General features: G+C 46.1%; 2 protein-coding genes and 4 long non-coding RNA genes across 9 annotated transcripts; 4 read left to right on the top strand and 2 right to left on the bottom strand.

Annotated features, from left to right (window-relative positions):
• Positions 1-24,577: 24,577 nt before the first annotated feature.
• Positions 24,578-90,969, top strand: LOC127924695 (rho GTPase-activating protein 8-like). Its single transcript, XM_052509405.1, is given in 14 exon segments — positions 24,578-24,746; positions 40,048-40,120; positions 50,231-50,374; positions 56,725-56,812; positions 64,954-65,085; positions 65,219-65,305; positions 66,015-66,113; positions 72,118-72,228; positions 72,364-72,437; positions 72,939-72,979; positions 72,982-73,024; positions 77,130-77,258; positions 79,242-79,345; positions 90,578-90,969. Coding segments are annotated over 13 exon segments (1,290 nt in total). The 5' UTR covers positions 24,578-24,746; positions 40,048-40,080; the 3' UTR covers positions 90,776-90,969.
• On the top strand, positions 66,512-68,932 carry LOC127924697 (uncharacterized). Of its 2 annotated transcripts, XR_008118611.1 has the most exons (4): positions 66,512-66,861; positions 67,030-67,225; positions 68,749-68,828; positions 68,913-68,932. It is a non-coding gene; the product is annotated as an uncharacterized LOC127924697 (long non-coding RNA). The 2 variants fall into 2 exon arrangements; XR_008118610.1 differs by lacking the exons at positions 68,749-68,828; positions 68,913-68,932 and having other exon boundaries at positions 66,522-66,581; positions 66,666-66,861; positions 67,030-67,291.
• On the bottom strand, positions 73,809-74,798 carry LOC127924698 (uncharacterized). Its single transcript, XR_008118612.1, has 3 exons — positions 74,663-74,798; positions 74,132-74,620; positions 73,809-73,872 (listed from the first exon to the last, which is right to left on the bottom strand). It is a non-coding gene; the product is annotated as an uncharacterized LOC127924698 (long non-coding RNA).
• LOC127924699 (uncharacterized) lies at positions 75,479-77,098 on the top strand. 2 transcript variants are annotated; one of them, XR_008118613.1, is made up of 3 exons: positions 75,479-75,600; positions 75,739-76,063; positions 76,436-77,098. It is a non-coding gene; the product is annotated as an uncharacterized LOC127924699 (long non-coding RNA). The 2 variants fall into 2 exon arrangements; XR_008118614.1 differs by having other exon boundaries at positions 75,739-75,925; positions 76,436-77,097.
• LOC127924696 (uncharacterized) lies at positions 88,939-90,524 on the top strand. Of its 2 annotated transcripts, none has more exons than XR_008118609.1 (3): positions 88,939-89,843; positions 90,192-90,281; positions 90,372-90,524. It is a non-coding gene; the product is annotated as an uncharacterized LOC127924696 (long non-coding RNA). The 2 variants fall into 2 exon arrangements; XR_008118608.1 differs by having other exon boundaries at positions 88,939-90,090; positions 90,237-90,281.
• A 16,702-nt stretch (positions 90,970-107,671) lies between the features above and the next one.
• LOC127924694 (PHD finger protein 21B-like) lies at positions 107,672-129,451 on the bottom strand. The gene is made up of 4 exons (XM_052509404.1): positions 129,420-129,451; positions 114,057-114,123; positions 111,819-111,922; positions 107,672-108,789 (listed from the first exon to the last, which is right to left on the bottom strand). The coding sequence occupies exons 2-4, from the start codon at positions 114,103-114,105 to the stop codon at positions 108,496-108,498; spliced, it is 447 nt and encodes a 148-aa protein (XP_052365364.1). The 5' UTR covers positions 114,106-114,123; positions 129,420-129,451; the 3' UTR covers positions 107,672-108,495.
• Between the last annotated feature and the right edge of the window lie 14,728 nt (positions 129,452-144,179).

Genomic DNA, 144,179 nt, shown 5'->3' with positions numbered 1-144,179 from the left:
GACCATGGAAGAATAGACAGCAGGTTATGTATTAAGACCAGGGAAGAATAGACAGCAGGTTATGTATTAAGACCAGGGAAGAATAGACAGCAGGTTATGTATTAAGACCAGGGAAGAATAGACAGCAGCAGGTTATGTATTAAGACCAGGGAAGAATAGACAGCAGGTTATGTATTAAAACCAGGGAAGAATAGACAGCAGCAGGTTATGTATTAAGACCAGGGAAGAATAGACAGCAGGTTATGTATTAAGACCAGGGAAGAATAGACAGCAGCAGGTTATGTATTAAGACCAGGGAAGAATAGACAGCAGGTTATGTATTAAGACCAGGGAAGAATAGACAGCAGCAGGTTATGTATTAAGACCAGGGAAGAATAGACAGCAGGTTATGTATTAAGACCAGGGAAGAATAGACAGCAGGTTATGTATTAAGACCAGGGAAGAATAGACAGCAGGTTATGTATTAAGACCAGGGAAGAATAGACAGCAGGTTATGTATTAAGACCAGGGAAGAATAGACAGTAGCAGGTTATGTATTAAGACCAGGGAAGAATAGACAGCAGGTTATGTATTAAGACCAGGGAAGAATAGACAGCAGGTTATGTATTAAGACCAGGGAAGAATAGACAGCAGGTTATGTATTAAGACCATGGAAGAATAGACAGCAGGTTATGTATTAAGACCAGGGAAGAATAGACAGCAGGTTATGTATTAAGACCAGGGAAGAATAGACAGCAGCAGGTTATGTATTAGGACCAGGGAAGAATAGACAGCAGGTTATGTATTAAGACCAGGGAAGAATAGACAGCTGGTTATGTATTAAGACCAGGGAAGAATAGACAGCAGGTTATGTATTAAGACCAGGGAAGAATAGACAGCAGGTTATGTATTAAAACCAGGGAAGAATAGACAGCAGGTTATGTATTAAGACACAAGGCTTACAAGGCTTTATCTCAGTGAGGTGGATGAGTTAACATTCTACAATACAATGCTTTATCTCCGTGAGGTGGATGAGTTAACATTCTACAATACAAGGCTTTATCTCCGTGAGGTGGATGAGTTAACAGTCTACAATACAAGGCTTTGTCTCAGTGAGGTGGATGAGTTAACATTCTACAATACAAGGCTTTGTCTCAGTGAGGTGGATGAGTTAACATTCTACAATACAAGGCTTTATCTCCGTGAGGTGGATGAGTTAACATTCTACAATACAAGGCTTTATCTCAGTGAGGTGGATGAGTTAACATTCTACAATGCAAGGCTTTATCTCCGTGAGGTGGATGAGTTACCATTCTACAATACAAGGCTTTATCTCCGTGAGGTGGATGAGTTACCATTCTACAATACAAGGCTTTATCTCAGTGAGGTGGATGAGTTAACATTCTACAATACAAGGCTTTATCTCCGTGAGGTGGATGAGTTACCATTCTACAATACAAGGCTTTATCTCCGTGAGGTGGATGAGTTAACATTCTACAATACAAGGCTTTATCTCAGTGAGGTGGATGAGTTACCATTCTACAATACAAGGCTTTATCTCAGTGAGGTGGATGAGTTAACATTCTAAAATACAAGGCTTTATCTCCGTGAGGTGGATGAGTTAACATTCTACAATACAAGGCTTTAGCTCGGGGGCCTAACGCTGTCCTGTAACCCAGATTGAATCCGTACAGGGTTAAACACCCCATCAAGCAGCAACGTATATCTGTAGTCCCCACCAGCCAACTACAGACACCTCTGTTCCCTCACAATCATTCACTCAAACACAAAGCCTGCCGACTTTAATTATCACCATGGAAACCGCCTGTCAGTCGCACCATTAGGATTCTGTTGGCGAGGAGACCGTCAGAGCGCCGTAGCAACGAGCCAAGCCTCACCTGCGAGTGGAGATGTACTCCGAGCAAAAGACAGATGACGTCGAGCCGGAAAAACACAGCATCGGTATTAATCACACGGAAACAAATCATGATGGGAGAGGAGGAAGACGGAGGAGGAGGAGGAAGAGGAGAGGAGAGGAGAGGAGAGGAGAGGAGAGGAGAGGAGAGGAGAGAGGGAGGAAGGGGAGAGAGGAGAGAGGAGGAGGGAGAGGGAGGAAGAGGAGAGGGAGGAAGAGAGGAAGAGGAGAGGGAGGAAGAGGAGAGTGGAGAGAGGAGGAGGAGAGGGAGGAATAGGAGGAGAGGGAGGGAAGAGGAAGAGGAGAGGGAGGAATAGGAGACTTCTCATAGCCTGGTTCCTCTCTAGGTTTCTTCCTAGGTTTTAGCCTTTCTAGGGAGTTTTTCCTAGCCACTGTGCTTCTACACCTGTATCTATATCAGCTGATTTGAAGGGCTTTATAAATACAGTTAATTTGATTTGATTTTGATTTAGTGCAGTACTGTATACTGGTTTCTGTATAGGTCACTCTCTCCCCCCTCCCCACAAAATACACATGTCCAGAAACACACACACACACACGTCTCTCCTGAGTCAGAGATCTGTCTCCATTTGTTCTGGTGATCTGATCCATCCAGAGCATTTTGCTGAATCTCTCAGCCAGTGGTGTGTGTGTGTGTGTGTGTGTGTGTGTGTGTGTGTGTGTGTGTGTGTGTGTGTGTGTGTGTGTGTGTGTGTGTGTGTGTGTGTGTGTGTGTGTGTGTGTGTGTGTGTGTGTGTGTGTGTGTGTGTGTGTGTGTGTGTGTGTGTGTGTGTGTTCCCATATTGTTCTGTCTGTTTGAGAGGATCAGTGTGTTGACAGAGAGGAGAATCTCTCTCAGGTCTCAGACAGACAAAGGTTAGTCCCACTACTTTAGACCAGAGCCCTATTCCCTATATAGTGGTACTACTTTAGACCAGAGCCATATTCCCTATATAGTACACTACTTTAGACCAGAGCCCTATTCCCTATATAGTACACTACTATAGAACAGGGCCCAATTCCCTATATAGTACACTACTATAGACCAGAGCCCTATTCCCTATATAGTACACTACTTTAGACCAGAGCCCTATTCCCTATATAGTACACTACTTTAGACCAGAGCCCTATTCCCTATATAGTGGTACTACTTTAGACCAGAGCCCTATTCCCTATATAGTACACTACTATAGACCAGAACCCTATATAGTACACTACTATAGACCAGAGCTCTATTCCCTATATAGTGGTACTACTTTAGACCAGAGCCCTATTCCCTATATAGTGGTACTACTTTAGACCAGAGCCCTATTCCCTATATAGTACACTACTATAGACCAGAGCCCTATTCCCTATATAGTACACTACTATAGACCAGAACCCTATATAGTACACTAGTATAGACCAGAGCCCTATTCCCTATATAGTACACTATTATAGACCAGAACCCTATTCCCTATATAGTACACTACTTTAGACCAGAGCCCTATTCCCTATATAGTGGTACTACTTTAGACCAGAGCCCTATTCCCTATATAGTACACTACTATAGACCAGAGCCCTATTCCCTATCAGTCCTGGTCAAAAGTACTACACTATATAGTGAATAGGGCTCTGGTCTAAAGTAGTGCACTCTATAGGGAATAGGACTCTGGTCTATAGTAGTGCACTATATAGGGAATAGTGCTCTGGTCTAAAGTAGTGCACTATATAGTGAATAGGGCTCTGGTCTAAAGTAGTGCACTATATAGTGAATAGCGCTCTGGTCTAAAGTAGTGCACTATATAGTGAATAGGGCTCTGGTCTAAAGTAGTGCACTATATAGTGAATAGGGCTCTGGTCTAAAGTAGTGCACTATATAGGGAATAGGTTGCCATTTGGGTAGCGGACGAAGCCTGGCCTCAAATAGGATTTCACTGCACTTTATGTTCTATTCAAATATATTTCAGCTGTTTCTTAGCTGACTGAGTTCACCGTCCCAGTCAGAGTTTATGACAGCGCGTCTTATGTCTTGAAAGGACAGCAGAGATATTTGTCGAAAGAGGCCTGTTTCTGATCCTGTACCGACCTGAACCGCTGACACCAGACAGGAAGGGGCCTGTTTCTGATCCTGTACCGACCTGAACCGCTGACACCAGACAGGAAGGGGCTTGTTTCTGATCCTGTACCGACCTGAACCGCTGACACCAGACAGGAAGGGGCCTGTTTCTGATCCTGTACCGACCTGAACCGCTGACACCAGACAGGAAGGGGCCTGTTTCTGATCCTGTACCGACCTGAACCGCTGACACCAGGCAGGAAGGGGCCTGTTTCTGATCCTGTACCGACCTGAACCGCTGACACCAGGCAGGAAGGGGCCTGTTTCTGATCCTGTAGGCTGACACCAGGCAGGAAGGGGCCTGTTTCTGATCCTGTACCGACCTGAACCGCTGACACCAGGCAGGAAGGGGCCTGTTTCTGATCCTGTACCGACCTGAACCGCTGACACCAGACAGGAAGGGGCTTGTTTCTGATCCTGTACCGACCTGAACCGCTGACACCAGACAGGAAGGGGCTTGTTTCTGATCCTGTACTGACCTGAACCGCTGACACCAGGCAGGAAGGGGCCTGTTTCTGATCCTGTACCGACCTGAACCGCTGACACCAGGCAGGAAGGGGCCTGTTTCTGATCCTGTACTGACCTGAACCGCTGACACCAGGCAGGAAGGGGCCTGTTTCTGATCCTGTACCGACCTGAACCGCTGACACCAGGCAGGAAGGGGCCTGTTTCTGATCCTGTACCGACCTGAACCGCTGACACCAGGCAGGAAGGGGCCTGTTTCTGATCCTGTACTGACCTGAACCGCTGACACCAGGCAGGAAGGGGCCTGTTTCTGATCCTGTACTGACCTGAACCGCTGACACCAGACAGGAAGGGGCTTGTTTCTGATCCTGTACCGACCTGAACCGCTGACACCAGACAGGAAGGGGCCTGAAGGGGCCTGTTTCTGATCCTGTACCGACCTGAACCGCTGACACCAGGCAGGAAGGGGCCTGTTTCTGATCCTGTACCGACCTGAACCGCTGACACCAGGCAGGAAGGGGCTTGTTTCTGATCCTGTACCGACCTGAACCGCTGACACCAGGCAGGAAGGGGCCTGTTTCTGATCCTGTACCGACCTGAACCGCTGACACCAGACAGGAAGGGGCTTGTTTCTGATCCTGTACTGACCTGAACCGCTGACACCAGGCAGGAAGGGGCTTGTTTCTGATCCTGTACTGACCTGAACCGCTGACACCAGGCAGGAAGGGGCCTGTTTCTGATCCTGTACCGACCTGAACCGCTGACACCAGGCAGGAAGGGGCCTGTTTCTGATCCTGTACCGACCTGAACCGCTGACACCAGACAGGAAGGGGCTTGTTTCTGATCCTGTACCGACCTGAACCGCTGACACCAGGCAGGAAGGGGCCTGTTTCTGATCCTGTACCGACCTGAACCGCTGACACCAGACAGGAAGGGGCCTGTTTCTGATCCTGTACCGACCTGAACCGCTGACACCAGGCAGGAAGGGGCTTGTTTCTGATCCTGTACCGACCTGAACCGCTGACACCAGGCAGGAAGGGGCCTGTTTCTGATCCTGTACCGACCTGAACCGCTGACACCAGGCAGGAAGGGGCCTGTTTCTGATCCTGTACCGACCTGAACCGCTGACACCAGGCAGGAAGGGGCCTGTTTCTGATCCTGTACCGGCCTGAACCGCTGACACCAGGCAGGAAGGGGCCTGTTTCTGATCCTGTACCGACCTGAACCGCTGACACCAGACAGGAAGGGGCTTGTTTCTGATCCTGTACCGACCTGAACCGCTGACACCAGGCAGGAAGGGGCCTGTTTCTGATCCTGTACCGACCTGAACCGCTGACACCAGACAGGAAGGGGCCTGTTTCTGATCCTGTACCGACCTGAACCGCTGACACCAGGCAGGAAGGGGCTTGTTTCTGATCCTGTACCGACCTGAACCGCTGACACCAGGCAGGAAGGGGCCTGTTTCTGATCCTGTACCGACCTGAACCGCTGACACCAGACAGGAAGGGGCCTGTTTCTGATCCTGTACCGACCTGAACCGCTGACACCAGACAGGAAGGGGCTTGTTTCTGTTTCTAACCCTAACCCCAACCCTCTCACATTGCAAGGCTACTGTGAGCCACGTCCCTCCAGCCTCTGGCCTGGGTTTATATTTAAACATGGGCTGACTAGGCAACCTAGACTGATTCAATCTAAAGTGATGAGGAGACAACTAGACAATGCAGACTGAGGAGACAACAACACAATGCAGACTGAGGAGACAACAACACAATGCAGACTGAGGAGACAACTACACAATGCAGACTGAGGAGACAACTACACAATGCAGACTGAGGAGACAACTACACAATGCAGACTGAGGAGACAACTACACAATGCAGACTGAGGAGACTACTACACAATGCAGACTGAGGAGACAACTACACAATGCAGACTGAGGAGACAACTACACAATGCAGACTGAGGAGACAACTACACAATGCAGACTGAGGAGACAACTACACAATGCAGACTGAGGAGACAACAACACAATGCAGACTGAGGAGACTACTACACAATGCAGACTGAGGAGACAACTAGACAATGCAGACTGAGGAGACAACTACATAATGCAGACTGAGGAGACAACTACACAATGCAGACTGAGGAGACAACTACACAATGCAGACTGAGGAGACAACTACACAATGCAGACTGAGGAGACAACTACACAATGCAGACTGAAGAGACAACTACACAATGCAGACTGAGGAGACAACTACACAATGCAGACTGAGGAGACAACTACACAATGCAGACTGAGGAGACAACTACACAATGCAGACTGAGGAGACAACTACACAATGCAGACTGAGGAGACAACTACACAACTGAGGTATATCATATAATATATATATATATAATCATTGTCTTATACTAGTCAGAACAGTAATCATTTACATTTACATTTAAGTCATTTAGCAGACGTAATCATTGTCTTATATAAATCATTGTGTTATACTAGTCAGAACAGTAATCACTATTCTCTCTTCTTCTCTTTAATCCAAACCTCTCTCTTCTTTAATCCAACCCCTTCTCTCTTTAATCCAACCCTCTCTCTCTCTCTCTCTCTCTCTTCTTTAATCCAACCCTCTCTTCTCTGTCTCTCTTTAATCCAACCCTCTCTCTCTTTAATCCAACACTCTCTCTCTTTTTCTCTTTAATACAACCCTCTCTTCTCTTTAATACCAACCCTCTCTCTCTCTTCTCTTTAATCCAACCCTCTCTCTCTCTTACTCTTTTACCCAACCCTCTCTCTCTCTTTTCTCTTTAATACAACCCTCTCTCTCGTTTCTCTTTAATCCAACCCTCTCCCTCTCTTTAATCCAACCCTCTCTCTCTTCTCTTTAATCCAACCCTCTCTCTCTTTAATCCAACCCTGTCTCTCTCTTCTCTTAAATCCAACCTCTCTCACTTCTCTTTAATGCAACCCTCTCTCTCTATTTTCTCTTTAATACAACCCTGTCTCTCTCTTTTCTCTTTAATCCAACCCTCTCTCTTTTCTCTTTAATCCAACCATCTCTCTCCCCTCTTTAATCCAACCCTCTCTCTCTCTCTTTAATCCAACCCTCTCTCTCTTCTCTTTAATCCAACCCTCTCTCTCTCTCTTCTCTTTAATCCAACCCTCCCTCTCTCTTTTCTCTTTAATCCAACCTATCTCTCTCTCTCTTTAATCCAACCCTCTCTCTCTTCTTGTCTTTAATCCAACCTCTCTCTCTTTAATCCAACCCTCTCTCTTTCTTCTCTTTAATCCAACCCTCTCTCTTCTCTTTAATCCAACCCTCTCTCTCTCTCTTCTCTTTAATCCAACCCCTCTCTCTCTTAATCCAACCCTCTCACTCTTCTCTTTAATCCAACCCTCTCTCTCTCCTCTTTAATCCAACCCCTCGCTCTCTCTAATCCAACCCTCTCTCTCTTCTTCACTTTAATCCAAACCCTCTCTCTCTCTCTCTTCTTCGCTTAATCCAACCCTCTCTCTCTTCTCTTTAATACAACCATCTCTTCTTTTAATCCAACTCTCTCTCTCACTTTCTCTCTTTAATCCAACCCTCTCTCTCTCTTCTCTTTAATCCAACCCTCTCTCTCTCTTCTTAATACAACCCTCTCTCTCTTCTCTTTAATACAACCATCTTCTCTTTAATCCAACCCTCTCTCTATATATATATAATCCAACCCCTCTCTCCTCCCTGTCCCTCTTTAATCCAACCCTCTCACTCCTCTCTCTCTTTAATCCAACTCTCTCTCTTCTTTAATCCAACCCTCTCTCTCCCTCTTCTAATCCAACCTCTCTCTCTTAATCCAACCCTCTCTCTCTCTCTCTTCTTTGCTTTAATCCAACCCTCTCTCTCCTCTCTTTAATACAACAATCTCTCTCTTTTAATCCCTCTCTCCCTCTTTCTCTCTTTAATCCAACCCTCTCTCTTCTCTTCTCTTTAATACAACCATCTCTCTCCAACCCTCTCTATATATATATATATAACCAACCCTCTCTCTCTCTCTCCCTCTTTAATACAACCCTCTCTCCTTCTCTTTAATACAACCATCTCTCTCTTTAATCCAACTCTGTCTCTCTCTTTTAATACAACAATCTCTCTCTCTTTAATCCCTCTCTCTCTCTCTCTTTCTCTCTTTAATCCAACCCTCTCTCTCTCTTCTTTTCTTTAATACAACACTCTCTCTCTTCTCTTTAATACAACCATCTCTCTCTCTTTAATCCAACTCTCTCTCTCTCTTTCTCTCTTTAATCCAACCCTCTCACTCTCTTCTCTTTAATCCAACCCTCTCTCTCTCTCGTCTTCTCTTTAATACAACCCCTCTCTCTCTTCTCTTTAATACAACCATCTCTCTCTCTTTAATCCAACCCTATCTCTATATATATATAATCCAACCCTCTCTCTCTATATATATAATCCAACCCTCTCTCTCTCTCCCTGTCCCTCTTTAATCCAACCCTCTCTCTCTCCCTGTCCCTCTTTAATCCAACTCTCCCTCTCTCACTCTCTCTCTTTAATCCAACCTTCTCTCTCTCCCTGTCCCTCTTTAATCCAACCCTCTCTCTCTCCCTGTCCCTCTTTAATCCAACCCTCTCTCTCTCACTCTCTCCTCTTTAATCCAACCCTCTCTCTCTCCCTGTCCCTCTTTAATCCAACCCTCTCTCTCTCCCTGTCCCTCTTTAATCCAACCCTCTCTCTCTCTCCCTGTCCCTCTTTAATCCAACCCTCTCTCTCTCCTGTCCCTCTTTAATCCAACCCTCTCTCTCTCTCCTGTCCCTCTTTAATCCAACCCTCTCTCTCTCTCTCTCTCTTTAATCCAACCCTCTCTCTCTCCCTGTCCCTCTTTAATCCAACCCTCTCTCTCTCTCCCTGTCCCTCTTTAATCCAACCCTCTCTCTCTCCCTGTCCCTCTTTAATCCAACCCTCTCTCTCCCCTGGCCCTCTTTAATCCCTCTCTCTCTCTCCCTGTCCCTCTTTAATCCAACCCTCTCTCTCTCCCTGTCCCTCTTTAATCCAACCCTCTCTCTCTCTCCCTGTCCTCTTTAATCCAACTCTCCTCTCTCACTCTCTCTTTTTAATCAACCCTCTCTCTCACTCTTCTAATCCAACCCTCTCTCTCCCTCTCTCTCTTTAATCCAACCCTCTCTCTCTTAATCCAACCCTCTCTCTCTTAATCCAACCCTCTCTCCTCTCTCTCTTTAATCCAACCCTCTCTCCCTTCCCAGCCTGTGCTGCTGTAGTACAGATGATCAGAGCAGATAAAAGACAAAGCTCCTGTCTCTCTGTAACGTCTCCCGTTGATGTGAAGGCAGCAGTCTTGCATGTTTATACCATAATGTGTTTGTTTGTGGTTAAATCCTGCCCTCCAGGGCGCTGTGCTGCTCAGTACTCAGCCTTGCAGCTCCACAGTACGACTGCATCCAAAATGGCACCCTATTCCCTACATAGTGCACTACTCTCAACCCGAGCCCTATGGGTAAAGGGAACAGGGCACCATTTGGGACGCAGATGGAGCCATTAGAACCAGCAGCTGTTTGACACAGAGTTTGATAGCAACTCATACATATTCATTTCTGGCTTATTGAGAGGATCAGGGAGGCGGAGTCAGACACAAAGACACATTCTGGAAGGTGCTGGTTGTACCCTCTCTCTCTGTCTGTGTCCTCTCTACCTGTCTCTCTCTCTCTACCTCTCCCTCTCTGTCCTCTCTCTCTCTCCCTCTCTCTCTCTCTCTCTGTGTCTGTCTCCTCTCTGCTCTCCCTCTCTTTCTACCATCTCTCTCTGTCTCTCTCTGTATCTCTCTGTCTCTCTCTCTATGTCTGTATCTCTCTCTCACTCTCTCTGTCTCTCTCTCTGTGTCTGTCTCTCTCTCTCTCTCCCTCTATCTCTCTCTCTCTTCTCTCTCCCCCTCCTCCCCTCTCTCTCTGTCTGTCTCTCTGTCTCTGTCTCTCTCTCTCTCTCTCTCTCTCTCTCTCTCTCTCTCTCTCTGTATCTCTCTATCTCTCTCTGTCTCTCTCTCTGTGTCTGTGTCTCTCTCTCACTCTCTCTCCCTCTCTATCTCTCTCTCTCTCTCTCTCCCCCCCCTCTCTCTCCCCCTCTCTCTCTCTGTCTCTCTCCTCTACCTCTCCCTCTCTGTCTCTCTCTCTCTCTCTCTCTCCCTCTCTCTCTCTCTGTGTCTGTCTCTCTCTCTCGCTCTCCCTCTTTCTACCATCTCTCTGTCTCTCTCTGTATCTCTGTCTCTCTCTCTATGTCTGTATCTCTCTCTCACTCTCTCTGTCTCTCTCTCTGTGTCTGTGTCTCTCTCACTCTCTCTCCCTCTCTATCTCTCTCTCTCTCTCTCTCTCCCCCTCTCTCTCCCCTCTCTCTCTCTCTCTCTCTCTCTCTCTGTCTCTCTCTCTCTCTCTCTCTCTCTCTCTCTCTCTCTCTCTCTCTCTGTCTCTCTCTATCTCTCTCTGTCTCTCTCTGTGTCTGTGTCTCTCTCTCACTCTCTCTCCTCTCTATCTCTCTCTCTCTCTCTCTCTCTCACCCTCTCTCTCCCCTCTCTCTCTCTCTCTCTCTGTCTCTCTCTCTGTCTCTCTCTCTCTGTCTCTCTGTCTCTCTCTCTGTCTCTCTCTCTGTCTGTCTCTCTCTGTCTCTCTCTCTGTCTCTCTCTCTCGGTCTCTCTCTCGGTCTCTCTCTCTCTCTCCCTGTCTCTCTGTCTCTGTCTCTCTGTCTATCGATCTCTCTCTGTCTCTCTGTCTCTCTCTCTCTGTCTGTCTGTCTCTCTCTCTCTGTCTCTCTCTCTCTCTCTCTCTCTCTCTCTCTCTCTCTCTCTCTCTTCTCTTTCTCTCTGTCTATCTATCTCTCTCTCTCTCTCCCCCGTTCTGCTTTTAGCCAGGGCTGAATCAAACACACGCTCCGTTTCAGCTGGATGTCTCAGACATCAGAAGGGGAGCTTAGTCATGGTGCAGGTGTGTGTCGGCACGAAGCAGGCGTTGTCAATGGGCTTAGAGCTCTGCGTCTTGCTGTGCTGCGATTGGTCAGCGGACAGTCATGTGGAGCAGGTCTCTGATGTCACTGCATCCTCGGGAGCTCAGTACCAATCAGAGAGTGTGGAGGGAGGGATAGCGAGAATTATAGTTTGGCTGGTATGAGGGTGTCATGGGTGTTTGTGTTTGTGTTGAGCTAGTGCTGATGGTTTTGGAGAACAGTCCCCAGGCTAGATGGTAAGCCAATAGGAAGCCAGCTATTCAAACCCACTGCTGAGCACTGTGCTGTTCCTCATCGCGCCACCAGGTGTCAGGCTTTCTCTACATTTTTACCCCAGCCAGCTCTGAGGAGCATCAGAATGTCATGCTGTTCAACGTATTCCTGTCATGTAGTATTCTCTGAAGAGGACAGAGGACGTTATTCTGAAGAGGACAGAGGACGGCCAGACGACGTTATTCTGAAGAGGACAGAGGACGGTAGACGACGTTACTCTGAAGAGGACAGAGGACGGTCAGACGACGTTACTCTGAAGAGGACAGAGGGCTTCAGACGGCGTTACTCTGAAGAGGACAGAGGGGCGGTCAGACAACGTTACTCTGAAGAGGACAGAGGGCGGTCAGACGACGTTACTCTGAAGAGGACAGAGGGCGGCCAGGCGGCGTTACTCTGAAGAGGACAGAGGACGGTCAGACGACGTTACTCTGAAGAGGACAGACAACGTTACTCTGAAGAGGACAGAGGACGGTCAGACGACGTTACTCTGAAGAGGACAGAGGACGGTCAGACGACGTTACTCTGAAGAGGACAGAGGACGGCCAGGCGACGTTATCTGAAGAGGACAGAGGACGGTCAGACACGTTACTCTGAAGAGGACAGAGGACGGTCAGACGACGTTACTCTGAAGAGGACAGAGGACGGCCAGACGACGTTATTCTGAAGAGGACAGAGGACGGCCAGACGACGTTATTCTGAAGAGGACAGACAACGGCCAGACGACGTTATTCTGAAGAGGACAGACAACGGCCAGATGACGTTATTCTGAAGAGGACAGAGATCGGCCAGACGACGTTACTCTGAAGAGGACAGACAACGGCCAGACGACGTTACTCTGAAGAGGACAGAGATCGGGCCAGACGACGTTACTCTGAAGAGGACAGAGGACGGCCAGACAACGTTACTCTGAAGAGGACAGAGGACGGCCAGACGACGTTACTCTGAAGAGGACAGAGGGACGGCCAGACGACGTTACTCTGAAGAGGACAGAGGACGGCCAGACAACGTTACTCTGAAGAGGACAGAGGACGGCCAGACAACGTTACTCTGAAGAGGACAGAGGACGGCCAGACGACGTTACTCTGAAGAGGACAGAGGACGGCCAGACAACGTTACTCTGAAGAGGACAGACAACGGCCAGACGACGTTACTCTGAAGAGGACAGAGATCGGCCAGACGACGTTACTCTGAAGAGGACAGAGGACGGCCAGACAACGTTACTCTGAAGAGGACAGACAACGGCCAGACGACGTTACTCTGAAGAGGACAGACAACGGCCAGACGACAGGCTGTCCTTGAACAGGATGTGATTCAGGGGTAAAGGGGCAGGGAGTGTAAAGACAAAACATCTGTCTGTCTGTCTGTCTCTCTTTGTTTCAGCCTGCAGTCTCAGCTCAAAGTGCTTTCAGGGGTTTTTGAACTTTCTTAACCCAGCTAAGGGGGCATCAACTAGTCCTGACTCACCCAAATGTTACTCTATACTACAGCCCTATTCCCTATATAGTACACTACTCTATACTACAGCCCTATTCCCTATATAGTACACTACTCTATACTACAGCCCTATTCCCTATATAGTACACTACTCTATACTACAGCCCTATTCCCTATATAGTACACTACTCTATACTACAGCCCTATTCCTATATAGTACACTACTCTATACTACAGCCCTATTCCCTATATAGTACACTACTCTATACTACAGCCCTATTCCCTATATAGTACACTACTCTATACTACAGCCCTATTCCCTATATAGTACACTACTCTATACTACAGCCCTATTCCCTATATAGTACACTACTCTATACTACAGCCCTATTCCCTATATAGTACACTACTCTATACTACAGCCCTATTCCTATATAGTACACTACTCTATACTACAGCCCTATTCCCTATATAGTACTACTCTATACTAGAGCCCTATTCCCTATATAGTACACTACTCTATACTACAGCCCTATTCCCTATATAGTACACTACTCTATACTACAGCCCTATTCCTATATAGTACACTACTCTATACTACAGCCCTATTCCCTATATAGTACACTACTCTATACCACAGCCCTATTCCCTATATAGTACACTACTATATACTACAGCCCTATTCCTTATATAGTACACTACTCTATACTACAGCCCTATTCCCTATATAGTACACTACTTTATACTACAGCCCTATTCCCTATATAGTACACTACTCTATACCAGAGCCCTATTCCCTATATAGTACACTACTCTATACTACAGCCCTATTCCCTATATAGTACACTACTCTATACTACAGCCCTATTCCCTATATAGTACACTACTTTATACTACAGCCCTATTCCCTATATAGTACACTACTCTATACTCAGCCCTATTCCCTATATAGTACACTACTCTATACTACAGCCCTATTCCCTATATAGTACACTACTTATACTACAGCCCTATTCCCTATATAGTACACTACTCTATACTACAGCCCTATTCCCTATATAGTACACTACTATACTACAGCCCTATTCCCTATATAGTACACTACTTTATACTACAGCCCTATTCCCTATATAGTACACTACTCTATACTACAGCCCTATTCCCTATATAGTACACTACTCTATACTACAGCCCTATTCCCTATATAGTACACTACTCTATACTACAGCCCTATTCCCTATATAGTACACTACTTTATACTACAGCCCTATTCCCTATATAGTACACTACTCTATACTACAGCCCTATTCCCTATATAGTACACTACTCTATACTACAGCCCTATTCCCTATATAGTACACTACTCTATACTACAGCCCTATTCCCTATATAGTACACTACTCTATACTACAGCCCTATTCCCTATATAGTACACTACTGTAGACGAGAGCCCTATTCCCTATATATAGTACACTACTCTATACTACAGCCCTATTCCCTATATAGTACACTACTCTATACTACAGCCCTATTCCCTATATAGTACACTACTGTAGACGAGAGCCCTATTCCCTATATAGTACACTACTCTATACTACAGCCCTATTCCCTATATAGTACACTACTCTATACTACAGCCCTATTCCCTATATAGTACACTACTCTATACTACAGCCCTATTCCCTATATAGTACACTACTCTATACTACAGCCCTATTCCCTATATAGTGCAATACTTTATACTACAGCCCTATTCCCTATATAGTACACTACTCTATACTACAGCCCTATTCCCTATATAGTACACTACTTTTATACTACAGCCCTATTCCCTATATAGTACACTACTCTATACTACAGCCCTATTCCCTATGTAGTACACTACTCTATACTACAGCCCTATTCCCTATATAGTACACTACTCTATACTACAGCCCTATTCCCTATGTAGTACACTACTCTATACTACAGCCCTATTCCCTATATAGTACACTACTCTATACTACAGTCCTATTCCCTATATAGTACACTACTCTATACTACAGTCCTATTCCCTATATAGTACACTACTCTATACTACAGCCCTATTCCCTATATAGTACACTACTCTATACTACAGTCCTATTCCCTATATAGTACACTACTCTATACTACAGCCCTATTCCTATATAGTACACTACTCTATACTACAGCCCTATTCCCTATATAGTACACTACTCTATACTACAGCCCTATTCCCTATATAGTACACTACTCTATACTACAGCCCTATTCCCTATATAGTACACTACTCTATACTACAGCCCTATTCCCTATATAGTACACTACTATAGACCAGAGCCCTATTCCCTATATAGTACACTACTCTATACTACAGCCCTATTCCCTATATAGTACACTACTCTATACTACAGCCCTATTCCCTATATAGTACACTACTCTATACTACAGCCCTATTCCCTATATAGTACACTACTATAGACCAGAGCCCTATTCCCTATAGTACACTACTCTATACTACAGCCCTATTCCCTATATAGTACACTACTATAGACCAGAGCCCTATTCCCTATATAGTACACTACTATAGACCAGAGCCCTATTCCCTATATAGTACACTACTCTATACTACAGCCCTATTCCCTATATAGTACACTACTATAGACCAGAGCCCTATTCCCTATATAGTACACTACTCTATACTACAGCCCTATTCCCTATATAGTACACTACTATAGACCAGAGCCCTATTCCCTATATAGTACACTACTATAGACCAGAGCCCTATTCCCTATATAGTACACTACTCTATACTACAGCCCTATTCCCTATATAGTACACTACTATAGACCAGAGCCCTATTCCCTATATAGTACACTACTATAGACCAGAGCCCTATTCCCTATATAGTACACTACTCTATACTACAGCCCTATTCCCTATAGTACACTACTATAGACCAGAGCCCTATTCCCTATATAGTACACTACTCTATACTACAGCCCTATTCCCTATATAGTACACTACTCTATACTACAGCCCTATTCCCTATATAGTACACTACTATAGACCAGAGCCCTATTCCCTATATAGTACACTACTATAGACCAGAGCCCTATTCCCTATATAGTACACTACTCTATACTACAGCCCTATTCCCTATATAGTACACTACTATAGACCAGAGCCCTATTCCCTATATAGTACACTACTATAGACCAGAGCCCTATTCCCTATATAGTACACTACTCTATACTACAGCCCTATTCCCTATATAGTACACTACTCTATACTACAGCCCTATTCCCTATATAGTACACTACTCTATACTACAGCCCTATTCCCCTATATAGTACACTACTTATACTACAGCCCTATTCCCTATATAGTACACTACTCTATACTACAGCCCTATTCCCTATATAGTACACTACTCTATACTACAGCCCTATTCCTATATAGTACACTACTCTATACTACAGCCCTATTCCCTATATAGTACACTACTCTATACTACAGCCCTATTCCCTATATAGTACACTACTGTAGACGAGAGCCCTATTCCCTATATAGTACACTACTCTATACTACAGCCCTATTCCCTATATAGTACACTACTCTATACTACAGCCCTATTCCCTATATAGTACACTACTCTATACTACAGCCCTATTCCCTATATAGTACACTACTCTATACTACAGCCCTATTCCCTATATAGTGCAATACTTTATACTACAGCCCTATTCCCCTATATAGTACACTACTCTATACTACAGCTCTATTCCCTATATAGTACACTACTTTATACTACAGCCCTATTCCCTATATAGTACACTACTCTATACTACAGCCCTATTCCCTATGTAGTACACTACTCTATACTACAGCCCTATTCCCTATATAGTACACTACTCTATACTACAGCCCTATTCCCTATGTAGTACACTACTCTATACTACAGCCCTATTCCCTATATAGTACACTACTCTATACTACAGTCCTATTCCCTATATAGTACACTACTCTATACTACAGTCCTATTCCCTATATAGTACACTACTCTATACTACAGCCCTATTCCCTATATAGTACACTACTCTATACTACAGTCCTATTCCTATATAGTACACTACTCTATACTACAGCCCTATTCCCTATATAGTACACTACTCTATACTACAGCCCTATTCCCTATATAGTACACTACTCTATACTACAGCCCTATTCCTATATAGTACACTACTCTATACTACAGCCCTATTCCCTATATAGTACACTACTCTATACTACAGCCCTATTCCCTATATAGTACACTACTATAGACCAGAGCCCTATTCCTATATAGTACACTACTCTATACTACAGCCCTATTCCCTATATAGTACACTACTCTATACTACAGCCCTATTCCTATATAGTACACTACTCTATACTACAGCCCTATTCCTATATAGTACACTACTATAGACCAGAGCCCTATTCCCTATATATACACTACTCTATACTACAGCCCTATTCCCTATATAGTACACTACTATAGACCAGAGCCCTATTCCCTATATAGTACACTACTATAGACCAGAGCCCTATTCCTATATAGTACACTACTCTATACTACAGCCCTATTCCCTATATAGTACACTACTATAGACCAGAGCCCTATTCCTATATAGTACACTACTCTATACTACAGCCCTATTCCCTATATAGTACACTACTATAGACCAGAGCCCTATTCCTATATAGTACACTACTATAGACCAGAGCCCTATTCCCTATATAGTACACTACTCTATACTACAGCCCTATTCCTATATAGTACACTACTATAGACCAGAGCCCTATTCCCTATATAGTACACTACTATAGACCAGAGCCCTATTCCCTATATAGTACACTACTCTATACTACAGCCCTATTCCTATATAGTACACTACTATAGACCAGAGCCCTATTCCCTATATAGTACACTACTCTATACTACAGCCCTATTCCTATATAGTACACTACTCTATACTACAGCCCTATTCCCTATATAGTACACTACTATAGACCAGAGCCCTATTCCCTATATAGTACACTACTATAGACCAGAGCCCTATTCCCTATATAGTACACTACTCTATACTACAGCCCTATTCCCTATATAGTACACTACTATAGACCAGAGCCCTATTCCTATATAGTACACTACTATAGACCAGAGCCCTATTCCCTATATAGTACACTACTCTATACTACAGCCCTATTCCCTATATAGTACACTACTATAGACCAGAGCCCTATTCCCTATATAGTACACTACTATAGACCAGGGCCCTATTCCCTATATAGTACACTACTATAGACCAGAGCCCTATTCCCTATATAGTACACTACTATAGACCAGAGCCCTATTCCCTATATAGTACACTACTATAGACCAGGGCCCTATTCCCTATATAGTACACTACTTTAGACCAGAGCCCTATTCCCTATATAGTACACTACTATAGACCAGGGCCCTATTCCCTATATAGTACACTACTTTAGACCAGAGCCCTATTCCCTATATAGTACACTACTATAGACCAGGGCCCTATTCCCTATATAGTACACTACTATAGACCAGGGCCCTATTCCCTATATAGTACACTACTTTAGACCAGAGCCCTATTCCCTATATAGTACACTACTATAGACCAGAGCCCTATTCCCTATATAGTACACTACTGTAGACCAGAGCCCTATTCCCTATATAGTACACTACTGTAGACCAGAGCCCTATTCCCTATATAGTACACTACTGTAGACCAGAGCCCTATTCCCTATATAGTACACTACTGTAGACCAGAGCCCTATTCCCTATATAGTACACTACTATAGACCAGAGCCCTATTCCCTATATAGTACACTACTATAGACCAGAGCCCTATTCCCTATATAGTACACTACTATAGACCAGAGCCCTATTCCCTATATAGTACACTACTTTAGACCAGAGCCCTATTCCCTATATAGTACACTACTGTAGACCAGAGCCCTATTCCCTATATAGTACACTACTGTAGACCAGAGCCCTATTCCCTATATAGTACACTACTGTAGACCAGAGCCCTATTCCCTATATAGTACACTACTATAGACCAGAGCCCTATTCCCTATATTGTACACTACTATAGACCAGAGCCCTATTCCCTATATAGTACACTACTGTAGACCAGAGCCCTATTCCCTATATAGTACACTACTGTAGACCAGAGCCCTATTCCCTATATAGTACACTACTATAGACCAGAGCCCTATTCCCTATATAGTACACTACTGTAGACCAGAGCCCTATTCCTATATAGTACACTACTGTAGACCAGAGCCCTATTCCTATATAGTACACTACTGTAGACCAGAGCCCTATTCCCTATATAGTACACTACTCTATACTACAGCCCTATTCCCTATATAGTACACTACTTAGACCAGAGCCCTATTCCCTATATAGTACACTACTCTATACTACAGCCCTATTCCCTATATAGTACACTACTTTATACTACAGCCCTATTCCCTATATAGTACACTACTGTAGACCAGAGCCCTATTCCCTATATAGTGCACTACTTTAGACCAGGGCCCTATTCCCTATATAGTACACTACTCTATACTACAGCCCTATTCCCTATATAGTACACTACTGTAGACCAGAGCCCTATTCGCTATATAGTACACTACTTTATACTACAGCCCTATTCCTATATAGTACACTACTGTAGACCAGAACCCTATTCCCTATATAGTACACTACTTTAGACCAGAGCCCTATTCCTATATAGTACACTACTATACACCAGAGCCCTATTCCCTATATAGTACACTACTGTAGACCAGAGCCCTATTCCTATATAGTGCACTACTTTAGACCAGGGCCCTATTCCCTATATAGTACACTACTCTATACTACAGCCCTATTCCCTATATAGTACACTACTGTAGACCAGAGCCCTATTCGCTATATAGTACACTACTTTATACTACAGCCCTATTCCCTATATAGTACACTACTGTAGACCAGAGCCCTATTCCCTATATAGTGCACTACTTTAGACCAGGGCCCTATTCCCTATATAGTACACTACTATAGACCAGAGCCCTATTCCCTATATAGTGCACTACTTTAGACCAGAGCCCTATTCCCTATATAGTACACTACTTTAGACCAGAGCCCTATTCCCTATATAGTGCACTACTATAGACCAGAGCCCTATTCCCTATATAGTGCACTACTTTATACTACAGCCCTATTCCCTATATAGTACACTACTCTATACTACTCTACGTTATACTACAGCCCTATTCCCTATATAGTACACTACTTCATACTCTACCCTATTATATATATAGTACACTACTCTATACTACTACGTTATACTACAGCCCTATTCCCTATATAGTACACTACTCTATACTCTACTCTCTATTATATATATAGTACACTACTCTATACTCTACTCTCTATTATATATATAGTACACTACTCTACTACTCTACGTTATACTACAGCCCTATTTCCTATATAGTACACTACTTTAGACCAGGCCCTATTCCATATGTAGTGCACTACTATAGACCAGAGCCCTATTCCCTATATAGTACACTACTGTAGACCAGAGCCCTATTCGCTATATAGTACACTACTTTATACTACAGCCCTATTCCCTATATAGTACACTACTGTAGACCAGAGCCCTATTCCCTATATAGTACACTACTGTAGACCAGAGCCCTATTCCCTATATAGTACACTACTGTAGACCAGAGCCCTATTCCCTATATAGTACACTACTGTAGACCAGAGCCCTATTCGCTATATAGTACACTACTTTATACTACAGCCCTATTCCCTATATAGTACACTACTCTCTACTACAGTCTATTATATATATAGTACACTAATCTATACTACTGTATACTAGATCCCTATTCCATATGTAGTACACTACTTTATACTACAGCCCTATTCCATATGTAGTACACTACTCTATACTCTAGCCCTATTATATATATAGTACACTACTCTATACTACTCCAGCTACAGCCCTATTCCCTATATAGTGCACTACTTTAGACCAGGGCCCTATTCCCTATATAGTGCACTACTATAGACTAGAGCCCTATTCCTATATAGTGCATACTTTAGACCAGAGCCCTATTCCCTATATAGTGCACTACTTTAGACCAGAGCCCTATTCCCTATATAGTGCACTACTATAGACCAGAGCCCTATTCCCTATATAGTGCACTACTTTATACTACAGCCCTATTCCCTATATAGTACACTACTACTACTTAGATACTATAGCCCTATTCCCTATATAGTACACTACTTTAGACCTACTCTCTATTATATATATAGTACACTACTCTATACTACTCTACGTTATACTACAGCCCTATTCCATATGTAGTACACTACTCTATACTCTACTCTCTATTATATATATAGTACACTACTCTATACTCTACTCTCTATTATATATAGTAGTACACTACTCTATACTACTCTACGTTATACTACAGCCCTATTTCCTATATAGTACACTACTTTAGACCAGGCCCTATTCCATATGTAGACTACTATAGACCAGAGCCCTATTCCCTATATAGTGCACTACTATAGACCAGAGCCCTATTCCCTATATAGTACACTACTATAGACCAGAGCCCTATTCCATATGTAGTGCACTACTATAGACCAGAGACCCTATTAGTGCACTATTATAGACCAGAGCCCTATTCTATAGACCAGAGCCCTATTCCCTATATAGTGCACTACTATAGACCAGGGCCCTATTCCCTATTAGTACACTACTATAGACCAGGGCCCTATTCCCTATATAGTGCACTACTATAGACCAGGGCCCTATATATATCTTTTAACCAGGGCCGATAGGGGATAAGGATGATATGGATGCACAGGAGACAGGTGAGACTGTCTCACTGCTGGGTGATAGGGGAGACAGGCCAGACTGTCTCACTGCTGGGTGATTGGGGAGACATGCCAGACTGTCTCACTGCTGGGTGATAGGGGAGACAGGCCAGACTGTCTCACTGCTGGGTGATAGGGGAGACAGGCCAGACTGTCTCACTGCTGGGTGATTGGGGGAGACATGCCAGACTGTCTCACTGCTGGGTGATAGGGGGAGACAGGCCAGACTGTCTCACTGCTGGGTGATAGGGGGAGACAGGCCAGACTGTCTCACTGCTGGGTGATAGGGGGAGACAGGCCAGACTGTCTCACTGCTGGGTGATAGGGGGAGACAGGCCAGACTGTCTCACTGCTGGGTGATAGGGGGAGACAGGCCAGACTGTCTCACTGCTGGGTGATAGGGGGAGACAGGCCAGACTGTCTCACTGCTGGGTGATAGGGGGAGACAGGCCAGACTGTCTCACTGCTGGGTGATAGGGGGAGACAGGCCAGACTGTCTCACTGCTGGGTGATAGGGGGAGACAGGAGCAGACTGTCTCACTGCTGGGTGATAGGGGGAGACAGGCCAGACTGTCTCACTGCTGGGTGATAGGGGGAGACAGGCCAGACTGTCTCACTGCTGGGTGATAGGGGGAGACAGGCCAGACTGTCTCACTGCTGGGTGATAGGGGGAGACAGGCCAGACTGTCTCACTGCTGGGTGATAGGGAGACAGGCCAGACTGTCTCACTGCTGGGTGATAGGGGGAGACAGGCCAGACTGTCTCACTGCTGGGTGATAGGGGAGACAGGCCAGACTGTCTGTCTGATCTGAAGACAGTCTCACTGCTGGGTGATAGGGGAGACAGGCCAGACTGTCTCACTGCTGGGTGATAGGGGGAGACAGGCCAGACTGTCTCACTGCTGGGTGATAGGGGGAGACAGGAGCAGAACGTCTCACTGCTGGGTGATAGGGGAGACAGGCCAGACTGTCTCACTGCTGGGTGATAGGGGGAGACAGGAGCAGAACATCTCACTGCTGGGTGATAGGGGGAGACAGGAGCAGAACGTCTCACTGCTGGGTGATAGGGGGGAGACAGGAGCAGACTGTCTCACTGCTGGGTGATAGGGGAGACAGGAGCAGAACATCTCACTGCTGGGTGATAGGGGGAGACAGGAGCAGAACGTCTCACTGCTGGGTGATAGGGGGAGACAGGAGCAGACTGTCTCACTGCTGGGTGATAGGGGGAGACAGGAGCAGACTGTCTCACTGCTGGGTGATAGGGGGAGACAGGAGCAGACTGTCTCACTGCTGGGTGATAGGGGGAGACAGGAGCAGACTGTCTCACTGCTGGGTGATAGGGGGAGACAGGAGCAGACTGTCTCACTGCTGGGTGATAGGGGGAGACAGGAGCAGACTGTCTCACTGCTGGGTGATAGGGGGAGACAGGAGCAGACTGTCTCACTGCTGGGTGATAGGGGGAGACAGGAGCAGACTGTCTCACTGCTGGGTGATAGGGGGAGACAGGCCAGACTGTCTCACTGCTGGGTGATAGGGGAGACAGGGGCAGACTGTCTCACTGCTGGGTGATAGGGGGAGACAGGAGCAGACTGTCTCACTGCTGGGTGATAGGGGGAGACAGGCCAGACTGTCTCACTGCTGGGTGATAGGGGGAGACAGGCCAGACTGTCTCACTGCTGGGTGATAGGGGGAGACAGGAGCAGACTGTCTCACTGCTGGGTGATAGAGGTAGAGTTATGGTATTGATCCTATACAATGGAGAACAGAGGTATTGATCCTACACAACGGAGAACAGAGGTATTGATCCTATACAATGGAGAACAGAGGTATTGATCCTATACAATGGAGAACAGAGGTATTGATCCTATATAACGGAGAACAGAGATATTGATCCTATACAATGGAGAACAGAGGTAGAGTTATGGTATTGATCCTATACAACGGAGAACAGAGGTAGAGTTATGGTATTGATCCTATACAATGGAGAACAGAGGTATTGATCCTAGTGCGACACAAACACAGAGTTACGCAAACAAACGCACAGTCAATAACACAATAGAAAACAAATAGAACATAAAAATAAAACATTTCATCATGAAATACACCGAGCCTATTGAGGGCCTCCTCATCATTGGTCATAGAACACTTCCTGCTTTCATCAACAAACTCTTTAGCACAAATATAATCATTCAGGAAACCTGAAGTCCGTTGTCCCTTGAGACAGCATGTAATGCAACACATGGACATTTCAGATAGCCATCTAAATGACCCCTTCTTGTCCCTTGAGACAACACATGGAGATGTCAGATAGCCATCTAAATGACCCTTCTTGTTCCCTGAGTATAGATTGAAATATGTTCTGTCTTTTACACATACACTTCCTTGTAATCGGGGAGAAGAAGGATATGACAGAGGACTTACTTTCGTTTTCTTACTATTTTAATTCCTACATTTTTTTTTTCATGACGGACTACTGATTTGATTGAATGCCGCAGGAGGACTCTGTTTGAGCATGCGCAGTACCCTGTCAGCATGGAGTTGAGGAAGTTTTGTGCCAGAGGCACCTGAGCGTAAATTGTCTCTTATTCAAACCACTACGGGGACGTTTCTACACATGGTAAGGTTCAAACTTCATTGTTCGTAGAAGGATAATGTCATTGTTCATGTTGTGTTTCGGTCAAAAGAAGTTATAAAACAGTCTCTAACTCAAACGAACGTTGTTTTATCAGCTATCAAGGAATTGTGTCCAGGTGAGTTGAGAATCAATCGCGCGGAATGTTGCCGTTCTTCACGCCTTTCCGTCGTCTCGTCCGTTTTACCGGATTTAATAAAGGACGCTTCAGTTCCAGTTCTGGACTCGTCTTGTTTTCTAAATGATTAACAACCTGAAACAACAGTAATAGATGTATTATGATCTGCGTGTGCTGCTTAGGCCACGTGTAGTTATTCTGTTTTATGAGAAAACATTGGAAAACTTTTGCACCGAAGTAAAGTTGGTTTTATATTCACACATTCATCAGACATTCGCCGAAAAGCCATTTTAATATGTAAAAATCAATTACTAATTCACCTTTAGTCACAGAATCATTAAGCTGATTTAGTTTATAAATGTCTAGTATACTTTTACAACTTTTTTTTGTTCTGAGTAGAAATTCCCGTTTTGACATGATAGAAATACACACAATCTATAAAATGCCATTTTAAAGTGGTATAAATCAATAACTAATTGGCTGTTTGTCACAGAGATGGTTCCATTTAGCTGCGGATGACAGCAAAGGACTTCAACAAAGCCAACATAGAAAATGATTGGAAAAGGGGCCTCTGCTGTTAAATTAGAGACTTATAAATACATTACCGTTGTGCCTTGTAACTACTTTAAAATGCAGAACCGTTGTGCCTTGTAACTACTTTAAAATGCAGAACCGTTGTGCCTTGTAACTACTTTAAAATGCAGAACTGTTGTGCCTTGTAACTACTTTAAAATGCAGAACTGTTGCACTAAAAATACAAACATGGATTTGGCATACAATTTAAGATGGTAAACGTACAGTTTTATGTAAACATTGTCTAATTTCCTATAGAACAAATTGCACTTGAAATTAACATTTCTTTTAAAGCTAAATGCATATTTTCCCTTTTTTTCTGAGACAATCACTGAATTAGTTATTTATTTCTACATCTTCAAATTCAATATTTGAGCTTTTATGAATTTCTATCAAATCAAAACTGGAATTTTTCCCTTGAAACAAAAGTTGTAAAATTATACTAGACATTTTATAGAATAAATCAGACCTAGTTTGATGTTTCTGTGACAAACGGTGAATTAGTTATTGATTTTTACATTTTTAAATGGCTTTTGGTTGAATGACGGTCGAATGTCTGGTGAATGTCTGGTGAATGTCTGAATGTCTGGTGAATGTCTGGTGAATGTCTGAATGTCTGGTGAATGTCTGGTGAATGTCTGGTGAATGTCTGGTGAATGTCTGTTGAATGTCTGGTGAATGTCTGAATGTCTGGTGAATGTCTGGTGAATGTCTGAATGTCTGTTGAATGTCTGGTGAATTGAATGTCTGGTGAATGTCTGGTGAATGTCTGAATGTCTGGTGAATGTCTGGTGAATGTCTGAATGTCTGTTGAATGTCTGTTGAATGTCTGGTGAATGTCTGGTGAATGTCTGGTGAATGTCTGGTGAATGTCTGGTGAATGTCTGAATGTCTGTTGAATGTCTGGTGAATGTCTGTTGAATGTCTGGTGAATGTCTGGTGAATGTCTGGTGAATGTCTGAATGTCTGGTGAATGTCTGGTGAATGTCTGGTGAATGTCTGAATGTCTGTTGAATGTCTGGTGAATGTCTGAATGTCTGGTGAATGTCTGGTGAATGTCTGGTGAATGTCTGGTGAATGTCTGGTGAATGTCTGAATGTCTGGTGAATGTCTGAATGTCTGGTGAATGTCTGGTGAATGTCTGGTGAATGTCTGTTGAATGTCTGGTGAATGTCTGGTGAATGTCTGGTGAATGTCTGGTGAATGTCTGAATGTCTGGTGAATGTCTGGTGAATGTCTGGTGAATGTCAGAATGTGTGAAATACAAAACCAACTTGACCTCGATGACATTTACCTACTTATGTTGCTACTTGGATCAAAAATACCAGGAGTCACACACAGAATGATTTATCATGAAACCCTTTTCCAGCATGCGATGTAGATTATGAAAAGATTATTCTAATATATAATAATAATATAATAATATTAGTTTAATAAACTAATATTCTAGTTTCGTGGGATCATTTCCGTCAGCCCTGTCAACAGGTATTGTATCATTTCTGTACCTTCAGGGATTTGTAACGCGCCACTGAGCGGATGTTAAACCTGCCTACAGTTCATTCCAGATCGTGTGATATAACCAAGACGTTGCGTGTCCGTTACAGGGCGGTGCACTTGCCCGTACAAACCGCCGCCACAGTGTTGAACTAACACGCGGACCAGACCGTGTGTTTTGTTTTAGTCCAGACGCCATCAGGACACGCAGGTGGACAAAACGGGGTTAAACATTGGCTTGTTATTTTACATGACATACACAAAGTAGGATTAGTTCCTACAGCAGGGCTCCTCAAGCCTCTTCCTGGAGAGATACCCTCCTATAGGACAGGGCTCCTCAAGCCTCTTCCTGGAGAGATACCCTCCTATAGGACAGGGCTCCTCAAGCCTCTTCCTGGAGAGATACCCTCCTATAGGGCAGGGCAGGGCTCCTCGAGCCTCTTCCTGGAGAGATACCCTCCTATAGGGCAGGGCAGGGCTCCTCGAGCCTCTTCCTGGAGAGATACCCTCCTATAGGACAGGACAGGGCTCCTCAAGCCTCTTCCTGGAGAGATACCCTCCTATAGGACAGGGCTCCTCAAGCCTCTTCCTGGAGAGATACCCTCCTATAGGACAGGGCAGGGCTCCTCAAGCCTCTTCCTGGAGAGATACCCTCCTATAGGACAGGACAGGGCTCCTCAAGCCTCTTCCTGGAGAGATACCCTCCTATAGGACAGGGCTCCTCAAGCCTCTTCCTGGAGAGATACCCTCCTATAGGACAGGGCTCCTCAAGCCTCTTCCTGGAGAGATACCCTCCTATAGGGCAGGGCTCCTCAAGCCTCTTCCTGGAGAGATACCCTCCTATAGGGCAGGGCAGGGCTCCTCGAGCCTCTTCCTGGAGAGATACCCTCCTATAGGACAGGACAGGGCTCCTCAAGCCTCTTCCTGAGAGATACCCTCCTATAGGACAGGGCTCCTCAAGCCTCTTCTTGGAGAGATACCTCCTATAGGACAGGGCAGGGCTCCTCAAGCCTCTTCCTGGAGAGATACCCTCCTATAGGACAGGGCTCCTCAAGCCTCTTCCTGGAGAGATACCCTCCTATAGGACAGGGCAGGGCTCCTCAAGCCTCTTCCTGGAGAGATACCCTCCTATAGGACAGGGCAGGGCTCCTCAAGCCTCTTCCTGGAGAGATACCCTCCTATAGGACAGGGCTCCTCAAGCCTCTTCCTGGAGAGATACCCTCCTATAGGACAGGGCAGGGCTCCTCAAGCCTCTTCCTGGAGAGATACCCTCCTATAGGACATGGCAGGGCTCCTCAACCCTGTTCCTGGAGAGATACCCTCCTATAGGACAGGGCTCCTCAAGCCACTTCCTGGAGAGATACCCTCCTATAGGACAGGGCAGGGCTCCTCAAGCATCTTCCTGGAGAGATACCCTCCTATAGGACAGGGCTCCTCAACCCTCTTCCTGGAGAGATACCCTCCTATAGGACAGGGCTCCTCAAGCCTCTTCCTGGAGAGATACCCTCCTATAGGACAGGGCAGGGCTCCTCAAGCCTCTTCCTGGAGAGATACCCTCCTATAGGACATGGCAGGGCTCCTCAAGCCTCTTCCTGGAGAGATACCCTCCTATAGGACATGGCAGGGCTCCTCAAGCCTCTTCCTGGAGAGATACCCTCCTATAGGACAGGGCTCCTCAAGCCTCTTCCTGGAGAGATACCCTCCTATAGGACAGGGCTCCTCAAGCCTCTTCCTGGAGAGATACCCTCCTATAGGACAGGGCTCCTCAAGCCTCTTCCTGGAGAGATACCCTCCTATAGGACAGGGATCCTCAAGCCTCAAGCCTCTTTCTGGAGAGATACCCTCCTATAGGACAGGGCAGGGCTCCTCAAGCCTCTTCCTGGAGAGATACCCTCCTATAGGACAGGGCAGGGCTCCTCAAGCCTCTTCCTGGAGAGATACCCTCCTATAGGACAGGGCAGGGCTCCTCAAACCTCTTCCTGGAGAGATACCCTCCTATAGGACATGGCAGGGCTCCTCAAGCCTGTTCCTGGAGAGATACCCTCCTATAGGACAGGGCAGGGCTCCTCAACCCTCTTCCTGGAGAGATACCCTCCTATAGGACAGGGCTCCTCAACCCTCTTCCTGGAGAGATACCATCCTATAGGACATGTCAGGGCTCCTCAAGCCTCTTCCTGGAGAGATACCCTCCTATAGGACAGGGCAGGGCTCCTCAAGCCTCTTCCTGGAGAGATACCCTCCTATAGGACAGGGCTCCTCAAGCCTCTTCCTGGAGAGATACCCTCCTATAGGACATGGCAGGGCTCCTCAACCCTCTTCCTGGAGAGATACCCTCCTATAGGACAGGGCTCCTCAAGCCTCTTCCTGGAGAGATACCTCCTATAGGACAGGGCAGGGCTCCTCAAGCCTCTTCCTGGAGAGATACCCTCCTATAGGACAGGGCAGGGCTCCTCAAGCCTCTTCCTGGAGAGATACCCTCCTATAGGACAGGGCAGGGCTCCTCAAGCCTCTTCCTGGAGAGATACCCTCCTATAGGACAGGGCAGGGCTCCTCAAACCTCTTCCTGGAGAGATACCCTCCTATAGGACATGGCAGGGCTCCTCAAGCCTCTTCCTGGAGAGATACCCTCTTATAGGACAGGGCAGGGCTCCTCAAGCCTGTTCCTGGAGAGATACCCTCCTATAGGACAGGGCAGGGCTCCTCAAGCCTCTTCCTGGAGAGATACCCTCCTATAGGGCAGGGCAGGGCTCCTCAAGCCTCTTCCTGGAGAGATACCCACCTATAGGACAGGGCTCCTCAAGCCTCTTCCTGGAGAGATACCCTCCTATAGGACAGGGCAGGGCTCCTCAAGCCTCTTCCTGGAGAGATACCCTCCTATAGGACAGGGCAGGGCTCCTCAACCCTCTTCCTGGAGAGATACCCTCCTATAGGACAGGGCTCCTCAACCCTCTTCCAGGTGAGATACCTCCTATAGGACAGGGCAGGGCTCCTCAAGCCTCTTCCTGGAGAGATACCCTCCTATAGGACAGGGCAGGGCTCCTCAAGCCTCTTCCTGGAGAGATACCCTCCTATAGGACATGGCTCCTCAACCCTCTTCCTGGAGAGATACCCTCCTATAGGACAGGGCAGGGCTCCTCAAGCCTCTTCCTGGAGAGATACCCTCCTATAGGACAGGGCAGGGCTCCTCAACCCTCTTCCTGGAGAGATACCTCCTATAGGACAGGGCAGGGCTCCTCAAGCCTCTTCCTGGAGAGATACCCACCTATAGGACAGGGCTCCTCAAGCCTCTTCCTGGAGAGATACCCTCCTATAGGACAGGGCAGGGCTCCTCAAGCCTCTTCCTGGAGAGATACCCTCCTATAGGACAGGGCAGGGCTCCTCAACCCTCTTCCCGGAGAGATACCCTCCTATAGGACAGGGCTCCTCAACCCTCTTCCAGGTGAGATACCCTCCTATAGGACATGTCAGGGCTCCTCAAGCCTCTTCCTGGAGAGATACCCTCCTATAGGACAGGGCAGGGCTCCTCAAGCCTCTTCCTGGAGAGATACCCTCCTATAGGACAGGGCTCCTCAAGCCTCTTCCTGGAGAGATACCCTCCTATAGGACATGGCAGGGCTCCTCAACCCTCTTCCTGGAGAGATACCCTCCTATAGGACAGGGCAGGGCTCCTCAAGCCTCTTCCTGAGAGATACCTCCTATAGGACAGGGCTCCTCAAGCCTCTTCCTGGAGAGATACCTCCTATAGGACAGGGCTCCTCAAGCCTCTTCCTGAGAGATACCTCCTATAGGACAGGGCTCCTCAAGCCTCTTCCTGGAGAGATACCCTCCTATAGGGCAGGGCAGGGCTCCTCGAGCCTCTTCCTGGAGAGATACCCTCCTATAGGACAGGACAGGGCTCCTCAAGCCTCTTCCTGGAGAGATACCCTCCTATAGGACAGGGCTCCTCAAGCCTCTTCCTGGAGAGATACCCTCCTATAGGACAGGGCTCCTCAAGCCTCTTCCTGGAGAGATACCCTCCTATAGGGCAGGGCAGGGCTCCTCGAGCCTCTTCCTGGAGAGATACCCTCCTATAGGACATGGCAGGGCTCCTCAAGCCTCTTCCTGGAGAGATACCCTCCTATAGGACAGGGCAGGGCTCCTCAAGCCTGTTCCTGGAGAGATACCCTCCTATAGGACAGGGCAGGGCTCCTCAAGCCTGTTCCTGGAGAGATACCCTCCTATAGGACAGGGCAGGGCTCCTCAAGCCTCTTCCTGGAGAGATACCCTCTATAGGACAGGGCAGGGCTCCTCAAGCCTCTTCCTGGAGAGATACCCTCCTATAGGACAGGGCTCCTCAAGCCTCTTCCTGGAGAGATACCCTCCTATAGGACAGGGCTCCTCAAGCCTCTTCCTGGAGAGATACCCTCCTATAGGACAGGGCTCCTCAAGCCTCTTCCTGGAGAGATACCCTCCTATAGGGCAGGGCAGGGCTCCTCGAGCCTCTTCCTGGAGAGATACCCTCCTATAGGACAGGACAGGGCTCCTCAAGCCTCTTCCTGGAGAGATACCCTCCTATAGGACAGGGCTCCTCAAGCCTCTTCCTGGAGAGATACCTCCTATAGGACAGGGCAGGGCTCCTCAAGCCTCTTCCTGGAGAGATACCCTCCTATAGGACAGGACAGGGCTCCTCAAGCCTCTTCCTGGAGAGATACCCTCCTATAGGACAGGGCTCCTCAAGCCTCTTCCTGGAGAGATACCCTCCTATAGGACAGGGCTCCTCAAGCCTCTTCCTGGAGAGATACCCTCCTATAGGACAGGGCTCCTCAAGCCTCTTCCTGGAGAGATACCTCCTATAGGACAGGGCAGGGCTCCTCAAGCCTCTTCCTGGAGAGATACCCTCCTATAGGACAGGGCTCCTCACGCCTCTTCCTGGAGAGATACCCTCCTATAGGACAGGGCAGGGCTCCTCAAGCCTCTTCCTGGAGAGATACCCTCCTATAGGACAGGACAGGGCTCCTCAAGCCTCTTCCTGGAGAGATACCCTCCTATAGGACAGGGCTCCTCAAGCCTCTTCCTGGAGAGATACCCTCCTATAGGACAGGGCAGGGCTCCTCAAGCCTCTTCCTGGAGAGATACCTCCTATAGGACAGGGCAGGGCTCCTCAAGCCTCTTCCTGGAGAGATACCCTCCTATAGGACAGGGCTCCTCAAGCCTCTTCCTGGAGAGATACCCTCCTATAGGACAGGGCTCCTCAAGCCTCTTCCTGGAGAGATACCTCCTATAGGACAGGGCTCCTCAAGCCTCTTCCTGGAGAGATACCCTCCTATAGGACAGGGCAGGGCTCCTCAAGCCTCTTCCTGGAGAGATACCCTCCTATAGGACAGGGCTCCTCAAGCCTCTTCCTGGAGAGATACCCTCCTATAGGACAGGGCAGGGCTCCTCAAGCCTCTTCCTGGAGAGATACCCTCCTATAGGACAGGGCAGGGCTCCTCAAGCCTCTTCCTGGAGAGATACCCTCCTATAGGACAGGGCTCCTCAAGCCTCTTCCTGGAGAGATACCCTCCTATAGGACAGGGCAGGGCTCCTCAAGCCTCTTCCTGGAGAGATACCCTCCTATAGGACATGGCAGGGCTCCTCAACCCTGTTCCTGGAGAGATACCCTCCTATAGGACAGGGCTCCTCAAGCCTCTTCCTGGAGAGATACCTCCTATAGGACAGGGCAGGGCTCCTCAAGCCTCTTCCTGGAGAGATACCCTCCTATAGGACAGGGCTCCTCAACCCTCTTCCTGGAGAGATACCCTCCTATAGGGGGCTCCTCAAGCCTCTTCCTGGAGAGATACCATCCTATAGGGCAGGGCAGGGCTCCTCAAGCCTCTTCCTGGAGAGATACCCTCCTATAGGACATGGCAGGGCTCCTCAAGCCTCTTCCTGGAGAGATACCCTCCTATAGGACATGGCAGGGCTCCTCAAGCCTCTTCCTGGAGAGATACCCTCCTATAGGACAGGGCTCCTCAAGCCTCTTCCTGGAGAGATACCCTCCTATAGGACAGGGCTCCTCAAGCCTCTTCCTGGAGAGATACCCTCCTATAGGACAGGGCTCCTCAAGCCTCTTCCTGGAGAGATACCCTCCTATAGGACAGGGATCCTCAAGCCTCTTTCTGGAGAGATACCTCCTATAGGACAGGGCAGGGCTCCTCAAGCCTCTTCCTGGAGAGATACCCTCCTATAGGACAGGGCTCCTCAAGCCTCTTCCTGGAGAGATACCCTCCTATAGGACAGGGCAGGGCTCCTCAAGCCTCTTCCTGGAGAGATACCCTCCTATAGGACAGGGCAGGGCTCCTCAACCCTCTTCCTGGAGAGATACCCTCCTATAGGACAGGGCTCCTCAACCCTCTTCCAGGAGAGATACCCTCCTATAGGACATGTCAGGGCTCCTCAAGCCTCTTCCTGGAGAGATACCCTCCTATAGGACAGGGCAGGGCTCCTCAAGCCTCTTCCTGGAGAGATACCCTCCTATAGGACAGGGCTCCTCAAGCCTCTTCCTGGAGAGATACCCTCCTATAGGACATGGCAGGGCTCCTCAACCCTCTTCCTGGAGAGATACCCTCCTATAGGACAGGGCAGGGCTCCTCAAGCCTCTTCCTGGAGAGATACCCTCCTATAGGACAGGGCTCCTCAGCCTCTTCCTGGAGAGATACCCTCCTATAGGACAGGGCTCCTCAAGCCTCTTCCTGGAGAGATACCCTCCTATAGGACAGGGCTCCTCAAGCCTCTTCCTGGAGAGATACCCTCCTATAGGGCAGGGCAGGGCTCCTCAAGCCTCTTCCTGGAGAGATACCCTCCTATAGGACAGGACAGGGCTCCTCAAGCCTCTTCCTGGAGAGATACCCTCCTATAGGACAGGGCTCCTCAAGCCTCTTCCTGGAGAGATACCCTCCTATAGGACAGGGCTCCTCAAGCCTCTTCCTGGAGAGATACCCTCCTATAGGGCAGGGCAGGGCTCCTCAAGCCTCTTCCTGGAGAGATACCCTCCTATAGGACATGGCAGGGCTCCTCAAGCCTCTTCCTGGAGAGATACCCTCCTATAGGACAGGGCAGGGCTCCTCAAGCCTGTTCCTGGAGAGATACCCTCCTATAGGACAGGGCAGGGCTCCTCAAGCCTCTTCCTGGAGAGATACCCTCCTATAGGACAGGGCTCCTCAAGGGAGAGATACCCTCCTATAGGACAGGGCTCCTCAAGCCTCTTCCTGGAGAGATACCCTCCTATAGGACAGGGCAGGGCTCCTCAACCCTGTTCCTGGAGAGATACCCTCCTATAGGACATGGCAGGGCTCCTCAAGCCTCTTCCTGGAGAGACCCTCCTATAGGACAGGGCAGGGCTCCTCAAGCCTGTTCCTGGAGAGATACCCTCCTATAGGACAGGGCAGGGCTCCTCAAGCCTCTTCCTGGAGAGATACCCTCCTATAGGACAGGGCAGGGCTCCTCAAGCCTCTTCCTGGAGAGATACCCTCCTATAGGACAGGGCAGGGCTCCTCAAGCCTCTTCCTGGAGAGATACCCTCCTATAGGACATGGCTCCTCAACCCTCTTCCTGGAGAGATACCCTCCTATAGGACATGGCAGGGCTCCTCAAGCCTCTTCCTGGAGAGATACCCTCCTATAGGACAGGGCTCCTCAAGCCTCTTCCTGGAGAGATACCCTCCTATAGGGCAGGGCAGGGCTGCTCGAGCCTCTTCCTGGAGAGATACCCTCCTATAGGACAGGACAGGGCTCCTCAAGCCTCTTCCTGGAGAGATACCCTCCTATAGGACAGGGCTCCTCAAGCCTCTTCCTGGAGAGATACCCTCCTATAGGACAGGGCTCCCTCAAGATACCTCTTCCTGGAGAGATACCCTCCTATAGGACAGGGCAGGGCTCCTCAAGCCTCTTCCTGGAGAGATACCCTCCTATAGGACAGGGCTCCTCCTAGAGATACCCTCCTATAGGACAGGGCAGGGCTCCTCAAGCCTCTTCCTGGAGAGATACCCTCCTATAGGACAGGGCAGGGCTCCTCAACCCTCTTCCTGGAGAGATACCTCCTATAGGACAGGGCTCCTCAACCCTCTTCCTGGAGAGATACCCTCCTATAGGGCAGGGCAGGGCTCCTCGAGCCTCTTCCTGGAGAGATACCCTCCTAGGACAGGGCTCCTCAAGCCTCTTCCTGGAGAGATACCCTCCTATAGGACAGGGCTCCTCAAGCCTCTTCCTGGCTACCCTCCTATAGGACAGGGCCCTCAAGCCTCTTCCTGGAGAGATACCCTCCTATAGGACAGGGCAGGGCTCCTCAAGCCTCTTCCTGGAGAGATACCCTCCTATAGGACAGGACAGGGCTCCTCAAGCCTCTTCCTGGAGAGATACCCTCCTATAGGACAGGGCTCCTATAGGAGAGATACCCTCCTATAGGACAGGGCTCCTCAAGCCTCTTCCTGGAGAGATACCCTCCTATAGGACAGGGCTCCTCAAGCCTCTTCCTGGAGAGATACCTCCTATAGGACAGGGCAGGGCTCCTCAAGCCTCTTCCTGGAGAGATACCCTCCTATAGGACAGGGCTCCTCACGCCTCTTCCTGAGAGCCTCCTATAGGACAGGGCAGGGCTCCTCAAGCCTCTTCCTGGAGAGATCCCTGGACAGGACAGGGCTCCTCAAGCCTCTTCCTGGGAGATACCCTCCTATAGGACAGGGCTCCTCAAGCCTCTTCCTGGAGAGATACCCTCCTATAGGACAGGGCAGGGCTCCTCAAGCCTCTTCCTGGAGAGATACCCTCCTATAGGACAGGGCAGGGCTCCTCAAGCCTCTTCCTGGAGAGATACAGGGCAGGGCTCCTCAAGCCTCTTCCTGGAGAGATACCTCCTATAGGACAGGGCTCCTCAAGCCTCTTCCTGGAGAGATACCTCCTATAGGACAGGGCTCCTCAGATACCCTCCTATAGGACAGGGCAGGGCTCCTCAAGCCTCTTCCTGGAGAGATACCCTCCTATAGGACAGGGCTCCTCAAGCCTCTTCCTGGAGAGATACCCTCCTATAGGACAGGGCAGGGCTCCTCAAGCCTCTTCCTGGAGAGATACCCTCCTATAGGACAGGGCAGGGCTCCTCAAGCCTCTTCCTGGAGAGATACCCTCCTATAGGACAGGGCTCCTCAAGCCTCTTCCTGGAGAGATACCCTCCTATAGGACAGGGCAGGGCTCCTCAAGCCTCTTCCTGGAGAGATACCCTCCTATAGGACATGGCAGGGCTCCTCAACCCTGTTCCTGGAGATACCCTCCTATAGGACAGGGCTCCTCAAGCCTCTTCCTGGAGAGATACCCTCCTATAGGACAGGGCAGGGCTCCTCAAGCCTCTTCCTGGAGAGATACCCTCCTATAGGACAGGGCTCCTCAACCCTCTTCCTGGAGAGATACCCTCCTATAGGACAGGGCTCCTCAAGCCTCTTCCTGGAGAGATACCATCCTATAGGGGGCAGGGCTCCTCAAGCCTCTTCCTGGAGAGATACCCTCCTATAGGACATGGCAGGGCTCCTCAAGCCTCTTCCTGGAGAGATACCCTCCTATAGGACATGGCAGGGCTCCTCAAGCCTCTTCCTGGAGAGATACCCTCCTATAGGACAGGGCTCCTCAAGCCTCTTCCTGGAGAGATACCCTCCTATAGGACAGGGCTCCTCAAGCCTCTTCCTGGAGAGATACCCTCCTATAGGACAGGGCTCCTCAAGCCTCTTCCTGGAGAGATACCCTCCTATAGGACAGGGATCCTCAAGCCTCTTTCTGGAGAGATACCCTCCTATAGGACAGGGCAGGGCTCCTCAAGCCTCTTCCTGGAGAGATACCCTCCTATAGGACAGGGCTCCTCAAGCCTCTTCCTGGAGAGATACCCTCCTATAGGACAGGGCAGGGCTCCTCAAACCTCTTCCTGGAGAGATACCCTCCTATAGGACATGGCAGGGCTCCTCAAGCCTGTTCCTGGAGAGATACCCTCCTATAGGACAGGGCAGGGCTCCTCAACCCTCTTCCTGGAGAGATACCCTCCTATAGGACAGGGCTCCTCAACCCTCTTCCTGGAGAGATACCATCCTATAGGACATGTCAGGGCTCCTCAAGCCTCTTCCTGGAGAGATACCCTCCTATAGGACAGGGCAGGGCTCCTCAAGCCTCTTCCTGGAGAGATACCCTCCTATAGGACAGGGCTCCTCAAGCCTCTTCCTGGAGAGATACCCTCCTATAGGACATGGCAGGGCTCCTCAACCCTCTTCCTGGAGAGATACCCTCCTATAGGACAGGGCTCCTCAAGCCTCTTCCTGGAGAGATACCCTCCTATAGGACAGGGCAGGGCTCCTCAAGCCTCTTCCTGGAGAGATACCCTCCTATAGGACAGGGCAGGGCTCCTCAAGCCTCTTCCTGGAGAGATACCCTCCTATAGGACAGGGCAGGGCTCCTCAAGCCTCTTCCTGGAGAGATACCCTCCTATAGGACAGGGCAGGGCTCCTCAAACCTCTTCCTGGAGAGATACCCTCCTATAGGACATGGCAGGGCTCCTCAAGCCTCTTCCTGGAGAGATACCCTCTTATAGGACAGGGCAGGGCTCCTCAAGCCTGTTCCTGGAGAGATACCCTCCTATAGGACAGGGCAGGGCTCCTCAAGCCTCTTCCTGGAGAGATACCTCCTATAGGGCAGGGCAGGGCTCCTCAAGCCTCTTCCTGGAGAGATACCCACCTATAGGACAGGGCTCCTCAAGCCTCTTCCTGGAGAGATACCCTCCTATAGGACAGGGCAGGGCTCCTCAAGCCTCTTCCTGGAGAGATACCCTCCTATAGGACAGGGCAGGGCTCCTCAACCCTCTTCCTGGAGAGATACCCTCCTATAGGACAGGGCTCCTCAACCCTCTTCCAGGTGAGATACCCTCCTATAGGACAGGGCAGGGCTCCTCAAGCCTCTTCCTGGAGAGATACCTCCTATAGGACAGGGCAGGGCTCCTCAAGCCTCTTCCTGGAGAGATACCCTCCTATAGGACATGGCTCCTCAACCCTCTTCCTGGAGAGATACCCTCCTATAGGACAGGGCAGGGCTCCTCAAGCCTCTTCCTGGAGAGATACCCTCCTATAGGACAGGGCAGGGCTCCTCAAGCCTCTTCCTGGAGAGATACCTCCTATAGGACAGGGCAGGGCTCCTCAAGCCTCTTCCTGGAGAGATACCTCCTATAGGACAGGGCAGGGCTCCTCAAGCCTCTTCCTGGAGAGATACCCTCCTATAGGACAGGGCAGGGCTCCTCAAACCTCTTCCTGGAGAGATACCCTCCTATAGGACATGGCAGGGCTCCTCAAGCCTCTTCCTGGAGAGATACCCTCTTATAGGACAGGGCAGGGCTCCTCAAGCCTGTTCCTGGAGAGATACCCTCCTATAGGACAGGGCAGGGCTCCTCAAGCCTCTTCCTGGAGAGATACCCTCCTATAGGGCAGGACAGGGCTCCTCAAGCCTCTTCCTGGAGAGATACCCACCTATAGGACAGGGCTCCTCAAGCCTCTTCCTGGAGAGATACCCTCCTATAGGACAGGGCAGGGCTCCTCAAGCCTCTTCCTGGAGAGATACCCTCCTATAGGACAGGGCAGGGCTCCTCAACCCTCTTCCTGGAGAGATACCCTCCTATAGGACAGGGCTCCTCAACCCTCTTCCAGGTGAGATACCCTCCTATAGGACAGGGCAGGGCTCCTCAAGCCTCTTCCTGGAGAGATACCCTCCTATAGGACAGGGCAGGGCTCCTCAAGCCTCTTCCTGGAGAGATACCCTCCTATAGGACATGGCTCCTCAACCCTCTTCCTGGAGAGATACCCTCCTATAGGACAGGGCAGGGCTCCTCAACCCTCTTCCTGGAGAGATACCCTCCTATAGGACAGGGCAGGGCTCCTCAACCCTCTTCCTGGAGAGATACCCTCCTATAGGACAGGGCAGGGCTCCTCAAGCCTCTTCCTGGAGAGATACCCTCCTATAGGACAGGGCTCCTCAAGCCTCTTCCTGGAGAGATACCCTCCTATAGGACAGGGCAGGGCTCCTCAAGCCTCTTCCTGGAGAGATACCCTCCTATAGGACAGGGCAGGGCTCCTCAACCCTCTTCCCGGAGAGATACCCTCCTATAGGACAGGGCTCCTCAACCCTCTTCCAGGTGAGATACCCTCCTATAGGACAGGGCAGGGCTCCTCAAGCCTCTTCCTGGAGAGATACCTCCTATAGGACAGGGCAGGGCTCCTCAAGCCTCTTCCTGGAGAGATACCCTCCTATAGGACAGGGCTCCTCAAGCCTCTTCCTGGAGAGATACCCTCCTATAGGACATGGCAGGGCTCCTCAACCCTCTTCCTGGAGAGATACCCTCCTATAGGACAGGGCAGGGCTCCTCAAGCCTCTTCCTGGAGAGATACCTCCTATAGGACATGGCAGGGCTCCTCAAGCCTCTTCCTGGAGAGATACCCTCCTATAGGACAGGGCAGGGCTCCTCAAGCCTGTTCCTGGAGAGATACCCTCCTATAGGACAGGGCAGGGCTCCTCAAGCCTCTTCCTGGAGAGATACCCTCTATAGGACAGGGCAGGGCTCCTCAAGCCTCTTCCTGGAGAGATACCCTCCTATAGGACAGGGCTCCTCAAGCCTCTTCCTGGAGATACCCTCCTATAGGACAGGGCTCCCCTAGTGGTAACGACACAGTGTTTCAGAGCTGGTGGTAACGAGACAGTGTTTCAGAGCTAGTGGTAACGAGACAGGGTTTCAGAGCTAGTGGTAACGAGACAGTGTTTCAGAGCTAGTGGTAACGAGACAGGGTTTCAGAGCTAGTGGTAACGAGACAGGGTTTCAGAGCTGGTGGTAACGAGACAGTGTTTCAGAGCTAGTGGTAACGAGACAGTGTTTCAGAGCTAGTGGTAACGAGACAGGGTTTCAGAGCTAGTGGTAACGAGACAGTGTTTCAGAGCTAGTGGTAACGAGACAGGGTTTCAGAGCTGGTGGTAACGAGACAGTGTTTCAGAGCTGGTGGTAACGAGACAGTGTTTCAGAGCTGGTGGTAACGAGACAGGATGAACAGTGTTTACATAATAATGTAATCTGTGTTTTCAGTGTTGACCGTGGAAGTTGAAAGTGAAAACAGCGATGATCTCATCTACTGATCTGGAGCAGCTGGCTGAAATAGGTGAGACACACACACACACACACTACTATTTAATAGGTGACACACACACACACACACACACTACTATTTAATAGGTGAGACACACACACACACACACTACTATTTAATAGGTGAGACACACACACACACACACACTACTATTTAATAGGTGACACACACACACACACACACACTACTATTTAATAGGTGAGACACACACACACACACACACACACACACACACACACACTACTATTTAATAAGTGAGATTTTAACACTATTCATCCTATCCATGAAACACATGAAATGTACATGGTCTTTCTACCTTCTCTTCCTCTAAAGAGAGAAATGTACATGGTCTTTCTACCTTCTCTTCCTCTAAAGAGAGAGAAATGTACATGGTCTTTCTACCTTCTCTTCCTCTAAAGAGAGAGAAATGTACATGGTCTTTCTACCTTCTCTTCCTCTAAAGAGAGAGAAATGTACATGGTCTTTCTACCTTCTCTTCCTCTAAAGGGTACTGGGTCAGTGGTGTTCTCTCTAAAGGGTACTGGGTCAGTGGTGTTCTCTCTAAAGGGTACTGGGTCAGTGGTGTTCTCTCTAAAGCGTACTGGTTCAGTGGTGTTCTCTCTAAAGGGTACTGGGTCAGTGATGTTCTCTCTAAAGGGTACTGGGTCAGTGGTGTTCTCTAAAGTGTACTGGGTCAGTGGTGTTCTCTCTAAAGGGTACTGGGTCAGTGGTGTTCTCTAAAGTGTACTGGGTCAGTGGTGTTCTCTCTAAAGGGTACTGGGTCAGTGGTGTTCTCTCTAAAGGGTACTGGGTCAGTGATGTTCTCTCTAAAGGGTACTGGGTCAGTGATGTTCTCTCTAAAGCGTACTGGGTCAGTGGTGTTCTCTCTAAAGGGTACTGGGTCAGTGGTGTTCTCTCTAAAGGGTACTGGGTCAGTGGTGTTCTCTCTAAAGCGTACTGGGTCAGTGGTGTTCTCTAAAGGGTACTGGGTCAGTGGTGTTCTCTCTAAAGGGTACTGGGTCAGTGGTGTTCTCTCTAAAGGGTACTGGGTCAGTGATGTTCTCTCTAAAGGGTACTGGGTCAGTGATGTTCTCTCTAAAGGGTACTGGGTCAGTGATGTTCTCTCTAAAGCGTACTGGGTCAGTGGTGTTCTCTCTAAAGGGTACTGGGTCAGTGATGTTCTCTCTAAAGCGTACTGGGTCAGTGGTGTTCTCTCTAAAGGGTACTGGGTCAGTGATGTTCTCTCTAAAGCGTACTGGGTCAGTGGTGTTCTCTCTAAAGGGTACTGGGTCAGTGGTGTTCTCTCTAAAGCGTACTGGGTCAGTGGTGTTCTCTCTAAAGGGTACTGGTTCAGTGGTGTTCTCTCTAAAGCGTACTGGGTCAGTGGTGTTCTCTCTAAAGGGTACTGGGTCAGTGGTGTTCTCTCTAAAGGGTACTGGGTCAGTGGTGTTCTCTCTAAAGGGTACTGGGTCAGTGGTGTTCTCTCTAAAGGGTACTGTGTCAGTCGTGTTCTCTCTAAAGGGTACTGGGTCAGTGGTGTTCTCTCTAAAGCGTACTGGGTCAGTGGTGTTCTCTCTAAAGGGTACTGGGTCAGTGGTGTTCTCTCTACAGCGTACTGGGTCAGTGGTGTTCTCTCTAAAGTGTACTGGTTCAGTGATGTTCTCTCTACAGCGTACTGGGTCAGTGGTGTTCTCTCTAAAGTGTACTGGTTCAGTGATGTTCTCTCTAAAGGGTACTGTGTCAGTCGTGTTCTCTCTAAAGGGTACTGGGTCAGTGGTGTTCTCTCTACAGCGTACTGGTTCAGTGGTGTTCTCTCTAAAGGGTACAGGAAATTATCAATGCCCTAGATCTGACAGTAGAGGGACAAATCTCTCACCATGACACTGCCCACAAAAACTCAGGCTGTCATTGACCATGTAGCTAAGATCTGCCTGACCCCTCCCCCTCTTACTGACTGGTCTCAGAACAGAGGATATGATTCAGTCTGGGGACCCAAACACAAACAGGCTTAGTTTCCTCCCAACCACATGTTAGATTACACGTTGCCTGTTCTAAAAATAGCTTTGTATGCAATCTAAGAAGAAGAAGGAGGAGGAGGAGAGGGATGTGGAGGAGGAGGATGTGGAGGAGGAGGATGTGGAGGAGGAGGATGTGGAGGAGGAGGACGTGGAGGAGGAAGACGTGGAGGAGGAAGACGTGGAGGAGGAGGACGTGGAGGAGGAGGACGTGGAGGAGGAGGACGGGTCATCTTGCTGATAAGAGGCCCAGCTCATAATTATATCTGGAGGGGCTTGGGGAGGGAGAGGAGGCCATATCTGGGCAGGGCCCACATTCCCTCTGCTCTGAGTCAGTCTTAGTGTCAGCTCCTCTCTCCCTTCTCCCTCCTCTCTCCCTTCATCCTCCTCTCTCCATTCTACCTCCTCTCTCCCTTCTACCTCCTCCTCCTCTCTCCCTTCTACCTCCTCCTCCTCTCCCCCTTCTACCTCCTCTCTCCCTTCTACCTCCTCCTCCTCTCCCCCTTCTACCTCCTCTCTCCCTTCTACCTCCTCCTCCTCTCCCCTTCTACCTCCTCTCTGCCTTGTACCTCCTCTCTCCCTTCTACCTCCTCCTCCTCTCCCCTTCTACCTCCTCTCTGCCTTGTACCTCCTCTCCCCCTTCTACCTCCTCTCTGCCTTGTACCTCCTCTCTGCCTTCTACCTCCTCTCTCCCTTCTACCTCCTCTCTGCCTTCATCCTCCTCTCTGCCTTCATCCTCCTCTCTGCCTTCTACCTCCTCTCTCCCTTCTACCTCCTCTCTCCCTTCTACCTCCTCTCTCCCTTCTACCTCCTCTCTCCCTTCTACCTCCTCTCTCCCTTCTACCTCCTCTCTGCCTTCTACCTCCTCTCTGCCTTCTACCTCCTCTCTCCCTTCTACCTCCTCTCTCCCTTCTACCTCCTCTCTCCCTTCTACCTCCTCCTCCTCTCTCCCTTCATCCTCCTCTCTCCCTTCATCCTCCTCTCTCCCTTCTACCTCCTCTCTCCCTTCTACCTCCTCTCTGCCTTCATCCTCCTCTCTGCCTTCTACCTCCTCTCTCCCTTCTACCTCCTCTCTACCTTCATCCTCCTCTCTCCCTTCTACCTCCTCTCTCCCTTCTACATCCTCTCTACCTTCATCCTCCTCTCTGCCTTCTACCTCCTCTCTGCCTTCTACCTCCTCTCTACCTTCATCCTCCTCTCTGCCTTCTACCTCCTCTCTCCCTTCTACCTCCTCTCTCCCTTCATCCTCCTCTCTCCCTTCATCCTCCTCTCTCCCTTCTACCTCCTCTCTGCCTTCTACCTCCTCTCTGCCTTCATCCTCCTCTCTGCCTTCTACCTCCTCTCTCCCTTCTACCTCCTCTCTCCCTTCATCCTCCTCTCTCCCTGTCTACCTCCTCTCTCCCGTCTACCTCCTCTCTCCCTTCATCCTCCTCTCTCCCTTCTACCTCCTCTCTGCCTTCTACCTCCTCTCTGCCTTCTACCTCCTCTCTCCCTTCATCCTCCTCTCTCCCGTCTACCTCCTCTCTCCCGTCTACCTCCTCTCTCCCTTCATCCTCCTCTCTCCCGTCTACCTCCTCTCTCCCTTCATCCTCCTCTCTCCCTTCTACCTCCTCTCTCCCTTCATCCTCCTCTCTCCCTTCATCCTCCTCTCTTCCTTCTACCTCCTCTCTGCCTTCATCCTCCTCTCTGCCTTCTACCTCCTCTCTCCCTTCATCCTCCTCTCTCCCTTCATCCTCCTCTCTGCCTTCTACCTCCTCTCTGCCTTCTACCTCCTCTCTCCCTTCATCCTCCTCTCTCCCTTCATCCTCCTCTCTGCCTTCTACCTCCTCCTCTCCCCTTCTACCTCCTCTCTCCCTTCTACCTCCTCTCTGTCTTCTACCTCCTCCTCCTCTCTCCCTTCTACCTCCTCTCTCCCTTCTACCTCCTCTCTACCTTCTACCTCCTCTCTACCTTCTACCTCCTCTCCGCCTTCATCCTCCTCTCTGCCAGGCCAAGGACTGGGAGGTCATCCGCTCAACATTCCGTCACACCACTTCAAGGAAAACCACGCAGCTGGAAAGTACCTAGAATATCAACAGGTCTTTGTTTTTGTGACCACAGCTGACTGTGTTCTCCTTCCAATGTCTTTTCCTGGAAGGAGGATCGTAAAAATATCCTTACCCATTCCACAGTTAGTCCATTAGTTTGACTGAGCAGTAGTGTCCCCATTCCACAGTTTGTCCATTAGTTTGACTGAGCGGTAGTGTCCCCATTCCACAGTTAGTCCATTTTAACTGAGCAGTAGTGTCCCCATTCCACAGTTAGTCCATTAGTTTGACTGAGCAGTACTGTCCCCATTCCACAGTTAGTCCATTAGTTTGACTGAGCAGTAGTGTCCCCATTCCACAGTTAGTCCATTAGTTTGACTGAGCAGTACTGTCCCCATTCCACAGTTTGTCCATTAGTTTGACTGAGCAGTACTGTCCCCATTCCACAGTTTGTCCATTAGTTTGACTGAGCAGTACTGTCCCCATTCCACAGTTAGTCCATTAGTTTGACTGAGCAGTAGTGTCCCCATTCCACAGTTAGTCCATTAGTTTGACTGAGCAGTACTGTCCCCATTCCACAGTTAGTCCATTAGTTTGACTGAGCGGTAGTGTCCCCATTCCACAGTTTGTCCATTAGTTTGACTGAGCGGTAGTGTCCCCATTCCACAGTTAGTCCATTAGTTTGACTGAGCAGTACTGTCCCCATTCCACAGTTAGTCCATTAGTTTGACTGAGCAGTAGTGTCCCCATTCCACAGTTAGTCCATTAGTTTGACTGAGCAGTACTGTCCCCATTCCACAGTTTGTCCATTAGTTTGACTGAGCAGTACTGTCCCCATTCCACAGTTAGTCCATTAGTTTGACTGAGCAGTACTGTCCCCATTCCACAGTTAGTCCATTAGTTTGACTGAGCAGTAGTGTCCCCATTCCACAGTTAGTCCATTCGTTTGACTGAGCAGTACTGTCCCCATTCCACAGTTAGTCCATTAGTTTGACTGAGCGGTAGTGTCCCCATTCCACAGTTTGTCCATTAGTTTGACTGAGCGGTAGTGTCCCCATTCCACAGTTAGTCCATTAGTTTGACTGAGCAGTACTGTCCCCATTCCACAGTTTGTCCATTAGTTTGACTGAGCAGTACTGTCCCCATTCCACAGTTTGTCCATTAGTTTGACTGAGCAGTACTGTCCCCATTCCACAGTTAGTCCATTAGTTTGACTGAGCAGTAGTGTCCCCATTCCACAGTTAGTCCATTAGTTTGACTGAGCAGTACTGTCCCCATTCCACAGTTAGTCCATTAGTTTGACTGAGCGGTAGTGTCCCCATTCCACAGTTTGTCCATTAGTTTGACTGAGCGGTAGTGTCCCCATTCCACAGTTAGTCCATTAGTTTGACTGAGCAGTACTGTCCCCATTCCACAGTTAGTCCATTTGACTGAGCAGTAGTGTCCCCATTCCACTGTTAGTCCATTTTAACTGAGCAGTAGTGTCTCCATTCCACAGTTAGTCCATTAGTTTGACTTAACGGTAGTGTCCCCATTCCACAGTTAGTCCATTAGTTTGACTGAGCAGTAGTGTCCCCATTCCACAGTTAGTCCATTAGTTTGACTGAGCAGTAGTGTCCCCATTCCACAGTTAGTCCATTTGACTGAGCAGTAGTGTCCCCATTCCAAAGTTAGTCCATTAGTCTGACTGAGCAGTAGTGTCCCCATTCCACAGTTAGTCCATTAGTCTGACTGAGCAGTAGTGTCCCCATTCCACAGTTAGTCCAGAGCAGGGTAAATACTGATCTAGATTAGGACACAGTATTTCTGGTTTCATTCCCTCTGGACAGGGCAGAGCAGGTTAAATACTGATCTAGATTAGGACACAGTATTTCTGGTTTCATTCCCTCTGGACAGGGCAGAGCAGGGTAAATGCTGATCTAGATCAGGACACAGTATTTCTGGTTTCATTCCCTCTGGACAGGGCAGAGCAGGTTAAATACTGATCTAGATTAGGACACAGTATTTCTGGTTTCATTCCCTCTGGACAGGGCAGAGCAGGGTAAATACTGATCTAGATCAGGACACAGTATTTCTGGTTTCATTCCCTCTGGACAGGGCAGAGCAGGGTAAATACTGATCTAGATCAGGACACAGTATTTCTGGTTTCATTCCCTCTGGACAGGGCAGAGCAGGGTAAATACTGATCCAGATTAGGACACAGTATTTCTGGTTTCCTTCCTCTGGACAGGGCAGAGCAGGGTAAATACTGATCTAGATCAGGACACAGTATTTCTGGTTTCATTCCCTCTGGACAGGGCAGAGCAGGGTAAATACTGATCTAGATCAGGACACAGTATTTCTGGTTTCCTTCCCTCTGGACAGGGCAGAGCAGGTTAAATACTGATCCAGATTAGGACACAGTATTTCTGGTTTCATTCCCTCTGGACAGGGCAGAGCAGGTTAAATACTGATCTAGATCAGGACACAGTATTTCTGGTTTCATTCCCTCTGGACAGGGCAGAGCAGGGTAAATACTGATCTAGATTAGGACACAGTATTTCTGGTTTCATTCCCTCTGGACAGGGCAGAGCAGGTTAAATACTGATCCAGATTAGGACACAGTATTTCTGGTTTCCTTCCCTCTGGACAGGGCAGAGCAGGGTAAATACTGATCTAGATCAGGACACAGTATTTCTGGTTTCATTCCCTCTGGACAGGGCAGAGCAGGGTAAATACTGATCTAGATCAGGACACAGTATTTCTGGTTTCCTTCCCTCTGGACAGGGCAGAGCAGGTTAAATACTGATCCAGATTAGGACACAGTATTTCTGGTTTCATTCCCTCTGGACAGGGCAGAGCAGGTTAAATACTGATCTAGATCAGGACACAGTATTTCTGGTTTCATTCCCTCTGGACAGGGCAGAGCAGGGTAAATACTGATCTAGATTAGGACACAGTATTTCTGGTTTCATTCCCTCTGGACAGGGCAGAGCAGGTTAAATACTGATCTAGATCAGGACACAGTATTTCTGGTTTCCTTCCCTCTGGACAGGGCAGAGCAGGTTAAATACTGATCCAGATTAGGACACAGTATTTCTGGTTTCCTTCCCTCTGGACAGGGCAGAGCAGGGTAAATACTGATCTAGATCAGGACACAGTATTTCTGGTTTCCTTCCCTCTGGACAGGGCAGAGCAGGGTAAATACTGATCTAGATCAGGACACAGTTTCCAGTCCCTGTTTTTTGGATTATCAGTTTTTTGGGGCGGAAAACAGCAACGGACAGGAAGACCCGACACGAACCAGGAAATGGATGTGAATTTATAGAGGAGTTCAGTTATTCTCAATTATCAACATGTTTAAAAGGGAATGGGCCCATAACCTAGTCAGTAGTAGTAGTAGTATTAGTCTGTTAGAGGACTAGTTATGGGCCCATAACCTAGTCAGTAGTAGTAGTAGTCTGTTACAGGACTAGTTATGGGCCCATAACCTAGTCAGTAGTAGTAGTAGTCTGTTACAGGACTAGTTATGGGCCCATAACCTAGTCAGTAGTAGTAGTCTGTTACAGGACTAGTTATGTGTCATAACCTAGTCAGTAGTAGTAGTAGTCTGTTACAGGACTAGTTATGGGCCCATAACCTAGTCAGTAGTAGTAGTAGTAGTAGTCTGTTACAGGACTAGTTATGTGTCATAACCTAGTCAGTAGTAGTAGTAGTATTAGTCTGTTACAGGACTAGTTATGGGCCCATAACCTAGTCAGTAGTAGTAGTAGTATTAGTCTGTTACAGGACTAGTTATGGGCCCATAACCTAGTCAGTAGTAGTAGTAGTAGTAGTAGTCTGTTACAGGACTAGTTATGGGCCCATAACCTAGTCAGTAGTAGTAGTAGTCTGTTACAGGACTAGTTATGGGCCCATAACCTAGTCAGTAGTAGTAGTAGTCTGTAACAGGACTAGTTATGTGTCATAACCTAGTCAGTAGTAGTAGTCTGTAACAGGACTAGTTATGGGCCCATAACCTAGTCAGTAGTAGTAGTCTGTTACAGGACTAGTTATGTGTCATAACCTAGTCAGTAGTAGTAGTCTGTTACAGGACTAGTTATGTGTCATAACCTAGTCAGTAGTAGTAGTCTGTTACAGGACTAGTTATGTGTCATAACCTAGTCAGTAGTAGTAGTCTGTTACAGGACTAGTTATGGGCCCATAACCTAGTCAGTAGTAGTAGTCTGTTACAGGACTAGTTATGGGCCCATAACCTAGTCAGTAGTAGTAGTCTGTTGCAGGACTAGTTATGGGCCCATAACCTAGTCAGTAGTAGTAGTAGTAGTCTGTTGCAGGACTAGTTATGGGCCCATAACCTAGTCAGTAGTAGTAGTAGTCTGTTACAGGACTGGTTATGTGTCATAACCTAGTCAGTAGTAGTAGTAGTCTGTTACGGGACTAGTTATGTGTCATAACCTAGTCAGTAGTAGTAGTCTGTTACGGGACTAGTTATGTGTCATAACCTAGTCAGTAGTAGTAGTATGCTACAGGACTAGTTATGGGCCCATAACCTAGTCAGTAGTAGTAGTATGCTACAGGACTAGTTATGGGCCCATAACCTAGTCAGTAGTAGTAGTCTGTAACAGGACTAGTTATGGGCCCATAACCTAGTCAGTAGTAGTAGTCTGTTACAGGACTAGTTATGTGTGATTGAAGTGATGTCATGAAAGAGTATTTTGAAAGATCAGCATGTCATCAACCTCCTCAGTGTGCTACAGAGCAACACTGTTTAATAACGATTAGTGCTATCTGGGATCCTTGGGATGTCCATACCCTAAATCCGAACCCTAAATCCGAACCCCTAAATCCGAACCTCTAAATCCGAACCTCTAAATCCGAACCTCTAATTCCGAACCTCTAATTCCGAACCTCTAAATCCGAACCTCTAAATCCGAACCTCTAAATCCGAACCTCTAAATCCTAACCACTAAACCCTAACCGCTAACCCCTAACGCCTAAATTAACCCCTAAACCCTAACTCCTAAATCCTAACCCCTAAGTTCCTAAGTTCAATGCATTTAGTTGACTCCCTACTAAGTTCAATGCATTTAGTTGACTCCCTGCTAAATTCAATCTAATAGTTGATTCCCTACTGAGTTCAATACAGTGTGGGCCTAACACTGGGGGCGAGTGGGCCTAACACTGGGGGCGAGTGGGCCTGACACTGGGGGCGAGTGGGCCTGACACTGGGGGCGAGTGGGCCTGACACTGGGGGTGAGTGGGCCTGACACTGGGGGCCTGACACTGGGGGCGAGTGGGCCTGACACTGGGGGCCTGACACTGGGGGCCTGACACTGGGGGCGAGTGGGCCTGACACTGGGGGCGAGTGGGCCTGACACTGGGGGCGAGTGGGCCTAACACTGGGGGCGAGTGGGCCTGACACTGGGGGCGAGTGGGCCTGACACTGGGGGCGAGTGGGCCTGACACTGGGGGCCTGACACTGGGGGCGAGTGGGCCTGACACTGGGGGCGAGTGGGCCTGACACTGGGGGCCTGACACTGGGGGCGAGTGGGCCTGACACTGGGGGCGAGTGGGCCTGACACTGGGGGCCTGACACTGGGGGCCTGACACTGGGGGCCTGACACTGGGGGCCTGACACTGGGGGCCTGACACTGGGGGCCTGACACTGGGGGCGAGTGGGCCTGACACCGGGGGCGAGTGGGCCTGACACGGGGGCGAGTGGGCCTGACACCGGGGGCGAGTGGGCCTGACACCGGGGGCGAGTGGGCCTGACACCGGGGGCGAGTGGGCCTGACACCGGGGGCGAGTGGGCCTGACACCGGGGGCGAGTGGGCCTGACACTGGGGGCGAGTGGGCCTGACACTGGGGGCGAGTGGGCCTGACACTGGGGGCGAGTGGGCCTGACACTGGGGGCGAGTGGGCTTGACACTGGGGGCGAGTGGGCCTGACACTGGGGGCGAGTGGGCCTGACACTGGGGGCGAGTGGGCCTGACACTGGGGGCGAGTGGGCCTGACACCGGGGGCGAGTGGGCCTGACACTGGAACTGCAACATTGACAGTTTTGGTGTAACATGGCGACCCTCTATTTGTCTCCTCAGAGCTGCAGAAGGAAGAAGATGAGGAGCAGGGTCGTCATGGGTACCGTCCGGATCGCCCTCCAGCCCCACGTAGAGTCAGCTTCAGCCAGGACACCTCTCACCCCTACTACGATGTGGCTCGACACGGGATCCTACAGGTCACAGGTAACCAGGACACCTCTCACCCCTACTATGATGTGGCTCGACACAGGATCCTACAGGTCACAGGTAACCAGGACACCTCTCACCCCTACTACGATGTGGCTCGACACAGGATCCTACAGGTCACAGGTAACCAGGACACCTCTCACCCCTACTACGATGTGGCTCGGCACAGGATCCTACAGGTCACAGGTAACCAGGACACCTCTCACCCCTACTACGATGTGGCTCGACACGGGATCCTACAGGTCACAGGTAACCAGGACACCTCTCACCCCTACTACGATGTGGCTCGACACAGGATCCTACAGGTCACAGGTAACCAGGACACCTCTCACCCCTACTACGATGTGGCTCGACACAGGATCCTACAGGTCACAGGTAACCAGGACACCTCTCACCCCTACTACGATGTGGCTCGACACAGGATCCTACAGGTCACAGGTAACCAGGACACCTCTCACCCCTACTGCGATGTGGCTCGACACGGGATCCTACTGGTCACAGGTAACCAGGACACCTCTCACCCCTACTATGATGTGGCCACAGGGATCCTACAGGCCACAGGGATCCTACAGGCCACAGGGATCCTACAGGTCACAGGGATCCTACAGGGATCTGACAGGCCACAGGGATCCGACAGGCCACAGGGATCCTACAGGTCACAGGGATCCTACAGGCCACAGGGATCCAACAGTCCACAGGGATCCAACAGGTCACAGGGATCCTACAGGTCACAGGGATCCTACAGGTCACAGGGATCCTACAGGCCACAGGTATCCTACAGGCCACAGGGATCCTACAGGCCACAGGGATCCTACAGGCCACAGGGATCCTACAGGGATCCTACAGGCCACAGGGATCCTACAGGTCACAGGGATCCTACAGGCCACAGGGATCCTACAGGCCACAGGTATCCTACAGGCCACAGGTATCCTACAGGCCACAGGGATCCGACAGGCCACAGGGATCCGACAGGCCACAGGGATCCGACAGGTCACAGGGATCCTACAGGTCACAGGGATCCGACAGGGATCCTACAGGTCACAGGGATCCTACAGGGATCCTACAGGTCACAGGGATCCTACAGGGATCCTACGGGTCACAGGGATCCTACAGGGATCATAGGGGCCACAGGGATCCTACAGGTCACAGGGATCCTACAGGGATCCTACAGGGATCCTACAGGGATCCTACAGGTCACAGGGATCCTACAGGTCACACCTCCTAACCCTAACCCTTGACACACCTGTATTTGAGGAGTTTCTCCCATTTTTCTCTGCAGATCCTCTCAAGCTCTGTCCGGGTTGCATCGCTGCACAGCTATTTTCAGGTCTCTCCAGAGGGTTCAAGTCCGGGCTCCGGCTGGGCCACTCAAGGACATTCAGAGACTTGTCCCAAAGCCACTCCTGTGTTGTCTTGGCTGTGTGCTTAGGGTCGTTGTCCTGTTGGAAGGTGAACCTTCACCCCAGTCTGAGGTCCTTCGCACTCTGGAGAAGGTTTTCATCAAGGATCTCTCTATACTTTGCTCCGTTCATCTTCCCTCGATCCTGACTCGTCTCCCAGTCCCTGCCGCTGAAAAACATCCCCACAGCATGATGTTACCACCACCATTCTTCACTGTAGGGATGGTGCCAGGTTTCCTCCAGACGTGACACTTGGCATTCAGGTCAAAGAGTTCAATCTTGTTTTCATCAGACCATAGAATCTTGTTTCTTTAGGTGCCTTTTTGCAACTCCAAGCGGGCTGTCATGGGCATATTACTGAGGAGTGGCTTCCGTCTGGCCACTCTACCATAAAGGCCTGATTGGTGGAGTGCTGCAGAAATGGTTGTCCTTCTGGAAGGTTCTCCCATCTCCACAAAGGAACTATGGAGCTCTGTCAGAGTGACCACCGTCACCTCCCTGACCAAGGCCCTTCTCCCCAGATTGCTCAGTTTGGCCGGGCAGCCAGCACTAGGAAGAGTCTTGGTGGTTCCAGACTTCTTCCATTTAATAATGATGGAGGCCACTGTGTTCTTGAGAACCTTCAATGCTGCTGATATTTTTTGGAACCCTTCCCCAGATCTGTGCCTCGACACAAACCTGTCTCGGAGCTCTACGGACAATTCCTTCGACCTCATGGCTTGGTTTTTGCTCTGACATGCACTGTCAACTGTGGGACCTTATATAGACAGGTGTGTGCCTTTCCAAATCATGTCCAATCAATAGAATTTACCACAAGTGGACTCCAAGTTGTAGAAACATCTCAAGGATGATCAATGGAAACAGGATGCACCTGAGCTCAATTTCGAGACTCATAGCAAAGAGTCTGAATCCTTTTGTAAATAAGGTATGTGTTTTTTATTTTTATAGATTTTCCAAAAAAATATCTATTTTTGCTTTGGCATTTTGTGGTAATGTGTGTGGATCGATGAGGATAATATGTATTTCATAGATTTTAGAAAAAGTCTGTAACAAAAGGGTCTGAATACTTCCTGAATGCCCTGTATCCTGTTGGGCCAACCTGTCCTAAAGGTGAAAGGGTCTGAATACTTCCTGAATGCCCTGTATCCTGTTGGGCCAACCTGTCCTAAAGGTGAAAGGGTCTGAATACTTCCTGAATGCCCTGTATCCTGTTGGGCCAACTTGTCCTAAAGGTGAAAGGGTCTGAATACTTCCTGAATGCCCTGTATCCTGTTGGGTCAACCTGTCCTAAAGGTGAAAGGGTCTGAATACTTCCTCAATGCCCTGTATCCTGTTGGGTCAACTTGTCCTAAAGGTGAAAGGGTCTGAATACTTCCTGAATGCCCTGTATCCTGTTGGGCCAACCTGTCCTAAAGGTGAAAGTGTCTGAATACTTCCTGAATGCCCTGTATCCTGTTGGGTCAACCTGTCCTAAAGGTGAAAGGGTCTGAATACTTCCTGAATGCCCTGTATCCTGTTGGGTCAACCTGTCCTAAAGGTGAAAGGGTCTGAATACTTCCTGAATGCCCTGTATCCTGTTGGGTCAACCTGTCCTAAAGATGAAAGGGTCTGAATACTTCCTGAATGCCCTGTATCCTGTTGGGTCAACCTGTCCTAAAGGTGAAAGGGTCTGAATACTTCCTGAATGCCCTGTATCCTGTTGGGTCAACCTGTCCTAAAGGTGAAAGGGTCTGAATACTTCCTGAATGCCCTGTATCCTGTTGGGTCAACCTGTCCTAAAGGTGAAAGGGTCTGAATACTTCCTGAATGCCCTGTATCCTGTTGGGCCAACCTGTCCTAAAGGTGAAAGGGTCTGAATACTTCCTGAATGCCCTGTATCCTGTTGGGTCAACCTGTCCTAAAGGTGAAAGGGTCTGAATACTTCCTGAATGCCCTGTATCCTGTTGGGTCAACTTGTCCTAAAGGTGAAAGGGTCTGAATACTTCCTGAATGCTCTGTATCCTGTTGGGTCAACCTGTCCTAAAGGTGAAAGGGTCTGAATACTTCCTGAATGCCCTGTATCCTGTTAGGCCAACCTGTCCTAAAGGTGAAAGGGTCTGAATACTTCCTGCTGAATGCCCTGTATCCTGTTGGGCCAACCTGTCCTAAAGGTGAAAGGGTCTGAATACTTCCTGAATGCCCTGTATCCTGTTGGGTCAACCTGTCCTAAAGGTGAAAGGGTCTGAATACTTCCTGAATGCCCTGTATCCTGTTAGGCCAACTTGTCCTAAAGGTGCGAGAGAAATATTCCAGACATCGTCTGGGACAGTTGTGGGATGCGATAGATCCCAAATGAATACAACCACAAGCATCAAAACACCTTTTAAAAGCAATGAAGCTGATGCATCAGATCAGAACGTTTTGGCTTGAAAATCGTCACTAAATGGCAGCAATGCACCTGGCAGGAGGCTATGAGCACCAGTGTACCTGGCAGGAGGCTATGAGCACCAATGTACCTGGCAGGAGGCTATGAGCACCAATGTACCTGGCAGGAGGCTATGAGCACCAGTGCACCTGGCAGGAGGCTATGAGCACCAATGTACCTGGCAGGAGGCTATGAGCACCAATGCACCTGGCAGGAGGCTATGAGCACCAATGCACCTGGCAGGAGGCTATGAGCACCAATTCACCTGGCAGGAGGCTATGAGCACCAATTCACCTGGCAGGAGGCTATGAGCACCAGTGTACCTGGCAGGAGGCTATGAGCACCAGTGTACCTGGCAGGAGGCTATGAGCACCAGTGTACCTGGCAGGAGGCTATGAGCACCAGTGTACCTGGCAGGAGGCTATGAGCACCAATGTACCTGGCAGGAGGCTATGAGCACCAGTGTACCTGGCAGGAGGCTATGAGCACCAATGTACCTGGCAGGAGGCTATGAGCACCAATGTACCTGGCAGGAGGCTATGAGCACCAATGTACCTGGCAGGAGGCTATGAGCACCAGTGTACCTGGCAGGAGGCTATGAGCACCAGTGTACCTGGCAGGAGGCTATGAGCACCATTGTACCTGGCAGGAGGCTATGAGCACCAGTGTACCTGGCAGGAGGCTATGAGCACCAGTGTTCCTGGCAGGAGGCTATGTGCACCAGTGCACCTGGCAGGAGGCTATGAGCACCAGTGCACCTGGCAGGAGGCTATGAGCACCAATGTACCTGGCAGGAGGCTATGAGCACCAATGTACCTGGCAGGAGGCTATGAGCACCAATGTACCTGGCAGGAGGCTATGAGCACCAATGTACCTGGCAGGAGGCTATGAGCACCATTCACCTGGCAGGAGGCTATGAGCACCAATGTACCTGGCAGGAGGCTATGAGCACCAGTGTACCTGGCAGGAGGCTATGAGCACCAGTGTACCAGGCAGGAGGCTATGAGCACCAGTGTACCTGGCAGGAGGCTATGAGCACCAGTGTACCTGGCAGGAGGCTATGAGCACCAGTGTACCTGGCAGGAGGCTATGAGCACCAATGTTCCTAAATGGCAGCAATACACCTGGCAGGAGGCTATGAGCACCAGTGTACCTGGCAGGAGGCTATGAGCACCAGTGTTCCTAAATGCATTAATTAGCGGGGAAAACACCATTCTCAAAGTGATTCTCTGTGTAATGCTGTCTTATAAAGGGGCATTGTTTTTATGGTGAAAAATGATCTTCCCCAAAAACTGTAAACTGACACGGTGTCTATGTGTTCCAGTTAGGCTCTACACCGGTTCTAATAAGGATTAATGTGCTGATGTGCTCTCTCCTCCTCCTGTTCTCTCTGTTTTCTCTCTGTTCTCTCTCCTCCTGTTCTCTCTCTCCTCCTGTTCTCTCTGTTTTCTCTCTGTTTTCTCTCTGTTCTCTCTCCTCCTGTTCTCTCTCTCCTCCTGTTCTCTCTCTCCTCCTGTTCTCTCTCTCTCTCCTGTTATCTCTCTCTGCTCCTGTTATCTCTCTCTGCTCCTGTTCTCTCTCTCTGCTCCTGTTCTCTCTCTCCTCCTGTTCTCTCTGTTTTCTCTCTGTTTTCTCTGTTCTCTCCTCCGGTTCTCTCTCCTCCTGTTCTCTCTCTCCTCCTGCTCTCTCTCTCTCCTCCTGTTCTCTCTCTCCTCCTGTTCTCTCTCTCCTCCTGCTCTCTCTCTCTCCTCCTGTTCTCTCTCTCCTCCTGCTCTCTCTCTCTCCTCCTGTTCTCTCTCTCCTCCTGTCCTCTCTCTCCTCCTGCTCTCTCTCTCTCCTTCTGTTCTCTCTCTCCTCCTGTTCTCTCTCTCCTCCTGTTCTCTCTGTTTTCTCTCTGTTCTCTCTCTCTCCTGTTCTCTCTCTCCTCCTGTTCTCTCTCTCTCCTCCTGTTCTCTCTCTCCTCCTGTTCTCTCTCTCTGCTCCTGTTCTCTCTCTCTGCTCCTGTTCTCTCTCTCTGCTCCTGTTCTCTCTCTCTGCTCCTGTTCTCTCTCTCTGCTCCTGTTCTCTCTCTCTGCTCCTGTTCTCTCTCTCTGCTCCTGTTCTCTCTCTCTGCTCCTGTTCTCTCTCTCTGCTCCTGTTCTCTCTCTCTGCTCCTGTTCTCTCTCTCTGCTCCTGTTCTCTCTCTCTGCTCCTGTTCTCTCTCTCTCCTCCTGTTATCTCTCTCTGCTCCTGTTCTCTCTCTCTGCTCCTGTTCTCTCTCTCTGCTCCTGTTATCTCTCTCTGCTCCTGTTCTCTCTCTCTGCTCCTGTTCTCTCTCTCTGCTCCTGTTCTCTCTCTCTGCTCCTGTTCTCTCTCTCTGCTCCTGTTCTCTCTCTCTGCTCCTGTTCTCTCTCTCTGCTCCTGTTCTCTCTCTCTGCTCCTGTTCTCTCTCTCTGCTCCTGTTCTCTCTCTCTGCTCCTGTTCTCTCTCTCTGCTCCTGTTATCTCTCTCTGCTCCTGTTCTCTCTCTCTGCTCCTGTTCTCTCTGTTCTCTGTTCTCTCCAGGTGATGATAACTATGGCAGGAAGCTAGTGATCTTCAGTAGCTGCCTGATGCCCCCCTCCCATCAGCTCAACCACCACCACCTACTGCAGTGAGTCAGGACAACCATCATACGATATGTGTTGTTTATGTACACTTGACCCGTAGTAGCTCTATGTAGTCCATATCTACCTCTATGGTCTGTTCTGCTCTATGTAGTCCATATCTACCTCTGTGGTCTGTTCTGCTCTATGTAGTCTATATCTACCTCTATGGTCTGTTCTGCTCTATGTAGTCCATATCTACTTCTATGGTCTGTTCTGCTCTATGTAGTCTATATCTACCTCTATGGTCTGTTCTGCTCTATGTAGTCCATATCTACCTCTATGGTCTGTTCTGCTCTATGTAGTCCATATCTACCTCTATGGTCTGTTCTGCTCTATGTAGTCCATATCTACCTCTATGGTCTGTTCTGCTCTATGTAGTCCATATCTACATCTGTGGAATGTCCTCTATGGTCTGTTCTGCTCTATGTAGTCCATATCTACCTCTATGGTCTGTTCTGCTCTATGTAGTCTATATCTACCTCTATGGTCTGTTCTGCTCTATGTAGTCCATATCTACCTCTATGGTCTGTTCTGCTCTATGTAGTCCATATCTACCTCTGTGGAATGTCCTCTATGGTCTGTTCTGCTCTATGTAGTCCATATCTACCTCTATGGTCTGTTCTGCTCTATGTAGTCTATATCTACCTCTATGGTCTGTTCTGCTCTATGTAGTCCATATCTACCTCTATGGTCTGTTCTGCTCTATGTAGTCCATATCTACCTCTGTAGAACGTCCTCTATGGTCTGTTCTGCTCTATGTAGTCCATATCTACCTCTGTAGAACGTCCTCTATGGTCTGTTCTGCTCTATGTAGTCTATATCTACCTCTATGGTCTGTTCTGCTCTATGTAGTCCATATCTACCTCTGTGGAACGTCCTCTATGGTGTGTTCTGCTCTATGTAGTCTATATATACCTCTATGGTCTGTTCTGCTCTATGTAGTCTATATCTACCTCTATGGTCTGTTCTGCTCTATGTAGTCCATATCTACCTCTATGGTCTGTTCTGCTCTATGTAGTCCATATCTACCTCAGTGGTCTGTTCTGCTCTATTTAGTCCATATCTACCTCTATGGTCTGTCCTGCTCTATGTAGTCCATATCTACCTCTGGTCTGTTCTGCTCTATGTAGTCCATATCTACCTCTATGGTCTGTTCTGCTCTATGTAGTCCATATCTACCTCTATGGTCTGTTCTGCTCTATGTAGTCCATATCTACCTCTGTAGAACGTCCTCTATTGTCTGTTCTGCTCTATGTAGTCTATATCTACCTCTATGGTCTGTTCTGCTCTATGTAGTCCATATCTACCTCTATGGTCTGTTCTGCTCTATGTAGTCCATATCTACCTCTGTGGAACTGTCCTCTATGGTCTGTTCTGCTCTATGTAGTCCATATCTACCTCTATGGTCTGTTCTGCTCTATGTAGTCCATATCTACCTCTGTAGAACGTCCTCTATGGTCTGTTCTGCTCTATGTAGTCCATATCTACCTCTGTAGAACGTCCTCTATGGTCTGTTCTGCTCTATGTCTGTCCATATCTACCTCTGTATAACGTCCTCTATGGTCTGTTCTGCTCTATGTAGTCCATATCTACCTCTATGGTCTGTTCTGCTCTATGTAGTCCATATCTACCTCTATGGAATGTCCTCTATGGTCTGTTCTGCTCTATGTAGTCCATATCTACCTCTATGGTCTGTTCTGCTCTATGTAGTCCATATCTACCTCTATGGTCTGTTCTGCTCTATGTAGTCCATATCTACATCTGTGGAATGTCCTCTATGGTCTGTTCTGCTCTATGTAGTCCATATCTACCTCTATGGTCTGTTCTGCTCTATGTAGTCTATATCTACCTCTATGGTCTGTTCTGCTCTATGTAGTCCATATCTACCTCTATGGTCTGTTCTGCTCTATGTAGTCCATATCTACCTCTGTGGAATGTCCTCTATGGTCTGTTCTGCTCTATGTAGTCCATATCTACCTCTATGGTCTGTTCTGCTCTATGTAGTCTATATCTACCTCTATGGTCTGTTCTGCTCTATGTAGTCCATATCTACCTCTATGGTCTGTTCTGCTCTATGTAGTCCATATCTACCTCTGTAGAACGTCCTCTATGGTCTGTTCTGCTCTATGTAGTCCATATCTACCTCTGTAGAACGTCCTCTATGGTCTGTTCTGCTCTATGTAGTCTATATCTACCTCTATGGTCTGTTCTGCTCTATGTAGTCCATATCTACCTCTGTGGAACGTCCTCTATGGTCTGTTCTGCTCTATGTAGTCTATATATACCTCTATGGTCTGTTCTGCTCTATGTAGTCTATATCTACCTCTATGGTCTGTTCTGCTCTATGTAGTCCATATCTACCTCTATGGTCTGTTCTGCTCTATGTAGTCCATATCTACCTCAGTGGTCTGTTCTGCTCTATTTAGTCCATATCTACCTCTATGGTCTGTCCTGCTCTATGTAGTCCATATCTACCTCTGGTCTGTTCTGCTCTATGTAGTCCATATCTACCTCTATGGTCTGTTCTGCTCTATGTAGTCCATATCTACCTCTATGGTCTGTTCTGCTCTATGTAGTCCATATCTACCTCTGTAGAACGTCCTCTATTGTCTGTTCTGCTCTATGTAGTCTATATCTACCTCTATGGTCTGTTCTGCTCTATGTAGTCCATATCTACCTCTATGGTCTGTTCTGCTCTATGTAGTCCATATCTACCTCTGTAGAACGTCCTCTATGGTCTGTTCTGCTCTATGTAGTCCATATCTACCTCTATGGTCTGTTCTGCTCTATGTAGTCCATATCTACCTCTGTAGAACGTCCTCTATGGTCTGTTCTGCTCTATGTAGTCCATATCTACCTCTGTGGAACGTCCTCTATGGTCTGTTCTGCTCTATGTAGTCCATATCTACCTCTGTAGAACGTCCTCTATGGTCTGTTCTGCTCTATGTAGTCCATATCTACCTCTATGGTCTGTTCTGCTCTATGTAGTCCATATCTACCTCTATGGTCTGTTCTGCTCTATGTAGTCCATATCTACCTCTATGGTCTGTTCTGCTCTATGTAGTCCATATCTACCTCTATGGTCTGTTCTGCTCTATGTAGTCCATATCTACATCTGTGGAATGTCCTCTATGGTCTGTTCTGCTCTATGTAGTCCATATCTACCTCTATGGTCTGTTCTGCTCTATGTAGTCTATATCTACCTCTATGGTCTGTTCTGCTCTATGTAGTCCATATCTACCTCTATGGTCTGTTCTGCTCTATGTAGTCCATATCTACCTCTGTGGAATGTCCTCTATGGTCTGTTCTGCTCTATGTAGTCCATATCTACCTCTATGGTCTGTTCTGCTCTATGTAGTCTATATCTACCTCTATGGTCTGTTCTGCTCTATGTAGTCCATATCTACCTCTATGGTCTGTTCTGCTCTATGTAGTCCATATCTACCTCTGTAGAACGTCCTCTATGGTCTGTTCTGCTCTATGTAGTCCATATCTACCTCTGTAGAACGTCCTCTATGGTCTGTTCTGCTCTATGTAGTCTATATCTACCTCTATGGTCTGTTCTGCTCTATGTAGTCCATATCTACCTCTGTGGAACGTCCTCTATGGTCTGTTCTGCTCTATGTAGTCTATATATACCTCTATGGTCTGTTCTGCTCTATGTAGTCTATATCTACCTCTATGGTCTGTTCTGCTCTATGTAGTCCATATCTACCTCTATGGTCTGTTCTGCTCTATGTAGTCCATATCTACCTCAGTGGTCTGTTCTGCTCTATTTAGTCCATATCTACCTCTATGGTCTGTCCTGCTCTATGTAGTCCATATCTACCTCTGGTCTGTTCTGCTCTATGTAGTCCATATCTACCTCTATGGTCTGTTCTGCTCTATGTAGTCCATATCTACCTCTATGGTCTGTTCTGCTCTATGTAGTCCATATCTACCTCTGTAGAACGTCCTCTATTGTCTGTTCTGCTCTATGTAGTCTATATCTACCTCTATGGTCTGTTCTGCTCTATGTAGTCCATATCTACCTCTATGGTCTGTTCTGCTCTATGTAGTCTATATCTACCTCTATGGTCTGTTCTGCTCTATGTAGTCCATATCTACCTCTATGGTCTGTTCTGCTCTATGTAGTCCATATCTACCTCTGTAGAACGTCCTCTATGGTCTGTTCTGCTCTATGTAGTCCATATCTACCTCTGTAGAACGTCCTCTATGGTCTGTTCTGCTCTATGTAGTCTATATCTACCTCTATGGTCTGTTCTGCTCTATGTAGTCCATATCTACCTCTGTGGAACTGTCCTCTATGGTCTGTTCTGCTCTATGTAGTCTATATATACCTCTATGGTCTGTTCTGCTCTATGTAGTCTATATCTACCTCTATGGTCTGTTCTGCTCTATGTAGTCCATATCTACCTCTATGGTCTGTTCTGCTCTATGTAGTCCATATCTACCTCAGTGGTCTGTTCTGCTCTATTTAGTCCATATCTACCTCTATGGTCTGTCTGCTCTATGTAGTCCATATCTACCTCTGGTCTGTTCTGCTCTATGTAGTCCATATCTACCTCTATGGTCTGTTCTGCTCTATGTAGTCCATATCTACCTCTATGGTCTGTTCTGCTCTATGTAGTCCATATCTACCTCTGTAGAACGTCCTCTATTGTCTGTTCTGCTCTATGTAGTCTATATCTACCTCTATGGTCTGTTCTGCTCTATGTAGTCCATATCTACCTCTATGGTCTGTTCTGCTCTATGTAGTCCATATCTACCTCTGTAGAACGTCCTCTATGGTCTGTTCTGCTCTATGTAGTCCATATCTACCTCTATGGTCTGTTCTGCTCTATGTAGTCCATATCTACCTCTGTAGAACGTCCTCTATGGTCTGTTCTGCTCTATGTAGTCCATATCTACCTCTATGGTCTGTTCTGCTCTATGTAGTCCATATCTACCTCTATGGTCTGTTCTGCTCTATGTAGTCCATATCTACCTCTATGGTCTGTTCTGCTCTATGTAGTCCATATCTACCTCTGTAGAACGTCCTCTATGGTCTGTTCTGCTCTATGTAGTCCATATCTACCTCTATGGTCTGTTCTGCTCTATGTAGTCCATATCTACCTCTATGGTCTGTTCTGCTCTATGTAGTCCATATCTACATCTGTGGAATGTCCTCTATGGTCTGTTCTGCTCTATGTAGTCCATATCTACCTCTATGGTCTGTTCTGCTCTATGTAGTCCATATCTACCTCTATGGTCTGTTCTGCTCTATGTAGTCCATATCTACCTCTATGGTCTGTTCTGCTCTATGTAGTCCATATCTACCTCTATGGTCTGTTCTGCTCTATGTAGTCCATATCTACCTCTATGGTCTGTTCTGCTCTATGTAGTCCATATCTACCTCAGTGGTCTGTTCTGCTCTATTTAGTCCATATCTACCTCTATGGTCTGTTCTGCTCTATGTAGTCCATATCTACCTCAGTGGTCTGTTCTGCTCTATGTAGTCTATATCTACCTCTATGGTCTGTTCTGCTCTATTTAGTCCATATCTACCTCTATGGTCTGTTCTGCTCTATGTAGTCCATATCTACCTCTGGTCTGTTCTGCTCTATGTAGTCCATATCTACCTCTATGGTCTGTTCTGCTCTATGTAGTCCATATCTACCTCTGTGGAATGTCCTCTATGGTCTGTTCTGCTCTATGTAGTCCATATCTACCTCTAAGGTCTGTTCTGCTCTATGTAGTCTATATCTACCTCTATGGTCTGTTCTGCTCTATGTAGTCCATATCTACCTCTATGGTCTGTTCTGCTCTATGTAGTCCATATCTACCTCTGTAGAACGTCCTCTATGGTCTGTTCTGCTCTATGTAGTCCATATCTACCTCTGTAGAACATCCTCTATGGTCTGTTCTGCTCAATGTAGTCTATATCTACCTCTATGGTCTGTTCTGCTCTATGTAGTCCATATCTACCTCTGTGGAATGTCCTCTATGGTCTGTTCTGCTCTATGTAGTCTATATATACCTCTATGGTCTGTTCTGCTCTATGTAGTCTATATCTACCTCTATGGTCTGTTCTGCTCTATGTAGTCCATATCTACCTCTATGGTCTGTTCTGCTCTATGTAGTCCATATCTACCTCAGTGGTCTGTTCTGCTCTATTTAGTCCATATCTACCTCTATGGTCTGTCCTGCTCTATGTAGTCCATATCTACCTCTGGTCTGTTCTGCTCTATGTAGTCCATATCTACCTCTATGGTCTGTTCTGCTCTATGTAGTCCATATCTACCTCTATGGTCTGTTCTGCTCTATGTAGTCCATATCTACCTCTGTAGAACGTCCTCTATTGTCTGTTCTGCTCTATGTAGTCTATATCTACCTCTATGGTCTGTTCTGCTCTATGTAGTCCATATCTACCTCTATGGTCTGTTCTGCTCTATGTAGTCCATATCTACCTCTGTAGAACGTCCTCTGTTCTGCTCTATGTAGTCCATATCTACCTCTATGGTCTGTTCTGCTCTATGTAGTCCATATCTACCTCTGTAGAACGTCCTCTATGGTCTGTTCTGCTCTATGTAGTCCATATCTACCTCTATGGAATGTCCTCTATGGTCTGTTCTGCTCTATGTAGTCCATATCTACCTCTATGGAATGTCCTCTATGGTCTGTTCTGCTCTATGTAGTCCATATCTACCTCTGTGGTCTGTCCTGCTCTATGTAGTCCATATCTACCTCTGTGGAATGTCCTCTATGGTCTGTTCTGCTCTATGTAGTCCATATCTACCTCTATGGTCTGTTCTGCTCTATGTAGTCCATATCTACCTCTATGGTCTGTTCTGCTCTATGTAGTCCATATCTACATCTGTGGAATGTCCTCTGTGGTCTGTTCTGCTCTATGTAGTCCATATCTACCTCTATGGTCTGTTCTGCTCTATGTAGTCCATATCTACCTCTATGGTCTGTTCTGCTCTATGTAGTCCATATCTACCTCTGTGGTCTGTTCTGCTCTATGTAGTCTATATCTACCTCTATGGTCTGTTCTGCTCTATGTAGTCCATATCTACCTCTATGGTCTGTTCTGCTCTATGTAGTCCATATCTACCTCAGTGGTCTGTTCTGCTCTATTTAGTCCATATCTACCTCTATGGTCTGTTCTGCTCTATGTAGTCCATATCTACCTCAGTGGTCTGTTCTGCTCTATGTAGTCTATATCTACCTCTGTGGTCTGTTCTGCTCTATTTAGTCCATATCTACCTCTATGGTCTGTTCTGCTCTATGTAGTCCATATCTACCTCTGGTCTGTTCTGCTCTATGTAGTCCATATCTACCTCTATGGTCTGTTCTGCTCTATGTAGTCCATATCTACCTCTGTAGAACGTCCTCTATGGTCTGTTCTGCTCTATGTAGTCCATATCTACCTCAGAGCAGAACAGACCATAGAGGACGTTCTACTGGCAGAGACAGTGAGACAGAACTGGCAGAGACAGTGAGACAGAACTGGCAGAGACAGTGAGACAGAACTGGCAGAGACAGTGAGACAGAACTGGCAGAGACAGTGAGACAGAACTGGCAGAGACAGTGAGACAGAACTGGCAGAGACAGTGAGACAGAACTGGCAGAGACAGTGAGACAGAACTGGCAGAGACAGTGAGACAGAACTGGCAGAGACAGTGAGACAGAACTGGCAGAGACAGTGAGACAGAACTGGCAGAGACAGTGAGACAGAACTGGCAGAGACAGTGAGACAGAACTGGCAGAGACAGTGAGACAGAACTGGCAGAGACAGTGAGACAGAACTGGCAGAGACAGTGAGACAGAACTGAACCTGCTCATCAGACCAGTTGAGATCTGGTGACTGAGGGTCATGGGATGGGTTTTCCTCCTCATCAGACCATTCCGTGACCCCTCCTCCTGCCTTTTGGATGGGGGCATTGTCATCTTATGGTACCCAAAATAATGTCCTGCCCTGCATTTTTATACATGACCCTAAAGCATGATGGGATGTTAATTGCTTAATAAACTCCGGAATCACACCTGTGTGGAAGCACATGCTTTCAATATACTCTGTTATCCCCTCATTTAGTCAAGAGTTTTTCCATTATGTTTGGGCTGTTACCTGAGTGCTCTGTTCTCTCCTCTCCTCTGGCTGTAGGTATCTGATGTATACCCTGGAGCAGTATGTAGAGAGTGACTATACGGTAGTGTACTTCCACCATGGTCTCCGCAGCTGCAACAAGCCCTCGCTACACTGGCTACGAAACGCCTACAGAGAATTTGACAGGAAGTAAGTCACCCTGACCTCTTAACCTACGACTTTTCAAGCCCTCTCAATCAAAATATAACTCGACGAGCCAGTTTTTCCAGAATGATGTTTACATTGTGTGTGTGTCCATGTGTGGCAATGTATTTCCTGATAGGTACAAGAAGAACCTGAAAGCCCTCTATGTCGTCCATCCTACTAACTTTATCAGAATCATCTGGAATATATTCCAACCACTCATCAGGTATGGTGCCCAGTCATCTTTCTACAGTAATAATCTAGAATACAGTATATTCCAACCACTCATCGGGTATGGTGCCCAGTCATCTTTCTACAGTAATAATCTAGAATACAGTATATTCCAACCACTCATCAGGTATGGTGCCCAGTCATCTTTCTACAGTAATAATCTAGAATACAGTATATTCCAACCACTCATCAGGTATGGTGCCCAGTCATCTTTCTACAGTAATAATCTAGAATACAGTATATTCCAACCACTCATCAGGTATGGTGCCCAGTCATCTTTCTACAGTAATAATCTAGAATACAGTATATTCCAACCACTCATCGGGTATGGTGCCCAGTCATCTTTCTACAGTAATAATCTAGAATACAGTATATTCCAACCACTCATCAGGTATGGTGCCCAGTCATCTTTCTACAGTAATAATCTAGAATACAGTATATTCCAACCACTCATCAGGTATGGTGCCCAGTCATCTTTCTACAGTAATAATCTAGAATACAGTATATTCCAACCACTCATCAGGTATGGTGCCCAGTCATCTTTCTACAGTAATAATCTAGAATACAGTATATTTCTACAGTAAAGATGCCATTCAGGCCTGTACTGTACATGTTTAAGTCTGGTCTCCACAACAGTATTCATGACTATGAAAGACATTTGGCATATTGACTGACCTTTCTAACATTCTGTTCTTCCTGTTTAGTCACAAGTTTGGTAAGAAGCTGACCTATGTAAACTACCTGTCTGAACTCAGAGATCACCTGAGCTGGGATCAGCTCATCATCCCACCTGATGTCCTCAGGTAGGTTACACCTCTACACCACTACCTTACCCTGACCCCTGACCTTAACCCTAACTACCTGGCTGAGCTCAGAGATCACCTGAGCTGGGATCAGCTCATCATCCCACCTGATGTCCTCAGGTAGGTTACACCTCTACACCACTACCTTACCCTGACCCCTGACCTTAACCCTAACTACCTGGCTGAGCTCAGAGATCACCTGAGCTGGGATCAGCTCATCATCCCACCTGATGTCCTCAGGTAGGTTACACCTCTACACCTCTATACCACTCCCTGACCTTAACCCTGACCCCTGACCTGTAGCTGCTCAGTAGCCTGATATCAGCAGAGTTTCATGTATCCAACCAATCACGGAGGTAGTGTTGTGTCCAACCAGCCCAGGAGGTGGTGTGGTGTCCAGCCAGCCCCGGAGGTGGTGTTGTGTCCAACCAGCCCCGGAGGTGGTGTTGTGTCCAACCAGCCCCGGAGGTAGTGTTGTGTCCAACCAGCCCCTGAGGTGGTGTTGTGTCCAACCAGCCCCGGAGGTGGTGTTGTGTCCAACCAGCCCCTGAGGTAGTGTTGTGTCCAACCAGCCCCGGAGGTGGTGTTGTGTCCAACCAGCCCCGGAGGTAGTGTTGTGTCCAACCAGCCCCTGAGGTGGTGTTGTGTCCAACCAGCCCCGGAGGTGGTGTTGTGTCCAACCAGCCCCGGAGGTGGTGTTGTGTCCAACCAGCCCCGGAGGTGGTGTTGTGTCCAACCAGCCCCTGAGGTGGTGTTGTGTCCAACCAGCCCCGGAGGTAGTGTTGTGTCCAACCAGCCCCGGAGGTGGTGTTGTGTCCAACCAGCCCCGGAGGTAGTGTTGTGTCCAACCAGCCCCGGAGGTGGTGTTGTGTCCAACCAGCCCCTGAGGTGGTGTTGTGTCCAACCAGCCCCTGAGGTGGTGTTGTGTCCAACCAGCCCCTGAGGTGGTGTTGTGTCCAACCAGCCCCGGAGGTAGTGTTGTGTCCAACCAGCCCCGGAGGTGGTGTTGTGTCCAACCAGCCCCGGAGGTAGTGTTGTGTCCAACCAGCCCCGGAGGTGGTGTTGTGTCCAACCAGCCCCGGAGGTAGTGTTGTGTCCAACCAGCCCCGGAGGTGGTGTTGTGTCCAACCAGCCCCTGAGGTGGTGTTGTGTCCAACCAGCCCCTGAGGTGGTGTTGTGTCCAACCAGCCCCGGAGGTGGTGTTGTAACCAGCCCCTGAGGTGGAGTTGTGTCCAACCAGCCCCGGAGGTGGTGTTGTGTCCAACCAGCCCCGGAGGTGGTGTTGTGTCCAACCAGCCCCGGAGGTGGTGTTGTGTCCAACCAGCCCCAGAGGTGGTGTTGTGTCCAACCAGCCCCGGAGGTGGTGTTGTGTCCAACCAGCCCCTGAGGTAGTGTTGTGTCCAGCCCGGAGGTGGTGTTGTGTCCAACCAGCCCCGGAGGTGGTGTTGTGTCCAACCAGCCCCGGAGGTGGTGTTGTGTCCAACCAGCCCCTGAGGTAGTGTTGTGTCCAACCAGCCCCTGAGGTGGTGTTGTGTCCAACCAGCCCCTGAGGTGGTGTTGTGTCCAACCAGCCCCTGAGGTGGTGTTGTGTCCAACCAGCCCCTGAGGTGGTGTTGTGTCCAACCAGCCCCGGAGGTGGTGTTGTGTCCAACCAGCCCCTGAGGTGGTGTTGTGTCCAACCAGCCCCTGAGGTGGTGTTGTGTCCAACCAGCCCCTGAGGTGGTGTTGTGTCCAACCAGCCCCTGAGGTGGTGTTGTGTCCAACCAGCCCCTGAGGTGGTGTTGTGTCCAACCAGCCCCGGAGGTGGTGTTGTAACCAGCCCCGGAGGTGGTGTTGTGTCCAACCAGCCCCGGAGGTGGTGTTGTGTCCAACCAGCCCCGGAGGTGGTGTTGTAACCAGCCCCAGAGGTGGTGTTGTGTCCAACCAGCCCCTGAGGTGGTGTTGTGTCCAACCAGCCCCGGAGGTGGTGTTGTGTCCAACCAGCCCCTGAGGTGGTGTTGTGTCCAACCAGCCCCTGAGGTGGTGTTGTGTCCAACCAGCCCCTGAGGTGGTGTTGTGTCCAACCAGCCCCTGAGGTGGTGTTGTGTCCAACCAGCCCCTGAGGTGGTGTTGTGTCCAACCAGCCCCTGAGGTGGTGTTGTGTCCAACCAGCCCCTGAGGTGGTGTTGTGTCCAACCAGCCCCGGAGGTGGTGTTGTGTCCAACCAGCCCCAGAGGTGGTGTTGTGTCCAACCAGCCCCTGAGGTAGTGTTGTGTCCAACCAGCCCCTGAGGTAGTGTTGTGTCCAACCAGCCCCTGAGGTAGTGTTGTGTCCAGCCAGCCCCGGAGGTGGTGTTGTGTCCAACCAGCCCCTGAGGTGGTGTTGTGTCCAACCAGCCCCAGAGGTGGTGTTGTGTCCAACCAGCCCCGGAGGTGGTGTTGTGTCCAACCAGCCCCTGAGGTAGTGTTGTGTCCAACCAGCCCCAGAGGTGGTGTGGTGTCCAACCAGCCCCAGAGGTGGTGTGGTGTCCAACCAGCCCCGGAGGTGGTGTTGTGTCCAACCAGCCCCTGAGGTAGTGTTGTGTCCAACCAGCCCCAGAGGTAGTGTTGTGTCCAACCAGCCCCAGAGGTGGTGTGGTGTCCAACCAGCCCCGGAGGTGGTGTGGTGTCCAACCAGCCCCGGAGGTGGTGTTGTGTCCAACCAGCCCCTGAGGTGGTGTTGTAACCAGCCCCTGAGGTAGTGTTGTGTCCAACCAGCCCCTGAGGTAGTGTTGTGTCCAACCAGCCCCTGAGGTAGTGTTGTGTCCAACCAGCCCCTGAGGTGGTGTTGTGTCCAACCAGCCCCGGAGGTGGTGTTGTGTCCAACCAGCCCCTGAGGTGGTGTTGTGTCCAACCAGCCCCTGAGGTAGTGTTGTGTCCAACCAGCCCCTGAGGTAGTGTTGTGTCCAACCAGCCCCTGAGGTGGTGTTGTGTCCAACCAGCCCCTGAGGTAGTGTTGTGTCCAACCAGCCCCTGAGGTAGTGTTGTGTCCAACCAGCCCCTGAGGTAGTGTTGTGTCCAACCAGCCCCTGAGGTGGTGTTGTGTCCAACCAGCCCCTGAGGTGGTGTTGTGTCCAACCAGCCCCTGAGGTGGTGTTGTGTCCAACCAGCCCCGGAGGTGGTGTTGTGTCCAACCAGCCCCGGAGGTGGTGTTGTGTCCAACCAGCCCCTGAGGTGGTGTTGTGTCCAACCAGCCCCGGAGGTGGAGTTGTGTCCAACCAGCCCCTGAGGTGGTGTTGTGTCCAACCAGCCCCGGAGGTGGTGTTGTGTCCAACCAGCCCCGGAGGTGGAGTTGTGTCCAACCAGCCCCGGAGGTGGTGTTGTGTCCAACCAGCCCCGGAGGTGGTGTTGTGTCCAACCAGCCCCTGAGGTGGTGTTGTGTCCAACCAGCCCCGGAGGTGGAGTTGTGTCCAACCAGCCCCTGAGGTAGTGTTGTGTCCAACCAGCCCCGGAGGTAGTGTTGTGTCCAACCAGCCCCGGAGGTGGTGTTGTGTCCAACCAGCCCCGGAGGTAGTGTTGTGTCCAACCAGCCCCTGAGGTAGTGTTGTGTCCAACCAGCCCCGGAGGTGGTGTTGTGTCCAACCAGCCCCGGAGGTGGTGTTGTGTCCAACCAGCCCCGGAGGTGGTGTTGTGTCCAACCAGCCCCCTGAGGTGGTGTTGTGTCCAACCAGCCCCAGAGGTGGTGTTGTGTCCAACCAGCCCCGGAGGTGGTGTGGTGTCCAACCAGCCCCGGAGGTGGTGTTGTGTCCAACCAGCCCCGGAGGTGGTGTGGTGTCCAACCAGCCCCGGAGGTGGTGTTGTGTCCAACCAGCCCCTGAGGTGGTGTTGTGTCCAGCCAGCCCCGGAGGTAGTGTTGTGTCCAACCAGCCCCTGAGGTGGTGTTGTGTCCAACCAGCCCCGGAGGTGGTGTTGTGTCCAACCAGCCCCGGAGGTGGTGTTGTAACCAACCCCTGAGGTGGAGTTGTGTCCAACCAGCCCCGGAGGTGGTGTTGTGTCCAACCAGCCCCTGAGGTGGTGTTGTGACCAGCCCCTGAGGTGGAGTTGTGTCCAACCAGCCCCGGAGGTGGTGTTGTAACCAGCCCCTGAGGTGGAGTTGTGTCCAACCAGCCCCGGAGGTGGTGTTGTGTCCAACCAGCCCCTGAGATGGTGTTGTGTCCAACCAGCCCCGGAGGTGGTGTTGTAACCAGCCCCTGAGGTGGAGTTGTGTCCAACCAGCCCCGGAGGTGGTGTTGTGTCCAACCAGCCCCGGAGGTGGCTGATACGTTTAAACTCAGTTTTTCACAATTTCTGACATTTAATCCTAGTAGAAATGAGGATAGGATCACCACATTATTGTGAAAATGTCAGAAAAATAGGGGTGATTTTTATTTCAGCTTTTATTTCTTACATCACATTCCCAGTGGGTCAGAAGTTTACATACACTCAATTAGTATTTGGTAGCATTGCCTTTAAATGGTTAAACATGGGTCAAATGTTTTTGGTAGCCTTCCACAAGCTTCCCACAAAAAGTTGGGTGAATTTTGGCCCGTTCCTCTTGACAGAGCTGGTGCGCGCAGTCAGGTTTGAAGGCCTCCTTGCTAGCACATGCTTTTTCATTTCTGCCCACAAATGTTCTATAGGATTGAGGTCAGGGCTTTGTGATGGCCACTCCAATACCTTGACTTAGTTGTCCGTAAGCCATTTTGCCACAACTTTGGAAGTATGCTTGGGGTCATTGTCCATTTGGAAAACCCATCTGCGACCAAGCTTTAACTGATGTCTTGAGATGTTGCTCCAATATATCCACATAACTTTCCTTTCTCATGATGCCATCTATTTTGTCAGGTGCACCAGTCTCTCCTGCAGCAAAGCTCCCCCACAACATGATGCTTCACGATTGGGATGGTGTTCTTCGGCTTGCAAGCCTCTCTCTTTTTCCTCCAAACATAACAATTGTCATTATGGCCAAACAGTTCTATTTTTGTTTCATCAGACCAAAGGACATTTCTCCAAAAAGTACGATCTTAGTCCCCATGTGCAGTTGCAAACCGTAGTCTGGCTTTTTTTATGGAGGTTTTGGAGAAGTGGCTTCTTCCTTGCTGAGCGGCCTTTCAGGTAATGTCGATATAGGACTCGTTTTACTGTGAATATACATACTTTTGTACCCGTTTCCTCCAGCATCTTCACAAGGTCCTTTGCTGTTGTTCTGGGATTGATTTGCACTTTTTGCACCAAAGCACGTTCATCTCTAGGAGACAGAATGCATCTCCTTCCTGAGCGGTATGACGACTGCGTCATCCCATGGTGTTTATACTTGCGTACTATTGTTTGTACAGATGAACGTGGTACCTTCAGGTGTTTGGATATTGCTCTCAAGGATGTTCCAGACTTGTGGAGGGCAACAAAAAAAATTCTGAGGTCTTGGCTGATTTTTTTTGATTTTCCCATGATGTCAAGCAAAGAGACACTGAGTTTGAAGGTAGGCCTTGAAATACATCCACAGGTACACCTCCAATTGACTCAAATAATGTCAATTAGCCTATCAGAAGCTTCTAAAAGCCATGACATCACTTTCTGGAATTGTCCAAGCTGTTTAAAGGCACAGTCAACTTAGTGTATGTAAATGTCTGACCCACTGGAATTGTGATACAGTGAATTATAAGTGATATAATCTGTAAACAATTGTTGGAATAATTACTTGTGTCATGCACAAGGTAGATGTCCTAACCGACTTGCCAAAACTATAGTTTGTTAACACTGTGGTCCTTCTGTAGCACAGTTGGTAGAGCATGGCGCTTGTAACGCCAGGGTAGTGGGTTCGATTCCCGGGACCACCCATACGTAGAATGTATGCACACATGACTGTAAGTCGCTTTGGATAAAAGCGTCTGCTAAATGGCATATATAACAAGAACTTTGTGGAGCGTTTGAAAAACTAGTTAATGACTCCAATCTAAGAGTATGTAAACTTCTGACTTCAACTGTACATGCCCATGTATTTACTACAGGCATGACGAGAGGCTGCAGGCGGCCCAGAAGGGAGGTCTGCACCCCTCATCTAAGACTCCTCCCCCCAGACCTCCTCTGCCCACTCAGCAGTTTGGAGTCAGCCTGCAATAGTGAGTATTTTAGCTGAGTTCCCTTTAATCGTCCCCCCCCCCCCCAGCCGCTCCATATTTCCACCGTGGTTTATGCCAACTAATATGATGTACCATACTGCAAGCCAACTGAATTAGACGTGTTCTGTTCCCCAGTATTGCTGAGAAGAACCAGGGAGTTCTGATCCCTCCTGTGATGTCCCAGACTGTGTCTTATCTCAAAGACAAAGGTAAGAAGATGGGAGCTGTCTGATAGGACCTTGGCTCAGGTACAGGACCTCTACAGTAATAGTTGTTGAGGTAGGAGCTGTCTGAAAGGACCTTGGCTCAGGTACAGGACCTCTACAGTAATAGTAGTTGAAGCCCTTCACTCCCTCCCACCTCACCTCAGGCCTCCAGACAGAAGGTATCTTCAGGTACAGGACCTCTACATAAATAGTAGTTGAAGCCCTTCACTCCCTCCCACCTCTCCTCAGGCCTCCAGACAGAAGGTATCTTCAGGTACAGGACCTCTACAGTAATAGTAGTTGAAGCCCTTCACTCCCTCCCACCTCTCCTCAGGCCTCCAGACAGAAGGTATCTTCAGGTACAGGACCTCTACAGTAATAGTAGTTGAAGCCCTTCACTCCCTCCCACCTCACCTCAGGCCTCCAGACAGAAGGTATCTTCAGGTACAGGACCTCTACAGTAATAGTAGTTGAAGCCCTTCACTCCCTCCCACCTCTCCTCAGGCCTCCAGACAGAAGGTATCTTCAGGAGGTCCGCAGAAGGTATCGTGTTCAGCTCATCAAGGACGTCCAGAAGCTCTACAACCAGGGTGAGATGGAACCTTTATAACCTCCATAATAACTTTTATAACCTCCATAATAACCTTTAACCTCTATAATCTCCATAATAACCTTTATAACCTCCATAATAACTTTTATAACCTCCATAATAACCTTTAACCTCCATAATAACCTCTATAATCTCCATAATAACCTTTATAACCTCCATAATAACTTTTATAACCTCCATAATAACCTATATAACCTCCATATTAAATGTTATAACCTCCATAATAACCTTTATAACCTCCATAATAACCTCCATAATAACCTCCATAATAACCTCCATAATAACCTCCATAATAACCTTTATAACCTCCATAATAACCTTTATAACCTCCATAATAACCTTTATACGCTCTTTAACCAGGGTGAGATGGAACCTTTATAACCTCCATAATAACCTTTATAACCTCCATAATAACCTTTATAAGCTCCATAATAACCTTTAGAAACTTCATAATATCCTCTATAACCTCCATAATAACCTATATAACCTCCATAATAACCTTTATAAGCTCCATAATAACCTCCATAATAACCTATATAACCTCCATAATAACCTTTATAAGCTCCATAATAACCTCCATAATAACCTTTATAACCTCCTTAATAACCTTTATAACCACCATAATAACCTGTATAACCTCCTTAATAACCTTTATAACCACCATAATAACCTTTATAAGCTCTTTAACCAGGGTGAGATGGAACCTCTAACTTCCATAATAACCTTTATAACCTCCATAATAACCTTTATAAGCTCCATAATAGCCTTTATAACCTCCATAATAACCTCCATAATAACCTTTATAACCTCCATAATAACCTTTATAACCTCCATAATAACCTTTATAAGCTCTTTAACCAGGGTGAGATGGAACCTTTATAACCTCCATAATAACCTTTATAACCTCCATAATAACCTTTATAAGCTCCATAATAACCTTTAGAAACTTCATAATATCCTCTATAACCTCCATAATAACCTATATAACCTCCATAATAACCTTTATAAGCTCCATAATAACCTCCATAATAACCTTTATAACCTCCATAATAACCTCCATAATAACCTCCATAATAACCTTTATAACCTCCATAATACCCTTTATAACCTCCATAATAACCTCCATAATAACCTATATAACCTCCATAATAACCTTTATAAGCTCCATAATAACCTCCATAATAACCTTTATAACCTCCATAATAACCTCCATAATAACCTTTATAACCTCCATAATAACCTTTATAACCTCCATAATACCCTTTATAACCTCCATAATAACCTTTATAAGCTCCATAATAACCTTTATAACCTCCATAATAACCTTTATAACCTCCATAATAACCTTTATAACCTCCATAACAACCTTTATAACCTCCATAATAACCTTTATAACCTCCATAATAACCTATATAACAACCTCTATAACCTCCATAATAACCTTTATAACCTCCATAATAACCTTTATAAGCTCCATAATAACCTTTATAACCTCCATAATAACCTTTATAACCTCCATAATAACCTTTATAACCTCCATAACAACATTTATAACCTCCATAATAACCTTTATAACCTCCATAACAACATTTATAACCTCCATAATAACCGTTATAACCTCCATAACCTCCAGGGTGAGATGGAACCTTTATATCCTCCATAATAACCTTTAGAAACTTCATAATATCCTCTATAACCTCCATAATATTCTCTATAATAACCTTTATAACCTCCATAATAACCTTTATAAGCTCCATAATAACGTTTATTAGCTCTACAACCAGGGTGAGATGGAACCTCTATAACCTCCATAATAACCTCTATAACCTCCCTAATAACCTATATAACCTCCTATAAGCCCTTTAACCAGAGGTAGAGGAGCTGGAACTCTGAGCCCCGCCAGAGGCGGGGGTCTCCCGGGGCCGGAGGCGGGGGTCTCCCGGGGCCGGAGGCGGGGGTCTCCCGGGGCCGGAGGCGGGGGTCTCCCGGGGCCAGAGGCGGGGGTCTCCCGGGGCTTTTATCCCTCACTACCAGGAAGCAGAGATCAATAATAATCCAGATCAACCTCTATCTCCTCTGTCTCAGATGACATCACACCACAGCCCCATGTCCCCCCCAGACCTCTGTTGACTGTTGTCTGTTATCAGGTCTCTGTCTCTCCTCCTCAGGGAAGCTCAGTCTGTTATCAGGTCTCTGTCTCTCCTCCTCCTCAGGGAAGCTCAGTCTGTTATCAGGTCTCTGTCTCTCCTCCTCCTCAGGGAAGCTCAGTCTGTTATCAGGTCTCTGTCTCTCCTCCTCCTCAGGGAAGCTCAGTCTGTTATCAGGTCTCTGTCTCTCCTCCTCCTCAGGGAAGCTCAGTCTGTTATCAGGTCTCTGTCTCTCCTCCTCAGGGAAGCTCAGTCAGTCTGTTATCAGGTCTCTGTCTCTCCTCCTCAGGGAAGCTCAGTCAGTCTGTTATCAGGTCTGTGTCTCTCCTCCTCCTCAGGGAAGCTCAGTCAGTCTGTTATCAGGTCTCTGTCTCTCCTCCTCAGGGAAGCTCAGTCAGTCTGTTATCAGGTCTCTGTCTCTCCTCCTCAGGGAAGCTCAGTCAGTCTGTTATTAGGTCTCTGTCTCTTCTCCTCAGGGAAGCTCAGTCAGTCTGTTATCAGGTCTCTGTCTCTCCTCCTCAGGAAAGCTCAGTCAGTCTGTTATCAGGTCTCTGTCTCTCCTCCTCAGGGAAGCTCAGTCAGTCTGTTATCAGGTCTGTGTCTCTCCTCCTCCTCAGGGAAGCTCAGTCAGTCTGTTATCAGGTCTCTGTCTCTCCTCCTCAGGGAAGCTCAGTCAGTCTGTTATCAGGTCTCTGTCTCTCCTCCTCAGGGAAGCTCAGTCAGTCTGTTATCAGGTCTCTGTCTCTTCTCCTCAGGGAAGCTCAGTCAGTCTGTTATCAGGTCTCTGTCTCTCCTCCTCAGGGAAGCTCAGTCAGTCTGTTATCAGGTCTCTGTCTCTCCTCCTCAGGGAAGCTCAGTCAGTCTGTTATCAGGTCTCTCTCTCCTCCTCAGGGAAGCTCAGTATGTTATCAGGTCTCTCTCTCCTCCTCAGGGAAGCTCAGTCTGTTATCAGGTCTCTCTCTCCTCCTCAGGGAAGCTCAGTCTGTCTGTTATCAGGTCTCTGTCTCTTCTCCTCAGGGAAGCTCAGTATGTTATCAGGTCTCTCTCTCCTCCTCAGGGAAGCTCAGTCTGTTATCAGGTCTCTCTCTCCTCCTCAGGGAAGCTCAGTATGTTATCAGGTCTCTCTCTCCTCCTCAGGGAAGCTCAGTCTGTTATCAGGTCTCTGTCTCTTCTCCTCAGGGAAGCTCAGTATGTTATCAGGTCTCTCTCTCCTCCTCAGGGAAGCTCAGTCAGTCTGTTATCAGGTCTCTGTCTCTCCTCCTCAGGGAAGCTCAGTCAGTCTGTTATCAGGTCTCTCTCTCCTCCTCAGGGAAGCTCAGTATGTTATCAGGTCTCTCTCTCCTCCTCAGGGAAGCTCAGTCTGTTATCAGGTCTCTCTCTCCTCCTCAGGGAAGCTCAGTCTGTTATCAGGTCTCCGTCTCTCCTCCTCAGGGAAGCTCAGTCTGTTATCAGGTCTCTCTCTCCTCCTCAGGGAAGCTCAGTCTGTTATCAGGTCTCTCTCTCCTCCTCAGGGAAGCTCAGTCTGTCTGTTATCAGGTCTCTGTCTCTTCTCCTCAGGGAAGCTCAGTATGTTATCAGGTCTCTCTCTCCTCCTCAGGGAAGCTCAGTCTGTTATCAGGTCTCTCTCTCCTCCTCAGGGAAGCTCAGTATGTTATCAGGTCTCTCTCTCCTCCTCAGGGAAGCTCAGTCTGTTATCAGGTCTCTGTCTCTTCTCCTCAGGGAAGCTCAGTATGTTATCAGGTCTCTCTCTCCTCCTCAGGGAAGCTCAGTCAGTCTGTTATCAGGTCTCTGTCTCTCCTCCTCAGGGAAGCTCAGTCTGTTATCAGGTCTGTGTCTCTCCTCCTCCTCAGGGAAGCTCAGTCAGTCTGTTATCAGGTCTCTGTCTCTCCTCCTCAGGGAAGCTCAGTATGTTATCAGGTCTCTGTCTCTCCTCCTCAGGGAAGCAAGTGGTGTTTGAGCAGTACGGAGACATCCACGTGCCTGCTGTCATCCTGAAGACCTTCCTCAGAGAGCTTCCTGAACCTCTGCTCACCTTCCCCCTCTACCACCAGATACAGGACATAGTCCGTAAGTACATGAGGCTTTAGCTCAGCAGGCTAAACACACTGTTGTGAAGAGCGTCTGCTAAATGACTTAAATGTAAATGTAAAACGTAGGTCCATGCCTTTTTCCTACAGAGTTCTCTGTCGACATCGTTCATACGCCCCCTTAAGCCTTAGCTCCACCAATCTCTTTAAAATGTCACATGACGGCGGCTCTCTCTTCGTGGTCGGCGGCTCTCTCTTCGTGATCGCCGGCTCTCTCTTCGTGGTCGCCGGCTCTCTCTTCGTGGTCGGCGGCTCTCTCTTCGTGGTCGGCGGCTCTCTCTTCGTGGTCGCCGGCTCTCTCTTCGTGGTCGGCGGCTCTCTCTTCGTGGTCGGCGGCTCTCTCTTCGTGGTCGGCGGCTCTCTCTTCGTGGTCGGCGGCTCTCTCTTCGTGATCGGGCGGCTCTCTCTTCGTGGTCGCCGGCTCTCTCTTCGTGGTCGGCGGCTCTCTCTTCGTGGTCGGCTCTCTTCGTGGTCGGCGGCTCTCTCTTCGTGGTCGGCGGCTCTCTCTTCGTGGTCGGCGGCTCTCTCTTCGTGGTCGCCGGCTCTCTCTTCGTGGTCGGCGGCTCTCTCTTCGTGGTCGGCGGCTCTCTCTTCGTGATCGCCGGCTCTCTCTTCGTGGTCGCCGGCTCTACTTTTTTCCACCATAATTTGCAAATACATTCATTAAAAATCCTACAATGTGATTTTCTGGATTTTTTTCCTCATTTTGTCTGTCATAGTTGAAGTGTACCTATGATGAAAATTACAGGCCTCTCATCCTTTTAAGTGGGAGAACTTGCACAATTGGTGGCTGACTAAATACTCTGTCTGAGAAGTAGTTGGTGAACCAGGCGAGGCAGTCATCTGAGAAACCAAGGCTATTGAGTCTGCCGATAAGAATATGGTGATTGACACAGTCGAAAGCCTTGGCCAGGTCGATGAATACGGCTGCACAGTGATCACTGAGATCCTGGTTGAAGACAGCAGAGGTGTATTTGGAGGGCAAGTTGGTCAGGATATCATCTATGAAGTTGTCCATGTTTACGGATTTTGGGTTGTACCTGGTAGGTTCCTTGATAATTTGTGTGAGATGGAGGGCATCTAGCTTCGATTGTAGGACGGCCGGGGTTCTAAGCATATGCCAGTTTAGGTCAACATTGGAATTCATATCTCCAGACCATTGTGAAGTAGGAACCTAAATCAATATACTAATTTAACGGCTCTACTGTGAAGTAGGAATCTGTATCAATATACTAATTTAACGGCTCTACTGTGAAGTAGGAAGCTGTATCAATATACTAATTTAATGGCTCTACTGTGAAGTAGGAACCTGCATCGATATACTAATTTAACAGGCTCTACTGTGAAGTAGGAAGCTGTATCAATATACTAATTTAACGGCTCTACTGTGAAGTAGGAAGCTGTATCAATATACTAATTTAACGGCTCTACTGTGAAGTAGGAACCTAAATCAATATACTAATTTAACGGCCCTACTGTGAAGTAGGAACCTGCATCAATATACTAATTTAACGGCTCTACTGTGAAGTAGGAACCTGTATCAATATACTAATTTAACGGCTCTACTGTGAAGTAGGAAGCTGTATCAATATACTAATTTAACAGGCTCTACTGTGAAGTAGGAACCTGTATCAATATACTAATTTAACTGCTCTACTGTGAAGTAGGAACCTGCATCAATATACTAATTTAACGGCTCTACTGTGAAGTAGGAAGCTGTATCAATATACTAATTTAACAGGCTCTACTGTGAAGTAGGAACCTGCATCAATATACTACTTTAACGGCTCTACTGTGAAGTAGGAACCTGCATCAATATACTAATTTAACGGCTCTACTGTGAAGTAGGAAGCTGTATCAATTGCCCAGCTTCCTGAAGTGATATGAAACAGACTGTGGTGACCCGGTGTATCTGAACTGGAAAGAGAACCTCAACGTGTGATGTGTGACGTTGTTGTTCCAGGAGTGGAGAGCAGTCTACGAGTGACCACCTGTAAACACATCCTAGAGAGACTACCAGAACACAACTACATGGTGTTGAAGTACCTGCTCTGCTTCCTGAACATGGTAACAACACCGCACGGCAACACACAACACCGCACGACAACACACCACACCGCACGGCAACACACCACACCGCACGGCAACACACAACGCCGCACGGCAACACACAACGCCGCACGGCAACACACAACACCGCACTGCAACACACAACACCGCACGGCAACACACAACACCGCACGGCAACACACCACACCGCACGGCAACACACCACACCGCACGGCAACACACAACACCGCACGGCAACACACCACACCGCACGGCAACACACCACACCGCACGGCAACACACCACACCGCACGGCAACACACAACACCGCACGGCGACACACCACACCGCACGGCGACACACAACACCGCACGGCAACACACCCCACCGCACGGCAACACACCACACCGCACGGCGACACACAACACCGCAAGGCAACACACAACAACCTGACACAACGCCGCACGGCAACACACAACAACATGACACAACACCGCAAGGCAACACACAACACCGCACGGCAACACACCACACCGCACGGCGACACACAACACCGCAAGGCAACACACAACAACATGACACAACGCCGCACGGCAACACACAACAACATGACACAACGCCGCACGGCAACACATGACACAACACCGCACGGCAACACACAACACCGCACGGCAACACACAACAACATGACACAACACCGCACGGCAACACACAACAACATGACACAACGCCGCACGGCAACACACAACAACATGACACAACGCCGCACGGCAACACACAACGCCGCACGGCAACACACAACACAACCGCCATAACTTCTCAAAGGGCTTTGTTCTGCATATGGAGACAGACTCTTTACACAATGTAATGTCCTTAAGATGAGACATCTCAAAGCCCACGGAATAAATATTGCTGAAAATGACAGTTTTGTTTTTGTCTGTTAAACCAAATGCACAGCTATATGAATGCCCTGTAGACATTTTAGAAAAGGCCTGACCAACAAAAAACAGACCACCACAATAATAGTCCACTGTTGAGAGAAATCAAACCCACGTCCCCCTTTTTCTCCCATGTGAAATGCTGAGGTTTCAATGTAGAGAAAACCCCTCTCTCTCCGTTCACACTGACCTTTAACTAACCAACCTTAGCCAGAACTAACCCACAAGGCCTCAGACAGGACGGCTGGAGATGTGTCCCTAACAGCACCCTGGCCCCTATATAGTGCACTGCCTTTGACCAGGGTCCCATAGGGAATAGGGGAGCCATTTGCAATGAGGCTCAGACTGGACGGCTGGAGATGTGTCCCTAACAGCACCCTGGCCCCTATATAGTGCACTGCCTTTGACCAGGGCCCCATAGGGAATAAGGGAGCCATTTGCGATGAGGCTCAGACAGGACGGTTGGAGATGTGTCCCTAACAGCACCCTGGCCCCTATATAGTGCACTGCCTTTGACCAGGGCCCCATAGGGAATAGGGAGCCATTTGGGATGAGGGCTTGCTCTGATCCAGATTGTGAGGACTCCCAGGGCTATGTATAAAGTTCTCCAGGAGACTAATGCTGAGCTTCACTCTCTGAGACTTTACCTTCACTTCCCATGCTGATGTTAATGTAATGCTGAGCTCTCTGAGACTTTACCTTCACTTCCCATGCTGATGTTAATGTAATGCTGAGCTCTCTGAGACTTTACCTTCACTTCCCATGCTGATGTTAATGTAATGCTGAGCTCTCTGAGACTTTACCTTCACTTCCCATGCTGATGTTAATGTAATGCTGAGCTCTCTGAGACTTTACCTTCACTTCCCATGCTGATGTTAATGTAATGCTGAGCTTCACTCTCTGAGACTTTACCTTCTCTTCCCATGCTGATGTTAATGCTGAGCTTCACTCTCTGAGACTTTACCTTCACTTCCCATGCTGATGTTAATGTAATGCTGAGCTCTCTGAGACTTTACCTTCACTTCCCATGCTGATGTTAATGTAATGCTGAGCTCTCTGAGACTTTACCTTCACTTCCCATGCTGATGTTAATGTAATGCTGAGCTTCACTCTCTGAGACTTTACCTTCTCTTCCCATGCTGATGTTAATGTAATGCTTCACTCTCTGAGACTTTACCTTCACTTCCCATGCTGATGTTAATGTAATGCTTCACTCTCTGAGACTTTACCTTCACTTCCCATGCTGATGTTAATGTAATGCTGAGCTCTCTGAGACTTTACCTTCACTTCCCATGCTGATGTTAATGTAATGCTGAGCTCTCTGAGACTTTACCTTCACTTCCCATGCTGATGTTAATGTAATGCTGAGCTCTCTGAGACTTTACCTTCACTTCCCATGCTGATGTTAATGTAATGCTTCACTCTCTGAGACTTTACCTTCACTTCCCATGCTGATGTTAATGTAATGCTTCACTCTCTGAGACTTTACCTTCACTTCCCATGCTGATGTTAATGTAATGCTGAGCTCTCTGAGACTTTACCTTCACTTCCCATGCTGATGTTAATATAATGCTGAGCTCTCTGAGACTTTACCTTCACTTCCCATGCTGATGTTAATGTAATGCTGAGCTCTCTGAGACTTTACCTTCACTTCCCATGCTGATGTTAATGTAATGCTGAGCTCTCTGAGACTTTACCTTCACTTCCCATGCTGATGTTAATGTAATGCTGAGCTCTCTGAGACTTTACCTTCACTTCCCATGCTGATGTTAATGTAATGCTGAGCTTCACTCTCTGAGACTTTACCTTCACTTCCCATGCTGATGTTAATGTAATGCTGAGCTTCACTCTCTGAGACTTTACCTTCACTTCCCATGCTGATGTTAATGTAATGCTGAGCTCTCTGAGACTTTACCTTCACTTCCCATGCTGATGTTAATATAATGCTGAGCTCTCTGAGACTTTACCTTCACTTCCCATGCTGATGTTAATGTAATGCTGAGCTCTCTGAGACTTTACCTTCACTTCCCATGCTGATGTTAATGTAATGCTGAGCTCTCTGAGACTTTACCTTCACTTCCCATGCTGATGTTAATGTAATGCTGAGCTCTCTGAGACTTTACCTTCACTTCCCATGCTGATGTTAATGTAATGCTTCACTCTCTGAGACTTTACCTTCACTTCCCATGCTGATGTTAATGTAATGCTGAGCTCTCTGAGACTTTACCTTCACTTCCCATGCTGATGTTAATGTAATGCTGAGCTCTCTGAGACTTTACCTTCACTTCCCATGCTGATGTTAATGTAATGCTGAGCTCTCTGAGACTTTACCTTCTCTTCCCATGCTGATGTTAATGTAATGCTGAGCTCTCTGAGACTTTACCTTCACTTCCCATGCTGATGTTAATGTAATGCTGAGCTCTCTGAGACTTTACCTTCACTTCCCATGCTGATGTTAATGTAATGCTTCACTCTCTGAGACTTTACCTTCACTTCCCATGCTGATGTTAATGTAATGCTGAGCTTCACTCTCTGAGACTTTACCTTCACTTCCCATGCTGATGTTAATGTAATGCTGAGCTCTCTGAGACTTTACCTTCACTTCCCATGCTGATGTTAATGTAATGCTGAGCTCTCTGAGACTTTACCTTCACTTCCCATGCTGATGTTAATGTAATGCTGAGCTCTCTGAGACTTTACCTTCACTTCCCATGCTGATGTTAATGTAATGCTGAGCTCTCTGAGACTTTACCTTCACTTCCCATGCTGATGTTAATGTAATGCTGAGCTCTCTGAGACTTTACCTTCACTTCCCATGCTGATGTTAATGTAATGCTGAGCTCTCTGAGACTTTACCTTCACTTCCCATGCTGATGTTAATGTAATGCTGAGCTCTCTGAGACTTTACCTTCACTTCCCATGCTGATGTTAATGTAATGCTGAGCTCTCTGAGACTTTACCTTCACTTCCCATGCTGATGTTAATGTAATGCTGAGCTTCACTCTCTGAGACTTTACCTTCACTTCCCATGCTGATGTTAATGTAATGCTGAGCTTCACTCTCTGAGACTTTACCTTCACTTCCCATGCTGATGTTAATGTAATGCTGAGCTCTCTGAGACTTTACCTTCACTTCCCATGCTGATGTTAATATAATGCTGAGCTCTCTGAGACTTTACCTTCACTTCCCATGCTGATGTTAATGTAATGCTGAGCTTCACTCTCTGAGACTTTACCTTCACTTCCCATGCTGATGTTAATGTAATGCTGAGCTCTCTGAGACTTTACCTTCACTTCCCATGCTGATGTTAATGTAATGCTGAGCTCTCTGAGACTTTACCTTCACTTCCCATGCTGATGTTAATGTAATGCTGAGCTTCACTCTCTGAGACTTTACCTTCACTTCCCATGCTGATGTTAATATAATGCTGAGCTTCACTCTCTGAGACTTTACCTTCTCTTCCCATGCTGATGTTAATGTAATGCTGAGCTCTCTGAGACTTTACCTTCACTTCCCATGCTGATGTTAATGTAATGCTGAGCTCTCTGAGACTTTACCTTCTCTTCCCATGCTGATGTTAATGTAATGCTGAGCTCTCTGAGACTTTACCTTCACTTCCCATGCTGATGTTAATGTAATGCTGAGCTCTCTGAGACTTTACCTTCACTTCCCATGCTGATGTTAATGTAATGCTGAGCTCTCTGAGACTTTACCTTCACTTCCCATGCTGATGTTAATGTAATGCTGAGCTCTCTGAGACTTTACCTTCTCTTCCCATGCTGATGTTAATGTAATGCTGAGCTCTCTGAGACTTTACCTTCACTTCCCATGCTGATGTTAATATAATGCTGAGCTTCACTCTCTGAGACTTTACCTTCACTTCCCATGCTGATGTTAATGTAATGCTGAGCTCTCTGAGACTTTACCTTCACTTCCCATGCTGATGTTAATGTAATGCTGAGCTCTCTGAGACTTTACCTTCACTTCCCATGCTGATGTTAATGTAATGCTGAGCTCTCTGAGACTTTACCTTCACTTCCCATGCTGATGTTAATGTAATGCTGAGCTCTCTGAGACTTTACCTTCACTTCCCATGCTGATGTTAATGTAATGCTGAGCTCTCTGAGACTTTACCTTCACTTCCCATGCTGATGTTAATGTAATGCTGAGCTCTCTGAGACTTTACCTTCACTTCCCATGCTGATGTTAATGCTGAGCTTCACTCTCTGAGACTTTACCTTCACTTCCCATGCTGATGTTAATGTAATGCTGAGCTCTCTGAGACTTTACCTTCACTTCCCATGCTGATGTTAATGTAATGCTGAGCTCTCTGAGACTTTACCTTCTCTTCCCATGCTGATGTTAATGTAATGCTGAGCTTCACTCTCTGAGACTTTACCTTCACTTCCCATGCTGATGTTAATGTAATGCTTCACTCTCTGAGACTTTACCTTCACTTCCCATGCTGATGTTAATGTAATGCTGAGCTCTCTGAGACTTTACCTTCACTTCCCATGCTGATGTTAATGTAATGCTGAGCTCTCTGAGACTTTACCTTCACTTCCCATGCTGATGTTAATGTAATGCTGAGCTCTCTGAGACTTTACCTTCACTTCCCATGCTGATGTTAATGTAATGCTGAGCTCTCTCTGAGACTTTACCTTCACTTCCCATGCTGATGTTAATGTAATGCTGAGCTCTCTGAGACTTTACCTTCACTTCCCATGCTGATGTTAATGTAATGCTGAGCTCTCTGAGACTTTACCTTCACTTCCCATGCTGATGTTAATGTAATGCTGAGCTCTCTGAGACTTTACCTTCACTTCCCATGCTGATGTTAATGTAATGCTGAGCTCTCTGAGACTTTACCTTCACTTCCCATGCTGATGTTAATGTAATGCTTCAGCTCTCTGAGACTTTACCTTCACTTCCCATGCTGATGTTAATGTAATGCTGAGCTTTACTCTCTGAGACTTTACCTTCACTTCCCATGCTGATGTTAATGTAATGCTGAGCTCTCTGAGACTTTACCTTCACTTCCCATGCTGATGTTAATGTAATGCTGAGCTCTCTGAGACTTTACCTTCACTTCCCATGCTGATGTTAATGTAATGCTGAGCTTCACTCTCTGAGACTTTACCTTCTCTTCCCATGCTGATGTTAATGTAATGCTGAGCTTCACTCTCTGAGACTTTACCTTCACTTCCCATGCTGATGTTAATGTAATGCTGAGCTTCACTCTCTGAGACTTTACCTTCTCTTCCCATGCTGATGTTAATGTAATGCTGAGCTCTCTGAGACTTTACCTTCACTTCCCATGCTGATGTTAATGTAATGCTGAGCTCTCTGAGACTTTACCTTCACTTCCCATGCTGATGTTAATGTAATGCTGAGCTTCACTCTCTGAGACTTTACCTTCACTTCCCATGCTGATGTTAATGTAATGCTGAGCTCTCTGAGACTTTACCTTCTCTTCCCATGCTGATGTTAATATAATGCTGAGCTCTCTGAGACTTTACCTTCACTTCCCATGCTGATGTTAATGTAATGCTGAGCTTCACTCTCTGAGACTTTACCTTCACTTCCCATGCTGATGTTAATGTAATGCTGAGCTCTCTGAGACTTTACCTTCTCTTCCCATGCTGATGTTAATATAATGCTGAGCTCTCTGAGACTTTACCTTCACTTCCCATGCTGATGTTAATGTAATGCTGAGCTCTCTGAGACTTTACCTTCTCTTCCCATGCTGATGTTAATGTAATGCTTCACTCTCTGAGACTTTACCTTCACTTCCCATGCTGATGTTAATGTAATACTGAGCTCTCTGAGACTTTACCTTCACTTCCCATGCTGATGTTAATATAATGCTGAGCTCTCTGAGACTTTACCTTCACTTCCCATGCTGATGTTAATGTAATGCTGAGCTCTCTGAGACTTTACCTTCACTTCCCATGCTGATGTTAATGTAATGCTGAGCTCTCTGAGACTTTACCTTCACTTCCCATGCTGATGCTAATGTAATGCTGAGCTCTCTGAGACTTTACCTTCACTTCCCATGCTGATGTTAATGTAATGCTGAGCTCTCTGAGACTTTACCTTCTCTTCCCATGCTGATGTTAATGTAATGCTGAGCTCTCTGAGACTTTACCTTCACTTCCCATGCTGATGTTAATGTAATGCTGAGCTCTCTGAGACTTTACCTTCACTTCCCATGCTGATGTTAATGTAATGCTGAGCTCTCTGAGACTTTACCTTCACTTCCCATGCTGATGTTAATGTAATGCTGAGCTTCACTCTCTGAGACTTTACCTTCACTTCCCATGCTGATCTTAATGTAATGCTGAGCTCTCTGAGACTTTACCTTCACTTCCCATGCTGATGTTAATGTAATGCTGAGCTCTCTGAGACTTTACCTTCACTTCCCATGCTGATGTTAATGTAATGCTTCACTCTCTGAGACTTTACCTTCACTTCCCATGCTGATGTTAATGTAATGCTGAGCTCTCTGAGACTTTACCTTCACTTCCCATGCTGATGCTAATGTAATGCTGAGCTTCACTCTCTGAGACTTTACCTTCACTTCCCATGCTGATGTTAATGTAATGCTGAGCTCTCTGAGACTTTACCTTCACTTCCCATGCTGATGTTAATGTAATGCTGAGCTCTCTGAGACTTTACCTTCACTTCCCATGCTGATGTTAATATAATGCTGAGCTCTCTGAGACTTTACCTTCTCTTCCCATGCTGATGTTAATGTAATGCTGAGCTCTCTAAGACTTTACCTTCACTTCCCATGCTGATGTTAATATAATGCTGAGCTCTCTGAGACTTTACCTTCACTTCCCATGCTGATGTTAATGTAATGCTGAGCTTCACTCTCTGAGACTTTACCTTCTCTTCCCATGCTGATGTTAATGTAATGCTGAGCTCTCTGAGACTTTACCTTCACTTCCCATGCTGATGTTAATGTAATGCTGAGCTTCACTCTCTGAGACTTTACCTTCACTTCCCATGCTGATGTTAATATAATGCTGAGCTCTCTGAGACTTTACCTTCACTTCCCATGCTGATGTTAATGTAATGCTGAGCTCTCTGAGACTTTACCTTCACTTCCCATGCTGATGTTCATGTAATGCTGAGCTCTCTGAGACTTTACCTTCACTTCCCATGCTGATGTTAATGTAATGCTGAGCTCTCTGAGACTTTACCTTCACTTCCCATGCTGATGTTAATGTAATGCTGAGCTTCACTCTCTGAGACTTTACCTTCACTTCCCATGCTGATGTTAATGTAATGCTGAGCTCTCTGAGACTTTACCTTCACTTCCCATGCTGATGTTAATGTAATGCTGAGCTCTCTGAGACTTTACCTTCACTTCCCATGCTGATGTTAATGTAATGCTTCACTCTCTGAGACTTTACCTTCACTTCCCATGCTGATGTTAATGTAATGCTGAGCTTCACTCTCTGAGACTTTACCTTCACTTCCCATGCTGATGTTAATGTAATGCTGAGCTCTCTGAGACTTTACCTTCACTTCCCATGCTGATGTTAATGTAATGCTGAGCTTCACTCTCTGAGACGTTACCTTCACTTCCTTGTATCATCTAGTCAGATCTCTCCTGGGTTCTGTTAGACACGGTATTAGACTGTATCATCTAGTCAGATCTCTCCTGGGTTCTGTTAGACACGGTATTAGACTGTATCATCTAGTCAGATCTCTCCTGGGTTCTGTTAGACACGGTATTAGACTGTATCATCTAGTCAGATCTCTCCTGGGTTCTGTTAGACACGGTATTAGACTGTATCATCTAGTCAGATCTCTCCTGGGTTCTGTTAGACACGGTATTAGACTGTATCATCTAGTCAGATCTCTCCTGGGTTCTGTTAGACACGGTATTAGACTGTATCATCTAGTCAGATCTCTCCTGGGTTCTGTTAGACACGGTATTAGACTGTATCATCTAGTCAGATCTCTCCTGGGTTCTGTTAGACACGGTATTAGACTGTATCATCTAGTCAGATCTCTCCTGGGTTCTGTTAGACACGGTATTAGACTGTATCATCTAGTCAGATCTCTCCTGGGTTCTGTTAGACACGGTATTAGACTGTATCATCTAGTCAGACCTCTCCTGGGTTCTGTTAGACACGGTATTAGACTGTATCATCTAGTCAGATCTCTCCTGGGTTCTGTTAGACACGGTATTAGACTGTATCATCTAGTCAGATCTCTCCTGGGTTCTGTTAGACATTATCACACCGGGGGACTGGTTATCGGACCGGGCTGACGGGGGACTGGTTATCAGACAGGGGGACTGGTTGTCGGACCGGGGGACTGGTTATCAGACCGGGCTGACGGGGGACTGGTTATCAGACAGGGGGACTGGTTATCGGGCCGACGGGGGACTGGTTATCGGGCCGACGGGGGACTGGTTATCGGGCCGACGGGGGACTGGTTATCGGGCCGACGGGGGACTGGTTATCGGGCCGACGGGGGACTGGTTATCGGGCCGACGGGGACTGGTTATCGTGCCGACGGGGGACTGGTTATCGGGCCGTCGGGGGACTGGTTATCGGGCCGACGGGGGACTGGTTATCGGGCCGACGGGGGACTGGTTATCGGGCCGACGGGGGACTGGCTATCGGGCCGACTGGGGACTGGTTATCGGCCCGACGGGGGACTGGTTGTCGGGCCGACGGGGGACTGGTTGTCGGGCCGACGGGGGACTGGTTGTCGGTTATCGGACCGGGGGACTGGTTATCGGTTATCGGACCGGGGGACTGGTTATCAGACGGGCCGACAGGTTTATTAAAGGGCTTTTTTTGTGGATTAGCAGACTTCTCTTCCGCCATGTAGTCTGTCAAACCAATAGGAGTAAATACATTCCTGGAATAGTCTTCTGTTGTCATACAGATCATTAGGATGTTGCCATTTTATATGTGGACTAGGTTGAATGGCAGGCAGTCTGTTTAGTCAGGATCGTACTCTGACAGGTTGAATAGCAGGCAGTCTGTTTAGTCAGGATCGTACTCTGACAGGTTGAATAGCAGACAGTCTGTTTAGTCAGGATCGTACTCTGACAGGTTGAATAGCAGGCAGTCTGTTTAGTCAGGATCGTACTCTGACAGGTTGAATAGCAGACAGTCTGTTTAGTCAGGATCGTACTCTGACAGGTTGAATAGCAGACAGTCTGTTTAGTCAGGATCGTACTCTGACAGGTTGAATAGCAGACAGTCTGTTTAGTCAGGATCGTACTCTGACAGGTTGAATAGCAGACAGTCTGTTTAGTCAGGATCGTACTCTGACAGGTTGAATAGCAGGCAGTCTGTTTAGTCAGGATCGTACTCTGACAGGTTGAATAGCAGACAGTCTGTTTAGTCAGGATCGTACTCTGACAGGTTGAATAGCAGACAGTCTGTTTAGTCAGGATCGTACTCTGACAGGTTGAATAGCAGACAGTCTGTTTAGTCAGGATCGTACTCTGACAGGTTGAATAGCAGACAGTCTGTTTAGTCAGGATCGTACTCTGACAGGTTGAATAGCAGACAGTCTGTTTAGTCAGGATCGTACTCTGACAGGTTGAATAGCAGACAGTCTGTTTAGTCAGGATCGTACTCTGACAGGTTGAATAGCAGGCAGTCTGTTTAGTCAGGATCGTACTCTGACAGGATGAATAGCAGGCAGTCTGTTTAGTCAGGATCGTACTCTATGATCCTTCTGACAGGTTGAAAAGCAGGCAGTCTGTTTAGTCAGGATCGTACTCTATGATCCTTCTGACAGGTTGAAAAGCAGGCAGTCTGTTTAGTCAGGATCGTACTCTGACAGGTTGAATAGCAGACAGTCTGTTTAGTCAGGATCGTACTCTATGATCCTTCTGACAGGTTGAAAAGCAGGCAGTCTGTTTAGTCAGGATCGTACTCTGACAGGTTGAATAGCAGGCAGTCTGTTTAGTCAGGATCGTACTCTGACAGGTTGAATAGCAGACAGTCTGTTTAGTCAGGATCGTACTCTGACAGGTTGAATAGCAGACAGTCTGTTTAGTCAGGATCGTACTCTGACAGGTTGAATAGCAGGCAGTCTGTTTAGTCAGGATCGTACTCTGACAGGTTGAATAGCAGGCAGTCTGTTTAGTCAGGATCGTACTCTGACAGGTTGAATAGCAGACAGTCTGTTTAGTCAGGATCGTACTCTGACAGGTTGAATAGCAGACAGTCTGTTTAGTCAGGATCGTACTCTGACAGGTTGAATAACAGGCAGTCTGTTTAGTCAGGATCAAATGTAAAAACTTTCTCTCTCCCTCTTCCTCTTCCAGGTCTCTCAGCAGAGTGTCATCAACAAGATGTCTCCCTCCAACCTGGCTTGTGTGTTTGGTGTCAATCTGTCCTGGCCTTCTCAGGGCTCTGTCTCTCTGACATCTCTAACACCGCTCAACATCTTCACTGAGATCCTTATAGAACATTACCATACAGTCTTCAGCTCCCGCTGCCCACAAGCAGAGGTACTGCCCTGATACCTGCCCTGATACCTGCCCTGATACCTGCCCTGATACCTGCCCTGATACCTGCCCTGATACCTGCCCTGATACCTGCCCTGATACCTGCCCTGATACCTGCCCTGATACCAGCCCTGATACCAGCCCTGATACCAGCCCTGATACCTGCCCTGATACCTGCCCTGATACCTGCCCTGATACCAGCCCTGATACCAGCCCTGATACCAGCCCTGATACCAGCCCCGATACCAGCCGATACCAGCCCCGATACCAGCCCTGATACCAGCCCCGATATCAGCCCCGATACCACCTGATACCAGCCCTGATACCAGCCCTGATACCAGCCCCGATACCACCTGATACCAGCCCCGATACCACCTGATACCAGCCCCGATACCACCTGATACCAGCCCCGATACCACCTGATACCAGCCCCGATACCAGCCCTGATACCAGCCCCGATACCACCCGATACCAGCCCCGATACCAGCCCCGATACCAGCCCCGATACCACCTGATACCAGCCCCGATACCACCTGATACCAGCCCCGATACCACCTGATACCAGCCCCGATACCACCTGATACCAGCCCCGATACCAGCCCCGGTACCATCCCCGATACCACCTGATACCAGCCCCGATACCACCTGATACCAGCCCCGATACCACCTGATACCAGCCCGATACCAGCCCCGATACCACCTGATACCAGCCCCGATACCACCTGATACCAGCCCCGATACCAGCCCCGATACCACCTTGATACCAGCCCCGATACCACCTGATACCAGCCCCGATACCACCTGATACCAGCCCCGATACCACCTGATACCAGCCCCGATACCACCTGATACCAGCCCCGATACCACCTGATACCAGCCCCGATACCACCTGATACCAGCCCCGATACCACCTGATACCACCTGATACCAGCCCCGATACCACCTGATACCAGCCCCGATACCACCTGATACCAGCCCCGATACCACCTGATACCAGCCCCGATACCACCTGATACCACCTGATACCACCTGATACCAGCCCGATACCACCTGATACCAGCCCCGATACCAGCCCCGATATCACCTGATACCAGCCCCGATACCACCTGATACCAGCCCCGATACCACCTGATACCAGCCCCGGTACCAGCCCCGGTACCACCTGATACCAGCCCCGATACCACCTGATACCAGCCCCGATACCACCTGATACCAGCCCCGATACCACCTGATACCAGCCCCGGTACCAGCCCTGATACCAGCCCCGATACCACCTGATACCAGCCCCGATACCACCTGATACCAGCACCGATACCACCTGATACCAGCCCGATACCACCTGATACCAGCCCGGTACCACCTGATACCAGCCCCGGTACCACCTGATACCAGCCCCGATACCACCTGATACCAGCCCCGATACCACCTGATACCAGCCCCGATACCACCTGATACCAGCCCCGATACCAGCCCTGATACCAGCCCCGATACCACCTGATACCAGCCCCGATACCACCTGATACCAGCCCCGATACCACCTGATACCAGCCCCGATACCACCTGATACCAGCCCCGATACCACCTGATACCAGCCCCGATACCAGCCCCGATACCAGCCCCGATACCACCTGATACCAGCCCCGATACCACCTGATACCAGCCCCGATACCACCTGATACCAGCCCCGATACCACCTGATACCAGCCCGATACCAGCCCCGTACCATCCCGATACCACCTGATACCAGCCCCGATACCACCTGATACCAGCCCCGATACCACCTGATACCAGCCCCGATACCAGCCCCGATACCACCTGATACCAGCCCCGATACCACCTGATACCAGCCCCGATACCACCTGATACCAGCCCCGATACCACCCGATACCAGCCCCGATACCACCTGATACCAGCCCCGATACCAGCCCCGATACCACCTGATACCAGCCCGATACCACCTGATACCAGCCCGATACCAGCCCCGATACCACCTGATACCAGCCCCGATACCACCCGATACCACCCGATACCAGCCCCGATACCAGCCCCGATACCACCTGATACCAGCCCCGATACCACCTGATACCAGCCCCGATACCACCTGATACCAGCCCCGATACCACCTGATACCAGCCCCGATACCAGCCCCGATACCACCTGATACCAGCCCCGATACCACCTGATACCAGCCCCGATACCAGCCCGATACCACCGGATACCACCCCGATACCACCTGATACCAGCCCCGATACCACCTGATACCAGCCCGATACCACCTGATACCAGCCCCGATACCACCTGATACCAGCCCCGATACCAGCCCCGATACCACCTGATACCAGCCCCGATACCACCTGATACCAGCCCCGATACCAGCCCCGATACCACCTGATACCAGCCCCGATACCACCTGATACCAGCCCGATACCACCTGATACCAGCCCCGATACCACCTGATACCAGCCCCGATACCACCTGATACCAGCCCCGATACCACCTGATACCAGCCCCGATACCAGCCCCGATACCACCTGATACCAGCCCCGATACCACCTGATACCAGCCCGATACCAGCCCCGATACCACCCGATACCAGCCCCGATACCAGCCCGATACCACCTGATACCAGCCCGATACCACCTGATACCAGCCCGATACCACCTGATACCAGCCCCGATACCACCTGATACCAGCCCCGATACCACCTGATACCAGCCCCGATACCACCTGATACCACCTGATACCAGCCCCGATACCAGCCCCGATACCACCTGATACCAGCCCCGATACCACCTGATACCAGCCCGGTACCAGCCCGGTACCACCTGATACCAGCCCCGATACCACCTGATACCAGCCCCGATACCACCTGATACCACCTGATACCAGCCCGATACCACCTGATACCAGCCCGATACCACCTGATACCAGCCCCGATACCACCTGATACCAGCCCCGATACCACCTGATACCAGCCCCGATACCACCTGATACCACCTGATACCAGCCCCGATACCACCTGATACCAGCCCCGATACCACCTGATACCAGCCCGATACCACCTGATACCAGCCCCGATACCACCTGATACCAGCCCCCCGGTACCAGCCCCGGTACCACCTGATACCAGCCCCGATACCAGCCCCGATACCACCTGATACCAGCCCCGATACCACCTGATACCAGCCCCGATACCACCTGATACCAGCCCCGATACCACCTGATACCAGCCCCGATACCACCTGATACCAGCCCCCGGTACCACCTGATACCAGCCCCGGTACCAGCCCCGGTACCACCTGATACCAGCCCCCGGTACCAGCCCCGGTACCAGCCGATACCAGCCCCGGTACCAGCCGATACCATCCCCGGTACCAGCTCTGATACCAGCCCCTGTACCAGCCGATACCAGCCACGGTACCACCTGATACCAGCCACGGTACCAGCCCCGGTACCACCTGATACCAGCCCCGGTACCAGCCCCGGTACCACCTGATACCAGCCCCGATACCACCTGATACCAGCCCCGATACCACCTGATACCAGCCCGATACCACCTGATACCAGCCCCGGTACCAGCCCCGGTACCACCTGATACCAGCCCCGATACCACCTGATACCAGCCCCGATACCACCTGATACCACCTGATACCAGCCCCGATACCACCTGATACCAGCCCCGATACCACCTGATACCAGCCCCGATACCACCTGATACCAGCCCGATACCACCTGATACCAGCCCCGATACCACCTGATACCAGCCCCGATACCACCTGATACCAGCCCCGATACCACCTGATACCAGCCCGGTACCAGCCCCGGTACCACCTGATACCAGCCCCGATACCAGCCCCGATACCACCTGATACCAGCCCCGATACCACCTGATACCAGCCCCGATACCACCTGATACCAGCCCCGATACCACCTGATACCAGCCCCGATACCACCTGATACCAGCCCCGATACCACCTGATACCAGCCCCGGTACCACCTGATACCAGCCCCCGGTACCAGCCCCGGTACCAGCCGATACCATCCCCCGGTACCAGCTCTGATACCAGCCCCTGTACCAGCCGATACCAGCCACGGTACCACCTGATACCAGCCACGGTACCAGCCCCGGTACCACCTGATACCAGCCCCGGTACCAGCCCCGGTACCACCTGATACCAGCCCCGATACCACCTGATACCAGCCCCGATACCACCTGATACCAGCCCCGATACCAGCCCCGATACCCCCTTCAACCCGCCCCCGATCCCACCTGATACCAGCCCCGGTACCACCTGATACCAGCCCCTGTACCAGCCGATTCCAGCCACGGTACCACCTGATACCAGCCACGGTACCAGCCCCGGTACCACCTGATACCAGCCCCCCGTACCAGCCAATACCAGCTCTGATACCAGCCCCGGTACCAGCTCTGATACCAGCCCCTGTACCAGCCGATTCCAGCCACGGTACCACCTGATACCAGCCACGGTACCAGCCCCGGTACCACCTGATACCAGCCACGGTACCAGCCAATACCAGCTCTGATACCAGCCCCGGTACCAGCTCTGATACCAGCCCCTGTACCAGCCGATTCCAGCCACGGTACCACCTGATACCAGCCACGGTACCAGCCCCGGTACCAGCCCACCACCGTACGGACAGGCTCCACGGCACAGCCCAACACTCAGCAACTCAACAAAACAGACACGCTGTGATTGTCTACTGGGACGACCTGTTTATGAAGAACGTCCCCAACCACCTGTTGCTGCTGAAACAAGATGGCTCCCAAATCTGTTCCTTTTCTTTCTCCTGTCACATAATCCAGTTTGTTTTGGTACACAACTTCCTGACTTTATTGTCCCCATGGGGAAATGTTGTTGCAGTGTCATGTACACATTTAAAGTGGCGTTTAGATACAAAACCAAATTGACAATACAACTTTCATAACAGTTACATACCAATAAAAATGTAATAATTATAAGAAATAAAGAAATAAAACATACATTTAAAAAAATGTAAAAAGACGTTAGCTTACTGAGTCTATAGGAACATTAGCTGGGTCTTACTGAGTCTATAGGAACATTAGCCTGCTGGTCTTACTGAGTCTGCTGGTCTTATAGTCTATAGAACATTAGCCTGCTGGTCTTACTGAGTCTATAGGAACATTAGCCTGCTGGTCTTACTGAGTCTATAGGAACATTAGCCTGCTGGTCTTACTGAGTCTATAGGAACATTAGCCTGCTGGTCTTACTGAGTCTATAGGAACATTAGCCTGCTGGTCTTACTGAGTCTATAGGAACATTAGCCTGCTGGTCTTAGTCTATAGGAACATTAGTCTATAGGAACATTAGCCTGCTGGTCTGCTGGTCTTACTGAGTCTATAGGAACATTAGCCTGCTGGTCTTACTGAGTCTATAGGAACATTAGCCTGCTGGTCTTACTGAGTCTATAGGAACATTAGCCTCTGGTCTTACTGAGGAACATTAGCCTGCTGGTCTTACTGAGTCTATAGGAACATTAGCCTGCTGGTCTTACTGAGTCTATAGGAACATTAGCCTGCTGGTCTTACTGAGTCTATAGGAACATTAGCCTGCTGGTCTTACTGAGTCTATAGGAACATTAGCCTGCTGGTCTTACTGAGTCTATAGGAACATTAGCCTGCTGGTCTTACTGAGTCTATAGGAACATTAGCCTGCTGGTCTTACTGAGTCTATAGGAACATTAGCCTGCTGGTCTTACTGAGTCTATAGGAACATTAGCCTGCTGGTCTTACTGAGTCTATAGGAACATTAGCCTGCTGGTCTTACTGAGTCTATAGGAACATTAGCCTGCTGGTCTTACTGAGTCTATAGGAACATTAGCCTGCTGGTCTTACTGAGTCTATAGGAACATTAGCCTGCTGGTCTTACTGAGTCTATAGGAACATTAGCCTGCTGGTCTTACTGAGTCTATCTAGCCTGCTGGTCTTACTGAGGAACATTAGCCTGCTGGTCTTACTGAGTCTATAGGAACATTAGCCTGCTGGTCTTACTGAGTCTATAGGAACATTAGCCTGCTGGTCTTACTGAGTCTATAGGAACATTAGCCTGCTGGTCTTACTGAGTCTATAGGAACATTAGCCTGCTGGTCTTACTGAGTCTATAGGAACATTAGCCTGCTGGTCTTACTGAGTCTATAGGAAGTCATTTAGCCTGCTGGTCTTACTGAGTCCTGCTGGTCTTATAGTCTATAGAACATTAGCCTGCTGGTCTTACTGAGTCTATAGGAACATTAGCCTGCTGGTCTTACTGAGTCTATAGGAACATTAGCCTGGTCTGGTCTTAACTTAGAGTCTATAGGAACATTAGCCTGCTGGTCTTACTGAGTCTATAGGAACATTAGCCTGCTGGTCTTACTGAGTCTATAGGAACATTAGCCTGCTGGTCTTACTGAGTCTATAGGAACATTAGCCTGCTGGTGAGTCTTAGGAACATTAGCCTGCTGGTCTTACTGAGTCTATAGGAACATTAGCCTGCTGGTCTTACTGAGTCTATAGGAACATTAGCCTGCTGGTCTTACTGAGTCTATAGGAACATTAGCCTGCTGGTCTTACTGAGTCTATAGGAACATTAGCCTGCTGGTCTTACTGAGTCTATAGGAACTATAGGAACATTAGCCTGCTGGTCTTACTGAGTCTATAGGAACATTAGCCTGCTGGTCTTACTGAGTCTATAGGAACATTAGCCTGCTGGTCTTACTGAGTCTATAGGAACATTAGCCTGCTGGTCTTACTGAGTCTATAGGAACATTAGCCTGCTGGTCTTACTGAGTCTATAGGAACATTAGCCTGCTGGTCTTACTGAGTCTATAGGAACATTAGCCTGCTGGTCTTACTGAGTCTATAGGAACATTAGCCTGCTGGTCTTACTGAGTCTATAGGAACATTAGCCTGCTGGTCTTACTGAGTCTATAGGAACATTAGCCTGCTGGTCTTACTGAGTCTATAGGAACATTAGCCTGCTGGTCTTACTGAGTCTATAGGAACATTAGCCTGCTGGTCTTACTGAGTCTATAGGAACATTAGCCTGCTGGTCTTACTGAGTCTATAGGAACATTAGCCTGCTGGTCTTACTGAGTCTATAGGAACATTAGCCTGCTGGTCTTACTGAGTCTATAGGAACATTAGCCTGCTGGTCTTACTGAGTCTATAGGAACATTAGCCTGCTGGTCTTACTGAGTCTATAGGAACATTAGCCTGCTGGTCTTACTGAGTCTATAGGAACATTGGTCTTACTGAGTCTATAGGAACATTAGCTGGTCTTACTGAGTCTGAACATTAGCCTCTGGTCTTATGAGTCTATAGGAACATTAGCCTGCTGGTCTTACTGAGTCTATAGGAACATTAGCCTGCTGGTCTTACTGAGTCTATAGGAACATTAGCCTGCTGGTCTTACTGAGTCTATAGGAACATTAGCCTGCTGGTCTTACTGAGTCTATAGGAACATTAGCCTGCTGGTCTTACTGAGTCTATAGGAACATTAGCCTGCTGGTCTTACTGAGTCTATAGGAACATTAGCCTGCTGGTCTTACTGAGTCTATAGGAACATTAGCCTGCTGGTCTTACTGAGTCTATAGGAACATTAGCCTGCTGGTCTTACTGAGTCTATAGGAACATTAGCCTGCTGGTCTTACTGAGTCTATAGGAACATTAGCCTGCTGGTCTTACTGAGTCTATAGGAACATTAGCCTGCTGGTCTTACTGAGTCTATAGGAACATTAGCCTGCTGGTCTTACTGAGTCTGAGAACATTAGCCTGCTGGTCTTACTGAGTCTATAGGAACATTAGCCTGCTGGTCTTACTGAGTCTATAGGAACATTAGCCTGCTGGTCTTACTGAGTCTATAGGAACATTAGCCTGCTGGTCTTACTGAGTCTATAGGAACATTAGCCTGCTGGTCTTACTGAGTCTATAGGAACATTAGAGTCCTATAGGAACATGGCTGGTCTTACTGAGTCTATAGGAACATTAGCCTGCTGGTCTTACTGAGTCTATAGGAACATTAGCCTGCTGGTCTTACTGAGTCTATAGGAACATTAGCCTGCTGGTCTTACTGAGTCTATAGGAACATTAGCCTGCTGGTCTTACTGAGTCTATAGGAACATTAGCCTGCTGGTCTTACTGAGTCTATAGGAACATTAGCCTGCTGGTCTTACTGAGTCTATAGGAACATTAGCCTGCTGGTCTTACTGAGTCTATAGGAACATTAGCCTGCTGGTCTTACTGAGTCTATAGGAACATTAGCCTGCTGGTCTTACTGAGTCTATAGGAACATTAGCCTGCTGGTCTTACTGAGTCTATAGGAACATTAGCCTGCTGGTCTTACTGAGTCTATAGGAACATTAGCCTGCCTGGGTCTTACTGAGTCTATAGGAACATTAGCCTGCTGGTCTTACTGAGTCTATAGGAACATTAGCCTGCTGGTCTTACTGAGTCTATAGGAACATTAGCCTGCTGGTCTTACTGAGTCTATAGGAACATTAGCCTGCTGGTCTTACTGAGTCTATAGGAACATTAGCCTGCTGGTCTTACTGAGTCTATAGGAACATTAGCCTGCTGGTCTTACTGAGTCTATAGGGTCTTAACATTTAGCCTGCTGGTCTTACTGAGTCTATAGGAACATTAGCCTGCTGGTCTTACTGAGTCTATAGGAACATTAGCCTGCTGGTCTTACTGAGTCTATAGGAACATTAGCCTGCTGGTCTTACTGAGTCTATAGGAACATTAGCCTGCTGGTCTTACTGAGTCTATAGGAACATTAGCCTGCTGGTCTTACTGAGTCTATAGGAACATTAGCCTGCTGGTCTTACTGAGTCTATAGGAACATTAGCCTGCTGGTCTTACTGAGTCTATAGGAACATTAGCCTGCTGTCTTACTGAGTCTATAGGAACATTAGCCTGCTGGTCTTACTGAGTCTATAGGAACATTAGCCTGCTGGTCTTACTGAGTCTATAGGAACATTAGCCTGCTGGTCTTACTGAGTCTATGAGTCTATAGGAACATTAGCCTGCTGGTCTTACTGAGTCTATAGGAACATTAGCCTGCTGGTCTTACTGAACATTAGTCTATAGGAACATTAGCCTGCTGGGTCTTACTGAGTCTATAGGAACATTAGCCTGCTGGTCTTACTGAGTCTATAGGAACATTAGCCTGCTGGTCTTACTGAGTCTATAGGAACATTAGCCTGCTGGTCTTACTGAGTCTATAGGAACATTAGCCTGCTGGTCTTACTGCTATAGGAACATGCCTGCTGGTCTTACTGAGTCTATAGGGAACATTAGCCTGCTGGCCTTACTGAGTCTATAGGAACATTAGCCTGCTGGTCTTACTGAGTCTATAGGAACATTAGCCTGCTGGTCTTATAGGAACATTAGCCTGCTGGTCTTACTGAGTCTATAGGAACATTAGCCTGCTGGTCTTACTGAGTCTATAGGAACATTAGCCTGCTGGTCTTACTGAGTCTATAGGAACATTAGCCTGCTGGTCTTACTGAGTCTATAGGAACATTAGCCTGCTGGTCTTACTGAGTCTATAGGAACATTAGCCTGCTGGTCTTACTGAGTCTATAGGAACATTAGCCTGCTGGTCTTACTGAGTCTATAGGAACATTAGCCTGCTGGTCTTACTGAGTCTATAGGAACATTAGCCTGCTGGTTTTACTGAGTCTATAGGAACATTAGCCTGCTGGTCTTATTGAGCCTGCTGGTCTTACTGAGTCTAACATTAACTATCTGGTCTTACTGAGTCTATAGGAATGCCCACTGCCTTCTGATATAGGAACATTAGCCTGCAGTATAGGAACATTAGCCTGCTGGTCTTATATTTAATGTTTGATCTGATTTGTTTAATGATGGAGTCTATAGGAACAAAAGCTGGTCTTACTGAGTCTATAGGAACATTAGCCTGCTGGTCTTACAGAGTCTATAGGAACATTAGCCTACTGGTCTTATTGTAGGAACATTAGCCTGGGTCTTACTGATACTGCCCCTGGTCTTACTGTCTAGGAACAGCAGACTGAGTCTATAGGAACATCTATACTGCCTGCTGGTCTTACTGTCTATAGGAACAGCAGAGGTCTTATCTATAGGAACATTAGCCTGCTGGTCTTACTGACTGTAGTTAGCCTGAGGTCTATAGTCTGGAACCCTGCTGGTCTTACTGTAGTCTATAACAGCAGAGGTCTATACTGCCCCTTACTACTGTAGGAACAGCCTGCTGGTCTATACTGCCCCTACTGTAGGAACAGCAGAGGTCTATACTGCCCCTACTGTAGGAACAGCAGAAGTCTAACTGCCCCCTACTGTAGGAACAGCAGAAGTCTATACTGCCCCTACTGTAGGAACAGCAGAGGTCTATACTGCCCCTTACTGTAGGAACAGTAGAGGTCTATTACTGCCCCTACTGTAGGAACAGCAGAAGTCTATACTGCCCCCTACTGTAGGAACAGCAGAGGTCTATACTGCCCCCTACTGTCGTAACAGCAGAAGTCTATACTGCCCCATTAGCTACTGTAGTAACAGCAGATGTCTATACTGCCCCTACTGTAGTAACAGCAGAGGTCTATACTGCCCCCTACTGGTCTTAGGAGTCTATAGTAACAGCAGAGGTCTATACATTAGCCTGCTGGCCTTACTGAGTCTAGGAACATTAGCCTGCTGGTCTTACTGAGTCTATAGGAACATTAGCCTGCTGGTCTTACTGTCGTAACAGCAGAAGTCTATACTGCCCCATTAGCCTGACTGAGTCTATACTGTAGTAACAGCAGAGGTCTATACTGCCCCTACTGTAGTAACAGCAGAGGTCTATACTGCCCCCTACTGTAGGAACAGTAGGAACATTAGGTCTATACTGCCCCCCTACTGTAGGAACAGCAGAGGTCTATACTGCCCCCTACTGTCGTAACAGCAGAAGTCTATACTGCCCCTACTGTAGTAACAGCAGAGGTCTATACTGCCCCTACTGTAGTAACAGCAGAGGTCTATACTGCCCCCTACTGTCGTAACAGCAGAAGTCTATACTGCCCCCTACTGTAGTAACAGAGGTCTATACTGCCCCTGGTCTACTGTAGGAACAGCAGAGGTCTATACTGCCCCCTACTGTAGTAACAGCAGGGTCTATACTGCCCACTACATCATACCTGCTGGTCTTACTGAGTCTATATTAGATGAAATCCAGACAGGAAGTAGTATTTCAGCAGGTGAGCTACATCATCATCAGGTTTCCATTTGTCCTAGGGTCTACTGTAGATCTCACACACACACACACACACACACACACACACACACACACACACACACACACACACACACACACACACACACACACGTCAAAGGATCACGTTTCCACCCAGTGTGTTTTGTTCTTGAATTTTATTTATTTAATGATTCCATTTTTCATAAGAACTTGGTAGAAAACAAAGTGAGACTACTCTTATTAACCATTTACCAATGTCCATCAACCAACTTTAAATCACCATCAAGATACAACTACATTGGCAATAGACGAACGCTTCCCTGTACACGCTATCCACTGAACAGCCCCCTTGTCATCAATGCCAATGGGAGAAAAAAACCACTACTTTATTAACAGCCAAACGACATTTCCATGTAAAAAAAAAAAAAGAGTGTAGTCATCTCTCCTGTTTTTACCCTCTCCGTCCTCCTCGTGGCAAAACAACACATTGAACATTGCAAGCTCATTACTATGCATAATTGGCAAACAATATATTTTAAAAAACAGTCCCAATGTTTATTTTCTTATTTTTATTTGTTCATCGTTGATAAAAAGAATATAAAATAATTAAAAAAAGATGTATGTTTTTATCATTTGTTCAAAGGTTGTGTCTGAGTGTATTAAAATAGATGTGTATTTAAACACTGCACAGTTTCTCCCGGGGGATTCTGGGTGATGTAGTCTGGGATACCTCTTGATGGGGATAATGGATGAAGGGCACACTGCGGAGGTGGTAGAAGCTGCTTCACTAAAAACCTCTGATCTGGAGTCATGTTATGTTATGTATTCTGTATTCTCCTAATGTTAAAGTTCGGGTTGAGCCTGATCCTAGATCTGTGTGGGGTTGAACTTCTACCTTGATGCAACGTGATGTGGCACCAGTCTTTCAGCCCCCTCTCTTGGGGATTTGATTCCCATCAGAGTGATCTTACACACACATACACACACACACACACACACACACACACACACACACACACACACACACACACACACGTAGACCGTATGCTGTGCAGATGCTCGTCTCTGTCTGTCGTGATATTCCATGTTGGAAGAGGCAGAGCTCATGATATGTGTTGAATGTTGCACCAGACTAAGGAATGGTGAAGACCTATTAGAAAGAAAGAGAGACGGACGGACGGATCAGTAGACAGACAGACAGATAGATCAGTAGACAGACAGACAGATAGATCAGTAGACAGACAGACAGACAGATCAGTAGACAGACAGACAGACAGATCAGTAGACAGACAGACATATCAGAGATAGACAGACAGATCAGTAGATAGACTGACAGATCAGTAGATAGACAGATCGATCAGTAGACAGACGGATCGATCAGTAGACAGACAGACAGACAGATCAGTAGACAGACAGACATATCAGTAGATAGACAGACAGATCAGTAGATAGACTGACAGATCAGTAGATAGACAGATCGATCAGTAGACAGACGGATCGATCAGTAGACAGACGGATCGATCAGTAGACAGACGGATCGATCAGTAGACAGACAGACAGACAGACAGATCAGTAGACAGACAGACAGATCAGTAGATAGACTGACAGATCAGTAGACAGACAGATCGATCAGTAGACAGACGGATCGATCAGTAGACAGACGGATCAGTCGATATGTTAGTTAGTTGGTATGGACGTCCTCAGTGTGTTTTGAGGCTTGGTATGGATGTCCTCAGTGTGTTTTGAGGCTTGGTATGGACGTCCTCAGTGTGTTTTGAGGCTTGGTATGGATGACAGTTGGATCAGTCCTCTCTATAGTCCTAGCGCTGTCAACAACCTCCTGCCCAAAGCGTTCTACACTACATCATAGATTCCGGTCTCTGTGTAGAAAACAAGTATTGTATTCGATATGTATTGGTGGTCTCTTCTAATTATTGCATTTTCCTTCTCATTTGATCAGTTTGGTTCCAACACAAATACAGATTATAATATTGTTGTCCTCTCTTTAGAGTGATATATTATCTCTCGATTCCCATAGTTAGTTTTTTGTTCCTCAGTGTGTCATTTTAGAATAGAGGGATCCCACAACACAGCGTTGATTTGATCATCAGGAACCCCTTCCCACCTTTAGGACCCCCACCCCCACCCCCTGTGATGAAGTCTAACGAGATCAACACTGTACTGTTGCAGAGTGATATAACAGTCCTCTCCCCCCTGTGACAGCAGGAAGTCTAACAAGATCAACACTGAACTGTTGCAGAGTGATATGACAGTCCTCTTCCCCCTGTGACAGCAAGAAGTCTAACTAGAGATCAACACTGAGCTGTTGCAGAGTGATATGACAGTCCTCTTCCCCACCCCCCCTGTGACAGCAGGAAGTCTAACTAGAGATCAACACTGAGCTGTTGCAGAGTGATATGACAGTCCTCTTCCCCCCCCCTGTGACAGCAGGAAGTCAAACTAGAGATCAACACTGAGCTGTTGCAGAGTGATATGGCAGTCCTCTTCTCCCCCTGTGACAGCAGGAAGTCTAACTAGAGATCAACACTGAGCTGTTGCAGAGTGATATGGCAGTCCTCTTCCCCACCCCCCTGTGACAGCAGGAAGTCTAACTAGAGATCAACACTGAGCTGTTGCAGAGTGATATAACAGTCCTCTTCCCTCTCCCCCCTGTGACAGCAGGAAGTCAAACTAGAGATCAACACTGAGCTGTTGCAGAGTGATATGACAGTCCTCTTCCCCACCCCCCTGTGACAGCAGGAAGTCTAACTAGAGATCAACACTGAGCTGTTGCAGAGTGATATGACAGTCCCCCCCTGTGACAGCAGGAAGTCTAACTAGAGATCAACACTGAGCTGTTGCAGAGTGATATAACAGTCCTCTTCCCTCTCTCCCCCTGTGACAGCAGGAAGTCAAACTAGAGATCAACACTGAGCTGTTGCAGAGTGATATGACAGTCCTCTTCCCCACCCCCCTGTGACAGCAGGAAGTCTAACTAGAGATCAACACTGAGCTGTTGCAGAGTGATATAACAGTCCTCTTCCCTCTCCCCCCCTGTGACAGCAGGAAGTCAAACTAGAGATCAACACTGAGCTGTTGCAGAGTGATATGACAGTCCTCTTCCCCACCCCCTGTGACAGCAGGAAGTCAAACTAGAGATCAACACTGAGCTGTTGCAGAGTGATATGACAGTCCCCCCCACCCCCTGTGACAGCAGGAAGTCCAACTAGAGATCAACACTGAGCTGTTGCAGAGTGATATAACAGTCCCCCCCATTCACTGGTGTCTGACTGTTTATTAAACTATAGAATAAAGAAACCCTGGTTGGATTCTAGTTGTTCTCGAGGCAGTGTTCATTTTGTACCTTCTAGCAGACTAGAAAACAGTTCATTTGTACCTATCTAACAGACTATAAACAGAACAATAGAAACAGTTGAAGGCTCTTCAAATGTCAAGTCATCATAATGAACATCATCTAGAGTTTTTTTTTTTTTAAAACAAATAGTGTGAAAACGACAAAATATATATTTTTTAAATATACAAAACCAGGCAGGGATAAAAAAAAAAGCATGCCAGACATATCTGATACGTACACAGGATGTCCCAGTACTAAATGTAATGGGTTTTTTTGGCATATTTTTTTCTATAGTGGTGAAAAGAAAAGGATTTAAAATGGTTTGGATCTCACAGCTACAGGATGGTTGTTGTTGTTGTGAATCCGGTAACAGGAACATGGACTACTACAGGATGGTTCAAAATGGCCGCTTCTGAGTTGTTGTTGTTGTAGTAGATGTTGTTGTTGTTGTTGTTGTTGTTGTAGATGTTGTTGTTGTTGTAGTAGATGTTGTTGTTGTTGTAGTAGATGTTGTTGTTGTTGTTGTTGTTGTAGATGTTGTTGTTGTTGTTGTTGTAGATGTTGTTGTAGTAGATGTTGTTGTTGTTGTAGTAGATGTTGTTGTTGTTGTAGTAGATGTTGTTGTTGTTGTAGTAGATGTTGTTGTTGTAGTAGATGTTGTTGTTGTTGTTGTTGTTGTTGTTGTTGTTGTAGTAGATGTTGTTGTTGTTGTTGTAGTAGATGTTGTTGTTGTTGTTGTTGTAGTAGATATTGTTGTTGTTGTAGTAGATGTTGTTGTTGTTGTTGTAGTAGATGTTGTTGTTGTTGTTGTAGTAGATGTTGTTGTTGTTGTTGTAGTAGATGTTGTTGTAGTAGATGTTGTTGTTGTTGTTGTAGTAGATGTTGTTGTTGTTGTTGTTGTAGTAGATGTTGTTGTTGTTGTTGTAGTAGATGTTGTTGTTGTTGTTGTAGTAGATGTTGTTGTTGTTGTTGTAGTAGATGTTGTTGTTGTTGTTGTAGTAGATGTTGTTGTTGTTGTTGTTGTAGTAGATGTTGTTGTTGTTGTAGTAGATGTTGTTGTTGTTGTAGATGTTGTTGTTGTAGTAGATGTTGTTGTTGTTGTTGTAGTAGATGTTGTTGTAGTAGATGTTGTTGTTGTTGTTGTTGTAGATGTTGTTGTTGTTGTAGTAGATGTTGTTGTTGTTGTTGTAGTTGTTGTTGTTGTTGTTGTTGTTGTTGTTGTTGTAGTTGTTGTTGTTGTTGTTGTAGATGTTGTAGTAGTGATGTTGTTGTTGTAGTAGATGTTGTTGTAGTAGTGATGTTGTTGTTGTTGTTGTTGTAGTAGATGTTGTTGTTGTTGTTGTAGTAGATGTTGTTGTTGTTGTTGTAGATGTTGTTGTTGTTGTAGATGTTGTTGTTGTTGTTGTAGTAGATGTTGTTGTTGTTGTAGTAGATGTTGTTGTTGTTGTAGTAGATGTTGTTGTTGTAGATGTTGTTGTTGTTGTAGTAGATGTTGTTGTTGTTGTTGTAGATGTTGTTGTTGTTGTTGTAGATGTTGTTGTTGTAGTAGATGTTGTTGTTGTTGTTGTAGTAGATGTTGTTGTTGCTGTAGATGTTGTTGTTGTTGTTGTTAATCCGGTAACAGGAACATGGAGAAGGACCTGGGATAATTATACAACCTATATACAACGATAGATCCCTTCCATCAATACTCCTCAATACTCAAACTAAGTCATCAACAGCATGAAAATACTCAACTCTCCCCTAAGAAAGACTAAATTCTGTAGTCGTCTATAAATACTTTTTCTCTCTCTCTTTAAACTATATACTAATACTGAGAGAGAAAAAAAAATTGATTCTCTTGTTTTTTTGTTGTTGTTTTTGAAGGCTTGCATGTGCTTTTCTTCCGTACATACACAATGAAAACTTCTCTCCCTTTTTCCCCCGTAATCACCTGATAATTATGGCAAAATGTTGTTCACAGAGACCTACTCTCATTTATAGCAGTCCTTTGTCCCCACTTCTTAATATCCATTGTTCATTTGTAACTAACTACGCTAGTGTTGTCTCTCTCTCTCTCTCTCTCTATATGCAGAACAAATATTATACCGGTTTATAAAATAAAAAAAAATCTAAAATATTTTTCGGCCACACAGAAAATACCTATTTGATTTTGCAGCACTGTGATCGAGCTTCTTTACAGTCAGAGTAAATACATTAAGGCCAGGAAACATTGATAATTACAATAATAAATACCACAAAAAATAAAAACTATAAATAAAATAAATCTCGTAAGCACTGTAGGTGTTGGGTTTAAAAATACTTATCATGAAATGTAGTGAAAAGGAAGATGTGTTTTTTTTTTTGTGTGTTTCTCGTTCATCCCCCTCCAGCTCTTCTACCGTACGGTTCACTGATATTCAATGGTTTCAATGGAGTCTCTGACTTCTTCTTCTTAAAAAAACCCCGCTGTCTTCAATGTCTCTGTGACAGGTGGCCACGTGGCATGGATACTTCGTCTAAGTCCCAAATGGCACCCTATTCCCTATGTAGTGCACTACTTTAGACCAAAGCCCTAATTCCCCCCTATATAGTGCACTACTATAGACCAGAACCCTATTCCCTATATAGTGCACTACTTTAGACCAGAGCCCTATTCCCTATATAGTGCACTACTTTAGACCAGAGCCCTATTCCCTATGTAGTACACTACTTTAGACCAGAGCCCTATTCCCTATTTAGTACACTACTTTAGACCAGAGCCCTATTCCCTATATAGTACACTACTATAGACAGAGCCCTATTCCCTATATAGTACACTACTATAGACAGAGCCCTATTCCCTATATAGTACACTACTTTAGACCAGGGCCCTATTCCCTATATAGTACACTACTTTAGACCAGAGCCCTATTCCCTATATAGTACACTACTATAGACCAGGGCCCTATTCCCTATATAGTACACTACTATAGACAGAGCCCTATTCCCTATATAGTACACTACTTTAGACCAGGGCTCTGATGTCAAATGGACATGTATTTGAAACTTCCCCTATGGGTCTGTTTATTAAAAGTTCTACAGTATATAGGGAATAGAGTGCCATTTGTGGCGCAACCTTGGACTGTGAACTGTGGCCCCCTGCTGGGCTGGGGTGGTACTACTAGAGCTCAGACATTGCCCTGAGCCTGGCTCTGTGTCTGAGACTGTGGCATGACCAGAGTCTTCTGCTGCAGTAGCATAGACGGTCCAGCAGGGGGCACTGTGTGTGTGGCGGCGCCGGAGGGTTTGATCCAGGGCAGGGAGAGCAGGGACACTCCGGTGGTGGTGGCGGTGGCTGTCATGGTAACCTGGATCATCTGGTCTCTTTGGATCAGACGAATCAGAGCCTTGAGACGCTCCAGGGAGGACTGGGTGTCCCTCTGTTGACCAATCAGACGCTCCCGCACGCCCATCACCTTCTGCTGGGACAGAGACACAGGAACATAAACATGTGTAAGTACTGACAAAGACTTCTGACTAGTTAGTAGCAGTCTGCTTCACTGTTGAGCTCCATCTGACTAGTTAGTAGCAGTCTGCTTCACTGTTGAGCTCCATCTGGCTAGTTAGTAGCAGTCTGCTTCACTGTTGAACTCCATCTGGCTAGTTAGTTAGCAGTCTGCTTCACTGTTGAGCTCCATCTGGCTAGTTAGTAGCAGTCTGCTTCACTGTTGAACTCCTTCTGGCTAGTTAGTTAGCAGTCTGCTTCACTGTTGAGCTCCATCTGGCTAGTTAGTAGCAGTCTGCTTCACTGTTGAGCTCCATCTGGCTAGTTAGTAGCAGTCTGCTTCACTGTTGAGCTCCATCTGGCTAGTTAGTAGCAGTCTGCTTCACTGTTGAGCTCCATCTGGCTAGTTAGTTAGCAGTCTGCTTCACTGTTGAGCTCCATCTGGCTAGTTAGTTAGCAGTCTGCTTCACTGTTGAGCTCCATCTGGCTAGTTAGTAGCAGTCTGCTTCACTGTTGAGCTCCTTCTGGCTAGTTAGTAGCAGTCTGCTTCACTGTTGAACTCCATCTGGCTAGTTAGTTAGCAGTCTGCTTCACTGTTGAGCTCCATCTGGCTAGTTAGTAGCAGTCTGCTTCACTGTTGAGCTCCATCTGGCTAGTTAGTTAGCAGTCTGCTGTTGAGCTCCATCTGGCTAGTTAGTAGCAGTCTGCTTCACTGTTGAGCTCCTTCTGGCTAGTTAGTTAGCAGTCTGCTTCACTGTTGAACTCCTTCTGGCTAGTTAGTTAGCAGTCTGCTTCACTGTTGAGCTCCATCTGGCTAGTTAGTAGTAATATGCTTCACTGTTGAACTCCATCTGGCTAGTTAGTAGCAGTCTGCTTCACTGTTGAGCTCCATCTGGCTAGTTAGTAGCAGTCTGCTTCACTGTTGAGCTCCATCTGGCTAGTTAGTAGCAGTCTGCTTCACTGTTGAGCTCCATCTGACTAGTTAGTTAGCAGTCTGCTTCACTGTTGAGCTCCATCTGACTAGTTAGTAGCAGTCTGGTTCACTGTTGAGCTCCATCTGACTAGTTAGTAGCAGTCTGCTTCACTGTTGAGCTCCATCTGGCTAGTTAGTAGCAGTCTGCTTCACTGTTGAGCTCCATCTGGCTAGTTAGTAGCAGTCTGCTTCACTGTTGAGCTCCATCTGACTAGTTAGTTAGCAGTCTGCTTCACTGTTGAGCTCCATCTGACTAGTTAGTTAGCAGTCTGCTTCACTGTTGAGCTCCATCTGACTAGTTAGTTAGCAGTCTGCTTCACTGTTGTGCTCCATCTGGCTAGTTAGTAGCAGTATGCTTCACTGTTGTGCTCCATCTGGCTAGTTAGTTAGCAGTCTGCTTCACTGTTGTGCTCCATCTGGCTAGTTAGTTAGCAGTCTGCTTCACTGTTGTGCTCCATCTGGCTAGTTAGTAGCAGTCTGCTTCACTGTTGAGCTCCATCTGACTAGTTAGTTAGCAGTCTTCTTCACTGTTGAGCTCCATCTGACTAGTTAGTAGCAGTCTGCTTCACTGTTGAGCTCCATCTGACTAGTTAGTTAGCAGTCTGCTTCACTGTTGTGCTCCATCTGACTAGTTAGTTAGCAGTCTTCTTCACTGTTGAGCTCCATCTGACTAGTTAGTAGCAGTCTGCTTCACTGTTGAGCTCCATCTGACTAGTTAGTTAGCAGTCTGCTTCACTGTTGAGCTCCTTCTGGCTAGTTAGTTAGCAGTCTGCTTCACTGTTGAGCTCCTTCTGGCTAGTTAGTTAGCAGTCTGCTTCACTGTTGAGCTCCATCTGGCTAGTTAGTAGCAGTCTGCTTCACTGTTGAGCTCCATCTGGCTAGTTAGTAGCAGTCTGCTTCACTGTTGAGCTCCATCTGACTAGTTAGTAGCAGTCTGCTTCACTGTTGAGCTCCTTCTGGCTAGTTAGTAGCAGTCTGCTTCACTGTTGAGCTCTTTCTGACTAGTTAGTTAGTAGTATGCTTCACTGTTGAGCTCCATCTGGCTAGTTAGTAGCAGTCTGCTTCACTGTTGAGCTCCATCTGGCTAGTTAGTTAGCAGTCTGCTTCACTGTTGAGCTCCATCTGGCTAGTTAGTAGCAGTCTGCTTCACTGTTGAGCTCCATCTGGCTAGTTAGTAGCAGTCTGCTTCACTGTTGAGCTCCTTCTGGCTAGTTAGTAGCAGTCTGCTTCACTGTTGAGCTCCATCTGGCTAGTTAGTAGCAGTCTGCTTCACTGTTGAGCTCCATCTGGCTAGTTAGTAGCAGTCTGCTTCACTGTTGAGCTCCTTCTGGCTAGTTAGTAGCAGTCTGCTTCACTGTTGAGCTCTTTCTGACTAGTTAGTTAGTAGTATGCTTCACTGTTGAGCTCCATCTGGCTAGTTAGTAGCAGTCTGCTTCACTGTTGAGCTCCATCTGGCTAGTTAGTTAGCAGTCTGCTTCACTGTTGAGCTCCTTCTGGCTAGTTAGTAGCAGTCTGCTTCACTGTTGAGCTCTTTCTGACTAGTTAGTTAGTAGTATGCTTCGCTGAGCTCCATCTGACTAGTTAGTTAGCAATATGCTTCACTGTTGAGCTCCATCTGGCTAGTTAGTTAGCAGTCTGCTTCACTGTTGAGCTCCTTCCGTGAGGGACATGCTGAGTTGCTGGTCCTGCTGTACCGTGTTGTGAGTGTGTCAGGGGTCAGAAGTCATACTGTGAGGGACTTGTTGGTCCTGCTGTGTTGTGAGTGTGTCAGGGGTCAGAAGTCATACTGTGAGGGACTTGTTGGTCCTGCTGTACTGTGTTGTGAGTGTGTCAGGGGTCAGAAGTCATACTGTGAGGGACTTGTTGGTCCTGCTGTACAGTGTTGTGAGTGGGTCAGAAGTCATACTGTGAGGGACTTGTTGGTCCGGCTGTACTGTGTTGTGAGTGTTTCAGTGGTCAGAGGTCATACTGTGAGGGACTTGCTGAGTTGCTGGTCCTGCTGTACTGTGTTGTGAGTGGGTCAGAGGTCATACCGTGAGGGACTTGCTGAGTTGCTGATCCTGTTCCTCCAGGTGAGCACACTCCTTCTTCAGCTCTACATTCCTCCTGAGTAGACTCCTCTTCTCCCCCTCTCTCACTAAACACACAAACACACCTAGCATTAACACAGCATAACACACACACCTAGCATTAACACAGCATAACACACAATACACCTAGTATTAACACAGCATAACACACAATACACCTAGCATTAACACAGCATAACACACAATACACCTAGTATTAACACAGCATAACACACAATACACCTAGCATTAACACAGCATAACACACAATACACCTAGCATTAACACAGCATAACACACACACACCTAGCATTAACACAGCATAACACACAATACACCTAGCATTAACACAGCATAACACACACACACCTAGTATTAACACAGCATAACCTACAATACACCTAGTATTAACACAGCATAACCTACAATACACCTAGTATTAACACAGCATAACACACACACACCTAGTATTAACACAGCATAACCTACAATACACCTAGTATTAACACAGCATAACACACAATACACCTAGCATTAACACAGCATAACACACAATACACCTAGCATTAACACAGCATAACACACACACACCTAGCATTAACACAGCATAACCTACAATACACCTAGTATTAACACAGCATAACACACAATACACCTAGCATTAACACAGCATAACACACAATACACCTAGCATTAACACAGCATAACACACAATACACCTAGTATTAACACAGCATAACACACAATACACCTAGCATTAACACAGCATAACACACAATACACCTAGCATTAACACAGCATAACCTACAATACACCTAGCATTAACACAGCATAACACACAATACACTTAGTATTAACACAGCATAACACACAATACACCTAGCATTAACACAGCATAACACACAATACACCTAGCATTAACACAGCATAACACACAATACACCTAGCATTAACACAGCATAACACACAATACACCTAGCATTAACACAGCATAACACACAATACACCTAGCATTAACACAGCATAACACACAATACACCTAGCATTAACACAGCATAACACACAATACACCTAGCATTAACACAGCATAACACACAATACACCTAGTATTAACACAGCATAACACACAATACACCTAGTATTAACACAGCATAACACACACACACACACACACACACACACACACACACACACACACACACACACACACACACACACACACACACACACACCTAGTATTAACACAGCATAACACACACACCTAGCATTAACACAGCATAACACACAATACACCTAGTATTAACACAGCATAACACACAATACACCCAGTATTAACACAGCATAACACACACACCTAGCATTAACACAGCATAACACACAATACACCTAGTATTAACACAGCATAACACACAATACACCTAGCATTAACACAGCATAACACACAATACACCTAGCATTAACACAGCATAACACACAATACACCTAGTATTAACACAGCATAACACACACACCTAGCATTAACACAGCATAACACACACACCTAGCATTAACACAGCATAACCTACAATACACCTAGCATTAACACAGCATAACCTACAAGACACCTAGCATTAACACAGTATAACCTACAATACACCTAGCATTAACACAGCATAACCTACAATACACCTAGCATTAACACAGCATAACACACAATACACCTAGCATTAACACAGCATAACACACAATACACCTAGTATTAACACAGCATAACACACAATACACCTAGCATTAACACAGCATAACACACAATACACCTAGTATTAACACAGCATAACACACAATACACCTAGCATTAACACAGCATAACACACAATACACCTAGCATTAACACAGCATAACACACAATACACCTAGTATTAACACAGCATAACACACACACACACACACACACACGCACGCACGCACGCACACACACACACACACACCTAGTATTAACACAGCATAACACACACACACACACACACACACACACACACACACACACACACACACACACACACACACACACACACACACACACACACACACACACACACACACACACACACACACACACACACCTAGTATTAACACAGCATAACACACACACCTAGCATTAACACAGCATAACACACATTGCAGGCCCAACAGCCACATGCGAGCCAAGTAAAGGAGTCTCACCCGTCTTGTGTGTCACATAGGACTGGACAAAGTTCTGTGGCCACGACATGTTCTCTTTGTTCAGAACCTTCAGGAGGAAGTGAAATACAAGGTTGTAAAATGGAGGACGATACGAGGTTATAAAATGGAGGACGACACGAGGTTATAAAATGGAGGACGACACAAGGTTATAAAATGGAGGACGACACGAGGTTATAAAATGGAGGACGATACAAGGTTATAAAATGGAGGACGACACAAGGTTATAAAATGGAGGACGACACAAGGTTGTAAAATGGAAGACGATACAAGGTTATAAAATGGAGGACGATACAAGGTTATAAAATGGAGGACGACACAAGGTTATAAAATGGAGGACGACACGAGGTTATAAAATGGAGGACGATACAAGGTTATAAAATGGAGGACGACACGAGGTTATAAAATGGAGGACGACACGAGGTTATAAAATGGAGGACGATACAAGGTTATAAAATGGAGGACGACACGAGGTTATAAAATGGAGGACGATACAAGGTTATAAAATGGAGGACGACACGAGGTTATAAAATGGAGGACGATACAAGGTTATAAAATGGAGGAAAGGTTATAAAATGGAGGACGACACAAGGTTATAAAATGGAGGACGATACAAGGTTATAAAATGGAGGACGACACGAGGTTATAAAATGGAGGACGATACAAGGTTATAAAATGGAGGACGACACAAGGTTATAAAATGGAGGACGACACGAGGTTATAAAATGGAGGACGATACAAGGTTATAAAATGGAGGACGACACGAGGTTATAAAATGGAGGACGACACGAGGTTATAAAATGGAGGACGATACAAGGTTATAAAATGGAGGACGACACGAGGTTATAAAATGGAGGACGATACAAGGTTATAAAATGGAGGACGACACAAGGTTATAAAATGGAGGACGACACGAGGTTATAAAATGGAGGACGACACAAGGTTATAAAATGGAGGACGACACAAGGTTATAAAATGGAGGACGATACAAGGTTATAAAATGGAGGACGATACAAGGTTATAAAATGGAGGACGATACAAGGTTATAAAATGGAGGACGATACAAGGTTATAAAATGGAGGACGATACAAGGTTATAAAATGGAGGACGACACAAGGTTATAAAATGGAGGACGATGGAAACAGTTATCTTCCCTTCATCAGTAGTGTTGTTATAGTCAGTAGATGTCATTCAGTAGTGTTGTTATAGTCAGATGTCATTCAGTAGTGTTGTTATAGTCAGATGTCATTCAGTAGTGTTGTTATAGTCAGTAGATGTCATTCAGTAGTGTTGTTATAGTCAGATGTCATTCAGTAGTGTTGTTGTAGTCAGATGTCATTCAGTAGTGTTGTTATAGTCAGATGTCATTCAGTAGTGTTGTTGTAGTCAGATGTCATTCAGTAGTGTTGTTATAGTCAGATGTCATTCAGTAGTGTTGTTATAGTCAGTCGATGTCATTCAGTAGTGTTGTTATAGTCAGATGTCATTCAGTAGTGTTGTTATAGTCAGATGTCATTCAGTAGTGTTGTTATAGTCAGATATCATTCAGTAGTGTTGTTATAGTCAGATGTCATTCAGTAGTGTTGTTATAGTCAGATGTCATTCAGTAGTGTTGTTATAGTCAGTAGATGTCATTCAGTAGTGTTGTTATAGTCAGATGTCATTCAGTAGTGTTGTTATAGTCAGTAGATGTCATTCAGTAGTGTTGTTATAGTCAGATGTCATTCAGTAGTGTTGTTATAGTCAGATGTCATTCAGTAGTGTTGTTATAGTCAGATGTCATTCAGTAGTGTTGTTATAGTCAGATGTCATTCAGTAGTGTTGTTATAGTCAGATGTCATTCAGTAGTGTTGTTATAGTCAGATGTCATTCAGTAGTGTTGTTATAGTCAGTAGATGTCATTCAGTAGTGTTGTTATAGTCAGTAGATGTCATTCAGTAGTGTTGTTATAGTCAGATGTCATTCAGTAGTGTTGTTATAGTCAGATGTCATTCAGTAGTGTTGTTATAGTCAGTAGATGTCATTCAGTAGTGTTGTTATAGTCAGTAGATGTCATTCAGTAGTGTTGTTATAGTCAGATGTCATTCAGTAGTGTTGTTATAGTCAGTAGATGTCATTCAGTAGTGTTGTTATAGTCAGATGTCATTCAGTAGTGTTGTTATAGTCAGATGTCATTCAGTAGTGTTGTTATAGTCAGTAGATGTCATTCAGTAGTGTTGTTATAGTCAGTAGATGTCATTCAGTAGTGTTGTTATAGTCAGTAGATGTCATTCAGTAGTGTTGTTATAGTCAGATGTCATTCAGTAGTGTTGTTATAGTCAGATGTCATTCAGTAGTGTTGTTATAGTCAGATGTCATTCAGTAGTGTTGTTATAGTCAGATGTCATTCAGTAGTGTTGTTATAGTCAGATGTCATTCAGTAGTGTTGTTATAGTCAGTAGATGTCATTCAGTAGTGTTGTTATAGTCAGTAGATGTCATTCAGTAGTGTTGTTATAGTCAGATGTCATTCAGTAGTGTTGTTATAGTCAGATGTCATTCAGTAGTGTTGTTATAGTCAGATGTCATTCAGTAGTGTTGTTATAGTCAGTAGATGTCATTCAGTAGTGTTGTTATAGTCAGATGTCATTCAGTAGTGTTGTTATAGTCAGATGTCATTCAGTAGTGTTGTTATAGTCAGATGTCATTCAGTAGTGTTGTTATAGTCAGATGTCATTCAGTAGTGTTGTTATAGTCAGATGTCATTCAGTAGTGTTGTTATAGTCAGATGTCATTCAGTAGTGTTGTTATAGTCAGATGTCATTCAGTAGTGTTGTTATAGTCAGTATATGTCATTCAGCAGTGTTGTTATAGTCAATAGATGTCATTCAGTAGTGTTGTTGTAGTCAGATGTCATTCAGTAGTGTTGCTATAGTCAGATGTCATTCAGTAGTGTTGTTATAGTCAGATGTCATTCAGTAGTGTTGTTATAGTCAGATGTCATTCAGTAGTGCTGTTATAGTCAGTAGATGTCATTCAGTAGTGTTGTTATAGTCAGATGTCATTCAGTAGTGTTGTTATAGTCAGATGTCATTCAGTAGTGTTGTTATAGTCAGATGTCATTCAGTAGTGTTGTTGTAGTCAGATGTCATTCAGTAGTGTTGTTATAGTCAGATGTCATTCAGTAGTGTTGTTATAGTCAGATGTCATTCAGTAGTGTTGTTATAGTCAGTAGATGTCATTCAGTAGTGTTGTTATAGTCAGATGTCATTCAGTAGTGTTGTTATAGTCAGTAGATGTCATTCAGTAGTGTTGTTATAGTCAGTAGATGTCATTCAGTAGTGTTGTTATAGTCAGTAGATGTCATTCAGTAGTGTTGTTATAGTCAGATGTCATTCAGTAGTGTTGTTATAGTCAGATGTCATTCAGTAGTGTTGTTATAGTCAGATGTCATTCAGTAGTGTTGTTATAGTCAGATGTCATTCAGTAGTGTTGTTATAGTCAGATGTCATTCAGTAGTGTTGTTATAGTCAGATGTCATTCAGTAGTGTTGTTATAGTCAGATGTCATTCAGTAGTGCTGTTATAGTCAGTAGATGTCATTCAGTAGTGTTGTTATAGTCAGATGTCATTCAGTAGTGTTGTTATAGTCAGATGTCATTCAGTAGTGTTGTTATAGTCAGATGTCATTCAGTAGTGTTGTTGTAGTCAGATGTCATTCAGTAGTGTTGTTGTAGTCAGATGTCATTCAGTAGTGTTGTTATAGTCAGATGTCATTCAGTAGTGTTGTTATAGTCAGTAGATGTCATTCAGTAGTGTTGTTATAGTCAGATGTCATTCAGTAGTGTTGTTATAGTCAGTAGATGTCATTCAGTAGTGTTGTTATAGTCAGATGTCATTCAGTAGTGTTGTTATAGTCAGATGTCATTCAGTAGTGTTGTTATAGTCAGATGTCATTCAGTAGTGCTGTTATAGTCAGTAGATGTCATTCAGTAGTGTTGTTATAGTCAGATGTCATTCAGTAGTGTTGTTATAGTCAGATGTCATTCAGTAGTGTTGTTATAGTCAGTAGATGTCATTCAGTAGTGTTGTTATAGTCAGATGTCATTCAGTAGTGTTGTTATAGTCAGATGTCATTCAGTAGTGTTGTTATAGTCAGATGTCATTCAGTAGTGTTGTTATAGTCAGATGTCATTCAGTAGTGTTGTTATAGTCAGATGTCATTCAGTAGTGTTGTTATAGTCAGATGTCATTCAGTAGTGTTGTTATAGTCAGATGTCATTCAGTAGTGTTGTTATAGTCAGATGTCATTCAGTAGTGTTGTTATAGTCAGTAGATGTCATTCAGTAGTGTTGTTATAGTCAGATGTCATTCAGTAGTGTTGTTATAGTCAGATGTCATTCAGTAGTGTTGTTATAGTCAGTAGATGTCATTCAGTAGTGTTGTTATAGTCAGATGTCATTCAGTAGTGTTGTTATAGTCAGATGTCATTCAGTAGTGTTGTTATAGTCAGATGTCATTCAGTGGTGTTGTTATAGTCAGATGTCATTCAGTAGTGTTGTTATAGTCAGATGTCATTCAGTAGTGTTGTTATAGTCAGATGTCATTCAGTAGTGTTGATAGTCAGTAGATGTCATTCAGTAGTGTTGTTATAGTCAAATGTCATTCAGTAGTGTTGTTATAGTCAGATGTCATTCAGTGGTGTTGTTATAGTCAGATGTCATTCAGTAGTGTTGATAGTCAGTAGATGTCATTCAGTAGTGTTGTTATAGTCAGATGTCATTCAGTAGTGTTGTTTTAGTCAGATGTCATTCAGTAGTGTTGTTATAGTCAGTAGATGTCATTCAGTAGTGTTGTTATAGTCAGATGTCATTCAGTAGTGTTGATAGTCAGTAGATGTCATTCAGTAGTGTTGTTATGTCATATCATTCAGTAGTGTTGTTATAGTCAGATGTCATTCAGTAGTGTTGTTATAGTCAGATGTCATTCAGTAGTGTTGTTATAGTCAGTAGATGTCATTCAGTAGTGTTGTTATAGTCAGTAGATGTCATTCAGTAGTGTTGTTATAGTCAGATGTCATTCAGTAGTGTTGTTATAGTCAGTAGATGTCATTCAGTAGTGTTGTTATAGTCAGTAGATGTCATTCAGTAGTGTTGTTATAGTCAGTAGATGTCATTCAGTAGTGTTGTTATAGTCAGATGTCATTCAGTAGTGTTGTTATAGTCAGATGTCATTCAGTAGTGTTGTTATAGTCAGATGTCATTCAGTAGTGTTGTTATAGTCAGATGTCATTCAGTAGTGTTGTTATAGTCAGATGTCATTCAGTAGTGTTGTTATAGTCAGTAGATGTCATTCAGTAGTGTTGTTATAGTCAGTAGATGTCATTCAGTAGTGTTGTTATAGTCAGATGTCATTCAGTAGTGTTGTTATAGTCAGATATCATTCAGTAGTGTTGTTATAGTCAGATGTCATTCAGTAGTGTTGTTATAGTCAGTAGATGTCATTCAGTAGTGTTGTTATAGTCAGATGTCATTCAGTAGTGTTGTTATAGTCAGATGTAATTCAGTAGTGTTGTTATAGTCAGATGTCATTCAGTAGTGTTGTTATAGTTAGATGTCATTCAGTAGTGTTGTTATAGTCAGATGTCATTCAGTAGTGTTGTTATAGTCAGATGTCATTCAGTAGTGTTGTTATAGTCAGATGTCATTCAGTAGTGTTGTTATAGTCAGTATATGTCATTCAGCAGTGTTGTTATAGTCAATAGATGTCATTCAGTAGTGTTGTTGTAGTCAGATGTCATTCAGTAGTGTTGCTATAGTCAGATGTCATTCAGTAGTGTTGTTATAGTCAGATGTCATTCAGTAGTGTTGTTATAGTCAGATGTCATTCAGTAGTGTTGTTATAGTCAGATGTCATTCAGTAGTGTTGTTATAGTCAGATGTCATTCAGTAGTGTTGTTATAGTCAGATGTCATTCAGTAGTGTTGTTATAGTCAGATGTCATTCAGTAGTGTTGTTGTAGTCAGATGTCATTCAGTAGTGTTGTTGTAGTCAGATGTCATTCAGTAGTGTTGTTATAGTCAGATGTCATTCAGTAGTGTTGTTATAGTCAGTAGATGTCATTCAGTAGTGTTGTTATAGTCAGATGTCATTCAGTAGTGTTGTTATAGTCAGTAGATGTCATTCAGTAGTGTTGTTATAGTCAGTAGATGTCATTCAGTAGTGTTGTTATAGTCAGATGTCATTCAGTAGTGTTGTTATAGTCAGATGTCATTCAGTAGTGCTGTTATAGTCAGTAGATGTCATTCAGTAGTGTTGTTATAGTCAGATGTCATTCAGTAGTGTTGTTATAGTCAGATGTCATTCAGTAGTGTTGTTATAGTCAGTAGATGTCATTCAGTAGTGTTGTTATAGTCAGATGTCATTCAGTAGTGTTGTTATAGTCAGATGTCATTCAGTAGTGTTGTTATAGTCAGATGTCATTCAGTAGTGTTGTTATAGTCAGATGTCATTCAGTAGTGTTGTTATAGTCAGATGTCATTCAGTAGTGTTGTTATAGTCAGATGTCATTCAGTAGTGTTGTTATAGTCAGATGTCATTCAGTAGTGTTGTTATAGTCAGATGTCATTCAGTAGTGTTGTTATAGTCAGATGTCATTCAGTAGTGTTGTTATAGTCAGTAGATGTCATTCAGTAGTGTTGTTATAGTCAGATGTCATTCAGTAGTGTTGTTATAGTCAGATGTCATTCAGTAGTGTTGTTATAGTCAGTAGATGTCATTCAGTAGTGTTGTTATAGTCAGATGTCATTTAGTAGTGTTGTTATAGTCAGATGTCATTCAGTAGTGTTGTTATAGTCAGATGTCATTCAGTGGTGTTGTTATAGTCAGATGTCATTCAGTAGTGTTGTTATAGTCAGATGTCATTCAGTAGTGTTGTTATAGTCAGATGTCATTCAGTAGTGTTGATAGTCAGTAGATGTCATTCAGTAGTGTTGTTATAGTCAAATGTCATTCAGTAGTGTTGTTATAGTCAGATGTCATTCAGTGGTGTTGTTATAGTCAGATGTCATTCAGTAGTGTTGATAGTCAGTAGATGTCATTCAGTAGTGTTGTTATAGTCAGATGTCATTCAGTAGTGTTGTTTTAGTCAGATGTCATTCAGTAGTGTTGTTATAGTCAGTAGATGTCATTCAGTAGTGTTGTTATAGTCAGATGTCATTCAGTAGTGTTGATAGTCAGTAGATGTCATTCAGTAGTGTTGTTATCGTCAGATATCATTCAGTAGTGTTGTTATAGTCAGATGTCATTCAGTAGTGTTGTTATAGTCAGATGTCATTCAGTAGTGTTGTTATAGTCAGTAGATGTCATTCAGTAGTGTTGTTATAGTCAGTAGATGTCATTCAGTAGTGTTGTTATAGTCAGATGTCATTCAGTAGTGTTGTTATAGTCAGTAGATGTCATTCAGTAGTGTTGTTATAGTCAGTAGATGTCATTCAGTAGTGTTGTTATAGTCAGTAGATGTCATTCAGTAGTGTTGTTATAGTCAGATGTCATTCAGTAGTGTTGTTATAGTCAGATGTCATTCAGTAGTGTTGTTATAGTCAGATGTCATTCAGTAGTGTTGTTATAGTCAGATGTCATTCAGTAGTGTTGTTATAGTCAGATGTCATTCAGTAGTGTTGTTATAGTCAGTAGATGTCATTCAGTAGTGTTGTTATAGCCAGATGTCATTCAGTAGTGTTGTTATAGTCAGATGTCATTCAGTAGTGTTGTTATAGTCAGATATCATTCAGTAGTGTTGTTATAGTCAGATGTCATTCAGTAGTGTTGTTATAGTCAGTAGATGTCATTCAGTAGTGTTGTTATAGTCAGATGTCATTCAGTAGTGTTGTTATAGTCAGATGTCATTCAGTAGTGTTGTTATAGTCAGATGTCATTCAGTAGTGTTGTTATAGTTAGATGTCATTCAGTAGTGTTGTTATAGTCAGATGTCATTCAGTAGTGTTGTTATAGTCAGATGTCATTCAGTAGTGTTGTTATAGTCAGATGTCATTCAGTAGTGTTGTTATAGTCAGTATATGTCATTCAGCAGTGTTGTTATAGTCAATAGATGTCATTCAGTAGTGTTGTTGTAGTCAGATGTCATTCAGTAGTGTTGCTATAGTCAGATGTCATTCAGTAGTGTTGTTATAGTCAGATGTCATTCAGTAGTGTTGTTATAGTCAGATGTCATTCAGTAGTGTTGTTATAGTCAGATGTCATTCAGTAGTGTTGTTATAGTCAGATGTCATTCAGTAGTGTTGTTATAGTCAGATGTCATTCAGTAGTGTTGTTATAGTCAGATGTCATTCAGTAGTGTTGTTGTAGTCAGATGTCATTCAGTAGTGTTGTTGTAGTCAGATGTCATTCAGTAGTGTTGTTATAGTCAGATGTCATTCAGTAGTGTTGTTATAGTCAGTAGATGTCATTCAGTAGTGTTGTTATAGTCAGATGTTATTCAGTAGTGTTGTTATAGTCAGTAGATGTCATTCAGTAGTGTTGTTATAGTCAGTAGATGTCATTCAGTAGTGTTGTTATAGTCAGATGTCATTCAGTAGTGTTGTTATAGTCAGATGTCATTCAGTAGTGTTGTTATAGTCAGATGTCATTCAGTAGTGTTGTTATAGTCAGATGTCATTCAGTAGTGTTGTTATAGTCAGATGTCATTCAGTAGTGTTGTTATAGTCAGATGTCATTCAGTAGTGTTGTTATAGTCAGATGTCATTCAGTAGTGTTGTTATAGTCAGATGTCATTCAGTAGTGCTGTTATAGTCAGTAGATGTCATTCAGTAGTGTTGTTATAGTCAGATGTCATTCAGTAGTGTTGTTATAGTCAGATGTCATTCAGTAGTGTTGTTATAGTCAGATGTCATTCAGTAGTGTTGTTGTAGTCAGATGTCATTCAGTAGTGTTGTTGTAGTCAGATGTCATTCAGTAGTGTTGTTATAGTCAGATGTCATTCAGTAGTGTTGTTATAGTCAGTAGATGTCATTCAGTAGTGTTGTTATAGTCAGATGTCATTCAGTAGTGTTGTTATAGTCAGTAGATGTCATTCAGTAGTGTTGTTATAGTCAGTAGATGTCATTCAGTAGTGTTGTTATAGTCAGATGTCATTCAGTAGTGTTGTTATAGTCAGATGTCATTCAGTAGTGTTGTTATAGTCAGTAGATGTCATTCAGTAGTGTTGTTATAGTCAGATGTCATTCAGTAGTGTTGTTATAGTCAGATGTCATTCAGTAGTGTTGTTATAGTCAGTAGATGTCATTCAGTAGTGTTGTTATAGTCAGATGTCATTCAGTAGTGTTGTTATAGTCAGATGTCATTCAGTAGTGTTGTTATAGTCAGATGTCATTCAGTAGTGTTGTTATAGTCAGATGTCATTCAGTAGTGTTGTTATAGTCATGTCATTCAGTAGTGTTGTTATAGTCAGATGTCATTCAGTAGTGTTGTTATAGTCAGATGTCATTCAGTAGTGTTGTTATAGTCAGATGTCATTCAGTAGTGTTGTTATAGTCAGATGTCATTCAGTAGTGTTGTTATAGTCAGTAGATGTCATTCAGTAGTGTTGTTATAGTCAGATGTCATTCAGTAGTGTTGTTATAGTCAGATGTCATTCAGTAGTGTTGTTATAGTCAGTAGATGTCATTCAGTAGTGTTGTTATAGTCAGATGTCATTTAGTAGTGTTGTTATAGTCAGATGTCATTCAGTAGTGTTGTTATAGTCAGATGTCATTCAGTGGTGTTGTTATGTCAGATGTCATTCAGTAGTGTTGTTATAGTCAGATGTCATTCAGTAGTGTTGTTATAGTCAGATGTCATTCAGTAGTGTTGTAGTCATAGTGTCATTCAGTAGTGTCATTCATTCAGTAGTGTTGTTATAGTCAGATGTCATTCAGTGGTGTTGTTATAGTCAGATGTCATTCAGTAGTGTTGTAGTAGTAGATGTCATTCAGTAGTGTTGTTATAGTCAGATGTCATTCAGTAGTGTTGTTATAGTCAGATGTCATTCAGTAGTGTTGTTATAGTCAGAGATGTCATTCAGTAGTGTTGTTATAGTCAGATGTCATTCAGTAGTGTTGTTATAGTAGATGTCATTCAGTAGTGTTGTTATAGATGTCATTCAGTAGTGTTGTTATAGTCAGATGTCATTCAGTAGTGTTGTTATAGTCAGATGTCATTCAGTAGTGTTGTTATAGTCAGTAGATGTCATTCAGTAGTGTTGTTATAGTCAGTAGATGTCATTCAGTAGTGTTGTTAAAGTCAGATGTCATTCAGTAGTGTTGTTATAGTCAGTAGATGTCATTCAGTAGTGCTGTTATAGTCAGTAGATGTCATTCAGTAGTGTTGTTATAGTCAGATGTCATTCAGTAGTGTTGTTATAGTCAGATGTCATTCAGTAGTGTTGTTATAGTCAGATGTCATTCAGTAGTGTTGTTATAGTCAGTAGATGTCATTCAGTAGTGTTGTTATAGTCAGTAGATGTCATTCAGTAGTGTTGTTATAGTCAGATGTCATTCAGTAGTGTTGTTATAGTCAGATGTCATTCAGTAGTGTTGTTATAGTCAGTATTCATAGTCATTCAGTAGTGTCATTAGTTATAGTAGATGTCATTCAGTAGTGTTGTTATGTCATGTCATTCAGTAGTGTTGTTATAGTCAGTAGATGTCATTCAGTAGTGTTGTTATAGTCAGATGTCATTCAGTAGTGTTGTTATAGTCAGATGTCATTCAGTAGTGTTGTTATAGTCAGTAGATGTCATTCAGTAGTGTTGTTATAGTCAGATGTCATTCAGTAGTGTTGTTATAGTCAGATGTCATTCAGTAGTGTTGTTATAGTCAGATGTCATTCAGTAGTGTTGTTATAGTCAGATGTCATTCAGTAGTGTTGTTATAGTCAGTAGATGTCATTCAGTAGTGTTGTTATAGTCAGATGTCATTCAGTAGTGTTGTTATAGTCAGATGTCATTCAGTAGTGTTGTTATAGTCAGATGTCATTCAGTAGTGTTGTTATAGTCAGATGTCATTCAGTAGTGTTGTTATAGTCAGATGTCATTCAGTAGTGTTGTTATAGTCAGTAGATGTCATTCAGTAGTGTTGTTATAGTCAGATGTCATTCAGTAGTGTTGTTATAGTCAGATGTCATTCAGTAGTGTTGTTATAGTCAGATGTCATTCAGTAGTGTTGTTATAGTCAGTAGATGTCATTCAGTAGTGTTGTTATAGTCAGATGTCATTCAGTAGTGTTGTTATAGTCAGATGTCATTCAGTAGTGTTGTTATAGTCAGTAGATGTCATTCAGTAGTGTTGTTATAGTCAGATGTCATTCAGTAGTGTTGATAGTCAGTAGATGTCATTCAGTAGTGTTGTTATAGTCAGATGTCATTCAGTAGTGTTGTTATAGCCAGATGTCATTCAGTAGTGTTGTTATAGTCAGATGTCATTCAGTAGTGTTGTTATAGTCAGTAGATGTCATTCAGTAGTGTTGTTATAGTCAGTAGATGTCATTCAGTAATGTTGTTGTAGTCAGATGTCATTCAGTAGTGTTGTTATAGTCAGTAGATGTCATTCAGTAGTGTTGTTATAGTCAGTAGATGTCATTCAGTAGTGTTGTTATAGTCAGATGTCATTCAGTAGTGCTGTTATAGTCAGATGTCATTCAGTAGTGTTGTTATAGTCAGATGTCATTCAGTAGTGTTGTTATGTCATTGTCATTCAGTAGTGTTGTTATAGTCAGTAGATGTCATTCAGTAGTGTTGTTATAGTCAGATGTCATTCGGTAGTGTTGTTAAAGTCAGATGTCATTCAGTAGTGTTGTTATAGTCAGATGTCATTCAGTAGTGTTGTTATAGTCAGTAGATGTCATTCAGTAGTGTTGTTATAGTCAGATGTCATTCAGTAGTGTTGTTATAGTCAGATGTCATTCAGTAGTGTTGTTATAGTCAGATGTCATTCAGTAGTGTTGTTATAGTCAGATGTCATTCAGTAGTGTTGTTATAGTCAGTAGATGTCATTCAGTAGTGTTGTTATAGTCAGATGTCATTCAGTAGTGTTGTTATAGTCAGTAGATGTCATTCAGTAGTGTTGTTATAGTCAGTAGATGTCATTCAGTAGTGTTGTTATAGTCAGATGTTATAGTCAGATGTCATTCAGTAGTGTTGTTATAGTCAGATGTCATTCAGTAGTGTTGTTATAGTCAGATGTCATTCAGTAGTGTTGTTATAGTCAGATGTCATTCAGTAGTGTTGTTATGTCATTCATTCAGTAGTGTTGTTATAGTCAGATGTCATTCAGTAGTGTTGTTATAGTCAGATGTCATTCAGTAGTGTTGTTATAGTCATGTCATTCAGTAGTGTTGTTATAGTCAGATGTCATTCAGTAGTGTTGTTATAGTCAGATGTCATTCAGTAGTGTTGTTATAGTAGATGTCATTCAGTAGTGTTGTTATAGTCAGATGTCATTCAGTAGTGTTGTTATAGTCAGATGTCATTCAGTAGTGTTGTTATAGTCAGATGTCATTCAGTAGTGTTGTTATAGTCAGTAGATGTCATTCAGTAGTGTTGTTATAGTCAGATGTCATTCAGTAGTGTTGTTATAGTCAGATGTCATTCAGTAGTGTTGTTATAGTCAGATGTCATTCAGTAGTGTTGTTATAGTCAGATGTCATTCAGTAGTGTTGTTATAGTCAGATGTCATTCAGTAGTGTTGTTATAGTCAGTAGATGTCATTCAGTAGTGTTGTTATAGTCAGATGTCATTCAGTAGTGTTGTTATAGTCAGATGTCATTCAGTAGTGTTGTTATAGTCAGATGTCATTCAGTAGTGTTGTTATAGTCAGTAGATGTCATTCAGTAGTGTTGTTATAGTCAGATGTCATTCAGTAGTGTTGTTATAGTCAGATGTCATTCAGTAGTGTTGTTATAGTCAGATGTCATTCAGTAGTGTTGTTATAGTCAGATGTCATTCAGTAGTGTTGTTATAGTCAGATGTCATTCAGTAGTGTTGTTATAGTCAGATGTCATTCAGTAGTGTTGTTATAGTCAGATGTCATTCAGTAGTGTTGTTATAGTCAGTAGATGTCATTCAGTAGTGTTGTTATAGTCAGATGTCATTCAGTAGTGTTGTTATAGTCAGTAGATGTCATTCAGTAGTGTTGTTATAGTCAGTAGATGTCATTCAGTAGTGTTGTTATAGTCAGATGTCATTCAGTAGTGTTGTTATAGTCAGATGTCATTCAGTAGTGTTGTTATAGTCAGATGTCATTCAGTAGTGTTGTTATAGTCAGTAGATGTCATTCAGTAGTGTTGTTATAGTCAGATGTCATTCAGTAGTGTTGTTATAGTCAGTAGATGTCATTCAGTAGTGTTGTTATAGTGTAGATGTCATTCAGTAGTGTTGTTATAGTCAGATGTCATTCAGTAGTGTTGTTATAGTCAGATGTCATTCAGTAGTGTTGTTATAGTCAGATGTCATTCAGTAGTGTTGTTATAGTCAGTAGATGTCATTCAGTAGTGTTGTTATAGTCAGATGTCATTCAGTAGTGTTGTTATAGTCAGTAGATGTCATTCAGTAGTGTTGTTATAGTCAGTAGATGTCATTCAGTAGTGTTGTTATAGTCAGATGTCATTCAGTAGTGTTGTTATAGTCAGATTTCATTCAGTAGTGTTGTTATAGTCAGATGTCATTCAGTAGTGTTGTTATAGTCAGATTTCATTCAGTAGTGTTGTTATAGTCAGATGTCATTCAGTAGTGTTGTTATAGTCAGATGTCATTCAGTAGTGTTGTTATAGTCAGATGTCATTCAGTAGTGTTGTTATAGTCAGATGTCATTCAGTAGTGTTGTTATAGTCAGATGTCATTCAGTAGTGTTGTTATATTGAGATGCCATTCAGTAGTGTTGTTATAGTCAGTAGATGTCATTCAGTAGTGTTGTTATAGTCAGATGTCATTCAGTAGTGTTGTTAGTCAGTAGATGTCAGTCAGTAGTGTTGTTATAGTCAGTAGATGTCATTCAGTAGTGTTGTTATAGTCAGATATTCAGTAGTGTTGTTATAGTCAGATGTCATTCAGTAGTGTTGTTATAGTCAGATGTCATTCAGTAGTGTTGTTATAGTCAGTAGATGTCATTCAGTAGTGTTGTTATAGTCAGATGTCAGAGTAGTGTTGTTATAGTCAGATGTCAGTCAGTAGTGTGTTATAGTCAGATGTCATTCAGTAGTGTTGTTATAGTCAGATGTCATTCAGTAGTGTTGTTAGTCAGTAGATGTCAGTCAGTAGTGTTGTTATAGTCAGTAGATGTCATTCAGTAGTGTTGTTATAGTCAGTAGATGTCATTCAGTAGTGTTGTTATAGTCAGTAGATGTCATTCAGTAGTGTTGTTATAGTCAGATGTCATTCAGTAGTGTTGTTATAGTCAGATGTCATTCAGTAGTGTTGTTATAGTCAGATGTCATTCAGTAGTGTTGTTATAGTCAGATGTCATTCAGTAGTGTTGTTATAGTCAGATGTCATTCAGTAGTGTTGTTATAGTCAGTAGATGTCATTCAGTAGTGTTGTTATAGTCAGATGTCATTCAGTAGTGTTGTTATAGTCAGATGTCATTCAGTAGTGTTGTTATAGTCAGATGTCATTCAGTAGTGTTGTTATAGTCAGATGTCATTCAGTAGTGTTGTTATAGTCAGTAGATGTCATTCAGTAGTGTTGTTATAGTCAGATGTCATTCAGTAGTGTTGTTATAGTTGTCATTCAGTAGTGTTGTTATAGTCAGATGTCATTCAGTAGTGTTGTTATAGTCAGTAGATGTCATTCAGTAGTGTTGTTATAGTCAGATGTCATTCAGTAGTGTTGTTATAGTCAGATGTCATTCAGTAGTTCAGATGTCATTCAGTAGTGTTGTTATAGTCAGTAGATGTCATTCAGTAGTGTTGTTATAGTCAGTAGATGTCATGTCAGTAGTGTTGTTATAGTCAGTAGATGTCATTCAGTAGTGCTGTTATAGTCAGAGATGTCATTCAGTAGTGTTGTTATAGTCAGATGTCATTCAGTAGTGTTGTTATAGTCAGATGTCATTCAGTAGTGTTGTTATAGTCAGATGTCATTCAGTAGTGTTGTTATAGTCAGTAGATGTCATTCAGTAGTGTTGTTGCTCAGATGTCATTCAGTAGTGTTGTTATAGTCAGATGTCATTCAGTAGTGTTGTTATAGTCAGATGTCATTCAGTAGTGTTGTTATAGTCAGTAGATGTCATTCAGTAGTGTTGTTATAGTCTTAAAATGTCGCTGTAGCATTACAAAGTATTCTACATTCTACCCCATCTACAGATCTCTATCCTCCCACCTTCTTCTGACACTTGGTGCAAACCCAGACCCCCCGGGCGGTGTTTTGAGAGGTGGGTGCAGGCAGTCAGGGTGGTAGGCTCTGGGGCAGTTGTGGCACAGCTGCAGCTCTCCGTCCCCTTACACACAGAGCAGTGGTCACTCGTGCTCCAGCTCTTCCTGTCGGACAGACACACAGTCAGATGGTTCAGGACGTACGGCTGTTAGGGCTTCTCTTCCACCTGCCCTTCAAATATCACAGTAATGACACGTCTAAACAACACACACTTTTATGGGTGGGCGGGGCTTTTGCTGTAGATCCACTGTAAAGTACTGAATGATTGATCAGTGAAACACTGAATATCTCTCTGATTACATCGCCCTCTAACAGTTCGTCACATCATCCCCCATCTCTCAGATTATCTGTCAAATGACTGTTGGAAAAACTACAAAACCACTATCTACAGTATACAACACTACAACACCACTATCTACAGTATACAACACTACAACACCACTATCTACAGTATACCACACCACTATCTACAGTATACAACACCACTATCTACAGTATACAACACTACAACACCACTATCTACAGTATACAACACTACAACACCACTATCTACAGTATACCACACCACTATCTACAATATACAACACCACTATCTACAGTATACAACACTACAACACCACTATCTACAGTATACAACACCACAACACCACTATCTACAGTATACCACACTATAACACCACTATCTACAGTATACCACACTACAACACTACTATCTACAGTATACCACACTACAACACCACTATCTACAGTATACAACACTACAACACCACTATCTACAGTATACCACACTACAACACCACTATCTACAGTATACACCACCACTATCTACACTATACAACACTACAACACCACTATCTACAGTATACAACACTACAACACCACTATCTACAGGATACAACACTACAACACCACTATCTACAGTAAACAACACTACAACACCACTATCTACAGTACATAACACCACTATCTACAGTATACAACACCACTATCTACAGTATACAACACTACAACACCACTATCTACAGTATACAACACTACAACACCACTATCTACAGTATACAACACTACAACACCACTATCTACAGTATACAACACCACTATCTACAGTATACCACACTACAACACCACTATCTACAGTATACAACACTACAACACCACTATCTACAGTATACAACACCACTATCTACAGTATACAACACTACAACACCACTATCTACAGTATACAACACTACAACACCACTATCTACAGTATACAACACCACTATCTACAGTATACCACACTACAACACCACTATCTACAGTATACAACACTACAACACCACTATCTACAGTATACCACACTACAACACCACTATCTACAGTATACAACACCACAACACCACTATCTACAGTATACAACACCACAACACCACCACTATCTACAGTATACAACACTACAACACCACTATCTACACACTACAACACCACTATCTACAGTATACAACACCACTATCTACAGTATACAACACTACAACACCACTATCTACAGTATACCACACTACAACACCACTATCTACAGTATACAACACCACAACACCACTATCTACAGTATACAACACTACAACACCACTATCTACAGTATACAACACTACAACACCACTATCTACAGTATACAACACTACAACACCACTATCTACAGTATACAACACTACAACACCACTATCTACAGTATACAACACCACTATCTACAGTATACAACACTACAACACCACTATCTACAGTATACAACACCACTATCTACAGTATACAACACTACAACACCACTATCTACAGTATACAACACTACAACACCACTATCTACAGTATACAACACTACAACACCACTATCTACAGTATACAACACTACAACACCACTATCTACAGTATACAACACCACTATCTACAGTATACAACACTACAACACCACTATCTACAGTATACAACACCACTATCTACAGTATACAACACTACAGCACCACTATCTACATTATACAACACTACAACACCACTATCTACAGTATACAACACTACAACACCACTATCTACAGTATACAACACTACAACACCACTATCTACATTATACAACACTACAACACCACTATCTACAGTATACAACACTACAACACCACTATCTACAGTATACCACACTACAACACCACTATCTACAGTATACAACACTACAACACCACTATCTACAGTATACAACACTACAACACCACTATCTACAGTATACCACACTACAACACCACTATCTACAGTATACCACACTACAACACCACTATCTACAGTATACAACACTACAACACCACTATCTACAGTATACAACACTACAACACCACTATCTACAGTATACAACACTACAACACCACTATCTACAGTATACAACACTACAACACCACTATCTACAGTACATAACACCACTATCTACAGTATACAACACCACTATCTACAGTATACAACACCACTATCTACAGTATACAACACTACAACACCACTATCTACAGTATACAACACTACAACACCACTATCTACAGTATACAACACCACTATCTACAGTATACCACACTACAACACCACTATCTACAGTATACAACACCACAACACCACTATCTACAGTATACAACACCACTATCTACAGTATACAACACCACTATCTACAGTATACAACACCACTATCTACAGTATACAACACCACTATCTACAGTATACAACACCACTATCTACAGTATACAACACCACTATCTACAGTATACAACACCACTATCTACAGTACATAACACCACTATCTACAGTATACACCACTATAACTACTACGTCAGACACATCGTAGCTGTAATCATGCTCCGGTACATACCTTCCATCTGTAGTCCCCAGTGGCTAGCGTGCGTAACACAGGAAGCAGATAACAGGTTAGTAGCTGACAACAGGTGAAGACAATGGGGTTTGAGCAGCAGTTTGGGCCGGAGAGGGAAGGGGTGCAGGAACAGGGTTTTAGACCCGGGAAACATTAAGCAACAGACCGGCAACATCTCTGTTCTGGGGAACGCAGCTCATATCGACACAGACATGCTCTAGTCTAGTAGGATACAGTGTAATTACAGTCCATGCTCTAGTCTAGTAGGATACAGGGTAATTACAGTCCATGCTCTAGTCTAGTAGGGTACAGTGTAATTACAGTCCATGCTCTAGTCTAGTAGGGTACAGTGTAATTACAGTCCATGCTCTTGTGTAGTAGGGTACAGTGTAATTACAGTCCATGCTCTAGTCTAGTAGCATACAGTGTAATTACAGTCCATGTTCTAGTCTAGTAGGATACAGTGTAATTACAGTCCATGCTCTAGTCTAGTAGGATACACTGTAATTACAGTCCATGCTCTAGTCTAGTAGGATACACTGTAATCCTTCTCACCCCCCTTAAAAGATTTAGATGCACTATTGTAAAGTGGCTGTTCCACTGGATGTCATAAGGTGAATGCACCAATTTGTAAGTCGCTCTGGATAGGATGCTGCTAAATGACTTAAATGTAAATGTAATTACAGTCCATGCTCTAGTCTAGTAGGGTACAGTGTAATTACAGTCCATGCTCTAGTCTAGTAGGATACACTGTAATTACAGTCCATGCTCTAGTCTAGTAGGATACAGTGTAATTACAGTCCATGCTCTAGTCTAGTAGGATATAGTGTAATTACAGTCCATGCTCTAGTCTAGTAGGGTACAGTGTAATTACAGTCCATGCTCTAGTCTAGTAGGATACAGTGTAATTACAGTCCATGCTCTAGTCTAGTAGGATACACTGTAATCCTTCTCAACCCCCTTAAAAGATTTAGATGCACTATTGTAAAGTGGCTGTTCCACTGGATGTCATAAGGTGAATGCACCAATTTGTAAGTCGCTCTGGATAGGAAATGACTTAAATGTAAATGTAAATGTAATTACAGTCCATGCTCTAGTCTAGTAGGGTACAGTGTAATTACAGTCCATGCTCTAGTCTAGTAGGGATACACTGTAATTACAGTCCATGCTCTAGTCTAGTAGGATACACTGTAATTACAGTCCATGCTCTAGTCTAGTAGGGATACACTGTAATTACAGTCCATGCTCTAGTCTAGTAGGATACAGTGTAATTACAGTCCATGCTCTAGTCTAGTAGGATACAGTGTAATTACAGTCCATGCTCTAGTCTAGTAGGATACAGTGTAATTACAGTCCATGCTCTAGTCTAGTAGGGTACAGTGTAATTACAGTCCATGCTCTAGTCTAGTAGGATACAGTGTAATTACAGTCCATGCTCTAGTCTAGTAGGATACACTGTAATTACAGTCCATGCTCTAGTCTAGTAGGGTACAGTGTAATTACAGTCCATGCTCTAGTCTAGTAGGATACACTGTAATTACAGTCCATGCTCTAGTCTAGTAGGGTACAGTGTAATTACAGTCCATGCTCTAGTCTAGTAGGATACAGTGTAGTTACAGTCCATGCTCTAGTCTAGTAGGATACAGTGTAATTACAGTCCATGCTCTAGTCTAGTAGGGTACAGTGTAATTACAGTCCATGCTCTAGTCTAGTAGGATACAGTGTAATTACAGTCTACGCTCTAGTCTAGTAGGATACAGTGTAATTACAGTCCATGCTCTAGTCTAGTAGGATACACTGTAATTACAGTCCATGCTCTAGTCTAGTAGGATACAGTGTAATTACAGTCAAGCTCTGTGATCTGGACCTCTTTCTAAACAACCACAAAGTCCAGTTTTAATGTTTATAGATGTGTTTTAAGTCCTTCTAGTTGTGTTGAGGGCTGGTATAAATGTGTTTTACCAGTCCTGTCTAGTCGTGTTGAGGGGCTGGTATACATGTGTTTTACCAGTCCTGTCTAGTTGTGTTGAGGGCTGGTATACATGTGTTTTACCAGTCCTGTCTAGTTGTGTTGAGGGGCTGGTATAAATGTGTTTTACCAGTCCTGTCTAGTTGTGTTGAGGGGCTGGTATACATGTGTTTTACCAGTCCTGTCTAGTTGTGTTGATGGGTCAGTATAAATGTGTTTTACCAGTCCTGTCTAGTTGTGTTGAGGGGCTGGTATACATGTGTTTTACCAGTCCTGTCTAGTCGTGTTGATGGGTCAGTATACATGTGTTTTACCAGTCCTGTCTAGTCGTGTTGAGGGGCTGGTATAAATGTGTTTTACCAGTCCTGTCTAGTTGTGTTGAGGGGCTGGTATACATGTGTTTTACCAGTCCTGTCTAGTTGTGTTGAGGGGCTGGTATAAATGTGTTTTACCAGTCCTGTCTAGTTGTGTTGATGGGCTGGTATACATGTGTTTTACCAGTCCTGTCTAGTCGTGTTGAGGGCTGGTATACATGTGTTTTACCAGTCCTGTCTAGTTGTGTTGATGGGCTGGTATACATGTGTTTTACCAGTCCTGTCTAGTCGTGTTGATGGGCTGGTATACATGTGTTTACCAGTCCTGTCTAGTTGTGTTGAGGGGCTGGTATACATGTGTTTTACCAGTCCTGTCTAGTCGTGTTGATGGGCTGGTATACATGTGTTTTACCAGTCCTGTCTAGTTGTGTTGAGGGGCTGGTATACATGTGTTTTACCAGTCCTGTCTAGTTGTGTTGAGGGGCTGGTATAAATGTGTTTTACCAGTCCTGTCTAGTTGTGTTGAGGGGCTGGTATACATGTGTTTTACCAGTCCTGTCTAGTTGTGTTGAGGGGCTGGTATACATGTGTTTTACCAGTCCTGTCTAGTTGTGTTGAGGGGCTGGTATACATGTGTTTTACCAGTCCTGTCTAGTTGTGTTGAGGGGCTGGTATACATGTGTTTTACCAGTCCTGTCTAGTTGTGTTGAGGGGCTGGTATACATGTGTTTTACCAGTCCTGTCTAGTTGTGTTGAGGGGCTGGTATACATGTGTTTTACCAGTCCTGTCTAGTTGTGTTGATGGGCTGGTATACATGTGTTTTACCAGTCCTGTCTAGTTGTGTTGAGGGGCTGGTATACATGTGTTTTACCAGTCCTGTCTAGTCGTGTTGATGGGGTCAGTATAAATGTGTTTTACCAGTCCTGTCTAGTTGTGTTGAGGGGCTGGTATACATGTGTTTTACCAGTCCTGTCTAGTCGTGTTGAGGGGCTGGTATACCTGTGTTTTACCAGTCCTGTCTAGTTGTGTTGAGGGGCTGGTATACATGTGTTTTACCAGTCCTGTCTAGTTGTGTTGATGGGTCTGTATAAATGTGTTTTACCAGTCCTGTCTAGTTGTGTTGATGGGCTGGTATAAATGTGTTTTACCAGTCCTGTCTAGTTGTGTTGATGGGGTCAGTATAAATGTGTTTTACCAGTCCTGTCTAGTTGTGTTGAGGGGCTGGTATAGATGTGTTTTACCAGTCCTGTCTAGTTGTGTTAATGGGCTGGTATAAATGTGTTTTACCAGTCCTGTCTAGTCGTGTTGAGGGGCTGGTATACATGTGTTTTACCAGTCCTGTCTAGTTGTGTTGAGGGGCTGGTATACATGTGTTTTACCAGTCCTGTCTAGTTGTGTTGATGGGCTGGTATACATGTGTTTTACCAGTCCTGTCTAGTTGTGTTGAGGGGCTGGTATACATGTGTTTTACCAGTCCTGTCTAGTTGTGTTGATGGGGTCAGTATACATGTGTTTTACCAGTCCTGTCTAGTTGTGTTGATGGGCTGGTATACATGTGTTTTACCAGTCCTGTCTAGATGTGTTGATGGGTCAGTATAAATGTGTTTTACCAGTCCTGTCTAGTCGTGTTGATGGGCTGGTATACATGTGTTTTACCAGTCCTGTCTAGTTGTGTTGATGGGCTGGTATACATGTGTTTTACCAGTCCTGTCTAGTTGTGTTGATGGGCTGGTATAAATGTGTTTTACCAGTCCTGTCTAGTTGTGTTGAGGGGCTGGTATACATGTGTTTTACCAGTCCTGTCTAGTTGTGTTGATGGGTCAGTATACATGTGTTTTACCAGTCCTGTCTAGTTGTGTTGAGGGGCTGGTATACATGTGTTTTACCAGTCCTGTCTAGTTGTGTTGAGGGGCTGGTATACATGTGTTTTACCAGTCCTGTCTAGTGTGTTGAGGGGCTGGTATACATGTGTTTTACCAGTCCTGTCTAGTGTGTTGAGGGGCTGGTATACATGTGTTTTACCAGTCCTGTCTAGTTGTGTTGAGGGGCTGGTATACATGTGTTTTACCAGTCCTGTCTAGTTGTGTTGAGGGGCTGGTATACATGTGTTTTACCAGTCCTGTCTAGTCGTGTTGAGGGGCTGGGTCAGGTATCTCACTGAAGGAAGAGCGGGCCATGTTTAATTTGATGCCAGTCCTGTCTAGAAAGTGAGGAGAGACTGGTAGGCCACAGAGAAAATGTTTTACTTCCTTGACCTCAGACACAACAGGAATTATAGCTCTGCTTATCGACCAGTCACTGTCTAGTTGTGTTTAGAGAAAGGCAGGTATACATGTGTTTCAGAGACTAAGGCCATCAGAGACTAAGGCCATGACTAAGGCCATCAGTCGTGGCCATCAGAGACTGAAGGCCATCAGGACTAAGGTATAAGGCCATCAGAGACTTAGGCCAGTCCATCAGAGACTAAGGCCATCAAACTGTGTTGAGACTAAGGCCATCAGGGACTAAGGCCATGTGTTTTACCAGTCCTGTCTAAGGCCATCAGAGACTGAGGCCATCAGGACTAAGGCCATCAGAGACTAAGGCCATTTAAGGCCATCAAGACTAAGGCCTGTCTAAGGCCATCAAAGACTGGCCATCAGAGTTGAGGCTAAGGCCATGAGACTTACCAGTCCTGTCTAGGCCATTGAGGGGCCATCAGGTATAGGCCATGAGACTAAGGCCATTACCAGTCCTGTAAGGCCATCAGTAAGTTGAGGGGCCATCAGAGACTAAGGCCATCAGAGACTAAGGCCATCAGGACTAAGGCCATCAGAGACTAAGGCCATCAGGACTAAGGCCATTGAGACTAAGGCCATCAGAGACTGGCCATCAAAGACTAAGGCCATCAGAGACTAAGGCCATCAGAGACTAAGGCCATCAGAGACTAAGGCCATCAGTTTAAGGCCATCAGAGACTAAGGCCATCAGAGACTAAGGCCATCAGAGACTAAGGCCATCTGAGGAAAGGCCATCAGAGACTAAGGCCATCAGAGACTAAGGCCATCAGAGACTAAGGCCATCAGAGACTAAGGCCATCGGAGACTAAGGCCATCGGAGGAGACTAAGGCCATCGGAGACTAAGGCCATCAGAGACTAAGGCCATCAGAGACTTAAGGCCATCAGAGACTTAAGGCCATCAGAGGAGCTAAGTTTCGGAGACTAAGGCCATCGGAGACTAAGGCCATCAGAGACTAAGGCCATCAGAGTTAAGGCCATCAGAGACTAAGGCCATCAGAGACTAAGGCCATCCAGACTAAGACCATCAGAGACTTAAAGCCATCAGAGACTAAGGCCATCGGAGACTAAGGCCATCAGAGACTAAGGCCATCAGAGACTAAGGCCATCAGGAGACTAAGGCCATCACTAAGGCCATCAGAGACTGAACCCATCAGAGACTAAGGCCATCAGAGAGTAAGGCCATCAGAGACTGAGGCCATCAGAGGAGACTAAGGCCATCAGAGACTAAGGCCATCAGAGACTAAGGCCATCAGAGACTAAGGCCATCAGAGACTAAGGCCATCAGAGACTGAACCCATCAGAGACTAAGGCCATCGGAGACTAAGGCCATCAGAGACTAAGGCCATCAGAGACTAAGGTCATCAGAGACTGAACCCATCAGAGACTAAGGCCATCAGAGACTAAGGCCATCAGAGACTAAGGCCATCAGAGACTAAGGCCATCAGAGACTAAGGCCATCAGAGACTAAGGCCATCAGAGACTAAGGCCATCAGAGACTAAGGCCATCAGAGACTAAGGCCATCAGAGACTAAGGCCATCAGAGACTAAGGCCATCAGAGACTAAGGCCATCAGAGACTAAGGCCATCAGAGACTAAGGCCATCAGAGACTAAGGCCATCAGAGACTAAGGCCATCAGAGACTAAGGCCATCAGAGACTAAGGCCATCAGAGACTAAGGCCATCAGAGACTAAGGCCATCAGAGACTAAGGCCATCAGAGACTAAGGCCATCAGAGACTAAATCAGAGACTAAGGCCATCAGAGACTAAGGCCATCAGAGGAGACTAAGGCCATCAGAGACTAAGGCCATCAGAGACTAAGGCCATCAGAGACTAAGGCCATCAGAGACTGAACCCATCAGAGACTAAGGCCATCTACCAGACTAAGGCCATCAGAGACTAAGGCCATCAGAGACTTCAGAGACTAAGGCCATCAGAGACTAAGGCCATCAGAGACTAAGACCATCAGAGACTAAGGCCATCAGGAGACTAAGGCCATCAGAGGAGACTAAGGCCATCAGAGACTAAGGCCATCAGAGACTAAGGCCATCAGAGACTAAGACCATCAGAGGAGACTAAGGCCATCAGAGACTAAGGACATCAGAGACTAAGGCCAAAGACTAAGGCCATCAGAGACTGGCCATCAGAGACTAAGGCCATCAGGAGACTTACCATCAAGACTAAGGCCATCAGACTAAGGCCATCAGAGACTAAGGTCATCAGAGACTAACCCATCAGAGACTAAGACCATCAGAGACTAAGGCCATCAGAGACTAAGGCCATCAGAGACTAAGGCCATCAGAGGAGACTAAGGCCATCAGAGACTAAGGCCATCAGAGACTAAGGCCATCAGAGACTATGGCCATCAGGACTGGGCCATCAGAGACTAAGGCCATCAGAGACTAAGGCCATCAGGGACTAAGGCCATCAGGGACTAAGGCCATCAGGGACTCCATCAGAGACTGGATCAGAGACTGCCCATCAGAGACTAGACCCATCAGAGACTAACCCATCAGAGACTAAGGCCATCAGAGACTAAGGCCATCAGAGACTAACCCATCAGAGACTAAGGCCATCAGAGACTAAGGCCATCAGAGACTAAGGCCATCAGACAGACTAAGGCCATCAGAGACTAAGGCCATCAGAGACTACCCATCAGAGACTAAGGCCATCAGGGTCAGACTAAGGCCATCAGAGACTAAGGCCATCAGAGACTAAGGCCATCAGAGACTGGGACAGAGACTGAAGGCCCATCAGAGACTAAGGCCATCAGGGACTAAGGCCATCAGGGACTAAGGCCATCAGAGACTAAGGCCATCAGAGACAAGCCATCAGAGACTAAGGCCATCAGGGACAAGGCCATCAGAGACTAAGGCCATCAGAGACTAAGGTATCAGAGACTAAGGCCATGGAGACTAAGGCCATCAGACACAACCCATCAGAGACTAAGGCCATCAGAGACTAGGCCATCAGAGGAACCCATCAGGACTAAGGCCATCGGAGACTAAGGCCACAGAGGAGACTAAGGCCATCAGGGACAAGGCCATCAGAGACTAAGGCCATCAGAGACTAAGGCCATCAGCTAGATCAGGACAGGCCATCAGAGGAGACTAAGGCCATCAGAGGAGACTACCAGGACTAAGGCCATCAGAGACTAAGGCCATCAGAGACTAAGGCCATCAGAGACTAAGGCCATCGCTAAGGCCATCAGACTAGGCCATCGGAGACTAAGGCCATCAGACAAGATCAGAGACTAAGACCATCAGAGACTAAGGCCATCAGAGCTAAGGCCATCAGAGACTAAGGCCATCAGAGACTGAACCCATCAGAGACTAAGAACTGCTAAACTGAACCAATCAGAGACTAAGGCCATCAGAGACTGAACCCATCAGAGACTAAGAACTGTCTAAACTGAACCAATAGAGATAAGGCCATCAGAGACTAAGGCCATCGGAGACTAAGGCCATTAGAGACTAAGGCCATCGGAGACTAAGGCCATCGGAGACTAAGGCCATCAGAGACTAAGGCCATCAGAGACTCAGACAGACTAAGGCCATCGGAGACTAAGGCCATCAGAGACTGAACCCATCAGAGACTAAGGCCATCAGAGACTGAACCCATCAGAGACTGAACCCATCAGAGACTAAGGCCATCAGAGACTAAGGCCATCAGGGACTAAGGCCATCAGAGACTAAGGCCATCAGAGACTGAACCCATCAGAGACTGAACCCATCAGAGACTGAACCCATCAGAGACTAAGGCCATCAGAGACTAAGGCCATCAGGACTAAGGCCATCAGAGACTAAGGCCATCAGAGACTAAGGCCATCAGAGACTAAGGCCAGAGACTAAGGCCATCGGAGACTAAGGCCATCAGAGACTAAGGCCATCAGAGACTAAGGCCATCAGAGACTAAGGCCATCAGGGACTAAGGCCATCAGAGACTAAGGCCATCAGAGACTAAGGCCTGTCTAAACTGAACCCATCAGAGACTAAGGCCATCAGAGACTAAGATCGGAGACTAAGGCCATCAGAGACTAAGGCCATCAGAGACTAAGGCCAGAGACTAAGGCCATCAAGACTAGGCCATCAGAGACAAGGCCATCAGAGACTAAGGCCATCGGAGACTAAGGCCATCGGAGACTAAGGCCATCAGAGACTAAGGCCATCAGAGACTAAGGCCATCAGAGACTAAGGCCATCAGAGACTAAGGCCATCGGAGACTAAGGCCATCGGAGGAGACTAAGGCCATCGGAGACTAAGGCCATCAGAGACTAAGGCCATCAGAGACTAAGGCCATCAGAGACTAAGGCCATCAGAGACTAAGGCCATCAGAGACTGGGCCATCAGAGACTTAGATCAGAGGAGACTAAGGCCATCGGAGACTAAGGCCATCAGACTAAGGCCATCAGAGACTAAGGCCATCAGAGACTAAGGCCATCAGAGACTAAGGCCATCAGAGACTAAGGCCATCAGAGACTAAGACCATCAGAGACTTAAAGCCATCAGAGACTAAGGCCATCGGAGACTAAGGCCATCAGACACAAGGCCATCAGAGACTACAGGCCATCAGAGACTAAGGCCATCAGAGACTAAGGCCATCAGACACTGAACCCATCAGAGACTAAGGCCATCAGAGAGTGGGTCAGAGACAGATCAGGTAGACTAAGGCCATCAGAGACTAAGGCCATCAGAGACTAAGGCCATCAGAGACTAAGGCCATCAGAGACTAAGGCCATCAGAGACTACATCAGAGACTAAGGCCATCAGAGACTAAGGCCATCAGAGACTAAGGCCATCAGAGACTAAGGCCATCAGGACTAGGCCATCAGGACTAACACAGAGACTAAGGCCACAGACTAGATGGGACTAAGGCCATCAGAGACTAAGACATCAGCCTAAGGCCATCAGCTGAACCCATCAGGACTAAGGCCATCACAGACTAAGGCCATCAGAGACTAAGGCCATCAGAGACTAAGGCCATCAGAGACTAAGGCCATCAGAGACTAAGGTCATCAGGACTAGATCAGGACTAAGACAGAGACTAAGGCCATCAGCCTAAGGCCATCAGCTAGATCAGGACTAAGGCCATCAGAGACTAAGGCCATCAGAGACTAAGGCCATCAGAGGAGACTAAGGCCATCAGAGACTAAGGCCATCAGAGACTAAGGCCATCAGAGACTAAGATCAGGACAGATCGGAGACTAAGGCCATCAGAGACTAAGGCCATCAGAGACTAAGGCCATCAGGACAGACAGAGACTAAGGCCATCAGAGACTAAGGTCATCAGCTAAGGACATCAGAGACTAAGGCCATCAGAGACTAAGGCCATCAGAGACTAAGGCCATCAGAGACTGACAGGAGACTAAGGCCATCAGAGACTAAGGCCATCAGAGACTAGGCCATCAGGGACTAAGGCCATCAGAGACTAAGGCCATCAGAGACTAAGGCCATCAGAGACTAAGGCCATAGAGACTGAACCCATCAGGACAGATCAGACTAAGGCCATCAGAGACTAAGGCCATCAGAGACTAAGGCCATCAGAGACTAAGGCCATCAGAGACTAAGGCCATCAGAGACTAAGGCCATCAGAGACTAAGGCCATCAGGGAGACTAAGGCCATCAGAGACTAAGGCCATCAGAGACTAAGGCCATCAGAGACTAAGGCCATCAGGGACTAAGACCACAGAGTAGACTAAGGCCATCAGAGACTAAGGCCATCAGAGACTAAGGCCACAGAGACTAAGGCCATCAGACACAGGCCATCAGAGACTAAGGCCAGCTAGACTAAGGATCAGAGACTAAGGCCATCAGAGGTAAGGCCATCAGAGACTAAGGCCATCAGAGACTAACACATCAGAGACTAAGGCCATCAGAGACTAAGGCCATCAGAGACTAAGGCCATCAGAGACTAAGGCCATCAGGTATCAGAGACTAAGGCCATCAGATAAGGCCATCAGATAGACACAGGGACTAAGGCCATCAGCTAAGATCAGGGACAGATCAGATAGACAGAGACTAAGGCCATCAGGTACAAGGCCATCAGACTAAGGCCATCAGAGACTAAGGCCATCAGAGACTAAGGCCATCAGAGACAGCTAGACTAAGGCCATCAGAGACTAAGGGCCATCAGAGACTAAGGCCATCAGAGACTAAGGCCACTAAGGCCATCAGAGACTAAGGCCATCAGGACTAAGGCCATCAGGGAGACTAAGGCCATCAGAGGTACAGCTAAGGCCATCAGGACTAAGGCCATCAGAGACTCAGAGACATCAGAGACTAAGGCCATCAGAGGAGACTAAGGCCATCAGACTAAGATCAGAGACTAAGGCCATCAGAGACTAAGGCCATCAGAGACTAAGGCCATCAGGGACTAAGGCCATCAGAGGAGACTAAGGCCATCAGAGACTAAGGCCATCAGGGACTAAGATCAGAGACTAAGGCCATCAGAGACTAAGGCCATCAGCTAGGCCATGGGACTAAGGCCATCAGAGACTAAGGCCATCAGAGACTGAACCCATCAGAGACTAAGGAGACTAAGGCCATCAGAGACTAAGGCCATCAGAGAGACTAAGGCCATCAGAGAGACTAAGGCCATCAGAGACTAAGGCCATCAGAGACTAAGGCCATCAGAGACTAAGGCCATCAGAGACTGGAACCAGACAGGACTAAGGCCATCAGAGACTAAGGCCATCAGACTAGGCCATCAGATCAGACTAAGGCCATCAGAGGAGACTAAGGCCATCAGGAGACTAAGGCCATCAGGGACTAAGGCCATCAGAGACTAAGGCCATCAGAGACTAAGGCCATCAGAGACTAAGGCCATCAGAGACTGAGACTAAGGCCATCAGAGACTAAGGCCATCAGAGACTAAGGCCATCAGATGGAACAGACAGAGGGCCATCAGAGACTAAGGCCATCAGAGACTAAGGCCATCAGAGACTAAGACTGCCATCAGAGACTAAGGCCATCAGAGACTAAGGCCATCAGAGACTAAGGCCATCAGAGACTAAGGCCATCAGAGACTAAGGCCATCAGAGACTAAGGCCATCAGAGACTAAGGTCATCAGGACTAAGGCCATCAGAGACTAAGGCCATCAGAGACTAAGGCCATCAGGCCATCAGAGAGACTAAGGCCATCAGAGACTAAGGTATCAGAGACTAAGGCCATCAGAGACTAAGGCCACAGAGACTAAGGCCATCACTAAGGCCATCAGAGACTAAGGCCATCAGGACTAAGGCCATCAGACCAGACTAAGGCCATCGGAGTCAGA

This window comes from Oncorhynchus keta, unplaced genomic scaffold (assembly GCF_023373465.1).
Source record: "Oncorhynchus keta strain PuntledgeMale-10-30-2019 unplaced genomic scaffold, Oket_V2 Un_contig_4464_pilon_pilon, whole genome shotgun sequence".
Lineage (NCBI taxonomy): Eukaryota > Metazoa > Chordata > Actinopteri > Salmoniformes > Salmonidae > Oncorhynchus > Oncorhynchus keta.
Note: the sequence above shows the minus strand (reverse complement) of the source record. Positions and strands in the feature narration are given on the sequence as shown.

Bases quoted from the DNA above. Each gene is read 5' to 3' on its own strand.
- LOC127924694 (XM_052509404.1), bottom strand. From the start codon at position 114,105: ATGTCGTGGCCACAGAACTTTGTCCAGTCCTATGTGACACACAAGACG. The intron at 111,923-114,056 runs GTGAGACTCCTT...TTGTGTGTTTAG, and splicing joins CTATGTGACACACAAGACGG to TGAGAGAGGGGGAGAAGAGG. The intron at 108,790-111,818 runs GTATGACCTCTG...TCTCTGTCCCAG, and splicing joins AACTCAGCAAGTCCCTCACG to CAGAAGGTGATGGGCGTGCG.